Below are 129,075 nucleotides of genomic sequence, written 5' to 3'. Positions count from 1 at the left end.
ACGATATTAATGTAAAATCTTAAAGTCTGCAATATGTTGTAAGCGGAAAAGGAATAAAAAGTGTCGTGGATTTCCTTAACCAAAAACCGCAAAGGAACAACTCCCCGTACCGACATTATGACCTTTAGATAGCGAATGGATGAAATGATCCTTGATCTGAGCCAATGAAATTCTCGCGAAATCGTGCATCATTATGACGTCAGAAAGAGATAAAAATATGTGAAAAACAAATAGAAGACTTGGTTGTGAACATTATTAAGTTATAATGGGTACATGAGTATACGGTATTATTGAACTGAACTTATAAAATAATAATGGTATTTTATATGAAATTTATGACATTATTTATATGAAAAAAATGATGTTGAAAAAATTCTGACCCAACAAAATAATATGCTTTAGATTTTTCTCCCATGTCAACGAAATCATCAATTAATTTTCGCGTATCTCAATTTTTTAGTTTATATAAATAATGTGGATAATTTTTGGCTCCATATCGTAAAGTTTATAATAATTTTTTTTTATAATTATAAGTTTTAACTTAAAATGTTAGACACCTTTTAAAATAAATGCTGTCATACTTTCAGAAAATGAGTTTAGGAAAGAATAGAAGTAGCGGTAACGAACCATTAATATATTAAAAAGTATTCCCAAGTTATTAACAATTACTGATATCGGAAAGAATAATATTTAATTTCAATTTTGTGAACTTACTATAAAAAGAGTGCTGCAAAAATTTAATACTTTTAAGTATTTTGGCCACAAAAATAAAGCGTCTTTGTATTTTTGGGCATAGACTTTTGTCTGTCTTGTAATTATGCGCAGTTTTTATTGAAAGTTATGTACATCTTAGTTTTAAATGTGCATTTTTTAAAAATATTTATCTCTGTATTTTCACAATGTGTTTGTTCTGTTGTAAAATAAAAGATATTTTAATTTGTAAAAACAATTATTGCGTAAATTGTTTTACTAAAAAATTGAGTCAAATTTCATAAGATTAGTAATAGAAATAATCTCTGAACTTCTCCGAACTTTCTTAAAATTAACAATTCATCATATTAATTGAATTGTGTTGACATCTTTATAGAAACACAACGTTAATAAAAAATAATCGTGTTCCTATCAAAAATCAGAAAATAAATTTTTAAAAAGATTAATATTTTATCTTGTATTTAAAATGTATCGAGAAACTTTATATATATGAGTGCGTGTGTATGTGTGTGTGTCTGTGCGTAATGATCTTTAAAATCCAATTTAAACTTAATTAATTTCCTAATTTTAGCTTAATTTAGCCAATATTAACTTCATTCTAAAATGTTCTCATATTTCCTGATCCAATTCCACCTTTTTAATTTAATTAATGCAACCGCATCTCTGAAAAATTTCTGACATCGGTAAGTTCCCACACTCTAAGTGAAGGGATAAAAAATTGGATAGCTAAGCAAATTCTTGTTAAAAGATACCTAGATTCCCCTACCTAAATCGACACGTGTAAAGAAATTCCAATGAAAATCTCGCAGTATAATCAAGGGGATAAATATTTCATTAGCTTTGCCTCTTTCCCTTCTTGTGTCGTTTCGCTCGTTGCTTTTGCTTGTACATAAATTGTGCTTCCTGGGATGGAATAAAAGCGAAGCTTAAAAATCGCAAATGGATTGAAATAATTTGATTATGAAAACAATAAAAAAAATCTTTATCAAAAACGCATTTTTCATATTTTAATGAAATTTGATACATAAAAGCACAAATATGTATTTCTTTGTAAAGGTATTTTACAAAAAATACTATTACTTTTCTACATGAAGCAAAATTGAAAGTATAAAAATTTTATATCGCTGAACAATATAATCTTCAAATAAAAATATATCAAATATATCAAAAATATGAGTTTCAAAAATTGTGAACTTTAATCCTAAAACATTAGAAGATGCTAAAAAAATTAAAATATTCAGAATACTTATTAAATATTTTCTAAATTAATATGAATTGCGAATGTTATTAAATTTAACAAAAACATTCTGAAATAGTGTTTTGTCTCTGAAAGTTATGAAAGTGTAATGAAACAAATAGTGTTGTTCAGTATTTTTGTGTAATACATCATGTTATTAATGTCTTTATGAAAAAAACAAAGAAAAATTATCTTTTGAGCATATTAAAATAGGAATATAATAAAAGAATATTAGATATGCTTTACGAAAAATTAAATTTCGTTTTTTAAAAATAAATAACATATTGAATTTATTTTATACTACATTAAGAATTCGACAACTACTCTCAAAATTGGAAGCTATAATAAGACTAAAACTCTCAGTTTGAATGCACAAAACCAAAAGTAATACTTTATAACTGGCTTGTTAGAATAATAAATAGTTTTAGGCTTAATAAATCAAATATATAATTTTGAATTTTTACTATTATGAATTTATTTATTAATTAAAAAATAGCATCTCATTTCAGGAACCAGGTCAAAGTGAAAACAAAAGAGAATTATTGATTTGATAGGAATAAATTGAAAAACTAATAATAGTGCATTTCTTACTATTTAGAACTATTCATTTTTTTTATTACAGTACTAATGTAACATTTTTATACTCCAAGACAGATAAACTTGATAGTACTGTAAAAGTAATAAGTATCATAACTGTTTCCATTCAGTAAAAAAAGTCTTCATCTAAAAGAAACAAAAATTGAAAAGAATTTTACACATTTGAAATTCTTTGTAATAAAAGTTTATTTTTAAAGTGATTTCCTGGTTCAAAGTGTTACTTAATTTCACGGGGGGGGGGGAGCAGTTATTTCATCGTCTCAGAAGGCACTATCTGGCAGATTATCTTTCTATGCTGTTATTATAATTTATTTTTTTAAAAAAGGTTTTGATTTATAATATTCTTTTTTTTTGTATTATCCTACAAACTTCTTGAACACAACAACTTTAAAATCTGATTTTTTTTTCTGTGTTTGCATTGCAATTCTTGTATACATACATATATACCTGAACATTACAATAAGATATGAAAAATGGATTATAAAACAAATATAAGAAACTGGAAAAAAGTAAAATATTTTAATAACATTATGAATGCGACAAAATGCAAAATATTAAAAGGATAATACGCAATCAATGAATGCAGTTTCTTTAGAAACTACATCTTGCATGTGATATCTATACAGTGGGCTTGCTTTCATTTCATAAGGACCTAAAATTCTTTCCCTTAACTGCGGGGAAGATGATAACTGTTGCATGTTATAATTCCGCATGGGAATATTTGGGAAATGGGCTGCTGGGTTTTTTTTCTATCTGTACCTCCACGTGACCATCAATATTATCACGCATATCATCCACATTCGAAAATCCTTTCCCTGGCATTAAATCTGAATTTCCAAAACTCCTACCTTTAACATCATCGAATAAAATGAACCTTTTGCCAATGGCCTGACCGAGATAAAATGATAGGCGGCCTTTGTCAACGTTCACATTTATATTCATTCCTTGAAAAAGCTTACAAAAAACGTTTGAGAATGTCGTTTTTCCACTTTTATAGTCGCCCTGTAAAACGATGTACCTTTTTCTTGGCATTTAAGATTTTTCTAGCAATACCTTTAAAATTAGGTATAACTTCTGAACAATAGTACCAGGCTTCACCAACTTTATCCATACTAAAATTTTCCTGAATATCATCTCCAATCTCTTTACACCTTCTGTTACACCTATACTGGCAATTTGTTTCCCGTCGGCTTTGAATTAGAAGTTTTGCAAATACACTCTTCACTGCATTTTTAGCCACCCTTTTTTTATCGGATATATGTTCGAATATTTTTGCATTTTCTAAATGTTTAACATGATCATTTTCATGTTCGTTTGTTATTTAAGAAGGACTTCGGTCGCAGCCAGAACTCAGATGGGAGTATCCATACATCAGTTCATAGGGATCGTCCATTTCATTAGCTAATGCAAAATCTGCCAACATTTTGTAATTCATTTTTTTTATTTCCATCTGATGTGGAGCATTTTATTTCAAATTTTACTGGCTCTTCTTTCGAAGGACCATACTTATCTTTACAAAATTCAATACATTTCGCGATTTTAGTGGTATACAAGGCCGTTGTACTTTCCAAACTGGATAATGGTTCCTCAATATACGGTTCTGCTAGAAAAAGCATTTTGCAAAAACTGGATCCTATTCACCACATAGCTCTCCGTCTTTGTTCAGGTGCTTTCAGGACATCCCCTGTTAAAAGCTTGTATGTTGAAACCTGTGAACCAGCCCTTGAATTAAGAAGACAATTTTCATCTCTTAATTATTATTTTAAAATTCAATCGAACATTAATCATCCATTTTATGATTTTAAACTTCGCCCCTTTTTAGTTCGCTTGCAAGATGCCCGAAAATCATTCATCCCTGTCTTTTTTACAAGAGTTCATAATATTCTTTTAGACCTTAATCTACTGTATCTACATGCATCTCCTCAACCGGAAAATACTTTTCCACCTTGGAAAATCCCTGAAGTACAATATTTAAATCCTTTTGAAACTTTTATCAAGTCTGATACAGCAAATATCGTTTTTCAAAAATTTTTCTTAGAACACAGACAACAATATCAAAATTTTATTCCAGTTTTTACAGACGAGCAAAATCAGCTGCTCATGTCTCTTTTGCGGTTGTTTTCCCTCACACAGTTTCTTCTTTTTAACTTCACCCCTCCTGTTCAGTTTTTACTGCAGAAATAAGTACTCTTTTATATGCTTTAGAAGAAATTTCTAATAGCCGGGACAAAAACTTTATCATCTATACGGATTCTCTGAGTGTTTTAAATTCTCTAAAATCATGTAATCCTCATCCTTTGATTTTAAAAATCTTAGATAATTTTGCTAAACTAACTTCTCTTAGTTACACTATTTTATTCTGTTGGAATTGTGGGCAATGAAGAGGCAGATAAGGCTGCCAAATTGGCGACTACTTCAATGGCTACTAATATTCCTGTGAACGACATAAGGAAACATATTAAAAAGCTTCTATATTCTAATTGGCAAAGACATTGGGATCTGTAAACAAACAGCAAACTTCATGTTATCAAACCCCATGTGCAACCCTGGCCCTCATTAGCGAACAGAAAAGCGGATACTGTCTTAACACGATTACGAATTGGACACATTCGATTTACCCATAATCATTTGTTGTTAGGTGAACAACCACCACTGTGTTCGCGATGCCATTGTCAAATTTCCGTTCAACATATTTTGTCAGAATGCCCAAATTTCAATGCTAAGCGTTTACAGTTTTTTCAAAAGTCTTTCCCTTCATTATTTTCCTTGCTTAATAAGGCATCTCATGTCCAAATTTTTGCTTTTTTAAAGTCCATAAAGTTTTATCCGTTGATTTAAATCTTGTTTACTTTTTAGCTTCCATTCGTTTACTTTTATATTCCATTCGATTACTGTTTTAAATTATATAATTTTACCCATTGTTTGACGGAGCATGGTCAACATCATGGCTCTTGCTCCATAAAACCTCAAACAAACTCAAACTATTATAGAGAAAAGACTCAATTTAAATTATTAAATAAGGAAACCAACACTTAATTTATTAAATTAGTTTAAAAAATTCTTAAAATTATATTAAAGAAGTAATTTCTCTTTAATTAATGTCATTTTCATATAATGCAGTTATGACAGAATGAAGGTAATAATTTATTTCTTAGCTATTGCTTTATTATTCCTTTTGTTTATTATAATCCATCTTGCTAGTTTCTGTTCATTTTACCTGCAAAGTAAACAATGAGTTATTGTTTTGAATTTGTAGTTATTATTATATTTCTGTTATTGTAGTTTTGAAGATTAATTTTGCATTTACCGGAATGATAAAGTAAGTGGTAGCTAAAATAAAAATTATTTTATATTGCAGGTATGTGAGCTGCATTTTGTAGAAGATGATCTTGTCAAAGAAGCTCGTGGGTTCGACATAAACACAGGTAAAGTGCTTACCGCACCATTGGGCATTAAAAAATTAAAGAAGGAGGCATCCCTACAATTTTTTGTGGATATCCAAATTATTTTCAAGTTCCTAAGATCCAGAGAGATTGTCCTGAAGAAAAGAGAGAGGAAAGAGAGCAGTCTGCTCTCATTCAGGCTATTGAGAACAGCATTAAAAAAAATGAAATATATGAAAAATCCAGGTCATTTGGCTCTTTGGAAGAACTTGATTTGAAGGTAAGTAATTTGGAGTTATCCAGTTTATGGACTGTAATTCGAAAGGACTCATATCTACTTTTTGCAAAACTGATCAAATCTCCTTATTCTCAAATTAAGTATTCTGTACTAATAAATGAAATATTGGAGGTAAATGTATTTTTCATGAATGTTAAACGATTAAAAGTTTGGATCGTATTCTTTTCTTCTTCAGTGTCGAAGTATTAATTTACTTACCGATATTCTTTCAACATGTGTTAAAGTGTTTGAAGAAGAGCCAAAAGATGATGTTTTGAATTCTGTTAAAGATGCGCTTCAGATCATGATGCACAGTGCAAGATCCTTTTTTCCAATTTATAGGTGAGCAGCTATATTTAAAAAAAAATGCGAAAATTAACATATTCCCCAGAGATGTTGATGTTTTGTACACTTTTGTATGGCTTGGCATACAAAAGTGTGCAAAACAGTGCTTGGCATGCATTTGGAGCATATCAATTTATTAGAAAAAGTAGTAAATTTATTTTGCCCCACCCTACACCAATTCAAAATCTATGCTCATCACCAGGCATTAACCCTCTGTTAGAACAAAATGAAAAATACTTTTTAAATTATTTAAGTCAGAGGGTTACGTATTTATCTGATTTAGATAAAACAGTTATATTGCAGTTTGATGAGATTCACATAAAATTATATGTTGATTATAAAACAGGAAACATTGTTGGTCTCTCAAAAAAGAATGGCCAGTTGTTACCTCAGCATATGTATTTCTGATTTCAAGTGTGACCTCTTCTTACAAAGATGTTGTACATGTGTGGCCAATTAAAAGCATAAAATATGACGATTTGCATTGCATGATAAGGAAAATAATCAATAAGTTAGAAAACATTGGCTTTTTTGTCTTTGCTGTTGTTAGTGATAACAATTCCATTAATAGAAGTGCAATGTCCCAATTCGATACTCAGGTCGATTCAAAAAAGAAAAAACAATTTCAAGTGGTTTATCTTCATGTGATCAAAAAAGGCCTTTATTTTATATGATTGATCCAGTGCATTTACTTAAAAGTGTACAAAACAATTGGCTGAACCAAAAAAATGATGGTAATTCATTCCCCCCCCCCCAATTTTGAAAGACATGAAGGGAAAAGTTTTCACCAAGCTACTTTTGCATCACTTAGAAAATTACATAATGTTGATGCTAATAACTTAGTTAAACATAACTGTAAATTAACATTAAAAGCATTATCTCCTTCAAGTCTTGAGAGACAAAATATCAGTATTTCCTTACAGGTTTTTAATGACCATATAGTTGTGGCATTGCAGGAGGTTGGAAATAAATATGAAATTCAACATTTTGCAGATACAGCTGAGTTTATTAAAATAATCTTGACTTGGTGGAAGATTATGAATGTAAAATCCCCTAGTGTAGGTTTAAGAGAAAATGATAAATTTAAGCATCATCTATCATACATGGTTAATGATGAAAAAGTTCAATTTTTTGACAAATTTTTAAATTGGTTGAACAAATGGGAAGAAATGTGCTGTACAACTAGTGGGTTGTTGAAAGAAACACATGCTGCCTTAAAAGTAAGCGCGAATACTGTTACAGAAATAAAGAAGAGTACAGGTTGGATTTTATTTTACCAGGAAAGTTTCAAACAGATCATTTAGAAACTAGGTTTGGTCTGTATTGACAAATGTCAGCTGACAATTATATATCTATAAGGTAGCTGTTTGAAACTGAATAAAAGAGTAAGATATGTTCGTTATTAAAAGTAGGTATATCTTCTAAAACTTTTGGTCAAGTTTTAGGTACAAATAATGATTTACAAGATATTGGGGATGTAGATGAAAAAAGTGTCATTTTGGCCAAATATTCAAGTCAATGATAAGGATATAGAAGAAGTTAGAGAGGTTTTAGGTCCTTTAACCTACACAGCAAGATATTTTGTGCTTATTGCTGTTAAGAAATTAAAATACGATACCTGCAAAAGTAATTTAACAGTAGATAAGACAATTGAAATTGATGAATGTTATTGGTTTATTTTTAAATTAGACGGGGGCCAGCTTCTTTGTCTTACACCAAATGTAGTTAGTTCTATTGTACACAATTATATTATTATTAAAAAACTTTGTTTTAATTTAATTAAGATTTTAATGCATCTGAAAATCTAAGAAAAATTGCTTTGGGACTGTCTGAAAATTATTTAAATTCTGAAAACTTATTTGAACATTATTATGATAATAAACATAGTGATTCTGATATTCAGCATAAGTCAAGATTGTTCCGCATTTTTGAAAGATTATCAGCAATGTTTTCTTTATTTGTATGTAAATAAAATTTTAAAAAAAAGTTTTGCGAGATTCAGTTAAATAACTTGGTAGGAATGTTGCTTCGTTCAAAATAGAAATTTTGATTACTCCTATATAACAAATATTTGGAAGAAAAATAACTGTAAAATATATTGCTACACAAATGCTAATACACAATAAAAAGCATTATTTCTTTGTCATATAAGAAAAAGTTTTTATGAAAACAATGATCAACTTAGTTTTAGAGTTTTAGTTAATTTTTATTTCAGATTTATGGTTGCTAAAATTTACTTAGCTTGTTCTTGATCGCTTACTCACAAGAGTATATTTAACTTCAAATTGTAATACTATTCCGCATTTTGTGCAATGCATCTCTTTTAATTTTCAGTAATCTCAACTAAAATGAGAAGTTGAAAAACTAAAGTGTTTAAATTTCAACTAATACAAACACTTTTTCATTCAGTATTGTTTATGCGCATTACAGATAATATTCTTATCTAATATTAATTAATTTCACTAACATTGATCCTTATACAACAAATAATTTATTACATTAAGGAGTAACAGGATTTAAAAATGGATACTCTTTATAAAAATTACAATGCTATAACTTCCAAAAATATTTTAGCACAAAATTGATTTTTGCATCAAGATAAAGCTCAAAAAGTTATCTTTATAAAGATACCAATGCTTTAACTTACAAATTAAGTTTCGATTTTTAACGAGTTTCTAAATAAATATTTTAACCATGTTTTTCAGCAATATATGTGGTAAATTAACTCCACGAGAGTGCGTTCTGCATTCTTCCGGTGATCGGAGGGCAGAGTTCACTGGACGAGAAGGACGTCCGCCGAGAAGGGAGCAACCGGAAATCGAGAAGACATGATACTCTGAAAAAAGGCCGAAACTGGAATTCTTGCGTAGAAGAATTCCTCTGCAAATGCCCAGTGTACCCGTGACCTCCGAGAGACAAGGCCTGCTGGCTCTACAACTCGCTCCTGCATGAGTCATCACTGCCAGGCGATCGAGAAGCCGGTTAACAATCGTCACTCTGCACGTTTTCTGCGCGAAGTGAACGACGGCTGGCGTTTATAAGCCTTCATTTTTTTCTACTTTTATATTTATTTCTTGATCCAAGATGGTGTTATATTGAAATGGATGAGATGCAAAAGCAAGTTTAAGATACAAATTATTGAAGGTAAGTGTATTTCTTTTATAATACTCAATACAAACTTAAAGTGTTATTGAATCTGTTACTGTTAAGCCTAATTGTTTATCACTTCCGTTTTAACAACAAATTATAATTACGATTTAATTTTTAAAATATTATTTGTTCTCTCAATGATGTAGCGTTGATTAAGAATGAATTCAATGAAATAAGAATAAATAGCTGTAATCTATTAATACAAATTCTCTATTTCTCTTCTCTATTTCTGTCAAAAATCGAACCGATTTTTAGACTATCATTTGTTTATCTATGATAGTCCTGTCAGGGTTGTTACTTATTCGATTCTTATTCATAATTTTGGTATAAAAATTCTGTTTAAATAAGCTCTTTATTAAATTTTTTCATCAATTAATCTCAAGCTTATCTTTTATTTACTATTTAGTTACATACAATTTATAAAGTTGCATCCATTATCTCTTATCTAGTATTTTTAATCATGACAGTGAGTTTTATTTTTAAAGCTACAATGTAGATTAATATCACTATGAATATCTATAAACAAAAAAATTTATATTACTTTATTTAAACTTTTATTTTAATTAAATCATTTATTTTTTGGTAAATAAACTTTACCTTTTCTTTCTTTAAAAAAAAAGATGCCATATAAATGCTCAGTTCCAGCTTGCCGTGGAAATTATGATGAAGAAAATAAAGTCGATGTTTTTGGGTATCCCACTGATGAGGCTTTAAGAGAGAAATGGCTGCATGCAATAATTCCAAGAAAAAAATTTACCATTACAAAGAATTCTAAGGTTAGCAAAAATTAGCATTGATAATTAATACGTTTTAATATTTTGAAATAGTTTCAATTATTTAAAATATTATTAATTAATTATTAAAAATTACCTGTTATATTAATTATTAAATTATTAATAAATGTAATGTGTAATTATTAAAAAAATTGATAAATTGGAAAGGGAAAAAGTACCTGTTATAGAATATATGAATAAGTATAGAAGGGGGGGAAATTTGTTTTGAAGGAATAAAGTGAAATTTATTTTTAAAAATTTAATTGAATGTAACTGTGAAATTAAATGTATTTATATTATTTAAGATTGGTAAAATTATAACCTGTGCAGCTTAAGACTATTACAATTTAAATTGTCATTTTTATTTTGTTAGAAATCATATTTGAAGTGATATTTCTATTTTGTATATGTGTTCTAAATAATTGTATTTTTTATATAGTACATAAATATAATTATTGTTTATTAATCACATTTTAGTAGTATTTCTATTTTGTATATATGTATTCTAAATAATTGTATTTTTTTATATAGTACATAAAAATAATTGTTTATTAATCACATTTTAATAGTATTTCTATTTTGTATATGTACGATTTCAGAGTAATTGTATTTTTTTCTTGCTATTATGCTGAAATAAATAAAGTTTACTAATATATTTCTATTTTGTATATATGTATTCTAAATAATTGTATTTTTTCATATAGTACATAAAAATAATTGTTTATTAATCACATTTAATAGTATTTCTATTTTGTATATGTACGAGTTCTGAATAATTGTATTTTTTTCTTGCTATTGTGTTGAAATAAATAAAGTTTACTAATATATTTCTATTTTGTATATATGTATTCTAAATAATTGTATTTTTTCATATAGTACATAAAAATAATTGTTTATTAATCACATTTTAATAGTATTTCTATTTTGTATATGTACGATTTCAGAGTAATTGTATTTTTTTCTTGCTATTATGCTGAAATAAATAAATGTTTATTAAAATGTGTCTTCGTCTGGCTCATATTTTATAATTTCTTAATTCATTCATATTTATTAACTTAAATATGTTATTTCTTTATACAAGTACAGCTCATAGATTTGCTATATTTTTGAAACAAACATTTCTAGTAAAAAATTTTAAATCCAATATTGAAAAAGCTTTAAAAAAATTAATAATCTCAATATGTTACTAATGAAGTTTTTTGTTCACGGCAATTTTTATTTTCTACATGTAAATGTTTTACTATTAATTTTATTCCTTTTTTAAAAAATAAAATTTCTGAGAACTAAAAAGTTTCCATTTCAAAGAAAATTTAATATAAACGTCTATTTTATACAAACAGATAATAAATAAATCGTAAATTAGCAATTATTATGCACCTATTTAATAAGTCGGTGAATGAGTTTTTAATAACGAAAGTTGTTGAGAAATTGTGATATTCAATATCGGAAATTCTCAAACCGCGACTGTAATTATTTAAATGTCAATTTTTTAAATACAAAGTAATATTTTTTAATTGGTATCTATGCAATCATTTGATAATTTAGAGAATTGACGAGGAAGCTTAACGCTATACATCGCAAGTTACGCGTTATGTTAATCTCCGTCCTTCTTAGAGCGTCCGCCTAGCCGTGAAGACTCATTAATAACAACCAGCAGGCCTTATCTCTCGGAGGTCACGGTGTATCACGCGTAGGTGGGAGGGATCCTTTGAACAACATCAACTGTCCATCTTCATGTAATATAAATTCCTTCTCCATCATTGAATTCTGATTTGTAAAAAATCCTCATAATCATCCTTTATTAATCAAGAATAAAAAGATTAAGCTAATCCAAGTGGACTGATGCATTAAAACCCATCACACCCACAACCAGGGGGGCTCGGAGCCGGTGAAAAGTAAATTTTAAAAAGGTACTGTGCTACATCTGTTTTTATATTTATTCTGCCTTATTTCTGAAAATGAGTATTTTAAATAATTTAAAGAAGTGTGATTTAAAAATTCTTGACAAAGAACGCGGCGAAACTGTACCAGAAAATGCTAAAATTTTGGAACTTAAGAAATAATTGAGAATTCTGATGTGTTCAAAACGGATTAAGAATTTGTCTGTGGCGTCGTCAAATCGATCGTTGAGGATCGGACGGCTAAGGCAGTTAATGAACAATCCAAGTTAGAGATTGAAAAAAGGAAATTGGCCCGCCTCGAGAAGGAAATTGAGCTAGAAAAACTGAAAAACCAATCATTGCCTGGTGAGCGAACAAACGTGTCTTTTAGTGTTGAAAATTTAATAAAAAAATGTTAAAACACAACAATATCTGTTCCTGAGAAACCCGATGCGTTGCATTTGTTTTTTACTTCCTTAGAATAATCATTTATTACCAAAGAAGTTCCTAAAGGCTTACAAGCCGATATATTAATTAATTTGCTAGGAGTTAAAGCTGACAATGTTTTAACGTATGCAACTGAGGAGGAGTTGTCGGATTATGAAAAATTAAAAAGAGTTATTTTTAGCCGAACTTCAGCCGACACCTCGAGAATGTCTTAGTAATTTTAAAAATGCTCAACGTTTACCAAACGAATTGTATGTACAATTTGCATCGCGATTAATTGCGACATTTGAATATTACTGTCAGGTAAGAGAAGTAAAAAAGGATTTTAAAAAATTATGTGATCTAATTGTTGCTGATAAATTGTATGAAACATTGGATTTCAGAACGAAAGAACACATAGGTATAAGCGAAGGAAAAACATGGTTTCCACCAATTCAGTTATGTCGCGAATGGGATTTTTTTTTTTTTTTTTTTTTTTTTTTTATTTATTTATTTTATTTTTTTTCATTTCGCAGTAAATTATTATCTGAAGTCAGTAATTCTAAAGTACATAGTAATGAAATGAAAGCATCAGGGTTTCAAAACAGACGATGAAAAGTGAGTCATTCCGTCGAAACAAAAATCAAAGCGTTAAACCGCAAAGGCGGATTATGTATGCGGAGGAAAGAGAGAAAGGTTTCATTTCGCTCGTAACTGTCCAAAACGATTAGAAAAATCTACAAATGAAAGCGAGACAGGAAATAAATTTGTTGTAACGGGAATTGGAACTAAGACAAAAAATATGCTAGAATATATTGATATTTTTGTGGATGGGAAAACAAATAAAATTTCTAAAAGATTCAGGTAGTGAGCTTATAATTGTGAACAAATCATTTTTTCCTATCAAAAACACAAACGTCGGGAAATATTCAAGTTAAAACTTGTTTTGGAAATGAAGTTTCTGCTCAAACTGCAACTTTTTCATTTGCTTTTAATGATAAATGAAAACCCGTTGAGATTGAGGCAGTTATAAGTGATCAATTAGTAATGGAGGGAATTTTCCCGCCAAAATGTCTGAATCTTATTCAGCAAAATGAATTAGAAAGCGCCAAAAATAAACAGATAGATTCTATTGAGGGTAAACTTCCAGTTTTTGCGGTGGTAATTGAGAGCGAATCACTCGATGTTAGACATATTGTTGGTGATAGTTTGCGTGATCAGGTTTTGCAATGGTAAAAAATTATAAACCATCTAAACAGCCTCGGGAGACTAATTTACACCTAAATATAGTGCTAAAAGACGTTGCTCCAGTACGGCAACGGTCTAGAAGATTACCGTCCACAGAGTAAAAAATTGTCTTGGTTAAAAATGGGTATAATCAAACATTCTTGTTCTGAGTGCGCGTACCCAATTCTGTTATGCAAAAAACGAGATTGTATACATATGTTATGCGTGGATTTCAGAACACTGAACAAAAAAGTAGTTAAAGATTCTTTTCCTATGGCGCGAGTGGAGGAAGTTCTCGATCATTTAGAAGAGGCAAAAGTTTTCTAAATCGTAGATTTAAAAAATGGGTTTTTTCATGTCCCAGTTGAGGAAAAATGTACCAAATATTTGGTATTCATTTGTCATGCAGGCTTATTCGAATTTTTAAGGACTCCATTTGGTTTGTACACAAGTACTAATGTGTTCTTAAGATTCGTATATCATGTTTTCAGGGATCTAATTAGGGGTAATACAATTGGAATTTATATGGATGATTTCATTATACCTTCCCGTACTGAAACAGAAGGTTTGGAAAAACTTAAACGTGTTTTATAAGTAGCTTCCGAATATGGATTAGAAATTAATTTTAAAAAAGTACCAATTTTTAAAACGAAAAATTGAATTTTTAGGCCACGTTATTATAGAGGGCACAATTTGCCCTTCATCAAATAAAACGGTTGCCTTTCAAAATTTCCCTGAACCTAAAAATATTAAATAAATGCAAAGTTTCCTAGGTCTCACGGGATATTTCAGAAAATTTGTGCCAAGTTATTCAAAAATTGCAAAACCATTATGTAGAGCTGGTTGTGTGTATTTAAGCCAAGGAAAGATGCTTTCTTGTCTTTTCTTATTTATTTTGCACACACACACATATAAAAACACATGGACGATGACTTCACATATATAAGGTAACACATAAGACTATATACAATTAAAGTAGAAATTGCCGCTAACAAAGAGCGAACGAATACTTCTTTTTGCCGCTAACAAAAGAGCGAGCGGTGCCTACTTGCACCAGTTTCACACCAACTCTCAGGGTCAAGTGTTTACAAAAAAAACTTAAGTGCGCCTCCCCCACATTCCAAACATACATATGGGTTAGCGCATACTGCGCCATCTATGTTCAGTATTAATCGTTACTGTATGAATAAATATACAAAGAATAAAAAATGCAAATAAAGTAATTAAATAAAAACAAAATATTATAAATAATAAAATCACATAAACACATTATGTGATTTACTTCGTAGCGGTGTAGAATTTGAATTCGGACCATTACAAAAACAGGCATTTCAACGTCTAAAAGAACTTTTGTGTTAAAGTCCTGAACTCCACATTTCCCAGCAAGGAAACTCTCTTGAATTACATACGGATGCTAGTAGCCATGGCTTCGGAGCAGTTTTATTACAACGTTCAGATGATGAACAACTACACCCAATTCATTATATGAGTAGAAAGACATCACCAGAGCAAGGAAAACTTTCAAGTTATGAGCTGGAGATGCTAGCCATTATAGAAGCATTAAAGAGATTTCGAAGTTATCTCTTGGGAACAAAATTTAAGATAGTCACCGACTGTGATCCCTTCCAAAAGACGATGAAAAAGAAAGACCTGGCACCTAAAATAGCCAGATGGGCATTATTTCTGGAGGACGAGTGCGAAGTAGTCCATAGAGCAGGTCAACAAATGAAGCATGTAGATGCATTGAGTAGGAATGCAGTGTGCATGGTCACTCGTTCCAAAGCGAAATTACAGCTAAGATCGCAACTGCGCAAGAAGCTGACGAACGTATTCATTTGCTGAAAACTCTGGTCGTGAAAGGACTCAGAGATGATTATCTTATAATAGAAGATGTCTTGTGCATATAGGTGGATGGATGTGAACTCATCGTTGTACTGGAAGCGATGGAACTAGATATCATTCGCGAGATCCACAACAAAGGACACTTTTCTCTGCAGAAAACTGAAGATTTGCTGAAAAGAGACTTTCATATCTCGAACGCAAAAAAGAAAATAGAAAAAAATCCTAATGAATTGTGTTGAGTGCATCCTTTGTAATAGAAAACGAGGCAAAGTAGAAGGTCTTTTGAATCGAATTCCAAAGGACAATACTCCTTTGAGCACATACCATATAGATTTTATTGGTCCCTTACAAGCAAGAGGTATCAACACATATTTACAGCAGTAGATGTCTTCACCAAATTCGTTTGGTTCTACCCAGTCAAAACAACAACAGCAGCAGAAGCACTGCAAAAACTCAAGATCCAACAAGCTGTCTTCGGAATTCCTTCTAGAATTATTTCCGACAAAGGTTCTGCCTTTACTTCTAAAGACTTTGAGAATTACTGCCAGGATGAAGGTATTCAACATATACAAATCACAACAGGAGTGCCAAGAGCAAACGGCTAGATAGAAAGAATACATGGAACACTTATTCCAGTGCTAGCAAAACTGTCGATAGACTATCCTGCCAAGTGGTTCAAATTCGTACCAGACGTTCAACGAATTATTAACAACACTATCAGCAGATCCACCAAATTCACCCCCTTTGAATTGATGACAGGTGTGAAAATGCGAAACAAAACGGACTTAAGAATCAAAGAAATCCTTGATGAAGAATTCTTGCACACCATGATTGAAGAAAAAGAAAAATTCGTGAGGAAGCCAAAGAAAACATCTTCAAAGAGTAAGAAGAGAACCGACACCAATATATTAAACCTCGTAGAATTGCTCCACTCTATAAAATAAACGACTTGGTAGCAATTAAAAAAACCCAGCTAGGAGCAGGTCTGAAGCTAAGACCTAAGTTCCTTGGACCTTACAAAGTGGTCAAGATAAAGCCACATGATCTTACGACGTAGCAAAAGTATTATCTCAGGATGGGCTTGACGCAACTTCCATTTCAGCTGAACACATGAAGCCCTGGATTGATGCAGCTGCAACTTGGGATCAATACATTTCTTTTTTTCCATCATCACCCTTTCTTGTTTTTTTTATTTCTATCCTTTGTCTTCAGTATCCTCTCCCCCCCTTCAGTTGTGTGTTTTAGAGTTCGGAGGACCTCACATATCAATGGTCGAGCCATGTGGTAAATTAACTCCACGAGAGGGCGCTCTGCATTCTTCCGATGATAGTCAACAGTCGGAGAGCAGAGTTCAGAGTTCACTAGACGGGAGGACAGACGGACGTCCGCTGAGAAGGTGCGACCGGAAATCGAGAAGACATGATACTCAGAAAAAAGGCCGAAACGGGAATTATTGAGTAGAAGAATTCCTCTGCAAATGCCCAGCGTACCATGCGTAGGTGGGAGGGATCCTTTGAGCAACATCAACTGTCCATCTTCATGTAATATAAATTCCTTCTTCATCATTGAATTCTCACTTGTAAAAAATCATCATCATCCTTTTTTAATCAAGAATAAAAAGATTAAGCTAATCCAAGTGGACTGATGCATTAAAACCACCCATCACACCCACATATATTTCCCACAAAATAAAAATAAAATTTTATCTGCACGAGCACGTTAATAGGGAAAAATTAGCTTTTATCAACCTGTTGCCATCACATTGGCAGAAGTTCAAATTAAAAAATAAATAAACTATTTTTGCAAATTAAATATATAAAAGTGTAAATTTCAGCAAGTTCTGTATGAAGCGATAAAAGTTTGAAATATATTTTCTAAAACGTAAATGGGGGAAAAGCTTTCTATGACCTTTTACAATATCTATATTATTAATTAAATAAAACAGTTAAATTTAAGGCTAACATGGTTTAATATAACTTAGGATAATCACTCTAATCATCGCCCGTCAGTAACTTGAGTCAATAAACATAGACATAGAAGAATAGGTCCTCTGCCCTCTGAATCATATTTAACAATGTCTTCTTGAGACATAAATATTTTAAATAAAAATTGCTGAACTCCAATCAACTAAATCATTCACTAACACTGAATAATTTATGAAATTTGAATATCGCTCTTTTATAAAAATTGGCGATTATAGACCACTTCATAGATTGTCTCAGAAAAAGATGCGCCAATTTTTTATCCAGGGTTTCTCGACAGTGATTGGCATATGATTATGAAATATTGTTTTTTCTAATATTGATATGTAAAAACTGACAGATTTGATCGCAGAAGATAGAAAGTTTATTTATTTATTTAAAAGTTGAAGTATCAAGAGTATTTCGTAGAATATGATTTCTTAGGACAAAAGGACTGTGTAAAATTTAATCTTCATAATTTTTTCATAAGAACATTTATTGATTGAAGTCGAATAAAATATTTTCATTTACATCCTTTAAATGTTTTGAAAGTAAAACTAAAAACTGAATTTTACGATGAATCAGAGAAATTTTTGTTGAATAATTCTTTAAGATATTATATAAATTACGGAAATTATTCTGCAGTGCACATACAACTTGAATGCTGAACGACTCTGCTTTCAGTTTTCATATTTAAAAAAAAGATGTGCTTGGTTTCAGTAAAAAATGTTTTTATATTAGTTTCAGTTTAACATTTCCACTCTAATTTCAAGTGTAATTTTACTTTATAGTAAGAGATAAGTAATACAACGAACAGAATTGTTTAAGGCCTACATAATATTATGACTGAATTCTATAACTATCAAAATCTGAAGCTTTGATAGCTAAATATTTTGCATAAAAAGCTATTAAGAGACCAAGTTACATAAAATATAAAAATAAAAATCTTTTATACTGGCGAACCGGGTGGCCGCCAAAGGCAGCTAGTTTCTTAATAAAGATATTGCTTAGTGAACTATTGTAATATACATATACACATATATATTTTTTCCCTTTTATGAGTATAGATAATAGCAATTTTGATGTAAATTCATACAGAAACACGAGAATATTCAAATATTAGTAAATAAAAGAGATATAGATTTTCTTATATCTTACTTCGGTTTAAATGAATTTAATTCCGCTAATTATTTTTTCTGATAAAAACAGTCTTACTTTTCTATTAATAATAGAATTAATTATCATTTATTGCAAGTTATATGAATAAGATAAATGTATGTACAAGATCTCATTAATGCAATATCAAATAAAAAAAATGCAGACAAAATAGCATGATTTCTGAATTATATATAAAAAAAAGTACAGTTATAAAAATACTTATTGTGTTTTCTAATTTTTTTTTTTCTTCTGGGCCTCTATAATCGCAGAAGGATTCCGAATTTTCATTCATCTGTAATATCTGGGATCAACAAGTTATGGCAATAAACAGTCAAAATAAAAGAATCTTAATTTTTTTTCCGTTGCCAAAATCTTGGATTACGAATTATTTTTCCTGACCCTTTTCCGTCCACTTTGAAAATAAACAAAAGCTTTTTTATGTTATATGCAGCTAGCCCTGCACTTGAAAATAATATTTGTGATTATTATTTCGCAAATTTCCGACGCTTTTTATTATCAGCTTATTATATATAGTATAAATATGTGTGTGTGTGACTCAGGAATCACTACTATTTTAGAATCACGCACATTTAATTACATTTAGAGGGGACAATTACATTAATATAAAGGAAATGAACATTAAACAGATTTCGTCGAATACGTCACAGGATTAATTCTCAAATTAATATCGCAGTCATTGCATGGCAATATTCGTCATTTCGTCAGCTGCATTCATCGTCTCACAGCTCTCGTCCAGACCTACGTCGCGTCTTTCGTTCAGAGACCCGTCTGATCTGTACTCCGTCGAACAAGCATCAACACATGTTGGCCAACAGATGGCGCTCGTCATCAGGCGTTCGTCACTACATTTGACGATCCTGGCGTCTCTTTCGTCCTCGAATGTTAAATCAAAGTAGAAAAATCTGAAAGAATAAAAAGAAAGAAAACAGTATCTGGATAAACCAATAAACATTTTTTTTTTTTTTTTTTTTTTTTTTTTTTTTTTTTTAGTCTGAAGACCATGCTATCATGAAATCAGCTGCTGTGGAAGTTGTATTTGGGCCATGACATCCAACTTTTTCCATGTCATAGCGATCCTTAGGTTTAACCTTGACAATCCGATACGGTCCATGAAACTTTGGTCTTAATTTGAGTTCAGTTCCAAACTGAGTCCGTTGTATGGCCACTAATTCATCAAGTTTGTAGATGCGCGCCACTTTTCTTCGTTTGTTAAAACTTTTGCGATTTTTTTCTTGCATCTTCAAAATGTTTTCTCTTGCTTCTTCTTTCATATTATTTCGATCTTCCATCATTGCTTTTGTGTATTCTTCTTCCAATATTTCTTTTAATTGTAAATCAGTTGTATCTTTTAATTTTACTCCAGTTAAAAGCTCAAACGTGGTAAACTTTGTACTCCTCGAAACAGTACTATTGATTATTTTCTGCACTGATGCAACATATTTATACCATTTGGTAGGGTCTGTTAGCGAGAGTTTTGATAAAATGGGTATTAAAATTTTATGCATTATTTCAATTTTCCCATTTCCGCGAGGAATTCCAGTGCTAATTTTGAAATGTTCTATATTTTCATCCTGACAGTATGTTTCAAATTCTTTTGAAGTAAAAGCTGAACGTCTGTCTGTTATTATTCTCGTCAGATTTCCAAAAGTAGATTGTTGTAGCTTAAGTTTATTTATTGCATCCTGAGTAGATGTTGACTTAACCGGATACAACCAGACAAATTTTGTAAAACCGTCGATTATTTAAAAAATATGCTGATAGTTCTTATTTATAGAAGGCATAGGGACAATGAAATCAATGTGATATGTACTTAAAGGCAAATTTTCTTTTGGTATGGGGTTAAGGAAACCTTCACCTTTCCCACATTTCTTATTACAAAGAATACGCTCCACGCAATTGGCAACCACAATTTCTATTTTCGACCTCAACTTTGGTATGTAAAATTCTTGTTTTAAAATTTCTTCCGTTTTAGCCACAGCGTAATGTCCTTTATTGTGAATTTCTGGAATAATTTCTCTTTGTAATGCTTCTGGGACTATGAACAATTCTCTACTATTATCTTATTTGTATAAAACTCAATTTCTCACAATGTGTTCACCGTCTTCTTGCTTATCTATCAAAGCTTTTAATTTCTTAAGGAATTCGTCCTGATTTTGAGCATTGGCTATTTTAGTGGTCACTTCACTATATGAACAAGTAACAACAAGTATTGCGTTTCGACTAAGAGAATCTACGTGTGCCATTTGTTTTCCTGATGTGCGAACAATTTGGTAATCAAATTCCTCTAACTGGAAAGCCCATCTTGCAACTTTTGGTGTAAGATCTTTTTTACTCATAGTTTGTTGAAAAGCGGAACAATCAGTCATAATTTTAAACTTAGAACCCAGTAAATAATGTCTGAATTTTTTCAACGCTTCGATTACAGCCAAAACTTCTAACTCATATCTACTATATTTTTCTTGTTGTGGAGATGTTTTTCGACTAAAATAATGAATAGGATAAAACTTATTGTCGGTTCCCTGTTGCAGTAGCACTGCTCCGAATCCCTCACTGCTAGCATCTGTATGGAGTTCTGAAACTGATCCCTGTTGATAGAGATGCAAAATTGCTCTTGAGTTAAAATATCTTTAAGTTTTTGAAAAGCTTCCTTTTGTTCTGATTCAAACATTAAATGCAATGTCTTCTCTTAGTAGATCACTAAGCGGTTTTGCGATTTTTGAATAGTGGGGTATAAATTTCCTGAAATAACTGGTAAGGCCTAAAAAGCTTTGTATTTGTTTAACAGTTTGCGGTTGTGGAAATTTTTGTACAGCTACCGTTTTAGATACAGAGGGCTGTATAGTTACGTTTTGGATTCTATAGCCTAAAAATTCTATTTTTGGTTTTAAAAACTGACACTTGTTAAAATTAAACTCTAAACCGTACTCTGATGCAACCTGTAGAACACGTTGTAATTTTTCTAGCCCTTCTTCCTCGGTTTTGGATGGTATAATAATGTCGTCCATATAAATCAGTACAGTTCCGTCTAGCATCAAATTTCTGTATATCACATTAATGAAACGCTGAAACACACTCGGACTATTGGAAAGTCCAAATGGTACTTAAAGAAATTCCCACTGGCCAAGATGTGTTACAAAAGACGTAAATTTTGTGCTATCTTTCTCTACGTCTAATAGAGCTAAATGCTTCCATCTCATTAAGGGGTGAGACCCTGAACGATGCGCGCATTTCCGGTATTCACCTTCGATTTCCCCCATTAGATATTGCCGAAAAAAATCCAATAACATGTAAAAAAGAAGCATTTTAATATAAAAAAGATCATTATTATTTTGGAAAAAAGTAATTACCAAATTTTTAAGAGCAGAAATTTTTAATTTATTCTTCATAATTTAATGTTTATGCCCCTTACATTAAATGAAAATTGCTCTGAAATATTTTACTATGCATTAGTACTTTTTTTTTCCCTTCTGTATTACTAATTATCTGTATTGTTTATGTCTCATAAAACAGCGATTCTTCATAGTTAAATGTAAACATCTCCTCCTTTCTTCTTTACTTTCCCCCCTATTTTCTCGAATTAAACCCATCATAACGCATGCGCAAAAGCGCGGAGGGTTTTACAATCCGTTGCCGAACAGTAACTAACTGTTTCACAGTATTGTTTATATTGTCAGTAATCTTGATTGGCGACTTTTTACTGTTGGCATCGTTGGTGAAAGTAAGGGACTGACGAAGCTAGGATTTTTCCAAGCAATTTTATTTTATATTTATCTTATGCGAAATGCTAGATTATATTGTGTTATGTGTTGTGCCGTGAAAAAATCAAAAGTTTGTGATCGAAATAAATTCACACGGACAACGAAAAAGACTTTCATCTTAGAATTATACATGAGAATCATGATTAAAAGCATGTTATTAAAATCAAGCTGCTTTGGTAGCTCTTTTTATTTCAGAAAAAAAAAAAACAATAAATAAAACGTAAATTCATAAAAATGCAACAAAATGTTGCTTAAAAATATTTATAAATGCATAGAAGTTTAGTAATCAGCAGTGAAAAATAATTTATAATTTCAAATTACCACATGAATTACAAACATAACAGCTTGTGAGATGCAGACCGATACGTTACAGGTAGACCGATTCTCAACTCATTTCCCAATGAAACATCATAAGACATGCGCAGTCGTAGATGACACGTAACTGAACATTAGGTGAATGGACTTCATTGGCGGGTGATCGAAAACTGGCAAAGAATCTACCTAACTGACTTCTGTTATCTTTCCAAAATATTTGAAACAGAAAACTTCTTTTAATTCTGTTAGAAATTATTGGCAATAGTATTTTTTTAACCGTCGAATGATTGTGTTTAGTTTCTTTGTTTGAAATGTTATTAATTTCGAAACTGCACAAGAATTGAACTTCTGAATTTAAATATCACTAATGAATGTTTTACCGATTATCTCTGTTATTAATACTTTTTATTTCTCTACTGAAAAACTAATAGGGAAAAAAAAAAAAAAATAGCAATTCCTATCACTGGGAAAGAAGTCTTACGGCAACTATAACAACTTTATTCCAGTTACTTCACACTTTGAGTAAGTAAAAGGGCATATTTCATATTTTGATTGATTTCTTATGAAGAAATTATCTATTGGAAAATATATTTGATAGCATACTTATTGATTTACAGATTTTATGTGGTGTGCTATTTTATGGTTGAGTTTTATTTTCTACGGTTCTTTGTAGATGAATCCATATTTAGATTTTTGTAGAATTTTTATCTTTCATTATTATTTTACTGCTTTAATTATTATTTTGTTACTTTACATTCGAGAGCTGAGAAATTGAGCAAAGGAAACTAAAACCTAATAATAAAGGGAAATTTAATTAAAAAAGAAGATGGATTAGTAGAAGTTTTACAGTATTAATATAGCTTTATGTTATGCTCCATCTACTTGCTTTTTTTTACTGTCTCACATTCAGCAAATAGGAAACCAGTAAATTTTAGTTTTTTTTTAAAGGAATGGCAGTATATAAAATTAAAATTTCATTTTTTTAGAAGTATCTTTTATTATCTATTGAGGCAATCTTTAAGATTTGAAAATTTACTGGATGGTAGTTGCTTCAATGGTATTGACCGTTATCAGATTAGTGATGTTCGAGTCGTCTGAGCTGTTAGAAATGTTAATTCCCCCCCTTCCTTTTTAGATTTTTAAATAAAAGTGCCTTTAGGAATTTTTTTTTAAAAATGAAGTTTTATCAATATTGACACTGACTATGGAAATCTTAAGTGCATCTGCATCTTGAAATTCATTCAGTTCTCGGAAGTGTTTTAAAAAATGATAAAGGCAGTGTATCATTTATATACCTAAGATTTATTGTGTCTCGGAACATTTATCTCATCAAAATTTTTGATTTTGGAAATCATAAATTAGAATGTGTTAATAGTTCTAGTGACTATTTTTTTATCTTTTTTTTCTGTTCTTTTTTTGTATTTGTGATAAATAACATAATCATTAGCTATGTTCAGAAGTAGCCTGCCTGTAATTTTTTACTATATCTACTTTTGGACGCTTGTAGATAATAGTTATTCCACTTTTATCGCATTTATAATTGCCGTCTCAATCGAAATGGCAACACTTGCATAACTTTTTAAGTTTTATAAAAATATGTCACTGTTGCTAACTTTGTAGAATTCAGCAACAATATCTGCACTTTTTATACTCGTTTCACCGTTAAATTTCTTTCCTTTAGTGAATAATGTTCTATTTGCACTACATACCAAGTTGATTTGACTGACATACAGATTGTATTTGATTCTCAAATTTTTGATTATCACTAATTGAGGGCTTCTACTATAGTATCATTACATTTTTTTAGGCTTCTTGAGAGGACATCTCCATCCATTTAATTTTAATATTTAAAAAGAAGTTGATTTCTATCATTTTATTTAGTCATCATGAATTTTATATCATTGATTTAGATGGTTTTTGAAAAAATATTTACTTTCATGTAAACATTTTTTTCTTTTATAATTCTTGATATTTCATCATTTGCTTTTAATTCCAACAATATAGTTTGTGTAACATAACCCAAATTGACTATCCTATTCTTAAATAACCTGATTATATACTTAGTTTCAAGTGTTAGGTAAAAGAACCAGGTTATGATCCATGAAGCTTAGTACCAGAAATTCACAATACAATTTTTTAATATTCTTATAATTTTTATCAGTATTTCATTTTTTTGTAGAGTAAGCTTTGTGCTTTAAATGGAGATATTACATGGTTATTCATTTCTCTATTTTAATAAAAAAGCTTACTTTTACAATTGTGCTTCTTTTAAACTTAACATAGCTTCTAATTTATAAAAGCTAAGTACTAATTAATCAAAGATTGACAATAATTTCGTTGGTAAAAACCAACAACCAAACAAAATGTTTATTATTTTTTTAAGTTTAGTTTTGATTAATTCACCATTAATTATACTTACAAATTAACAATGAGTGAGAGATTGATGCTTGTTGGCGATCTTTTAAAAATGAACAATAAAATGTTTATTATTTTCTCTTGAGTCTTGACGGAAAGTGTTTGACAATTCCCTCTGAAATTGTTTTGAAAGGGCTTTTGTCCTCTGTTTAATTTTTCTTTCTTTCTGCTAAATATGAATCTAAATATTGTCTCACTGTATCCTTTTTTTTAAATTAAATTCTTTGATTTGATATACTGCCTATAAGTCAGAATAAATTGCCATTTCTTTTTCAATATTATTATTTATTGCATTTAACTCGGTAACAGCTTTTTGTTCTGATTCTGTTACTAGAAACGTTTCTTGCCATGTACCATTAAAAATTCACTGAAATGTGTTGGAGGTGAGATCAAGTGATTGCTCACTATATCTGTAAAATGAATCAGATTGCCTGCTATAAAATAAGTTTACTGGAACTTGAAATAAGTTAACATAACAAAATTAACATTATGATCTCCATTCATTTCTTCTTCTTTCTCTGTTGCACATAAAAGTTTACTCTGTTTATATACAAATAAGAACCTGTAGTTATGTATACAAATTAGAACATTTTTCGCTATATAATGGTTGATTCTTATTGGCGTGCCATCACAGCTTTGACATTTACATAATAGTAGCTCAATGTAAACAAACAGTCATACAAAATCTTATTGTAGACAATAAAAGTCCCCCATTTGACATGACTTAATATACCATTTTATTCATTTACATTATAAAATAACCAGTTGCAATAAAATTTTTATTTATCATGCAACAAAGGCTTTTGTCATAATATCTGCAGCTCTTTTCTTACTTGCGGCATATTAATAAGTCAAATTCTTTAGCATCTAATTTTTCTTTCACAAGAAATATAACAAGTATCAATATATTTAGTCTGTTGATTTTTCATTAAATTTTTAAAATAACCTAGCCTGATGGCATAGTGGTAGCACTTAGTGCTCCCAACATACAGGTCTGAGGTTCGATCCTTGGGCTGGGCAAGGTCAACTCAGACTTTCATTCCTTCGATGGATTGATAAACTGAGGACCAAGCATGCTTGGAAACTAAACATTGGGGGTTCTGCATTAGGCTGACCACCTAACCGGGACATATGCCTCACACCCCAGGGCGTTTGGTTTAGAAAGCAGATATGGGCACTCTAGACCTTGGCCCACATATGGCTGTCATGTCACTGAGTTTAGTTTTTAAAATAACCTATAGGGCTTTGATTATCACAAAATATTTTTTGATTTAATTACAGACAATTCTAAAAATAAGCAGTATTATTATTCTCTAACAAACCCTTTATTGCACAACTTCTGATAAAGCTATATATTCAGTTTCCATACTCGATAGAGCTGTACATTTTTGTTTTTAAGTACACCTGGTAACATAAACTTCTAAAAATATAACATAACCAATAACTTATCAACAATCCATTTTATCATCAGCTCAATTGGCATCAGTATACATTGTTAAAGCAAAATTAATAGATTTATTTAAGTTAATTACATAGTTAGAAATATTTAGGACATATTGAAATACTTGATATAGTAGATTCCAATGAAAATTTGATAGATAATTATTGAATTGAGACCAAATGTTCACAGAAAACTTAATATCTGGTCTTGTTCTAGAGGCTAAAAAAGATAAACTTTCTATTAAATTTCTACAAGGTACATTTAACATCATGTTCTTTATTATCATAGATTGTAATAGATTTCTTCTTTTATTAAATATTTTTCAAGGTAATCTGCATAAAAATCTAAGCCATAATCTGATTTAACCCTTTTAATTTTTTTATTAGTTAATCTCTCCATTGCTTGCTTATATATTTTAAAATATTTAAATGCTTCATTTTTATGTTTGAAAATATACTACTGCATATGTAGAATAATCATCAATAATACTAAAGAAATATTTTGCACTACCTAAATATTTAACTGAGCTGGTCCCTTTATATCAACATTAGGAAATGATGCCCTATTGCTTTTAGTTATAGAACAAATATCACATTTATCGATTTTTTTAAAAACTTTTAAGTCCATAAACATTATTACTTTTTGAAAAATCTTTTAAACCTTGCATATTTGAATGATCATATGGCATAAATCATGTTTATCTGAAATATAAATAGCATAATACTGCATTTTTATTACATTGACATTTATCAAATAGAATTTATCAATCAATGGAACAGTTAAAAAATGTCTATTTACAAGACTTTTTATAATCATCTTAAAATTCTTTACATAAAATGCCATTACGTGCCAAATCAATATTTTTAAAGGAAATTAAATTTATCTCCATTTGTGGTGCATATAATACATCTTTAAGTAAGAGAGAAACCTTACTAGATTTATTAATAATTTCTAACTTTGCTTCACCTTTATCAAGGATTTTTGAGGTCCCTTCTGCAATATTTGCCCTGGCTTCCATTTTTTTGGAAATTTGAAAATAAATTAAGATTAGTAAGAAAAGGTTCTGTAGCAGCTGAATCAATAACTTGTAGAGTCCAATATGTTTGGTGATTGAGTCCAATATGCAGATGCATAAAGTATTGTTAGATTGGTATGTTCACTTTGCTTTCAGTTAGGCTGTTTATGTTGATGGATAGGATTCTTAGAGTTCTTGAATTGCCAACGGTTCTTGGGATATGTCTAACAGTTCCACACACAAAAAAAGCCTTTCTTAAGTGAAATGCATCGTTTTCCTAACATCACTTTCAGCTGAGAAGAGGGCCGATTCTGGAACCCATATATCAGATTTCTCATGAATTCTTATTGTATTTAGCTAGAAGTGGCTGTCAAAAATTTGGTGACATAAAGTTTTTATCTTGTAGTTGATATAACTGAATTATGATGTTATCATAGAGTCTTGGTAAATTGGAGAACTTTTGGTATGCTACTTAATCATCTGGTATAATTTTTCCAACATTTTCAAGGCCTTTAGCAGCCTGAGAAATTTTTTCTAGGTAACTGCTCATTATGTTCGCTGTAAGAAAACTAATGTTTAAAAACTTCATCCTCAGAATTCCAATTCTTGCCCTGTTTCTAGGTTCAAGCATATCTTCTATTTCTTGTGAAGCTGCAGCAAGCGAGTCTATTTTATAAACTATACTTTTCAAGTTTTTCTCTGGGTTCAAGCAAATAGTGGAGAGAGCTTTTGGGTCATTCCATTGTGACTAACGTAACATTGGAAATATTTCAGCAATATGATAAAATACTCTAAAATAAATTCTGAAAAATGCCAATAGCTTTGCGTATCATCTAAAACTAGTAAATCTAACATATCTATGTAAAAATAATTTTAAAGGATTAATTCTTTCAAAGTATTAATTCAATTTTGGTTGTGTGACTAACGTAACATTTTTGTTACCACATGAAAGATATGTTAACTTTGGCACTAAATTCTTCTGAATTTTAATAATGGAAAAATCTATAATTAATTATAGAAATACATGAGAATGTTAAGTATGGAGTAAGAACAGTTTTAAGGTGATAAATAATTAACAATAAACATTTATTGATATTTTTATAAGTGTGACTAACGTAACAATTGGATCTTGAATTCAGTCACAACCTCTTGAGACTCAAAAATCTAAAATAATATATTACAAATGTTCATTAATTGATTTTATACACACACAATAATACCATAGATGACAGAGAACAACTTTAAAAAAAATTAATTAAAATAATTATGAATATTACCTACTTTCTTGTCCAAACTGTCTAGAAAATGTTTTGACAACTAAAAATGAAAACAACACTCATTTTTTCATAAAATATGAATGATTTTTATTATTTACTGGTTTGTGTTTTAATACAAGAAATATTCAGCTTTATTGAAAGAAAATTTAAATTAAAAATACAAAAGAAAAAGAACAGAGATACCCATTTGGATACTGAGATAGAGATTCAAGAAGTTAATTTAATCAATCGTAGTCCTTTCTTATAATTTTTATATAGGAAACTAATGTTCCTTCTAGTTTCGTAGTTTACATGGAAAGGTAAGTTTCCCATTAGCTGGATGGGACCAGATAAAATAAATTTTTTTCCCACCATTTGCAACATCATCTGCACTTGGCCATTTAAAACCTACATCGGTCTCATGCAAAAACTTTATTTTGCACATTTCTGAGTTTTTATCAAACTCAATTATTCTACCAATATACCAATTATCATCATACAATATGCTGTAGTAATTCTCCAATTCAATAGAAATTGTTCCACCAGTTAAAGAACAATTCACTTTTGTTTCCATCAGATTGGGTATAGTGCTGAGTGGGATTTCATCTCCAGTGTTTAAAAACATGTCAATGCCAAATGAGCTTGTTGTTTTCCTCACACAGTGACAAGACTGTATGCCTTTCAGTTCTTTTATGGACTCAAATCCATTTTCGATATCAACCAGTTCTTGTAAGATTTCTTTTTCTTCAATAAAAAGGCATGTTATATTTGCGTCTGATCTGTTTGCTACTTCTTTAAAAAATTCAAATGCATTTTTAATTATTGTTTTTCCTTGCAACACCTTTTTCCACACATGCCGCTTCAAAACAGCCCCTATGCCATCATGTGGCCTTTTTCCATGGTACGAAGCACTGAAGTTCCATTCAATATATAACGCATCAGAAAACATCAATGACATGCTGTGCCTGTTCTTAAAATGTGCTGCGGCACCATTTGACCAAATGTTTATGCTTGTAATTTTAAAATTCACCATTTTTTTAATGTCTTCAGTTATTGCTTTATTGAAGATTTTAACAATCGCAGAAGTGTGCCGATTGAAATCGAATATCACAGCATAACACTTAGTTTCCAAATCTTCATCTTCTACTCGTCTGAAATAAACTACCGCAGTGTAGACTGTTACAGATAAATCTTGGTCAGTTTTCCAGTGAGCAGCCATCACTTCATTCTGGTGTTTAATTTCGTAATTTTGAGAGAAGTCGATCTGCATTAACAGCTGACCTGGAAGTAAACTATCCTTTTGTTTTCTGATCTCTTTCGCTTGGCGACTGATATTATAGATATGCTTTAAGAGGGTGGTTAATTGTGAAATCAGCTCTTCAATGAATTTTTTAGCTTCAAGAACATTTTCTTCTAATTTTCCTTTGTTCCATTGATTTACACATACTTTACCTTCATTTAAATCCAATTCTTCATCAATGAATTTTTTAATTTGCATTGGGCAATTTTTACACTTTTGTTTCATACATTAAGCATTATTTTTATTGCAAACAATTAAATCAAATATGTCATTTGCTGTCTTAATATTATGTTTTTCCATTTGCACACTTTTAGAAGAAAGGCAAAATTTTCACAATATGGGCAACAGCAAACTGCTTGATCTTTACATCCGACAGTTTCTACTTCTGAGGGTCGAAGCTCACAAAACTTTGACAATCCTATTTCAATATTAGGATGATCAATTTTGAACAATTGAAAAGCATCTTTTAAGTTGTACATTAGTAGCCGTTTCTGCAGAAGTGTTCTTTTATTTGTCTCTGGATTTAAAACTGATTTAACATCTTTTTTTCCTTGAAGTTGTCTGGAAATATCATCTCGATAGTAAAATACTTTTACACACTCTTTAGTATCTTTAGAAAGGCCATAATTCTTTACAGGTTTAGTAGATGGACTTATAAGTCCCAAGTCTGAAGCTATTTTGACCACAACTGCTTGCTTTTTACTTGGACTACATGGCAAAGATTTTTTAATTCTTCTCACTGCTTTTCCTAATGATTGTGGTGTTGAATATGCTTTGGTTGTAGGCTGTTGGCTCAAAGAGGACTCAGACTTCTTTTTCTCTCTCATTTTTCTCATTCTCAGTTTTGAAGCCTCAGCTTCTTTTTTCTTTAATTTCTTATCTTTTCTTTTAAGTCTTAAAGCTTTCATTCCATTCTTTGCTTTAGCTCTATCTTCAAGCTTTTTAACCTCACTCTGCTTAGCCCGACTTTTTTTTTTTCTTTCAGCCGCACTTGGTTGGTCCATTTTAATTTCTGAAAAAAAAAGGTGCACTTTATCTATCTTAAAATACTTGCAATAGTTGGAGAAATTTAATAAATTGATCTTATTTTAAAGAGTCAAAATTTATGTGACTAACGTAACAAAAATATTTGTTACGTTAGTCACATTTGCTGTGTTACGTTAGTCACAGCTCTAAATCCTTAACAAATACTACTACTTTAAAATTTTTAAATTATTCTTATAACTTAACTAACAGTTTAAGGAAATTAAGAAAATAAAAATTCTGAGTGCATTATTTGTCATCTAAGAGAAAAAAAATCAGAATTTTGTGACTAACGTCAAAGAACAGCTTGGTAAAAATTTACTGAGAAAAGTATACATACCTCTTCAGATATTCAAAATCTATCTTCTATATAGGGAAACAACAGTACTAGCTTCCATAAAATGTGTTCATTGAACAGGAAAAATGAGTTTAACTACCTAAAATAGTTGTGAGCATAAGTAGAAAATATAGGCTTAGAAATCATTACAATCAAGCACGTGTTCTTACCAAAATACAACTCCAAGCAGCCATTTTTGGCAAGTTCTGTTTCCAGATTCAGAAACTTAAAATAATACAGAAAAAAAAATATGTATCACAATTGCAGTTACAGTGAAAATATTTTTTGAGGTAGGAGGTAACATTTTTTTTTGCTTTCCTCAATTCAAACTTCCATTGTTCTGCTTATGTAGCATTAGTATCCAAAACATGATCTTTTTTATTCACAAATTCTATTAGTTCCAAGTTGAGCAACTGCATCCTGAAATTAAAATGCCATTCCTTGTAGTTGTAACCATTTAATTTTTTGAAATTCCTGCTCTCAGTTAAAGCCATAATTTTTCAGCAGAAAGAAGTTAAAACAAAAATGGCAAAATTTTTTTACAGCAAGAACCATGCTTTATTACCACTTATTGGGAGGTGGGATTAAGTGATTGTTGACTATTGCTGTCAAAATGACAAAATCACCTGCCATAAAATCAGTTTATTTTCATTTGAAATAAGTTAATATAATGTAATAATAAGAATATAGTTCTCTCGTTCTTTCTTCCTTCCTCAACTGTTGCTGCTTCTGCCACACATAAAGTTTACACTCTATTTATATGTTTTAGAACATGTTGTAAAACCTTATTGGTTCATCTCATAGTCAATTCTTGTTGGCCATGATATTACAGCTATGAAATTTACATAATAGAAACTCAATGTAAATGAACAGTGTATCTAATGTGTTAATAACTATCTAATTAGATATGTTGAACAAAACGAATTTTAAGTTGGGGGGGAAAAAAGAAGCTTGTAACAAACACAAGCTTTCATACTCATTATCATTTTCTTTATTCATTGAGGAAACTTGAAGGGTTTTGCACATTTCATCAATAATAGTGTCCTTTTCCCAATATTTCATTTCAAGTTTTGTAAGGTGCGTACAATGAGACTCCCACCTATCACTGAATGTTCTATTTATGGCTTTATCCATTTCTTGGAGTAATTTATTGCTTTCCATGTTGGTTGAGGGGTTTATACCTCTAATTTGGCTTTTTATATTTGACCAAATGTACTTGATTATATTGATGTTGCAATGGTATGGTAGAAGGTAAAGTATTTGGAAAACATGTTCTTGTAACATTATATTGAATTTACAAGTATTAAATTTTGGGTCATCTAATTTTACATGTTGTAATAATTCTGTTTTGAAGGAATCAGCTGAATGAATGATAGAATTTGCTGTCAGCAAATCTAAAATTTCTGTTTTTATGATGAGCATGCTTAGTTATTTGACATGTTATCAGTTACAATCACAGCATCTTTTGGCAAATTAGGAGTAAATTTTCCTTTCTCCCACTTTGTCAAAATTTGCAAGTTTATTTGTCCATTATAGGCCCCCTTTCATGTGGTTGTTTTTATAGATGAGATTTGCTTATGCAAAAATTCCATGAAGCTCCAGCACAGAGCACAATAATGTGACATGAAGCATTTCCTGTTTGGAATATGCCATCTACAATGCCAAATTGTCAACATTTATTACACATCAAGTTACTATTTACCAAATTTCATCAATATAAATTATTAGTTTATCTTCTGGGCAATATCTTTTTATGGTTCACAAAAATTAAGTTCCCTTTAAAATTGTGGCCCATGTTTAAGTAATTTTCTTTTCTGTTTATAGTGGCCTCTTTACCATTTAAAGTCAATTTTATGTAGAATTTGGAGTGAAATTTCCTTATTCCACTTAAAATTCTTTTCTTTCAAAACTGGAAGCAATTTATTCAAGGAAAGGATTTTTCTTTCGTTGACAAAATTTCTCCATTGATGCTTTTTCAAGAGCATTCCCTTTTCACTTTTTTAGCTGAAGCAAAATTTAAGTGAAGTTTATCTCCTGCTTCCCAGCAAATCTTTTTAATGGTGCTAATAGAAATGCTGGTAATTTAGCTAGTACATTTCGAAGAATTGAAGATAGGAAAAAAAAAATCCCCATTTCTACTTCTTGGTAACAATATTAAATAATATTATGCAAAAAAAAAAAAAAAAAAAAAAGTGCCACTATTAAAAGCTCTTTTGCTACTACTAACATTTAAACCATCAATACATTATTTTGAGTTAAAATAATATGGCTGGGAACAATATCACTTGCTTATATGTGAAAAAAAAAAATTATCTAGTAGGGCAGAAATCAAGGTTGAAGAATGGCGAATTCTGGAAATGCTCTCATCCTTCCGTGTCTCGTCGGCCCATTCCACGGTAATGTATGTGACAATCGGACTAAAAGATATGCATAAATATCTGATAAATTTATGTACAAATGTAGTGAAAGTCAAAAATTTAATTTTGTTAGACAATTAAAAAAGAGTTTTAATAAATGGTAATGAAAAATATATTTGTATTTAAATTTTGAGAGACCTTTTAAAATTTTTTTTAGATAGTCACGTATGTGACAAAAATTGGAACTGTGATTTGATAACACCAACTTTCTTTAAAAAAATCAGTGAATTATATGCATGAAACGTGCTTAAAAAAAGTTTCCCATAAGAAAAAGGTTTAATGAAGACAAACTAATAAATGCATTAAATATTTCTTTAATTTTTCAATTAAAAAAAAAATGTAACTTTACAGGTCATGTATGTGACAAGTAGTCATGTATGTGACATCGTTCAATTTCACATAACTGCATTTTGAAATATTACAGTATTGCGACCGTTAATTATAGGTGTTGGCAATACTCTAATTATGTCATCCCGCTGAATAACTCCTATATCATTCTCTTGATAAATGAAGTTGCATACGGATACCTGCTTTAGGAAAATAACATTGATTTCGGTGTTATCTAATGCAGACACCTGTGCTACATAAGGCTTCCAGGACTTTTTTCCAAACACTTTTACAAGTAAAAACTTGCCAAGTGAAATATATGCAGAAGTGTGATTTTGTGCAAGTAATGGAGTTCTTTTCAAACACTGTTCTGTATTTTTACAAAAGCATAGCTCTTGCACAGTTGTATCCAAATTTTGCTGACTTGTAAATAAACAAATGTGTTCATCCAAACATTTAATTATGTGGGCTTTTTTAATTCCTGGAACATCCTTAGCTAAATTCCAATCAATTTGAGTTTTATCTATATCCTTTTGCAGCATAGGAATGACAGTGATATTTTGTACTACTTTTGCAGCAACTGTAGCAAAATCAACTGCATTCTGTACTATAGCTCTTCTTGCCTTTACTTCCGCATAGACTCGGGACTTTGCAGTACCTCCTATCCCATCAACAACTCCCTTTCCATGGGAAGTTGCTGAATATTTCCATTCGAAACTAGAAAAATGCTTTTGTGTTTTGAATAAAATAAAGAGGAAGTAACAAATAAATTTGTTTTTAAACTCGCTGGATGGTCCATCGCTCCAAATTATTAATTTTGGTTTATTTGCCTGAAATTTAATAATTTCCAAAAGCTTCAAAATGAAAGCAGACACAGATAGCTTAGATTTATCTTTAGTATCACTTACAATAAGATAACTCTGTGTTTTATGATTCTTTTCAAATAATGCAGCTGTAAACAAAGTTACGTTTTCCCGGCTCCATAGTGCAGACTGTATTTCACTTTGCCACTCACATGAATAACTCATAGCAAAATCTACTTGCAATACAACAGTATTGCTTTGCTTTATATCAGATTGAAAGGCAGCAGCTTGGATTCGTTTAATTTTTACATGCTGCTTAAAACTTTGAAAATTTTCTAAAACATTATCAGTTAATTCAGCTATGCAACCTTCATTGGTTTCTTTATAGAAGCGCTTATTTTCTGACTTAACCCATTGGTGCCATTGTACATTAGAAGCATTATTTAATCCTTTTTTGCCAATAAAATCTAAAAGCAATTTTCCAGCATTACATTTATCACATTTTGTTTCCCAACACTTTGATTCCAAGTCTGAATTGCACAGCACTTCTTTCCAAAAATCATTGTTATAATCAATATTTAATCCTTTTAACAAAAGAATGAAATTCTCATGACTCTTGCATTTACACTGATCACTAGGTGTGTCTTTAAGAAGAAGAACATTTTTAGGTCTTAAACTGCAAAATTTTGAATATCCAATATTAATGCTTGGATTTTCTTCCTTAAACAAAGCATGTGCTTCTTTCATATACATTGTAAGAAAATGTTTACGAACACGTTTTTTAATGCCATTTTCCCAAATTATCATTTCATCATGCATTCCTGGAGCAGTGTAGACTATGTCTGCTCGGCACAAGAAGTCTGCCACAAGTTCTTTGTTTTGATTATTATCACTGATATTGGACTCTCTTTCCTTTTGCAGTTTTAAACCTACCTTTTCCACTAAATTGCTGACTACAGCCATTCGTTTTCGAGGTGAGGTTGGTAAGGCTTTCAAAGTTTTTTTAACTGCTTTGCCAAGTGTCTGGGGAACTGTATAAGGAGAACATTCTGGGGTAGTCGCAATAGAAGAATTCAAACTTGAAATTTTTGTAGAATTACTTATCTTTTTGGCTGCTCTGCATTTCCTCTGCCTTTCTCTAGCTGCTTGCTTTTGTTTCTTTTTCTCCTTTTTTGTCATAGTTGCTGCTTTTAAATCTCTTATTTTTTTCTGCCTTAGCTTTTCTTTCTCTTTAAAATCAGGATCATTTCTTTTTTTCTCATAATATCTCTTTTGTTTAGTAGCATTTTTTATTCTTTGTTCATCATCCATATTTTAAGCTTAAAATAGCAAAATAAGACTAAGATGCTTAAAGATAGCAAAATCTGACTTGCAGCATACTTCAAACACAGTGTGCTGTGAACCTTTGCTTAAAAACAAACATTAGGTTATAGCTGGAGAAGTAAAGGAATGTACTGCCATCTGGTGAGATGAATTTAAAATAACTGCTTTGGATTTTATAATTCAATGTCACATACATAACTGCTTGAAGTCACATACCTGACCATTGAAAATTATAAATTAATTATAATATTTTTTAAATTTTTAAATGCAGTTTCATCAAATAGTATGATTATATTTAGAAAATAAAAATTTAGAACTTTCTATTAATTTAATGATGCAAAAAATAAAAAAAAAGTTTTAATGGTCATGTATGTGACACTCCACAATCTTCATTAGCTTTGATTGTTAAAACAAAGCCAAAATAGACATTAATTTGTAATTTTTTGATATAGTATTACTAAAAACATATTAACAATTGAAAATTAAAATTCTATAGGCACCTTATGAAAGGTGAAATAATTATAGAAACCTTTAAAAAATATAATAATGAAACAGGCCATTTACAAATTCTCAGCCAAGGTTTTAAAAAATGCAATTTTTGATGAGATCTAATATTTTTACACAAAAATCAAGTCAACAACAAGCAAAATCAGATATTTTTCATTAAAATTATGTGTTATAACCATGATAATAGATTAAAAAAAAATTTGCCCCTTGGTTTCAAAATCCATGGAATGGGCCCGTCCCTTAGTGAGATAGAATCATCAAAAAGTGGTATTCTGAGGATACTGAAATGAACAGTATATGTATATAAAATATGAAATAAAGCATTCAAGTTATGGAATAAAGGTAAGATGTTGGTATTTATTTTAAAAGCTGTTATTAGTTTTAATTAAATTAATTCATTTAGTTTTTGTTCTTATGTAATATATAACTTTCAAGTCTATCTACCCTTATTAACATGCTGTTATAGTGAATAGACTAATTTATACAATAATCTAATTAATTAATTGACTGATAACACTATAATATTTTTCATTACTTTACCTCTTCTTAGTGTGTATTCTATATGTTATTTTTAAGTGGCAACAATGTATTTCTATTCTATTTATTTTGAGAATATATATTTAATGTCACAATGTTTAGTTTATTAAAAAGAATAGTATAGTTTAGGAACAGAATATTTTGTAAAACTAATCTCTGCACTGATCAGATAAGAGGAGGGAAGACAGCATAAGAAAATTAGTATAAAGAGAAGTAGTATACATTTTATAATACATTTTAAAATCGACATAAAGCATGAAATTTATGCAAAAAGTTTGAGCAAAATATAAAAAAATGCATTTTGTTGGTCAGTGAACAAAAGGTGAGTAACTTCCAAGGAATGATTTTTAAATAAAACAGAAATACTGCAAATTTGATCCTGAAAAGTTTATTTAGCCACATTTATACTTAATGAGTACGAAATCATTTTTATTTACATTATTCAGACACTAGCTTAATTTTCATATAACCAATTTGATAAAGGAAAATAAAAACTATCTACATACATCAATTGGTTTTTGAAAATTTGTGTTGAAGAAAAATATATATAATCTTACAAAACAGTTAAAGCTTTTTCCTTAAAAAAAAAAAAAATATTAACTTAATAAGAAATTAATTTCTTATTATTAATTATTCTTAAATTAATTTCTTATTATTATGAAATTAATTTAACGAAAAAATTAATTTCTTATAATTATTTAACGTATCAAATTTTAAGAACAGATTAGTTGCAGTTGATTTTCATTTATTTATTACTGAAGAGAAATAGATTGAATTTATTAGGTATCCAATTAGATAATTATTTCAAAATATTCAGTATATAAAAGCACCACACATTTACTTGATTATGTGTTTATTTGTGCATCTCAAATATTAACCATTTTTGAAATGCATTTGTAACAAACTAAATCATCAATATAATTATAAAAGTGAAGCAAATATGCAAATTAAATAAACTGCTGTCATATAGAAAATTGTTTTCATACATTAACATTAATATCAAACACTATAACTATTTATAGTAATTAAAGTATGAAATATGTCATTCTGCAGAAAATGTAAACATTTTACAACAAAATCGTTGACATTAAATTATGTTTTTGAATGGTGGTTGGACTATATTTAAGTCAGTGACCAAATTTTTATGATGATCTCTAACTTATTATTTAGTTCAAAATATGTGAATATTCACATTTGCTATATGTCATACACCTGGTGTGAACATTCATGTTCAACAATTAGTTTAATTTTTAAAAAAATTAAATATCACTTTTTCCTACAATAAGAGTCTCAAATGCTAAATGTCTGAGCATATTTTAAATGATTGTATTGAGATATAGTGTTTTTAACAAAAATGAATGGCATTGCATAATAAATTCTCATCAACATTTTACAAACATAAAATGCCTTATCTTTACTTATAAATGGTACAAGGTTCCCACACTTATCTTGTACTAAACATTTAAGGTCTTTTTAAGACAATTTGGATTAAAATGATTTAATGTACTTTTAATATTTTATTTGATATGATTGGTAGAAAAATAGTTCAATACAAAATTTCAATTCGGATTACAGTAAAATTTTGAGTTTGCCTTCATAAATAATTAAATAAAACAGCAAGATTAAATTAAAAAGGAAATATGCATTTGACATCTTGAAATTTCAAAACTGACTACACTAATTTTCTTCTTTAGTCAATATACTCATGGGCATAAATACTAGAAATAAATTTTAAAAGTAAATATCTACTAATGTGTATAATCAATAATTTCACGTTTTAAGAAAATATATGCTATTTTTTTAAAATGTGCCACTTTTTTCAAAGGTCATATAAAAAACTATCATTATAGGGAGTGGAAAGGAAGTAATGTTTTTATTTTTATTTATTTTTTTTTTTCATTTTCTTTTTGACACTTTAAATTATTTAGCTTATCCTCAATATTTAGTCATTTTTCTGGGTGGTAAAAACTTTGATTGAAGGACTGATGATTTTTTCACCGGATTAGCTCCAAGCTTTTTTGGGACAAAGTCAGAAAGATGTCTGGCCTTTTTAAAAATGAATTTCCTTTGACATTTTTAAATTCAAACGGACAACTTATTACAGACATTAAGGCAATAGCTAACACATTGGGTGAGGCATTCTTCAATGTGTCTAGTGAAGCAGCTTACCCCCAGGATTTTATATCTTACAAATTAAAAGAGGAAGGAATTTATTTAGATTTTAATACAAACGTTAACGAGGAATATAATTCTGACTTCAGTTTTATAGAACTAAAAAGAGCATTGCAAAAATCTTGGGCTACTTCCCCTGGTCCTGATAATATTCATTTCTATATGATCAACAATCTTTAAGAAATATCCTGCAGCTATTTAACAGAATCTGGCACAAAAACTGTTTTCCTAATTCATAAAGAAAAGCAATAGTAATTCTGATCGCTTAACCAGGGAAAGACACTAAATATCCAAACAACTACCGGCCCATAGCACTTACTTGTTGTTTGTGCAAAATTTTGGAGAGAATGGTAAATGCTCGTTTAATATATATATTCTAGAAAGAAAGTATTGGATATCTCCTTTTCAGAGCGGTTTCCGTCGAGGCAGGAGCACTTTGGACAATATTTTGCAATTAGAAACATCAATCAGAGAGGCTTTTGTAAGCAAGAAACATTTAGTTTCGATAATGTTTGATATGGAAAAGGCTTACGATAGAACTTGGAGATACGGTATATTGCGGGACATATATAGAATCGGCCTCCGTGGGAATTTACCATTTTTTATCGAACACTTTTTAAGAACGAGAAATTTTCAAGTACGATTGGGCAATGTTCTGTCGGATAGTTTCCATCAAGACGAAGGCGTTCCTCAGGGAAGCGTCCTGAGTATAATTTTATTTATCATAAAAATCAGTAATATTATAAAAAATCTTCCGGCAGGCGTAAAGGGCTCATTGTATGTTGACGACTTCCAGATACATTGTTCAAGTGAAGACATGGGTTTCATAAGAGAAAAGCTTCAAGAAGCGATTAATAACATTTGTGAATGGGGAAAAATTAAGGGTTTTACTATCTCTTCTCAAAAATCTGCTGCAATTCATTTCTGCAGGATTGCACCCAGATCCGAAACTTAAATAACCAACTAATTTCCTTTGTTTCTGAAATAAAGTTTTTAGGTATGATTCTTGATTCAAAACTTACCTTTAGACCACACATTGATTATCTGAAAAGGAAATGCTCGTTTTCCATGCATATAATGAAAATACTCTCCAACTTATGGTACGGGGCAGAAAGCGGCTGCTTACTCAAGATCTATAGAGCATTAATACGTTCAAAACTTGATTACGGTAGTGCTACTTATGGATCTGCCTCGAAATCTACATTACGACCCCTCGATACTATACATAATCAGAGTCTCCGATTGTCTATAGGTGCATTTAGAACTTCCTCAGTTTTGAGTTTGTATGTTGTTTGCAACGAGCCTCCTTTAGAATATCGACGGAACATGTTAGCACTCAATTTGTTTTTAAAAATAAAAAGTGACGATTCTCATCCATTACATAATAAAGTCATAAATCCTATATATAACTCATTATTCGCATTGAGAACATCATTCATTCCCAGTTTTGGCTTCAGGATCGGGCAAATTCTCAGGGATCTAGGAATAGAAGACTTCCCAGTCCTTAATAAATCGAACGAAAAATACGTGAACTGCGGAGGCTGCCATGCTTCGTTTTCTCGAGCCTGCGAACGTTGGAAAGTTGAAAAACAAATAACCTCCATTAAATTTAAAGAATCTATTTCATATCCTGAAGCAAGAAAAAAGAGTATTAGCTCAAACACCCAAACCTATTGTGAGTTACGCTACCGTTGCAAAAACACCCTTCTGTGCAAACTGTAAATGTACAAATTGTGTTAAATATAACTCCCAAACTATATACTTGTCAAAAATTGTTCCGACTCTGAGATTGAAAATACAGCTTCCAGTGCACCAGAAACTAACAAACCAGTCCAATCGAAATCAAACTCCAATTCTCAAAGAGCTCTTAAGCTAAATCTGTCAAAACGGTGACTCTCGCCAAAAGAACTAAGAACAAAGTTAAAAAAAATCTGCAACACAAAATTGTCTCGCTTTGGGACTTGCGACGAAAGGTAATCTCCATAAGGACTTAGCGTCCATCTTTGGCTCACCTAAAAGTCCCGATTCCATTTCACTCCATCCATCTGACGAGGAGGATGAATTAAAAATGAGTTGCGATGTTTCGCCAACTCTTCATAACACTTGCCATAATAAACTCAATTCTTCTGTTTTTTAATGGGAACTTTCATTTCTTGGAACTCGTGGTCTTCGACCCAAAGTTGTTGGCATAAAGCATATTATTAATCGACTCCGTCCTGCTTGTTTTGCTTTTCAGTAAACATTCCTGAAACATGACATTGCTGTGAAAATTCGTGGCTATAACTGTGCTCGGAAAGATGCTAATACTGGAAATAATCCTTCCGGTTGTGTTTGCATCTTAACCCGAGCTTTCATTTGAATTTACACACTTCTCTATAAGTTGTGGCTGTTCAAGTCCATATACGAACCCTTGTCACAGTTTGTAGCATTTATTTGCCGCCACACACTGTCATTAACCAACTTGAACTTAATAGTTTAGTGGACCAATTACCCAAAAGTTTCTTGCTTCTTAGCGATTTTAATGCTCATAGTACTTTGTGGGGTTCGGGAAGCACAAATTCTCGTGGGCGACAGATTGAACAGTTTATCACTGATAACTCTCTCTGTCTGCTCCATAATGACGAGAAAACCTATTTCCATGAACCCACGCGTACATTTCACAGACTGGATCTGGCTATTTGCTCTCCCTATATCTTTCCGTTGTTCAGTTTTACAGTTGGGACTGATCTCTATGATAGTGATCACTTCCCCTTAATGGTTTCCTATGCTGATAGATAAATTTTAAAGAAAATTTAACCTTTTTTACCACATGAATTTTAACCTTTTTTACCACTGGCGCAGTTAAGCCAAAGATGGCTCTTGTGCCAGAAAAATACAAACCAAACCAAAAAACCTATGCTGATAGAGGTGGCGCGACTTATTGCCCCCCCCCCACCTCCCGCGTTTCCTATTCCAGCGGGGCAGACTGGACTGCATTTACACAACAGGCAATAATTTCGGAGAATATGGTCAGAACGACTAATATTACAGATGCTATACAAAATGTAGTTGACTGTTTAATTGAAGCTGCGAAATAATGCCATCCCCAAAAGCTCCCAACGTCTGAGGAAATTCACGAGACCGTGGTGGAATGAAGCTTGCCCTCATAGTCACGGAGAACAAAAAAAGCGGTGGAATATTTTCCGTAGATATCTCACAACAGAAAACTTAATTGCTTTTAAACATGCCAGAGCTAATGCTCGTCGTATTCGTAGGCAAAGCCAGAGATAGTCTTGGATTAATTTCATTTCTTCCATCACAGCCTTTACTTCTCCGAAACTACTCTGGAAGAAGGTGAAGGTAGCTAATGAAATTTACAAAGAATTTACTATTCCTGTTCTTGCGACTGAAAATGGAAGTGTATCTCCCGCATTAGATGTCGCCAATGTTGAACTAACAGAAACCGTTGTGTTTTTCCACTCGAAAATCTCTTCCGTACAATTCGGATTTTAAAATGCACGAACTACTAACGGCTTTGTCGAAGACTCATGATACCAGTCCTGGTCCTGATGGAATCGCATACAATGTGATGTCATGACTATACAGCCGAGTGATTAGACCAAATTTGTCTTTTAAATTTGTTTATTTATAACATCACAGTCGGACAAAACACACAACATAAAACACATAACATAGAAACATTTACAACATATAATCAATAGGAAATTCATGCATTACAATATTAGTAAATCCATTCCCACGACCATCATCTTAATCCACAAGATAGAACACCACCACAAGGCATCAATGCCATTTCACTTTCAACACCACATAGCACAACACCACGCTGACTCTCGCCGAAAAAATCTTCGTCTGCCAAACATACTACCGGTGTGATGTCATTTTTGATCTACACCAATACAGTGCTGCCATCTACCTTCTGGCAATTTTCGAGTCAAATTCTTTACAGACTTTATTCCTCCCTTCCTGGGGGAAAACTTTTCTAGAATTCCAAGAAAAGTTTTGTACCTGGATTACACCTGAAAATACACTCAAGAAAACAGAACAATTAGTGCAAGTGTGCAGTAGAACCAATTTCTATCAACCAGCTACAGTACTAAACCTATCTCCAACAGTGCCTTTACAAAACTCTTTATAAATATTTTTCTTTTAAAACAAAAGATTAGATTGATAATAAGTAAAAAAAATACTGATACATATAACACACATAAAATACGTAAAAATCAATATATATAAATGCAAATAATTAGTTTGAATATGAAAGGCATAACACACACAAAATGATAATTAAAAGTCTTAAGGAATTCGACTGAAACTATCAGCATTCCGATGCTTTCCCTTTCCTATGCACCATTTCATAGTTAAAAGTTTGTAAGAGTAAAGACCATCTCAAGAGTCTAGGGTTAGTTCCCACATTTTTGTCCAACCACACTAAAGGATTGTGGTCTGTTTGAATCACAAACTTTTGATGTCCGTCTAAATAACATCTTAGTTTTTGAACGGCAAATATAATAGAAGCACACTCTCTCTCAGTTGTACTTTATTTCTGTTCAGTCTTAGAAAGCTTTTTACTCAAAAACATGACGGGATGTTCTTTATTCTTTTCATTTAGTTGGGAAAGAATAACACCAGCTCCAATATTTGATGCGTCACATTGGAAGATAAAAGGTTTCGTGAAATCAGGACTATATAAAACTGGGTTTCCAGTTAATTTGTCCTTGAGTTCGTCAAATGCTTTCTGACATGCTTCATTCCAGTCAACAGTAGATTTGTGAATTTTACCTTTTAATACGTCGGTAAGAGGAGCTGCAATTACTGAAAATTCTGGAATATATCTACGATAGTATCCCGCTAAACCTAGAAAAGCTCTGACTTGCGTCTTCGTGGCAGGTGTTGGAAATTCCTTTATGGCTTGAACCTTCAATTCTGCTGGTTGTCTTAATCCTTGACCCACTAAATGTCCAAGATATTTTACATGGGCTAGAGCAGACTGACATTTTGACGGTTTAATATACAACTTAGCTGAATTTAAACGATCAAGAATGTCTTCTATGTGTCGTAGATGATCTTCCCAGCTTTATGAAAATATAGCAATATCGTCCGAGTAAGGAACTGCATAATCTTCTCAGTTTCTTAATAAATTAGCCATAAGTCGATTGAAGTAGTATGGCGCATTTTTCAAAGCAAAAGGTAACCTCAATGGTCTAAAAGTTCCAAAAGTTGTTACAAAAGCAGCATATCTTTGGGCTCGTTGACTCAATGGGATCTGCCAATATCCTCTAGTGAGATCCAAGACAGAAATATATTTAGCTGCTGACACTTTCTCTGTTAGTTATTCCATGTTGGGCAAAGGGAAATACTGTGTTCGAGTCACTTTGTTTATTCTTCTGTAATCAATACAGGGCCTTGCTTGCATCCTTTCCCGGAACTTCAAGCATTAATGGAGATGTAAAATCAGATTCTCCTGGTTCTACTATTTTTAGTTCTATCATCTTATTAACTTCTGATTTTAGAACATCAATTTGACAAGGAGACATACGGTAAGGCTTTGCAACAATTGGTCTATTAGATTCCATTTCAATATCATGTTCAGCCAAATCAGTACATCCAGGATTACTTGAAAAGTTGTTACTATATTTACATAAAAGTTCTTAAGAGTTCTTTTCGTTGAAGTTGTGATAGTTTTGAATTTAGCTGAAAGTCATTAATGAGTTTTGACCATTCAGAAGCATCATGACCAAGTTCTAAATTTGGCATGTCTTCTTCGTCTTGAAGATTTTTATCATCTTCTAAGCACAATAAATTTATATTTTCCGCTCTTTGATGATATGGTTTCAGCATGTTTATATGATACATAGATGTTTTTATCTTTCTCAGGAAACTTGATGACATAATTTGTTTCAGAAAGTTGCTGCACTATTTCTCCAGGACCTATCCATTGGATACATAACTTGGTAGGTCTGGACGGAGCCACCACCAAAACCAGTTCACCGGGTCTAAATTGGCGCTTTACGGTTTTGCGATCGTACCATAGCTTCTGTTTTTGTTTGGTATCTTCCATATTCTTGACATTCCTTCATTCTGTTAATATTATAATTGCGAGTTTAAGATGTATGAGTTAATCCGCTTTGTCTCGAGCACATGACACCAGTGCTACGCCAGATGGAATCGCATACAACATACTTCGTCACTTGAATACCACTTCTTTTTCCAATCTGTTGAATTTATTTAACAGAATTTGGACTGAGCAGAAGTATCCTTCTCAATGGTACAAGTTTCCCAACCTATGCCAGTCTCAAATTTGAGCTCTTCCATTAATTCTAAATCAGCAGATAAAATGGATGAAGCCAAGTCTGAGCTTGAATTCATGACCACAAATAAACCCAACCCAAACACTGACAGAGAAATAGAATCGGATAATGCAATAGAATACAACCCTCATGAAACAATTGACGAAACACCACTTGCTGCGGAACCTTCTACCGATTCAACCACAGTTGATAAAACTAATTTTAAACAAAGTCCCCAAGAATGTCAAGTTAAATGGATTAATCTTAAAAAAATTTTTAGTCAACCTTCAAGTACCCCTATACATAGCAAATACTTGAAAAAACACCGAATCAAAAGATTGCAATGATTTCTTCTTTTCACTTCGTTTTGTAAATTATTGTACCTATTTTAATGTTATGGGAGATGCATCTTCACCTTTTTAAATTTCATCGATATTTTAATGTTTTAACATTTTTGGAAAAATTTTCTTTACGGGATGTAATTCGCATTTTTATAAACGCTGATACTATTCATTATTGGATGTCTTTCATTTTATCACGAGAAATTATAAATTTAAACTGACTGAATTGTACGTGACATTTTTAATACCATTTGTTTGGCGCAGTATAGCCATATTTGGCTCTTGCGCCATTGAATCTCAAAATACCATACCATACCCAAAGAGCCCCAAAGTGTGGAGATCTTGGTGGAATAAATTTCCACTCAATACCTTCTGCAGCTAAATAGCCTGCCAACTTTTCATTTGGTTTTCTAACCATTTAAATTTCTTTATTAGCTCCTACAAAATTCTTAGCATTATCTGAAAACAATTTAGCACACTTACCTCTTCGAGCCATGGATCTTTTTAAAGTCGCTATAGAGAAATGAGAAGTCAAATCAAACAATTTCGATATGAACAGCTTTAAAACAAAAACATACAAAAATACAAATTTTCTGTAAAGCACTCTTACGCTGAGCCTTATTTTTAATATAAAACTGCCCACAGAAATCGGCCCCAGCACAATTAAAAGAAAGATCTGGAGACACTCTTTCTTTAGGCAAATTGCCCATGATTTGAGTAGGCACAATTGGTTGGGCTTTGAAACAAATGATACATTGATGAACGATTTTTTTGCAGCTATTATGTCCATTCAGAGGCCAAAATTTTTCTCTAACAAGATAAAATAAAGAAGTAGTTTCAACATGTAAATATTTATTATGAAAATGTTCTTTAATAATTAGAGTTAGCCTGTAGCCTCTTGACAAAATTATCTGATGCTTTTTATTAAAACTAAATTTACTATTACCCAACCGTCTCCCAACTCTTAACAATCATTTAGAATCCAAGAAAGGATTCAATGTTTTTAATTTACTACCAGGAGACACACGGTGGTGTTTTTGGAGACTATTGACGTCTTGAGCAAACTCTTGGATTTGGACATTTTTAATTAAAAATGTCTCTGCATAGTTCAACTCCTCAATATTCAATGAACCTGTTCTCTTCACTGCGCCTTTTAGGTTCTTGAAAAACCTGAAAACACAACTTAAAACACGATCAATTTTACTATAATTGTTACTTATTTCTAATAGACACTCTAAAAAACTAGGATTGTTATAAATGAAAAGGTTAATTATAGGATCCTTATTCAATTCTGAGTTCCTTGCACCTCAAGAAGATATTCACCATCTGAGACACCAGGATCGTCATTGAAGTTTGGCCAGCTACTAGATGAAATAAAAGACGGTCCATTCCACCAAATGTCCAACTGTTGGATATTTGAAGGAAAAAACTCCTAGTGATATCAAATCAGCAGGATTCTCAACAGTATTTACATAATGCCATTGGAAGTCATTAGTATACTCCTGAATTCTGGTGACTCGACTAGCAACAAAATTTTTCAACGATGTAGGTGGAGTTTTGATCTAAACAAGCACCACGGTGGAGTCCGAGTACAAATGTGCTCCATGAACGTCTAGTTGCAAGGATGACATAACCTTAACGGCAAGTTTAGAAAGCAGATCCGCTGAACACAGCTCCAAACGTGGGATACTAACTTTGATGGGAGCCACTCGAGATTTTTTGCTGCTTAAGAGTGACAGCTTTATTTCACCAGACCCTGACAAAGACCTAATGCAGACGGCATAACCGTACGCATTTTTCGAAGCATCTATGACGTCTACTTTCAGCGTCTTAGAACATGACACATGATGTTCTACATTTAAATTCTTTAATTGACTTAGTTCAGAATTAAATTTTTCCCTCTATTTAAGTGTAAGAAAACTTCATCGTCCCAATCAATTTTCAAAATCCAAACTTCTGCAAGAACATCTTGGTTGTGATTATCAAATATCCCAAGATACCTAAAGGGTCACTCCTCAGGGGCTCACCTTTAGGTGAATAGGGCGTCGGGTCCTCGGGTTTTCCTAGCGATCCCCCTCTTATTTTTGTTTTCCTAATTTCCATTTTTTTTTTTCAAATAAGTTCAATTGATATTTCATTTCTAATTTTGTTGGATTTGGTTTGCGAATTTTAATTTGATACTAAACCCATGTGTTGGCCATGCATGGCGACCCGTTAGGGGCAAAATGAGATCCTAGGGTTCTGTAGCATTCCCTTTGGCCCACGCTGCTCCGTAAGTTGGGCGGCAGGAATGAGCCCGCTTCTGTCAATCGGCTGCTGGTGCCTTTCTTCGGGAACAAGGAAGCACTGCTGGAGGGGTAGGTCTGGTATATTTGTAGGTCTATATCCCTGTGCCATCCCTAAGGTAAATGCAGAGGTAGGAGAGCCCCAGAGCCGGTTCCAGTCTTCCCTTGTTGGGCTCCATGGTGGGCGGGAGCGTACCGGGATGAACAAATTCTGCTCGTTATAGGTTCCCAAATTTTAGGTCCCGACGGAGACGAGTGTCTTACAACTTCTCCTTTGGAGCACTATATGAATTTTGAAAGATTTATTATTAAAAAAAATTGATGGTAATTTTAGATCAGTTTCCCCAATTTTAATCCATAAAACTATCCTTGGAATAGTTAATGAAATCCAATTTATATATATATATATAAAGTTGGAGACATTCTCAGAGGTAAAATCTTCAAATCAAGCCAAATTATTGCTGACCCTAAACTTAATAGGAATGCACGAAGTGATGGTTTCTGTTCATAAATCATTAAATCAGTCTCGTGGAGCTGTCTCTGAATCCGAATTCAAATCTGACTCTGAAGAAGAAATACTTGCATGTTTAAACACTCAAAATGTCTTATCTGTTTAAAAAATTTATATCAAATGTGAAGGTAAAATGATAGCAACTAAACATCTAATAGGAGTGTTAAATGTAAGTATTAAAGACGACGGCGTTAGTATGACATATATTTATTCTTCACAATAAGTATACGTACAAAGTAATTTTTATAGAATAACAACAAAACAAAGTGATGCCACTCAAGCTAAAAGGAATTATACAGAATTGTTTGCTTGCTTGCCGCAACATCCTCCCCACCCTGGTCAACCTCCAGAGGTATGACTAGTTAAATTGTACGGGTAATCACCTTTCCTTTGACACGAAGGATGCAGGTTAGAATCCTTCCGACCCGGCCATCGATTAATTTTTCACTACGAGAGCTCTCTTCCACATTTGTCGTGGTCGTATGTCTTCTTGTAATAGGACAAAGTCTCCTACTCGTACTCGTGGTGATTGCTTTAAATTCTGTAATGGATGAAATGTACGCAACTCCAGAATTTATTCTTTGGACCATCTTTTCCAAAATGTATCCAGTAGGTCTTGCTGTTGCCTGTAAATATTTGTGAGTTTGTTATTTCTAGATTCAGGTCCGAATGGGACAGTGGTCAACTTTCGACCAGTTAGGAAATGAGCTGGAATCAAAGCTTCCTCTGTATCATTTTCACCACGCTCATAAATCAAAGGTCTACTGTTGAATGAGGCTTCTATTCCCACTAATATCGTTCATTCCTCATCTAGTAATGAGGCTTCCTCATCTAGTAATGAGCGACCAAGGGATTTTCGAAGGCATCGTTTGGTTAGACCTTTTAGTCGCTCCCACCATCCTCCCCACCAAGCAGCTCGTGGTGCAATAAACTTCCATTTTTTACCATTGTGAGCTTAGAATTGCTGCACTTTCGCTGAAGTTCAAAGGAAAATAAGTTCCTTGTTTGCGGCATGGAAGGTAGTGGCGTTGTCATTGTATATAGTATGTGGAAGTCGTCTTCTGACAAATCTTTGCAAGGCCAAAAGGAACTTGTCGAAAAGTTCCTTTAAAAAAAAAAGGAAGTGTCGGAACAAGTTCGATATGCAAGGCTCTAGTAGTAGAACATGTAAATAGCGTGATATAAGCTGTCTTTGAAGGTTTCAAGGTCCTAATATAAACTGGGTCTGCAAAGTCTATTCCAGTAGTATCGAAAGGTATACAAGGAGTAAGTCTGTCTGCTGGAAGAGGGGCTTCTATTTCATTAGAACTTAAAGTATGGGAGGCTCGCTTGATGACTTGACGACCACGGAGTATCCAAAACTTGGAGCATAATTCTGAAAGAACTGCATGAACATCCAAATGATGTAGAAGAATGTGCGTGTGTCTAATCAACAAGTGCACAAAATAATAAGATCTTTTAAGTAGTATTGTATGTCTTTGTTCAACTTAGTAGTATTGTATGTCTTTGTTCAACTTAGTAGTATTGTATGTCTTTGTTCAACTTAGTAGTATTGTATGTCTTTGTTCAACTTAGTAGTATTGTATGTCTTTGTTTCTAAAAGATAAAATTTTACGATTTGGTGGTAGGCTACAATTCGTGCGAATTAGAAACGGGCGAAAACGAGAAATTTGTGGATTTAGGTAAGGAACGATTATGCTCTAGTGCGTTGATTTCTACAGAAAAACTGTTTCTGTACAACTGAAATCCAATAGTTTCTTGCCTTATTCAGCTCACCAGTCGTCAATTGTGAAGTAAAATGTTGTCGAGATTTACAGTTGTTCAAATCCAAGCTGTTATTCTCAAGACTTTTGTGCATGAACTGAAGCGGGATACATCGATTAAAGTTTGGATAGTTGATGTACATAATGTTTAGTTCTTTACTTGACGAGCTTCTATATCCATGAATAATTTTTCTTCGTTCGTCAAAATGTTTTGGACTGACCAGGCGTCTGAAATTTGCGCTAACCAACTTGAGCCTATTCCACAAATAATAATAATGGAGTCAAAATTTTAATACTTATAGACTTAGCAGATTTGATTCAAATAACGTTAGTTTAAGCCATGATTAGAGAAAATCCTCATCCAAACCTTTTTAAGTTTCTTAGAGTTGTAAAGGCTTACAAACTCATTTGAGTTCTTTTCTTTTAAACTTTTATATTTCCTTTTACTGAACTGGTAATTATCACATAAAATATGAAGAATGTATATATCTAGTGTTTGGCGCAGTTTAGTCAAATATGGCTCTTGCGCTATAAAACGCAACTCAACCAACCAACGGAGTACTTTCGATGTCACCGAATTCTTCTTCCCCTTCAAATATGACGTTCATATTTTCGGAACTAACGATAAATTCTCTCATTTTATTTAAATGCACATGCTTTATTTAATGCACAGGCTATCATCGGATATCTTAGCTAAAAATGAATGTGCATTCCTTCGTGATTCGATCGCACATGGTCCTTGCTATCTAGCTGAAAGCTTGTTTCTTGTATCAGGTAATAGAACAATTACCTTGTCTCCTGGATTAAAGACTTTCTTCATTGATTGTAATAATGAGCCATTCTTCTATATTTTCAGTTGCATGTACTGCTTCTTACGCTTTTCCATGTAAAGAGCTACAGGAGTTGTATCCAACTGCAAACCCTCTTAATCTGTCACCCAAGTGTTTCTTAGAATAGATAAGGGGACTTATCGATAGGTCCATAAAATAAACGGCATTTTTTTCCCCGGTCCTTTTGATTTATTCACTTTCTTAACTGACAATCTTTGCACTGTTGACTAAAAGCTTTGCCATTTTCGGATATTCTATGCCAATAAAAGGAATACCTTATTCTTTCAACAATTTTTCTTGCGCCCACGTGACTTACGGATACTGAACAATGAGGTAACTTTGGAATTTCAAATCTAAGCTTCTTAGGAAAAACTAGCTGATCAACGGACTCCCCTAAGACTTTCTTTGTAAAACAGAAATTTATTATGGAAATAAAAATCTTCTGAACTTTTTATTTGCACATTTTCTAGCTTCTTCCAATTCTGGACAATCCATTTGGTCTTAAAGAAATTCGCCCGAGCGTGATAATTCTTTTCTGATAATGCACATATTTTATGATACCATGATCCTATTTATCTACCATTTGTTTGGCGCAGCATAGCCAAATATGGCTCTTGAGCCAGTAAAACCAACCAACCTGATAATGCATATATTTCTTTACCAATCACGACTGTGCTGTCACTTATTTCATCGACGGTTTCTCAATTTTTAACCTTCTTAAGTTCTATATTATCTTCGGAATCATCAACGAAATTTTCTTGATGACTTCGCAACTTGTTCCTTATTTCTGGAGGCAATACCACATCATCCACCAGAATAAGTATAACTGCACACAACACTTCTTGGTGAATATTTCCGTCTTTGCCAACTATGATACTCATTAGAACATTGACACCGGAACATTTCTCAGTGGGACCAAAAATACTTTATATAAATTGAAGCCTTATCTTCAGTAGGAAAAATCCATCAGTAGATTTCTTATTACAGTTATTTCTGTGCTAGAATCAATTAGGACTGTTGCAGGCTTTTCATTCACACTTATGCGTATCTTTTCTAGATTACAAAGACCTTTATCAAGGGAAAGTCGCCTGTGAGATATCACTTTAGCCACTACTGCCGTCTTCTTTGTGACCGACTCTGGATCCACAACTGTTCTATGGACATTTGCCTTTCTGCTGTCTTGATCCGAGTTTGCCTTGAAATGTTTTGGAATTTCTTTATATGACCATCCCCTCCACAGAAATAACAGGTAAACTTTGGACGGGTTTTCGGTTCGTATTGATTCCGTATTAAACCCTTTTCCGTCAGTTCAGGGTTACCATTATAGTCCCTGTTATTAGGGCTAAAAGCGTTATCTTAACATATACTTGTTGATAAATTTTGGTATTTGCATTCGATGGTCTACGATAAGTTTTTCGAACGCATTCACACTCATCTAGCTTGTCCGTTAAATCTTGGGGTTGGACTAATGTTCTCCACACGTCAACAAAATGGTCACGAAATTCTTGCGGAACTCTTTTTTTTATGTGATCCATAATAACCAAATCTTTCAGTCCATCCAAATCTGTCACATTCAAAGCACTTATCCACCATTACAATTACCACTTCATTCTAACGATTCTTCTCTAGACTTCTTTGGTGCTAAACAAATTTTTGGCGACAGCCGTCAACATTCAATTTAAAGTTCTTCATCAAGATTCACTTCCCGAATTGATAGGAAATTGTTTTCCACCAGTTGAGCTGGCGTTAGATTCAGCCATTCCTGTTTCGATTTTTTTATTTTCCAATTCAAATGCCCTCGCCTCCGTATAGGACATACGCGATACATGCATAGACATCTTCTGTTTGGTGAAGCTGTACCGAAGTGCCCCAATTGTGCAGATTTTATTGTGAAACATCTTTTAATTAAGTGCCCTGATTTTGACTCCCATCGTATTCGCTTTTTTTCATTCAACTTCATTGACTCTTAAGGACTTGGTGGGTGAAAACCACCAACCAAATATCTTTAAATTTTTAAAACTATTACATTTTATACTTATATTTAGTTTAACTAATACCTGTTTTTTTCTCAGAAATCGTGCCCACCGTGATCAACAATGATTTGATACCATATTCTTTGGATTTAAATTGATGTTTTTTAATTCTGAAATTTTATTGATGCATTGTCACATTTCATAAGTTTTAAGTTCTGAGTTTATATTACATTATATTTATTATCTAAACTTGTATTTTACCCCTGATCTTATATTTTACCATTTGCATGGCGCAGCTTAGCCAAATGTGGCTCTTGTGCCAAAAAAAACCCTCACAAATCATCATCACCAATTCAAATGCCATCTCTAGATTTCTTATTTCCAACTGCAATTTCGACTCACTTTCTTGCTTTTCTTACTTCCTTGTAGAATTTATCATTTCCAGTAACGTAATTCATAGTAAGTTCCAGTAATGTAGTAACGTTCTTCATAGGCTTGACTGCGAATTATTAATGATTTTAGCTCATATAATCTTATTATATCTAGGTTCCTCTACCTAATCAGTTCCCAAAGCGATAATATCGCAACCAAAAAACTTTTGCAAAAATGTCAAAATAATTTTAACTTGAAAATTGAAATTAATCCTATTTCTTTCGAATTATAGAAATACCTTTTGTTTTAATAACGCGCAATAAAAATTCTGTTAGTGCGGACTTACACTTTACAATATTGAAAAAATGCAAAAGAAAATAAAGTTATAATAATAATTGTTAATAAGATTATCTTGATAATTTTTAATTTATGAAAATTATTTTAACAATTTGCTGATAGTTGAAATGAGTTTCAATGACCGCTTTTTTATAACTCAAAATACTGGCGCTGGTGACGACTACGTAATCGGGATTTTGCAATTTCTCCCCGTGTTTATGCAAAATTTTAACTGTCTTACGGTGTAAATCGCCACATTTTCCCCTATGGGCAACTTTTGGAACTAAATTTCTTTTTGTAGATTTCTTTTCCCATGCCGTCAATAGTCTCCGTAGATAATTTGGTGATTTTGTGGCTGATAGTTCAAGCTACAGATGTCTTTGAGTACCGTCAGTTTTAAAACTAAAGAACGAGCGGTGCCTGCCAAGTTTCACAGCAACTCTCAAGTTGAAGTGTTTACAATAAGAGCAGAAGTGCGCTTCACTCACATTCTAAATACACATATGGTCAAGCGATCATCAAGCGATTCGTTATCATTTACCGCCGCAAAAAAATATGGAAATTTATCATTTTTTGCGTCTCAGGTTCAATAGCTATAGAGCTAGGATTTATCTGTTTCTTTTGGACAAATGCTCATTATATGATTCAAACTTTTTGGCAGGAAAATTCCCTTCATTACCAACTGATCACTTCAATCACAATATATTTACAACCTTTACTAAAAGTAAACAAGAAAATTGCAGTTTCAGCGGAAATTAAATTTCCAAACCAAGTTTTAATTTGTATATTTCCCGACGTTTTTTTGATAGGGTTAAGGAAAAATGATTTGTTTACAATTACAAACTCACTATCTGAATCTGAGAAATTTTCTTTTTTTCCCATCCACGTGAATATTAATATTGCATTGCATATTTGTTGGCTTGGTTCCAGTTCCGGATATAACTGATTTCCTGCCTCATTTTTATTTTTTGTTTATTCGAATCCTTTTGAAGAGTTACGAGCGAAAGTAAAACTTTCCCCCGCCTTCATAACAAATCTTTTTCAGTCTAATATTTTTATTTTGACGGAATGACTCGCTATTCATCGCTTGCTTTTGTTTCATTAATGCATACTTTAATAACTTCAAATATTGATGAGGGGGGAACACATTCGCAGCAGTTGAGATGGAGGAAACCATGTTTTTCCTTAGTGGATACTTATGTTTTCTTTCGTTCTGAAATCTAATGTTTCATACAATTTATCCGCAACAATTAGATCACATAATTTTTTAAAATCCTTTTTTATTATTCAAATGTTGCAATTTATCGTATGCAAATTGTACATGTGATTTATTTGGTAAGCGTTGAACATTTTTGAAGTTACTAAAACATTCTAGAGGTGCTGCTGAAATTCAGAAAAAAACTCTTTAATTTTTTATAATCCGGCAATTTTTCCTCCGTTGCATACGTTAAAACTTGGTTAGCTTTAACCCTTATCAAATTAATTAGTGTGCAGGTTTACTTAATTTAAAACAAAACTAGCGTACTGTAATTTCATGAAATAGATTTGAGAAAAAGCGTTATGCGTCACAGCTTTGTAGTACCTCTCCTGTTGCCGTGGGATAATAAAAGGCGTGCTATTGGCGGCAATTTCCGTCGTTAAGGCGAATTACACATATTGATTAACATTCCGCTTGACATGTGTTATCGTCGATTATAAATGGATGTATAGTAGTAGAAAATACGGATGACGTTATAGTTATTAAGGCTTTATTTTGTGCAACTGCTCCCAAAAGCATTCGAATGTACAAGATGGTAATTATTATAGGTGGCGCTCTTACATGCCATGACGTAACATTTCGCCCGGCGTTGAAATATGCAAGATTGCAAAACACATGTAATTATGCATTTAGCTTGTTGTTGTTGTCTTGTCCAGTAGTGCAATAGAATTAGATCTGTCCAAAAGTGTCTAAAACGGCTTTGGCCATATCAATAACCTCAGTAGACTAGAGTAGAGTAGAGGAGTTAATGCGGTGAATCGAGATGGAAGAGGGGGGTTGCCAGAGCCTCCGGGGAGGTCTACATTTGCTTAAACCAAATAAATGAACATCAACATTGAAAAATATATACAAATTGTATACTAAACATCATATAACTGCAATAAGTAAGTATTGTAAAGTCTCGATCCAAAAACAGGTAGCGATATGATCAAATTTTTTTATTTACAGCTTTATTACATAAAAACAACTCTTTCTAATCTAGGTTAAATGAATGATGCTATTTACAACACGAAAATTACACAAGAATAGTTCCTCGAACCATTTCGAAGGAAACAACTTTACAAGAACAGCTAACAGGCTGTTGGCGTCTTAGGCTACTCCGGGGGTAGCTCTCGGAATCCACCGAATTTTCTTCGGGTGGAATTCTACGCAGAAGTCCGATTCACACGAAGCTTCTCCTCCTTGGTTCACACGAAGCTCCTCTCCTTGGTTCACACGAAGCTTCTCTCCTTGGTTCACACGAAGTTTCTCTCCGTCTTCTTCCGAAAAATCTCACCTTTTATTTTCCTCTCAGACTCCCTGTTACCCAATCACCGTTCAGAACAACCTGAATCGTCTCTGGTCGCCCGTGGGAAAATGTCCATTGATGATTCACCCTCCACCATGGGAAAATGCAGGACATCTGGAGTGTTTGACACTGTCGCCTTTCGAAGACACGATTTAGTTGCCTGGGAAACGCACGTGTGGTTCCTTATCTGGATTAGCACTAAATGGCCAGATGACCGTACTTAAAAGGAGGGTCTTCCATTTGGCAATCTGGAGGCACTTAACACTGTGGGAGTTTCGTTGATGAAGAATGGCCCGGAATGTACATTATCGAGTGTGGGAAAGAGGAATGTCACAGTGGTCACCCAGGAAGAAGCTGATTCATTACAACTCTCCCCCCCTTTGAAAGGGGACTTTTGTCCAGTCTTGGACGAAAGTCACTACTGGGTCGTGGAACTAACTATCCCTTCTTAGAGGCAATTATACAATACAAATACATTTTAAAAAACAATTTACATTAAAACACTATTTACACATTAAAATACCGTTTACACATTAAAATTTATCACTAGATTTTCCTTTTTTTAAAGGTTACAGCGGCTCAAACCATCAGCATTCTGGTGCTTACTGCCCGGTTTATGTGTGACAGTATAGTTGTATGGTTGTAAAGCCAATGACCATCTCATCAATCTAGGGTTGTTACCCGCATTGGTTTTTAGCCAAACTAACGGATTGTGGTCCGTGACAATAGTGAAGTGCTGGCCATCCAAGTAAAATTTAAGCTTCTTTATGGCGTATACTATACTAGCACACTCTTTTTCAGTAGTGCTATATTTCTTTTCCGCGTCTGAAAATTTCTTATTTAGATATAAAATAGGATGTTCCTTGCCTTCGGAATCTAATTGAGACATTACAACTCCCATCCCTACATCCGACGCATCAGTTTGGACTATAAATTTTTTTGTATAATCAGGGGCATGCAAGACGGGTTTTTTTGTCAAACTCATTTTTAATTCTTGGAATGCTTGTTCGCATTCGGGCGTCCATCTAATCTGCTCTTTCGTCATCCTACCTTTCAATGCGTTGGTTAAAGGTGCGGCTATGACAGAAAATTTTTCCACATAGTGTGCGTAATAACCCGCTAGCCCAAGGAAAGCTCGTATCTGAGTTTTTGTTTTGGGGGTAGGAAAATCTATCACTGCTTTGATTTTTGCTTCGGCTGGTGTTCGAACGCCATCTCCTACCATATGTCCTAAATATTTCGTCCGGCTCTGTGCTAGCTGACATTTTGATGGTTTCACGGTTAGATTTGCCGCTCCTATTCTTTTAAGAACCTCGTCAACATGTTTCAAGTGTTCTTCCCATGTTTCGGAATAGATCGCAATATCGTCTAAGTAAGGTACTGCATACTTCTCACAATTCCCTAATATCTCAGCCATCATCTTACTAAAAAAATATGGCGCATTCACCAATCCAAATGGCATTCTTAGAGGGAGATACGTCCCGAAATTAGTTACGAACGCTGCTAACCGACTTGCGTTCTTCGTCATTGGAATTTGCCAGTAGCCCTTCGCTAGATCTAGTACCGTAATAAATTTTGCGGCGGAAACTCTTTCTACTCGCTCTTCTAAATTGGGCAAGGGGAAGTACTCAGTTTTAATTACACTATTTAATTTTCGGTAATCAATACAAGGTCTTGGGGCCTTTCCCGGTGCCTCTACTAACAGCATTGGTGATGTATAGTCTGATTGTCCCATTTCAATTATTTTCAGATCTAACATCTGCTTTATTTCCGATTTCAAAATTTCGGCTTGGCGTTGTGATGTGCGATATGGCTTCGACCGAACCGGCTGATTACTGATCAGTTCTATATCGTGCTCAACTAGATGGGTTTTTCCCGGCTTATTTGAAAAAACTGTTTTATGTTTATGTAACAACTCTTTGAGTTCCCCAATCTGCTCCGTCGTTAACCTCTCTTCTAAGTTGCTACTTCGAGATATTTCCTCGAAATCGTACACGTTTACGTCTCCCGTCGGGTATGCGATCTCTAAATCATTTTCCGTCTCCACATTCACTTTTTCCTCGTGGAACACTAGATTCACCTCCGCCAATCTTTTATGGTAAGGTTTCAACAGATTAACGTGAAAAATTTGGGGCTTGGCCTCCTTTCCTGTCATTTTCACTATATAGTTCGTTTCCGACAATTGAGATTGAATTTCGCCTGGCCCTATCCACTGTACTGATAGTTTATTCGGCATAGATGCTGCGAGCACCAACACTTGATCACCGGATTTATATTGGCGATGGATAGCATTTTTGTCATACCATAATTTTCTCTTATCTCGCGTCTCCAACATCCTGGTTACTGCTATATCCTGACAACGTCTCATGCGGTTTATTAAGTCGTACATGTATTTGGCTACCGCCGTTTCGTTTTCTTTCGGTGCTACCCAGTGCTCGTATAACAGCACTTCTGGAGTCCTTAGGTTTTTTCCGTGAACCAACTCAGCGGGGCTAAATCCTGTGCTCTCGTGAGTAACCGTTCTCAAAGCTAACAGAGTTGCGGGAAGATTTTTCTCCCAATCCTTTCCGGACTCTAAACATAGTACCTTTAGAAGTCGCTTAATGGTTTTGTGGAAACGCTCTACCGGGTTTGTCTGGGGATGCCGCACAGATGAATGAGTGACTTTTATTCCGAACTTATCAAAAAATTCTGTGGTTAAATAGCTAGTGAACGACGTACCCCAATCACACTGTATCTCACGGGGGAACCCCATTCTACTAAAAACGTTTAACATAGCATTTATCACTGTGATTGACGTAAGGTCTTCTATAGGGATTGCATCCGGATATTTTGAAGACATACACATCGCCGTTAACAAATATCGATTGTTTTTCTCACTAATGGGTAATGGTCCTACGCAATCAATATTTAATTTGCTAAAAATTTCCGATATAACGGGAACTAATTTGAGGGGCCTTTGTCTTCTCCCTTGGTTTACCGATTCGTTGACAAGGATCACACGAGCGAACGTAATTCTCGATATCCTTTACACAATTTGGCCAAAAATAATATTTTAGGGCCCTATCTTTCGTTTTAGTTACCCCCAGATGTGCCGACGTCGACTCGTGGCACATCTCTAATATTGCCGGTCTGAATTTTTTCGGCACAATTAATTGAGATCTCGGGTTTCCTAAATGATCTTTTGTTACCCTAAAAACAATCCCTTTTCCTTTTTAAATCCCTCATGTCCTTTGTTAACGCGTTCCCTACATTCTTCCAAGGTTCCGCAGTCCATTTGAGCCTTTGAAAATTCTTCTTGAGTTATCTTGAACGGAGTGAATAAATCTTCAGCTCCTTCCCCTATCTCAATGGGTGGTAACGATTCTTCTCTCAGTTGCATTTCAGGTTCTATCTCATTCTTCCCTCCTGTCCCGCTTTCTATTCTCCTTGCCTTTCCATCCCCTTTCGCGTTTTCCCCCTTCATTTGTGAACGAGTAGTGACAGCATTCACAGTGGCAATACTGATACGTTTGTTAAGTAACTCGGCCGTGGCGTTACTAAGAAGGTAAATTCCTTGATCGAGAGATGAATCAACAATAGCGGCCTTTGTGACGACCTCCCCGAACTCTGGGCTATTGAGCCTTACACGTGCCAGAGGCAAACACCTCAAATCTAAGTCCAATGGTTGTTTCACCCAAATTACCTCACCGGTAAAATCTGCATTACTGACGTAATTTCGTGTAACGATATCTACGCTGGCGCCTGAATCCCGGAGAATTTTAATTTCCGATCCGTTAACGGATCCTTCACTTATATAGGGAGCAAATAATTCATTTTCGTGCGCGCTTCCTACGTGATTTATCTGCTCTGTTGGTTGATTCTTTTTTAATTGAGGGCAGTTTGGCCTTAAATGCGTCGTAGACAGACATTCATAACATTGTAATTGTTTCCGCTGATCAAAATTGTCTCCCCTCCAATTCCTTTGTGGGGCTAAATTCCTCCACGATTTATTTTCATTGGGTTTAGCGTTTGCCATTCTTTCCGTCGCTTTATACTTCTCTTCTTTCTTAGGCGAAAACGGTCTGTTTCTCTCAACCATTTTTCTTTCGGGGAATTTTACAAAGTTGGATTTCGTCCGCACCGATTCGTAGTGGTCCAGTTTCTCGGCTAGAACAAAAGGATCCACGAACTCCGACCATACGTCTAGAAAATGGTCTCTTATCTGGCTCGGGACGCGTTTTTTTATCTGGTCGGTGATTAGCAATTTCTTTAGCCCGGTAAAATCCGTTACACCCGATCCCGAAAGCCAACCATCTAAGAAATGTTCCATATCAAAAATTAATTCCTTCCACAATGCGTTCGGTTTTTTCTGATGGCTCACGAAACGCTGCCTATATGTCTCAGTTTTTATCTTAAATCGTTCCAGCAAAACTTGTTTAATATGCTCGTAATCCTGAGCTTTGTCTTCCGGTTCTTTCGCTATGATGTGAGCCAAATCTAACGGCAATAATGACAGTAGTTGAGAGACCCATTCAGCCTCGTCAATCTCGGCGGTTTTTAATTGCCTCTCTAGTAATGTCAGATAAATTGACATATCAGTTTGGTTACTATCAAACTTAGGCATTAAATGCTTAATATCTCTTCGCGGTCTAGAATTTTCATTTCGGCTTGAATGTGAGCTATTAATTTCCGAGAAATTAGATATTCTTAAACGCTCCAACTCAAATTCCCGTTCGCGCTGCCTTTCAGCTTGTAATTCTGCCTCTACGCGCTCTTTCTCTGTTTTTCGTTCTTCCACTATAACTTCATATCTATCTTTTACGAAGTCTAAGTCAATATCTGGGAACTCTTTAATTTTCCTGATCAGATCTACTACTTTATTTGAAGGGTCAGTCTCGATCCCTAATTCTTCCGTCAGGGAAAATAAATCTATTTTCAACGCTCTGTTTAAGAAAGCCATTTCTTAATTTAATTCTACTTACAAACTGATTAGCTATCTTACTCTCAAAAAAAAAAAATTTAAGCTACACAAAACTCAACTGATTTTAAACACAAGGAACTCCTTTATGTATCAACACTACACATAAAACACAGTTGATTTATACAATACACAAAATAAATTCTATTAAATATTTCACCAGTTTTGAATAATTTACTGAAATCAGCAGATTTCTATTCAACTAATTACTGCAAACTGTCACACAATTTTTCATCTAATACACATTCGATAAAAGTCAAAGTTATCATTCATCGAATGCACTTGGTTCAGCCACTGAAACCTGTGGTTACATTTAGCATTTACAAGTTAATTAGCATCTACAATTTAACATTACTTCTATATTATTAACAGAACTTGTACATCAAAATTTTAATCTTTACAATTAGTCCCAACTAATTAAAAATTTCTTTACTGAATTGCTTTAATAGCCAATTCTAAAATGCTACACTGAAATTTCAAATTTTACTTCAGTGACCGACAGTTACTTTTATAATAAATTTACTGCCTCTAGAGAAAGGAAAGTTAGGAAGCACTCACCGGTGTGCAGGAGACTCGGAACACTTCGTCGGTTGGTTGATACCAGGTTGGAGGTAGAGGGAATTCCAATCGAAGTTGAGTCCACTCGTCGAACTTGCAGCTGGAGAATTCCTTTCTAACTTGGGTCAGTACGCTCTTGCAGCTCAGCGATTCTTCCTCGCTTTGAGTTCCACTCGTCGATCTTGAAGTTGGCAATTACCACGCAACTTTTTTTAAAAGTAACTTTAACCTAGATATTGTAAGTTTTCTCAGACTAGAAATCTCTGAGTCTGAAACGCAAGTCCAGTTAGCTAATGATAGCTTACCGCACAAAGTTCTATCAACACCGCTGCCACCAAATATTAAAGCTGTAAAGTCTCGATCCAAAAACAGGTAGCGATATGATCAAATTTTTTTATTTACAGCTTTATTACATAAAAACAACTCTTTCTAATCTAGGTTAAATGAATGATGCTATTTACAACACGAAAATTACACAAGAATAGTTCCTCGAACCATTTCGAAGGAAACAACTTTACAAGAACAGCTAACAGGCTGTTGGCGTCTTAGGCTACTCCGGGGGTAGCTCTCGGAATCCACCGAATTTTCTTCGGGTGGAATTCTACGCAGAAGTCCGATTCACACGAAGCTTCTCCTCCTTGGTTCACACGAAGCTTCTCTCCTTGGTTCACACGAAGCTTCTCTCCTTGGTTCACACGAAGCTTCTCTCCTTGGTTCACACGAAGCTTCTCTCCGTCTTCTTCCGAAAAATCTCACCTTTTATTTTCCTCTCAGACTCCCTGTTACCCAATCACCGTTCAGAACAACCTGAATCGTCTCTGGTCGCCCGTGGGAAAATGTCCATTGATGATTCACCCTCCACCATGGGAAAATGCAGGACATCTGGAGTGTTTGACACTGTCGCCTTTCGAAGACACGATTTATTTGCCTGGGAAACGCACGTGTGGTTCCTTATCTGGATTAGCACTAAATGGCCAGATGACCGTACTTAAAAGGAGGGTCTTCCATTTGGCAATCTGGAGGCACTTAACACTGTGGGAGTTTCGTTGATGAAGAATGGCCCGGAATGTACATTATCGAGTGTGGGAAAGAGGAATGTCACAGTGGTCACCCAGGAAGAAGCTGATTCATTACAGTATATACAACTATCTTTCCTAACTACTTTAATTTTCCAAGTTATGCTTTATTGGTAAGAGATATATTTTTGAAATAGGGCGTGTAAAAATACCTCTGTTAGTTTTTAATTCAACAACTCTTACTCTGCCCCCATATCTTTAAAATTCTAGCCATTGCCCATTTGCAAAGAGGCAAACCATTTTCCGTTCACAATACTAAACATCTAACCTTAAAGTTATTTTTTTAATTACCACCCACTTATTTCTTTGCTGTAAGTGGTTCAAATAGTCCATTTTCCAGCGTTTCCAAATTATTTGAAAACATTTGGTAGTATATTGCCAGTGCGACAATCTATTATCAGAAATATCCACAGTTTCTGATTCAGGTATTGAAGCAATTGGGCGTCCAATGATAGTGTCCAGGAGTTAAAACTTCATATTCATTAATGTTATCTGATAATGGAATTGAGGGACGTGAATTAAGTATACTTTCAATATGAATTATTATTGCTTCTAATTCTTCAATAGTTATTTTATTATTAGCTAAAGTTCTATAAAGATGATATTTAAATGATTTTACTCCTGCCTCCCATAAACCTCCGAAATTGGGGGAATGAGGGGGAATAAATTTCCATCGGATTGATTCTGCGGATAGGTAATTGGCTAAAGTCTCATTAGTCTGACAAAATAGTTTTTTAAGCGATTTAATTCTGAAGCTGCACCCTTGAAATTAGATGCATTATCTAACATCACTGTTGTAATGCGGCCTCAACGGGCGCAGATTCTCTTAAAAGATGCAATGAAAGCTTCAGTCGTCAAATCTGTTACTGTTTCTAGATGAATAGCTTTAGTTGACAAACATACAAAAATCACTACATAAACCTTTGAATATATTCCCTTTCTTTGGTTTTTAAACTTTATTTGAAAAGGACCACAAAAATCTACCCCAGAATTTAAAAATGGGGAACTTGGAGTTGCTCTCTCTGAAGTTAAATTTCCCATTAACTGTTCTGACACCCTAGGCCTTTGCCTAAAACATCTAATACAATCATGGACATTTTCCTTGAAATACCTTTAGCATTTAAGGGCCAGTATTGTAATGTAATTTGATGTAACAAACCTTTTGCACCAATATGTAGACATTTTTTATGTACATGTTCAAAAAGTAACTTAGTGAATGTTAGCTGACTGGGTGGAATTATTTGATGTTTAGATTCAAATGGCAAGTCAGAATTTTTAAGTCTACCGCCAATCCTAGTAATCCTTTTTCATCTAAGAATGGATCTAAAGATCTAAACTTACTTATTTTTGAAATATTTTTACCTTTACTTAGTGCATCTATTTCTGATTTAAATTCACTCAACTGTGCTACACTAGCTAACTATTCAGTACTTCTTTGCAGCTCCTCAGCAGTTAAATATTTACTTATTTTATTACGAGACTCTTTTGCCTTAGTGTTGTTAAAAAACCTGAAAATAAAGCCAACTATTCTAATTACTTTTATGAAATTATTTGTAAGATTAAAGAGTTATCATAAAAATTTGAATGAAAGTCATTCATGTTCAGAGTTACAACACATTTTAGTTCATCAGTAAAGGGAAAATCCTGCATGGATTGATTGTCTACTGGTTCATCAGTAAGTTCATCTGGGTATAATATTTGACCATAAGATCACTTTCCTTCCTCACGTTTTACATCTGCGGAAGAAGTGTGACAGGTCATTAAATATCCTCAAGGTACTTTCTAGAACCACCTGGGGAACAGATCGAACTTCCTTGCTCCGAATCTATCAAACAGTTGTTTTATCTCGTATTGATTACGGATGTATGGTGTATGGAACTGCGCGTTCTACCATCTTACGCAGACTTGACACTATACACCATTCTGCTTTGAGAATTTGCTCAGGAGCATTTCGCACCTCACCAGTGAATAGTTTGTATGTTCTCTGTCATCAATTACCACTTAGTTTACGACGCGAAAAATTATCCGTACAGTACTACCTTCAAGTTTTGTCTTTTCCAAAGCACCCCTTGTCTTCTATGACTTTTCCGGATAGTCTTCGGAGACTTCATAATGCTCGACCGTCTCACATCCTTCCCTTCTGTGAGAGAGCTAAATCTAACCTTCATGATTCTGAACTCCATGGTATGGTAATCCAAACTACTGATCTCTTTTTCTTTCCTCCTTGGGATATTCTCCAAATTTCCTTATTAAATCCCTTCTCTGGGTTCGGGAAGCAGGGTACTGCTCCTATTGTCTATCATAATTTATTCAATGCTCATTGCTGTCAGTATGCAAAACACTTAAAAAATTTTTACGGATGGTTCGAAGTCATATGATCATGTTGGTTGCGGTATTGTTTTTGATACCGATACATCCAGTTACCGTCTTGATACTTCTCTTTCAGTTCTATATGCTGAATTATTAGCAGTTTTTTATGCTCTTCAGAGAATTTCACTCTCTTCTGAGCGTAAATTCTGTATTTATACTGACAACATGAGTTCAATGAAATGCTTTCTAATCTCCAAAATCAGGTTCATCCAGCTGCCTTATAAATCCTGAGACTCTTAAGGACTCTACAAGACAGGGATTTTGAAATACTTTTTTGCTGGATTCCTAGCCATGTTGGAATAATAGGTAATGAGATGGCGGATAGTGCAGCAAAAAATGCTTCTTTGGTTTTGCAGCAAGATATTCCGTACAACGTTGCAAAAAATGCCTTTCCTCGTCGTGTATAGTCATTATGGCAAGAGTCATGGAATAATCAGATGAATAATAAACTCCGTTCTGTTAAACCGATTATTTCTTCCTGGCCTTGTTTACCAGTGCGAGAGTTAGATGTCAAATTGGCTAGACTCCGCATTGGCCACACACGTTTCAGCCACAAACATTTTTTATTCTGTGAACGGGCTCCTTTCTGCTCCAAATGCCAAGTGGTTTTAACGGTTTTTCACCTTTTAATTGAATGTCCTAATTTTAATCATCATCATTTGAGATTTTTTTAATACTTCATCAGCGGATATGCAAGTGCTTGTGGGGGAGCATTCCCACAAAAACCTTTTAAAATTTTTTAAAGCAAATGGATTTTACCATATTATTTAACATTTAACTTCGTTGTGTTTACCTTGTTTACAATTTTAAGACATACTGCTTTGCAATTTTATCAGTGTTTACATTCAGTTTTTACAGTTGTTTAAATTAAGTCTAAGACTACCTTTTTACCATGTGTCTGGCGCATGTACCTTGCGCCAATAAACACCAAAATCCAATCCAATCCTAAATTTTTTTATGTGGGGTTGGCTGGGTTGAAGATTTTTAGGCTGCAGTGGGTTGGATTGGAATAGGCGAGCTAAATTGGGTCGGACTGGAGAGGAGCTGGCTTAGAGCAGGAATGGTTGGTTTTAGGTTGAGTTGGAGCTGTGATGTCATGGGCTATGCAGGACTGAATGGAGTTGGCGGGCCTGAGTGGGAATCTTGTCGTGCAGGTGTTTTTCGGCGAGATGGGTTTCCGATGTTATAGGAGTGGTGGACAGTATCTGAACAGCTGTGACTCTTCATGCAGGAATTGAACCCTTTTTTCTGATCTTGGCCCTGCTGAGAGAGTTATCTGCTACCCTGGAGAACCAGGCCTGTTGGAGGTTAGCTGATGGTTTCGTTAGGTGATAATATGTAGTTAAAATGCATTCTGTTGCGTAGTGGAGTGGTGACCCTACTTCGCCGCAGGTGCAGTAAGGTTCGTCTGCTAAATTGAACCTTTTTAAGTAGGTGGGAAATGAGCCATGGCCTGTGAAGAAGAGAATTTCTTCCCTTCTCCATGGCGAAAGTTGTTGGGTGGCTTTTGGAAGAAGCTGGTAGATGAGTCTTCCTGTTTCACCATTGTCCCATTTCGTTTGCCACTTCTCCAACATGGTTCGCCTTAGACTGGACTTTATGAATGAAATTGGGTATGTTTCGGGCTAGATAGGGCTATCTGAATCGGCAGCTTGTTTGGCAAATGTATCCGCCCTCTCATTACCTGCATATCCGACGTGGGCTTTAATCCAGGATATCTTTGTTTGCATTTGTAGAGAGTATTGCAAAGATTTTCCTGGTACATTTGTTGGTGGATTTTGGATTTTTGCTGATAAGATACTAGCCCTATTGTCGACGTAGATGGTAGATGTGGATTTCAGGAATTCTGCTGCCTTGTATAGGGCAGGATCTCAGCTTGGAATACTGTGTTGTAATGGGCCAGTTTAAGTTGTTGTAGTTCCTCCATTGTTGAAGACACAGTACGCATCTCCTACTCCCTTATCCGTCTTCAATCCATCTGTGTAAATTCCATTCGAGTCCGATCTCCAGCTTCCGCCGTCAAGTGAAATCTGGTGATCTTTTAGGTGTACCGAGGGATGAGAAGTCCAGCCTGAAACCTTCTAGTTGGCTAATTTGAAGGTCGTAGTTGTTGATCGGTTTTTGAGCCTATATAACGAAATACCTCTTGCCTCTCTTTGTAGTTGGAGGTGGAGATTCCAAGATTATTTGTAGGATTGCTGTTGAGGTCGTTCTATAGGCTCCCGATACTGCTAGTAGAAACGGTCGTTGGATGGCCGCAAGTTTCCTTTGCATCCTCTCGGTGGGATCTTGACACCAGATGGATGCGCCGTGTGCAAGCATTCTTTCTATTACAGTTGAGTAGAGGATTTTTCTTTGTGCCTGTTTAACCTTTAAGAAGGCGCGTCCAAAAAATAACGTCGATGGACGCGCTGTATCTCACAGATACATGTTATATAGAGAGCCAGATTTCATGAGTTTTTCACTTGTTTATTACAATACAACATGTACTTAAAGCACAGTATATTTTCGACAAAATTACATATTTTACAATTATTAATTAATTAAAAAATACTATAACTGCAGTAAGTTCCATTCTGCTACATTCTAAGACATTCCGTTATTATTTTAAATTGTCTAAATTTTTTTGCTGCATGATAGACAGAAAAATGAAGCATGCAGCAAACATAAATAGTTTTTGCACTTTAATCAATTATACTTTGACAGTCTAGTACGCTTATCTACTGCACATGTGACACATCTTTTTCTAGTACTACTACTGACTTTATTGTCTTTTTCTCCATCGTTCTGGGCTCCCTTGTTTTGGCTGTCAGTAACACTTTTCAGTTGTTCTTGAATAGATTGTGGAAAACCAAATCCCGATTCTGATCGCCGTTTAATATGTTCATATGTCAAAGCATTGTATAACTGGTGGAGGAAATTTCGCCTACTACTAATGGAATGACCGTTACTCATATAAAGTCTTTGAGCATTTATGCCAGCGATGTTCAATATTGAGAAAAATACAGTCAACGGCCAACTTTGAGTTTTCCTTGCCACACTGTATGTTTCACACATTTTATCGACTGCATCAACACCACCTTTTGTTTGATTATAAAAGGTGATCATATCTGGTTTTTGTTCATCGCCAGTTTGCTCATCAATAGCTTTATCGAAGTGCATGCTTGATAAAACAATTACATTTTTTTCCTTTTTTAGGAACGTAACTTACAAGTGTTCCTTCCCGAAGAAATCCAAACGTGATGTTACTTCACGCTGTTTAGTTGTTTTAAGCTCTGCAGGAACAAATGATTTATTTTTTCTAACTGTCCGAACAAGCGACAATCTATCTTTCTGTAAATCAGTCAGTAGTTCAAAACTGGTAAACCAATTATCCAATGTTATGTTACGTCCACTGCCTTTGTTTAGTGATATCAACCATTTTACCACATCTTCTGGCTTATTACTTGCTGTTGGTTGGTTGGTTTATTCGGGTTTAATGGCGCAAGAGCCAATCGTATGGTTTGAGATGATATCACGTGAGAAATTTAAAATTATATTAAAGATCAGGTCAGTAAAACAGCAACAATCAAAGCATGAGAGACAAGTTAAGCAAAACAAGTTTTAATCTATATAAAATGATAAAATCCAATAGCTTTTAAAAAGTTAAAAATATACAGATGGGGAGGTTCTCCCACTAATTCTCGTATGTTAAGTGAAGTTGAGTTAAAATATTTAATGCGATGAGAATTAAAATTGGGGCACTCAGCTAAGATATGCGCAACATCAAAAACGGAGTGGCAATAGTCTGCGACAACAGTGAAGATATCTCAAGGTTAGAGAGCAGGATCAAAAACTCCGCATCTTTAAAAGACAACATCCACACCAAACAACCAGCAAATAGGCACCCGAGCATATTATATAACCTGCCGGAGGAAATGACAATAGAGAAAATCAACGAGGCCTTAAGAACAAGAGCAGGAATCTCGGAGGACCTCAAGCTGAGATTTAAACTGACAGGAAGACAAACAGGGACAGCACACTGGGTAATGGAGGCCTCCAGCGACAGCTTCCACAAGATTAAAAAACTAGGGAAGATCCCCATTAACTGGTCCATGTACCAGGTAAGGGAATTCTTCCACATCAAGAGGTGCAATAAATGCCAAGGCTTCCGCCACCTAGCCAAAGATTGCCCCAAGAACCGACCAGTCTGCGGAAGTTGCGCTGGCAACCATGAAACCAGGAGATGCAGATCCCCACACGTAGTCTGCATCAACTGTGCCATGCACAACCAACTACCCCATCAACCACTGTACGGACAACCAGAGCTGCTCCTGCTTCAAGGAAGAGGTAGCTCTGTACAAAAAGTCAAGAGACTACTACTGATGGATAAAGGTTCCTCAAACCCCACTTCCATCCTCCCAACAACCCAACTCAGCTAGCCCCCCGAGCCAAAATAGCCACATAAGAAACCGCCAACCACCCAATACCCTCCGAATACTCCAAATCAACCTAAGGACATGCTGACCTCAGCTCTGTTAGAAGCCGCTTCCAAATTCAACCCCAAAATCATAATAGCCCAAGAACCCTACATCCTAGAAGGCAAAATCTCCGGAATCCCACGGTCTTGGAAACACTACACCTCCAAGAACCAGAAAGCGGAAATCATCATCCTCCCCACCTGCTCAAAACCAGTCCTCCTTTCCACTCAAGAAAATAGTACCACAATTAAAATCCAAACCACAAAGGCCCTTTAAACATAATATCCACCTATTCCTCACCAAATGAAAACATCCAAGAAGCAATCCATGAAATAGATCAAATAATAGACGAATTAAAAGAAGAAAAAATAATAATCGGGGCTGATTGGAACGCGCATAACAGGCTTCGGGGATACTCCAACGAAGACACCAGGGGCTCACAGGTAGAAGATTTTCTTCTAGCAAAAGACCTGTTCCTCCAGAACGACGCTAACTCCCTTCCAACATTCGAGCACAACTCCTCCAAAGGCTGGCCAGACCTCACCATCACAAAAGGAACAGATATAACAAACTCCACCAAGTGGTCGGTATCGGAATTCTACTCCCATAGCGACCACAAATACATAATAATAGACATCGAAACCTCACCAATCCAGCACCACTACATCCGATTCAAAACAGCCTACGGGGGACATAAGAAAATGCTTGACTCCCTGGCCCAAACCTTGCCTGAAATAAATAAAATAAAAGAGAGCCAAAATAAAATATCACTACAGGAAGCCACAATAGCCCTCCAATCAACTATCTTCAACGCCTGCAAAATCTCATATAAAACTAAAAAAGTAAAAGGCACACCTAACAACAACTGGTGGAACCAAGACCTCCAGCTGCGGAAAAAAGAAATACAGGCGCTCAAAAGAAGAGTCCGTAAGTCCTCAACATCCGAAAAAGAAACATCCCAAACAATCCTCTCCAAAAAACAAGCAGAAATGAAGAGAGAAGCAAAGAAGGCAAAAAGAAAATCATTTCGTAATCTCTGCACCAATACAATAAATCCATATGGTCTCCCCTACAAAACAGTGGTGAAAGATAAGAACCCTCCCTCTGATCTGTTCCGACAACTGGAAGCCTCAATGGAAGGAGACATTAAAAGCTTCGCGCTGAACATCCTAAAAGAACTGTACCCCCACGACTCCTCCAACATCAACAACCATAACCCTCCACTGAACCCCACAATAGAAAAACCATTCACCAAACAAGAAATAAAAAGAATCCTCAAACAAGCCCCAATAAAGAAAGCACCAAGCCCAGATTCAATAGATTACATCATCCTCAAGGAAATCAACTCAAGATTCCCAGAAACACTCCACTCCCTCTACAACAAATGCCTCTCTCTTCACTGCTTCCCATCATCTCTAAAAAAGGGTAATATAGTTCTTTTTCACAAAACAGGCAAAGACCCCCCAAAAGTAAAATCATATAGACCAGTAACCCTGCTCTCTACAATAGGAAAAACATTAGAAAAGCTACTACTCGGAAGACTTAACCACAAGCTCAATAGACTAAACTACCTCCACAATAACCAGTTCGGATTTAGGGAAGGCAAATCGACAGACCACGCGACAAGCCACCTAATCCAAAAAATTACAGACTCCAAGCTCAGAAAGAACCATACAATAGCCCTCTCCATAGATATCCAAGGCGCCTTCGACAACCTACAATATAACTCTATTAAAAATAGTATCGACAAAATAGACCATCCCTCAAACGTCACCGAAACTCTTAAAGATATCCTCACTGACAGAAAAGTATGCCTCGAAACTCCCCAAGGAACAGTCGAATGGGACCAGAGTAAAAACTGCGCACAAGGCTCATGCACAGGCCCAATATTCTGGAACCTAGAAGCCAACGAGATCCTTTCTACTCCCTGGAGTCCAAACGTACATCTTCAAGCCTTCGCGGATGACTTTGTCTTTATAATTAGCCGGAAATAAGTTAAAAGAAACAACAGACCAAACACTAGAAACCTTCCAGGCATGGCTCAACAAACATCAATTAAAAATATCAATAGAAAAACAACTTACATACTAATAAGTAAACTGGCTAACGGACCAAGAATAAAATGGCAAGGGAAAACAACAAAAAGAAACAACTCATTTAAATACCTCGGAGTCCATATCGATTCCAAACTCAACTGGTCAGACCATCTCCAGCACATAAAGACAAAGTCATCCAACCTTATACAAAAGATTGGAAGGGTCGCCGGATCGAATTGGGGCCTCAAAAAAGACCACAGGAAAATCCTCTACAAGACCGTCACAGAGAAAATGATCCTGCATGGCTCGGTAGCATGGGCAGCCTCCCTCACCGCAAGGCAAAAACGAGCCCTCAACTCCATTCACAGGAAGTTCCTGCTAAACATCAGCAGAGCCTACTCAACAACCCCAACAGCTGCACTTCAAGTTATAGAGGGATCTCTACCGCTCTACCTAAAAGCCGAACTGGAAGCGACCTACATCAATATAACAAGGCTCAAAACAGAAGCTTCTTTAGACGGGAATCAATTTAAACCCTCCGACTACGAAGGAAAACCATCCTCAGCAAAATTCCACCCAGCAGACTTCCAAGTGGAGGAAAAAATCTCAACCGCCAAGACATATACACCACAGGACGAAATAAATATCTTCACAGATGGCTCATACCTCAACGACCAGACGGGAAGCGTGTTCTGCATATTCATCAAAGATGTAGTACAAAAAGAATGGATGGGGAAGCTGAAAAAAGAAAATTCAGTCTTTCAAGCAGAGCTAACCGCCATCAAAGAAGCGTGCCGCTGGGCCAAACACCAAAACAAACCCACAAAAATTTGGACAGACAGCGAATCAAGCCTCCACTCAATCAAAGCCATTAAAACCAATATCACAATAGCCCAAGATATTCAAGAAGACCTCCTCAAAACCAACCACATTAAATTAGGCTGGGTCAAAGCCCACTCCGCAAACGCAGGAAATGAGCTAGTAGACCAACTGGCAAAGAAAGCAACAATAGAAGGAACCCCCATTAATATCCCGCTTCCCAGGAACCAACTCAAAAAACATCTAAATGCAATAATGGTAAAAAGATGGCAAGAAGAGTGGAACGCAGGAGAAACAGGAAGATCCACATACACGATCCTCCCAAAAGTCAAAACGACTCAAACCGGATGGGAAAGGGAGGAGATCATGTTTGTAACAGGGCATGGTCCCTTCCCCACTTACCTTCACCGATTCCAACTCCGCGACAGCAGCACTTGCGGCTGTGGCGAAGAGGGCACCCCGTTTCATTACGCCACAAGCTGCCCCTTAACCACTACCTACCACTTCACCAAGCCATCACAACACCTAGAGCCAATCTGGTGGAAAAGAATAACGAGCAACAAAACATCCCGTGTAAAAATAATCCAACTAATAAGGTTCCTACAAGCAAATGAGGACATCCTCTTCACCCAATGACAAGAGCCTCCAAACCTAAACCAGTTAAAAACAACTCCCCAAATTCCAGCACTCAAAGCAAAATCATCCCCATAGAGCCAACATCCTCCTACCAGCCACACTTAACCAGTAGCCAGTCAACCCATCAGTGCCAGAACCAGCAAGCTGTCCACTAACCGTTACTAGCCAAAACTAGCAACCAGTGCAGAGACCTCTCCTCCATAGATCGAACAACGAAATGAACAACCTCTCCTGGCCAGCCTCAACATCCTCTCCCGGCCAGCCGCAACACCCTGTCCCGCAGTCTCTCCGCCAGCCAGCCAGCCACAGTAGTCCAGCCGTCAACTCGCCAGCAAATTTGAGTCTCCTCCTAACCCCAGAAACAGGCACCAAAAGTAGGGCAGTTCACTACAGCAGATCCACCAGCATCACCCTCCGGAGCCAACAAGTGACCAGCCTCCACCACCAACAACGACCGACAGTCCCTGGGCAAACCACCACCAGCAATTTAACAGCAGCCACCCCAGCATCATCTCCCACAACAGGAAATCTCACCACAGACCTTCATCGTCATCCATCTCCACCATCAGCTACAATAAAATAGCAACTCAACTCGAAGCTGTCCACATCCCATCGAACACAACCATAGACTCACCACTTTTACTTTTCATCTAATACTACCTCCTAAACTGTTAAAATCACCACCATCACGGCCTCAAATCTTGTCAGGAGGCTGCAACTGTCAAGCACCCCTCAGGGGCTCACCTTCTATAGGTGAGTACGGGTGTCCCAATCCCGAGGTTCCCAGGGATCTTTACTCCCTTTTAGTTCGCTCTCCTCTACGCCTTCTGCTTTCTGCTGTCTTTCCTTCCCTCGACGGCAAGCGAGGGAGCTCTCCATGAGAAGCTGTCGCCGCTCTGTTTGCTTCCTGCTTCTCATGGACAGCCAAAACCCCACGTGTTGGCCGTGCGTGGCGACCCATTTGAAAGACGGGTGGTGTACTGTGGTCCCCTGTACATCAATCGGCTGGTAGCTAGTCACCTGAGTGGCTAGTCTGCTAGGGATCAAGTGAAGGGGCTACTCCTTGGGCTTGGCGTTAAGGGTGGTCACTGTCCCCGGGGGTAGCTCCCAACGTATAGGTACCAGTTAGCATTATGGTAAGTGCTGAGGCTAGGAACATCTAGAGCCAGTTACTGCCATCCCTTGTTGGGCTCCGTGGTGGGCGATGCCGCTGGGCCTGAATCCCCATCAATATCGTATGGGCCGCAAAAACTTTGCTCCCTTCAGTGGGCATCTCGTAGCACCAAAACAATCTGAAAAACCATTTGATACTTTTTTTATTGTCAAGCGAATTTCAACTGAAAAAGAAACTTTCCATTCCGTTTCACCATTTTTGGTAGAAAAATCTTTAACTGGAAGCATTGGAGAAGTTGCATCTGTTCGGAAGCTTCGATCGGGCGACTTACTCGTCGAAGTGTCATCACGACAACAGTCTAATAAAATTTTAAAATTAAAATCTTTTGGACAAATACCGGTTTCTATTACTCCACATAGCTCTATGAATTCCTCGAAAGGGGTTATTACCTGCGGGGAGTTATTTAATGTTACTTTGGAGGAAATTACCGAGAAGTTGAAAAATCAGGGAGTGACACATGTCCGTCGCATAGCAATCCGGCGTGATGGACAGCTACTTAATACGAAGCACTTAATTCTAACGTTTCACTCACCAAAACTGCCAGATTCAATTAAGGCCGGCTACTTGAAATTACCCGTAAGACCTTACATACCAAATCCTCTAAGATGCTTCAAGTGCCAGCGTTTTGGCCACTCAAAGACTAACTGCCGCGGGACTTTGACTTGCGCCCGTTGCGCAGTAGCTGGCCACGAGAGCACTGACTGCAAATCAAAAGAAGCCTGTGTGAATTGTAAAGGGGATCATACATCTTTCTCACGATCTTGCCCTAAATGGAAAGTTGAGAAAGAAATTATAACAACTAAAGTGAAAAAAGATATAACATATCCCGAGGCCAGACGTTTGGTATTAGGACAAATGCCAAAGGAAGGTCGAACGTATGCTTCTGTAACAAAGACACCCCTTGCAACTTCTAGTACACAAACCAAACATGTTGTCATAGTCTCTACTGACTCTGATTCAGATCAACTCTCCAGTCCTAAAAAAGAAAATTCTGCCACAAAATTGAAGAAGAAAAAGGTATCCAAATCACAAAAAGCTTTAACCTTGAAGCTTTCTAAAAGAGGCAACCAGCTAGGGGCATTAAAATCAAGGCGTTCTCTAGCTCTTGATCTAGGCAAAGCTGGTCTTGCTACTAAAGATTTACCCTCATTATTTGGAAATCCATCTACCACCGAGCTTTTAAAAATCCATCCTTCTGATGAGGACGATTTCCAAATGAGTTGCGAATTATCAGCAACTTCCATTACTGGTATTGACAAAACCCCTCCTCCTGTTAATTAATGGTTTTTTTCGCTTCGTGGAATTGTCGCGGCATTCGGACAAAGCTAACTGACATTAAAGCTCTCATTAATAAATCAAATCCTGTTTGCGTAGCTCTTCAAGAGACATTTTTGAAACCAAATATTCACTTCAAATTAAGAGGTTATAATTGTGCAAGGAAGGATAACGAAACTGGTGCATCATTCTCTGGTGGAGTGTGCATTTTAACCTCCAACTTTTATCCCAGTACTATCCTTAATCTACGAACTAACTTGCAAGCTGTGGCTGTGCAGATTCATGTCAAATCCTTAGTCACGGTCTGTTGCCTTTACTTGCCTCCAAATGAGGTTATTTCGCAGGATGATTTGAATACTTTGGTTGATCAGCTTCCAACTCCTTTCATTTTGCTTGGTGATTTTAACGGGCATAGTACTTTGTGGGGTTCGGATAGCACTAACTCCCGTGGGCGACAGATAGAACAATTCATTTCTGATAACTGTCTCTGTCTGCTCAATAACAACGAAAAGACATACTTTCATGAACCCACTCGTACTTTCCATTCCCTTGACCTCGCTATTTCCTCTCCGGCAATTTTCCCATTATTGAATTTGTCAGTTGAAAGTGATTTACATAATAGTGATCATTTTCCTCTTGTCATCTCTCATGATGATAATTGTAATTTGGTGCAAAGCCCACCAACATACATTTTCCAAAAAGCAGATTGGGCTACATTTACTAAGCTTGCATTGATTACAGAAGAAATGATTTCATTTGCCGATATTAGTGAGACTGTCCAAAATGTCACTGATTGCATTATTAAGGCCGCTGATGCTTCAATTCCAAAGCGTACCCCTCTTCCACGCAAATTTCGCAAACCATGGTGGAATGATGAATGTCGTAATGCTTATAAGGAACAAAGAAAATGTTGGGGTATTTTCCGCAGGTATCCTACCACGGAAAATCTTGTTGCATTTAAAAGAGCAAGAGCAAATGCTCGTCGAATTCGGCGCCGCAGTCAAAAAGAATCTTGGCAAAGTTTTATATCCACCATCACTTCCAATACATCTAGTGCACAGTTGTGGAAGAAAGTTAAAGCGGCAAACGGAATTTATAAAGAATTCGCTTTCCCCATCTTAAATACAGAAACGGCTTCATATTCCTCGCCACTTGATATTGCAAATGTTATTGGAGAAACCTTCGCTGATGTTTCAAGCTCTGTTCCTAATAATCCGACTTTTCGTGCGATTAAGAGACAAGCTGAACAAGTGCCTTTGAAGTTTAGAACCCGCAGGGTCCTCTCTTATAACTATAACTTTAAGATATTGGAATTAAGGAACGCTCTTTCTCATACTCGAGATACTAGCCCAGGTGTCGACGGGATTACCTACAGTATGCTTCGACATTTAGACGAAACCTCTCTTTTGCACCTCCTGCACTTGTTTAACAGAATCTGGAGTGAGCAAACTTTTCCTGAACAATGGTATGAAGCCATTGTGATACCTATCCTTAAACCTGGAAAGGTTCCTACCAATCCCTCAAACTATAGGCCAATTGCTTTAACTAGTTGTCTCTGTAAAACGCTCGAACGCATGGTAAATGCCCGTTTACTCTATGAACTGGAGAAAAATGGGTATATCTCACCTTTCCAAAGTGGTTTCCGTCGAGGACGTTCTACCAATGACAACTTGGTTATGCTTGAATCTCAAATTCGAAATGCATTCGTCCGGAGAAACCATCTAGTTTCTATATTCTTCGATATAGAAAAGGCGTACGATCGTACGTGGCGGTATGGTATCCTCCGTACTTTAGGTGATTTTGGTTTTAAAGGTAACTTGCCAGTTTTTATTCAAAATTTTTTAAAATTTCGTACATTTCGAGTCCGTATTGGTAATACATTTTCGCATCATTTTATTCAAAGTGAGGGTGTTCCTCAGGGAAGTGTTTTGAGTGTCACCCTTTTTATTCTCCATATAAGCCAAATTATTCATGTTTTACCATCATCCGTTTGTGGAACACTATATGTGGATGATCTACAAGTCTCCTGCCAGGGGTCTAATATGGTTTTAATAGAGCGACAACTTCAGAGGGCTGTTAACAAACTAATTTCATGGTGTGATGAGAATGGACACACGCTTTCCCCTGAAAAGAGCCGCTGTGTACACTTTTGTCGGAAACGGAGTCTTCATCCTGATCCTGTAATACAAATTCGAGGTGTTGATATTCCAGTCGTTGAGGAAGTACGTTTCTTAGGAGTCATATTTGACCGGAAACTCACTTTCCTTTCGCATGTTCTTCATCTGCGAAAGAGGTGTGAAAAATCCCTCAACATCCTAAAAGTTCTCTCGACTACAAGATGGGGGGCAGATCGAACATCTTTACTTCGTATCTATCAGTCTGTTATTCTGTCGAGAATTGATTATGGATGCGAAATATATGGTACAGCTCGTTCTGGTGTTCTCCGAAATTTAGACACAGTACACAACAGTGCTTTGCGTATATGTTCTGGAGCTTTTCGTACATCACCAGTTCATAGTTTGAATGTGATCTGTCATCAACTTCCACTTTATCTGAGACGGAAAAAATTATCTGAACTATATTTTTTCCGTATTGAATCTTCTATAAATCACCCTATTCGTAGAATTAATTTACCCATTGGCCTGGGACGATTATATAATGCACGTCCTTCTAATATCCTACCCTTTCGTGAAAGGGTAAAAAGAGCTTTTGCTGATGTAAATATTTTAAATCTGCAGATTCATAATACTACTGCTCTTGCTTTGCCACCCTGGGATGTCCCAGAAATATCATATCTTAACCCTTTTCTCACCTATGACAAGTCTACCACTTCATCTATTGTCTTTCAACAACTTTTTTTATATCACCGCAATGAATACTCTACGCACATTCCTGTTTTTACGGATGGCTCAAAGACAGCTTATCATGTGGGTTGTGCTGTCGTCATTGCTGAGGACACAAGCAGTTTTCAATTGAGTACTTTGTGTTCGGTTTTAACTGCTGAACTAATGGCAATTATGATTGCTCTTGAAAAAATTTCTAATCTCAGTGACCATAAATTCTGCATTTATTCTGATAGTATGAGTGCTCTGGAAGCCCTCAGCCATCCTCATACTAAAACACATCCACTAGCTATAGATATCCTACATCTTTGGAGAAATTTGCAAACTCGGAATTACCAAATTTTATTTTGTTGGTTGCCAGGCCACGCTGGCATTTTTGGCAATGAATCTGCCGATGCTGCAGCAAAGGCAGCATCCACTTCTCTACAACGAGCTATTCCATACAGAGATTTAAAAAAATATATTTCTCAACGTATTTTTTATTTATGGAAAGAATCATGGGATTTGCAGATTTCTAATAAGCTGCATTCTATTCAGCCTGACATCACTTTGTGGCCGGTAGTTCCAGTACGCGAGTTGGACGTCAAATTGACTCGGCTTCGCATTGGCCATACTCGCCTCACACATAAACATCTTCTATTTGGTGAGCGATGTCCAGTCTGTAATGCGTGTGATGTTAATTTAACTGTCACTCATATTTTATCAGAATGTCCAATTTTTAATTCTCATCGATTACATTTATTCGGTACATCATCTTCAAACATTCGTGACTTGGTGGGAGAACATCCCCATCCAAATATTTTTACTTTCTTGAAAGAAATTGGTTTTTTCCATTTTATTTAACTAGTAAAATTTTATCTCCACATTTCTTGGTTTTGCAAATTTTACTTTAACTTTTTAGAACTCCACTGAATATTTTTTATATTTAACCATATGTTTGGCGCAGCTTAGCCAGATTTGGCTCTTGTGCCACAAAATCCAAAATAACTAACTAACTAACTAGCAACTGTCAAGCACCAATGTAAATATTTGTAAATTTTCCATTTTTTGTATCCTTTGTATATTTAATCAAGTCTGTAATTTTTTTTGAACTAATAAAGTTGTTCGGGGTGCGGTCCCGAGTTAGGCGCAACTGGGCCCCTGAGGGTGGGGTAGCTCTTTTTATCCACGTACACCCACTCAACCGATAAGGAACCTCCAAGGTTCCACGCTCGGGGATGTACTGTGGTGTTAATGTCTGGAGCAACCAACTTTAATATAACATGTAAACCCCTTAATGACCCTCCCAACCCGAAAAATCAAACCAATAACTCTTTAATTTTAATTTTTATTCAAGATTTTATATAAAAGGCCGCCCCAAAACATAGTGGATGATGTACAACACCGAAATAACTCAGCTCTAAATTAACCTTCCTCCCCCAAATTTTACAAACAAACCCTCCGATAGCATCCCTTTCCTCCCCCCCCCAGTCCATCGTTACCTTTTAATAATTTAAAATATTTTTTTAACCTAATAAATGAAATAAAGATTTTCAAAATCAACAAGCAACTATAATTGCTGGATCCACAGAGTACTTGCGAAGGGCTTAGTCAAACATCAACTAACTCTATGGAGGAATAAGGTTGCAAGTCCGCTCTAGCAGGACCTTCCTAAAATTTTTTTAGCCCCCCCCCAACTCTTCAAACTTTAATATAACATGCAAACCCCTTAATGACCCTCCCAACTCGAAAAATCTAATCAATAGCTCTTTAATTTTAATTCTTATTTAAGCTTTAATATAAAAGGCCGCCTCAAATGATAGTTGATAATGTGCTACAAATTAAAAACCCAATAACTCAGCCCCAATTTCAACCTTTCTCCACCAAATCTTAAACTCTAACTCTCCATCTCAATTCCTCCCATTTCCCCATAAACAAATCAATAAAAGCAGCAGGGGTAAAGGTAAGAAATGCAGGTTTGTTGTGCGCATCTCTCGGCACGGTATCTGGGCACGCGAGCCCCAGTCGCTACAGCCATTCATCTGTTAGAAAGTTAATCTTTTAACCAACCCTCCTGTATCCTGTGCATTTCCTCCTCAATCAAATAATGCAGAACTCTCAAGAAATTCCGGATCTAGCAGATCTACCCTTGTTCCCCCATCAGGAAAACAAGATCGGCTGCATCCATTATATCCAGCTTCTCTAAATCGGAGCAGACCCCAATAGAAGAGAATATCACTACACAGGCTCTCCTAGACCAACTGAGAGCAGTAGTGAACCTAAAAAAAAGACACCCGTTACTATCTTAAGGCAGATAATAGGGAGTTAGCCAACAAATTGCTTGACCAACTCACAACAACAATAAATCACCTGGAGATATATAACCCAGGGCTCCCAACAACAAAGGAAGACAGAAGCCAGCAAACGGAGCCGGTAACCACCACCGACGATGTCTGTCCCAATAAAAGAATCTCCTACGCACAAGCAGCGAAACCGAAAAAGGAATCTAAAACCGTCCTCTTATACCCAACTAAGGAGAGAAAGACGGACCTTGTCAACATCCTGAAGAAGGAAGTGGCCCCTACAACAAACATTAAAATAAATCAAGTGAGAAGGCTGCAAAAGCAGGGAATTGCCATTGATTGCAACTCGGAAAAAGACCAAGCCAAGCTTCTACCCTCTGCAAGAAACCATCAGGCCAATACAAGTAGAGAGGAAGCTTCCGAGGCTAATTTCATATGGGTTCCACCATGAAACCAAAAGAGGACATCGAAGAAGGTCTACGCCTTAACTTCGATTCTCCCCTGTCATATGAAGTGAAGATTCTCTTCCCTATCAACGGCAAGACAGGAAAAGTCCACTTGGTTTTCCAAGCTCCCCAACCCATCTGCCAAACAATCAGGAGCAGAAGGGGCAAAATCATTTACGAGTGGGAGAACCATAGGGTTGAGCCCTTTAGAAGCGTGAGGAGATGCTCGAAATGTCAGGCATTCGACCACACAGCTTCTAAGTGCGATGCCAAATTCCTCTACTGCGCCTTTTGCGCGGGGAACCACCACCAACATGAATGCACAAATCGCACTCCGAAATGTATCAATTGCATGGACGGAACCACCGGACCAATAGAAGGTTACCGGTTAATCATCCATCCAACCACCTAGATTGCTCAATATTCAAGTACAAGACAAAAACAGCAGAGAGAGCCTCCACCTTCTAAACATCTAGAAAAAATGCAAAACCCTCAGCCCTTTAATACCCAAAATTCCTCAGAAAATAAAATAAAAATGATTCAAATCAACCTAGGCAAGGCCAAAGCAGCCACAGACATCCTTCTTCCAACAGCAATAAAATTAAAAACAGATATCATTGCCTTGCAAGAACCGCACCAAAACAATTGTCAGATTAAAGGCCTAACCAACTCCTGGCCATTGTTCAGCTCAATCAACAGGAAAGCCGCAATAGCCATCACTAATCCAGTCATCAATATAGCATTAATAGAAATAAAAACGAATACCGTAGCAATTAAAATCCAAACATCACCTCTTCCAACAACAGTAATCTCTGCATACTCATCCCCAGCCTCCAATATTCAAGAAACCCTAGAAGAAATTCAAGAAATAATCAACGCCTTGCCTAGGGAACAACTAATCATAGCAGCAGATCTAAATGGGCACAACAACCTCTGGGGTTATGAACATAATGACCTCAGAGGTAACCAAATCTTAGATTTCGCCTTGGCCAACAGCCTCTTCATTGTAAACAAGCAGGACGCTCCACCTACATTCCAGCACTGCGGAACAAGAGGATGGCCAGACCTCACCTTTTGCAGCCAGAATCTAATCAATTCGATAGCCAAATGGGCAGTCCTGGAAGAACCGTCCCTCAGTGACCACAAATATATAGAAACAACAATAGCCTCAAGCCACTTGTCCTCCACAATAACTAGATTCAAAACTAAATATGGTAATCACAAGAAAGTGTTAAAATCCCTCCAACCAAGCGTCAGTCAAATTATGCAAGCAATCAACAATAGTACCACCCACCAACAACTCAACGAAGCCACCACCCTACACCAAAACCAAATAATAGCTGCTTGCAAAAAATACCTACAAACTAAAAAATCGGAAACAACTGCAACAACCCAACTGGTTCACCAGCAAACTGGAAATACAAAAAAACAGGCTTAAGGCACTGAGGAGACGAGCCCAAAGATCAACAAAAGACCGCCAAGCCCAGTTCCTGCTCCTTAAAAAAGAAACAACAACATACATGAGAAATGTTAGACAAGCAAGGAAAGCGGGATGGAAAGGCTTCTGTTCCCAGGCCAATAACCCATTTGGCAAACACTATAAAGCAGCCTTCAGGTCAACAATCACACCGGCCCACTTGGTCCTACTCAAGGGCAAAGAAGCTGCAGGGGGACATTTTAAAATAGCGAATAACATCTTAGAAGAAATCTTCCCCCACCCAGCATCATCCGCATCATCACCACCCTTCACTAGCTCAACACCAGATGACAGCCCATTCTCTAAATCAGAAATAAACAGGGTTGTCAATGGCCTACCAAAAGGAAAAGCTCCAGGGCTGGATGGCATAGACAACATAGTCATCCAGCAAATCAACAAAAAATTTCCGGACCCACTTAAAATTGGCAACATAATACTATTTCAAAAACTTGGCAAACCAACAAACGAACCAACTTCTTACCGCCCAATTTCTCTACTACCTACAATAGGCAAAGTACTTGAAAAATTACTTACCCAACGTCTAACATATCACCTGGAAAAAAATAGTCATATCAACAATAGTCAATACGGGTTCCGTGAGGGGAAATCTGTGGACATGGCCATCGACAACCTCATCAATAATATAGAAGAAGCCAAAAGAAACAAGAATCACATCCTATTCCTCTCCATTAATAATATTCCAACACGAACTATCTCTAAATTAAAGGCAAGTAAATGCGCTTACCTTTGTTTTGTTGGTTGGAATCTCTTTTTGGTTACATACTGGTGTTGTTGTCTCCATCTGCAGCTGAAAATCTCAAATATCTAATTAGTGGCAGGTTCAGTGACTGTATGACTCATTAACATGGGGAACTTTTCTTTAAGAATATTATTTTAATAGTTACTTGATTATATGTTACATGATTAAGAATATATTTACAAGTTAAAAGAGTATAAAACGCGTTCGTTGGTTGCCGCCAAATCGAGAGGAAGTCAACAAACCCCTGGTGGTGAGAAGGGAAAGTTCTTCACAGTTAAAACTGGTTACAGTTAATGCCTGGTATCCAACAGATATCAACGGTGCGTTCGACAATTTCCAGCACTGCAATATCCTGAACTACCTGTTCGAAACCAATACCCCGACCAACATCAAATTAATATTTGAGGACCTCAACAACAGGAAAGTCGTCCTCAACACTGCAGAAGGGCTAGCACTGCGGGCACAGAGGCAGGGCTGCCCACAGGGTTCCTGTAGTGGACCTGCCCTCTAGAACCTCGTTGCAAACGACATCCTGCAACAGGACTGGCCCGAGAACACCACCATCCAAGCCTTTACGCACGACTTCGCAATAGTAACTTACGCTCCCACCAAAAACTTAATAGAAGACCAAACCAACGCAACAATAGATAAATTCCAAACATGGGCTAAGAAAAACAACTTAGAAATTGCAACAAATAAAACCAGCTTTTCTTTTTAGCAAACTAGTAAAAGGTCCAACCATCAAATGCAACGGCCAATCAATCAAAAGAAATAACTCATTAAAATACCTAGGTCTTCAAATAGACGACAAACTGAACTGGAACGCACACCTTCAATATCAAGCCACGAGAGCAGCTATCCTGCACCAAAATCTACTAAAAATAGCAGAGAATTCCTGGGGAATTAAAAAATCCCATAGGAAAACCCTGTATCTCAGTCATCGAGAGAATGCTTGCCCACGGCGCAATCATCTGGTGTCAAAATCTTGCTGCCATTCAAAGGCCTTTTCTCCTAGCCATCTCAGGAGCCTATAGAACGACCTCCACTGCAGCGCTGCAGACCATACTGGAAATTCCTCCTCTCCACCTCCAACTACAAAGAGAGGCGAAAGGCATCTCGGTCCATAGGCTCCACAATAATAACAACAGTCTCAACATCGACCCCAACGAAGTGGACAGCAAGTTAACCGGCTGGACCTCTCATCCCTCGGTGCACCTTCAGGATCGCCAAATCTCATTAGAGGACGGAGGAAGTTTTTTCGATATCAATGGAATATACACAGACGGCTAGAAGACAGAAAAAGGTGTCGGAGCAACCTTCTGTGTATTATAAAATGGATATCCAACGAGTACTTGGAGCAACCTTCTGTGTATTATAAAATGGATATCCAACGAGTACTTGGACATCAAATTTGGAAGAATATAATACCGTCTTCCAAGCCGAAATCCTGGCACTCTACAAGGCGGTCAATTACATCAACGATAACCATCTACGTTGACAACAAAGCCAGCATCCAAGCAGCCGCCAATCCAAAATTAAAGAATAGGAAAGCCAGAGAGATATTCAAAATCCTGGCCTCCAATAATAATGTCAACATCTCTTGGATCAAGGCCCACACCGGACATGCCGGCAACGAATCTGCAGACAAACAGGCAGCAGAATCCGACCAAGATATCCAGCCAGAGCCATACCCAATATCTTATATCGAGACCACTCTGCGCCAAGCCATGTTGGAAAAATGGCAAAGGGAATGGGACTTTCGTGATACAGGAAGAAATATCCACCTTCTAATCCCCAAGGTCACTCTTCAGCTCACGCCATGGAGAAGAGAAGAAATCCTCTTCTTCACCGGCCATGGACCATTCCCTACCTACCTAAAAAGATTCAACCTTGCTGCGGATAACCTGTGTACCTACGGTGAGGTTGGATCTCCACTCCATTTTGCCACAGAGTGTCTCTTAACCACCTCATTTCATCTGAGGAAACCAACTCAAAACCTGATCCAGGTATGGCTCTCCAGGGTTGCAGGCAACCTTCTATCAAGGCTGAAAAATTACCAACGTTCCTGCACGATGAATCCGCCCTCTTCCACCATTAGAGGGATCTTTCCACCACCCAATCGTCCTTCAACAACCTGCAGGCCAGCCTGTCCGACATCTCTCAACCAGACTTACTTCCTCCAACGGCCCTCTCCACACAGGTCTCCTCTACCACAACGACTCTCCTGCCTCCATCGGCCATCCTCTCATCTTTAACCACATCCACACCAACTGCTCTCCCAATCCACTTCTCACTAATGGACTACACCACTCAACTCATCATCTCCATTCCACTTTCAGCAACCCCATAGTCATCATTCAGCTCCACTTCCAGACCGCCTTCTCATCCTCATCTATAGACTTCACCTGCCAACCACCAGCTCCTTCTCACCATCAGCAACCACACCTCAACTTTGCAACCAGTCTCGCCACAAGCTGTAGAAGCAAGTCCCCATAATCACCAACTGCCATCCAGCTACATCATCCAAATCCTCATCGACCCATCCAGACCGAACCCTCATCAGATCAGTACTTCAACCTCACCTCTCCAGGCTCTCAGCACCCCAGCCCATCATATCAGCCAACCAAACCCACCGACCAAGTACAGTACCATCTGCTTCATGGACGAACTCTCCATACCTCTCGCTTCAATTCTTTTCATTTTTATTTTATTTTTCTGATCATCAAATACAACATCCCAACATAACCAATAGTCCAATGGAAACAAACATCACCAATCATCTAAAAATGGTCCCAACTACTGTCTGGGGGACTGCATCTGTAATCTGCTATATACCCCATCTGTGAAAATATTGTATGTACTGTAAATATTGTAATTACCTTAAAATATGTAACCCAGTTTTCTAAGAAAAAAAAAGTTGTTCGGGGTGCAGCGTTCGGCGTGGGATGCGAAGGGGATTCCTGAAAGACAAGGTTAGTCTCTTCCTCTCCATGTCCACCCAACTGTGTGAATAATCGTAAAGATTATAGTCGCAGGGACATGGAGAGGTGTTATGTCTGGAGCAACCACTTCGAGTTGAACTTCCGAAGAGGAAAGACGTGTAAAGTTGAGCTCCTGGTGTCAGCGCACCGTGGATAGCGCGCAACAGGTGAAAAGTGCAAAAATAACCAATATCTCAACGAAATATCAACCGATCTCCTCAATTCTTGTTTTAAATTGTGCAAAAGTGTGCGGGCAACGATTGTGTGTGCATTATTTCTGTGTATAAAGCGTATTTGTGTACTATAAAAAGTTCTAAACCTCAAAATGCATGGATTATCCCCTAGGAAATAAGATGTCCGGCTAAATAGGCGCCATGTGGCTGGGGTGAGTGTTCCCATTTTTATATGTGCTGATAGTGCGTGCAATTACCTGCATTTTGATATTAATATTATGTATATGTGCAAAATAGTTTATTTTTTTGTGAATTTTTAAATTTGTGTTTTCGCGTGAGCAGACGGTTGTTTACGTTTCTACCTCTGACTTTACAACCTCTCACCCCCCCCCCCCAAAATTCTATTTTTCAGCTCAATCTTTTTATCACAATAAGAGGGTACATTTCTTAGAAGAATGACGTTTAAATTTTAAAAATACGATTAACGGTTGCCGAGATATAAATTTTTTACTAAAAGTTACCCTCCATAAAAAGGCACAATATTTTGGTACTTTTTACTAAGTACCATTTCAATATTTAATTACTTCCAAATTAAAAAAGCCAACCCCCTGAACCCCTTTAAGAAGCACCACTTAACCCTTTGATCACCAAATTAAGACTAGAGCCGCTCCCGTACTGGCTCTAGTAAATAGCTCCTACTAAAACTTAGCCCCCCTAAATTTTTAATATAATATGTAAACCCATCAATGACCCTCCCAACCCGAAAAATCAAATCAATAGCTCTTTCATTTAAAGTTTTATTCAAATTTTCATATAAAAGGCCGCCCAAAAACATAGTGGATAATGTATAACAACGTAAAAACCCAATAACTCAGCTTTAAATTAACCTTCCTCCCCCGAATTTTAAACACAAACCCTCTGACAGCATGCCTTTCTTTCCCCCAAGCCCACAAATAGCTGTTATAAAATGAAATTTTTTTCTTTTTAAATCTAATAATTAAACATAGTCAATTAAAACCCACAAGTCTCTATAAATGCCGGAACCCCTGAGTACCTTAGAAGGGCAGAACCACCAACCTTCTCTATAGAGGAATAAGGTAGCTACTCCGCTCTAGTTGGACTTTCCAAAAAATTTTTTAGCCCCCCTTAATTTTTAACTCAAACTCTTCAAACTTATATTTAATATGTAAACCCCTCAATGACCCTCCTAACTCGAAAAATCAAATTGATAGCCCCCCCAGCTTTAATTTCGCGAGTTCGCAAATTGTACAGACTAAGTCAATGGCAAAGGGTACCGACGTGCTCTGATTGGTTTAAGCCTTGGCATTTTTTTGGCAATGTTTTGCACTCATAATAGTGTAGTTATCGCTTATTTGGCTCACACCTTGTACCTTTTATTAGTTTTATAGAAGATACGAGTGAATATCAACCCGATCTAATTTTTGTTAATATAATTGTTTTCTCTAAATATTTGTTTTTAATGAAACATTATTTCAAACCAAATAGAAAACTATTTCAATCGTGAAAAACGTTTCTATTTCTAATTTATGAAACTAGTAATACAAGTAACTAATGTTATTAATGCACAGAAGTATAAAAACTATATGAACGGAATTATTCAACATATGATGCAGCAATTGAATTATTCTTATTTTGCTATGATTTTCGTGCCTTTATTAGATAATTTATGCAGTCATTGAAACTTGTCGCTGAACGTTTGTTACTTTCACATCAACTACATATGGGGATATGATTACTTAATGCCCAAAACGTATAAATATGTAAGCTTTAACGGAAAATGTGATTTCATAGCTAATTTTTTTAGTTATATCAAAATAATATTAAGAAGAAACACACACAAAAAAATATTTTTAATAAATTGTAACTTTTATATTTCTTGAATTTAGATTTCAGGATTTGATCTTTTCAGCTGTATATGTGTTCCAGATTAATATTACATGTAAACCGTAAAAAATAGAGGGGGGGGGGATAATTTTACATATTTTATTTATTTTTATAAAAATATATTTCAGAGTAATAAATAATATTAAGAAATTTAATATAATTTTCAAAACTTTTATTAATTATTCCAAAATTTTTATTAAGAGATGTTAAAAAGAATTGTTTTAATATTTATTTTGCAATAACTAAAGTCATATATCCCCAACTCCATTTGAAAACAATTTCTTTGGACATTCAAACAATTAAAATTTTATAAACATGTGTCTTTAGTATTTGTGACTTAAATATATTAGTTAAGTTCTTACAATATTTTTTCTATTTCCACAAGCGAATACAGTTTGAATTTTATCTAGAGCAAATAATATATCTTCATTCCCTCAACAATGAAAACAGTTTAATAAAGTTACAAAAAATGGCATTAAAGTCATTGCTATGTACTTTAAACTGAAAAATAATATTTTTATTTTTTAGGAACTTTTTTAAAAACTCTTTGCAATTGGAAATTTTCTTATATTTTGCAATTTATTAATTTCAGTTGGAGTAATAGTAGATACTAACTATCAAAACAAAATAGATTTAGTACAGATTTTACTGTTCACATAAATTATTTTATTGAAAAAACATATGCTGACTTTAAACATGAATATTCTAAATACTTAGTCTATTTTTGCCTCCTTAGTGAACTATATTTATGGAGTATATCTATAAACCTCAAAATGAAAAACTTATTTAGGACATGATCTCTTTTTACAAATAAATTAAAACATTCATTATAGTTTGAAGACTTTTGTACTCATTTATGTTTTTAAAAATGATTTTTTTTTTCTTGTATTTCTCAGTAAAAATAATTCATATGTATAAAATGTTGATGGTAGACTTGCTTTTTAATATCTCATAATAATAGCATAATACTGATTATTTTTACAATTCTTAGAATGAAAGATTTTGTGGATTAGGAATACATTTTTCCTAATGCTTTTTCTCTCTTTATTTAATTGATAGATTTATAAATGATATAGAAATACAGGTTTACAGAAGATACTAAAAACTTCATATATTTCTTTTTCTTATATTTGCAATTTTAAAAAAATTAATATTCTCGATATTCTAATATAAAATGTTCTTATCATTTTTAAGTTCAGGCACTGTGTTAAATCCCTTCTTCACTTCACTTCTCATCCGTTGGCATGACTAGTCAATTTAATTATATGGATAAAAAAAATTCTAACCAATTACATTAAATAGATTTTTAATCATAAATATCTAGTGTTTTATATTTTAAATAAGTACAAACTATGTTTTATGTAAATAACTACTTCAATTTTCAGCCGGAAAGGAAGATGCAAATCCTTTGAGGCTATGTGCTTCTTCATGCTTTTTAATCCCTAGGAACTAATTTTTCAACTTCTATTTTTTATGATAAAAATTAGTCTCTTTTTTTCTTCTTATATTTGTTTCTTCTATACACTGCTTAAAATCATGTACTTTGAAAACAATTTATTCCAGAAGTTTAAAGTATTGCAGAAAATAATAAAAACTAAGGAAAAGAAAGTGCAGGAGAAGAATGAGTAAGTTTGTGAATGAGTTCAATGCATAGGAGTAAGTTTTAGAATGCACATGTAAACAATTATTTCAATTAACAGCTCAAGTTTGATTTTATGAAAAGTTTGATATATATGAATACATATAGCATCAATAAAAAAATTCAGGACTCTTTGGTTTCAAAGGTATGTTTTATTCATCTTCTAAAAATGTTTCAATATACAACAGAGCAACTTGTAAATACTTTTTCAACTTCTTTAATTTTTAATATATAATAAGCTGAAAAATATTTAACATATAACAATTTCATGGAAGTGCTATTTAATACCATAATAGCATTAAAATTTTATATCATTAATACCAATTATTTCAACACCATACAAATCCTGTTAAAATTTTCTAATACATTTTTAAAGCATGTATAAAAAATAAAAAAAACCAAGGAACATATTTTTTTAAAGCATGATAGTAATAAAATAAATATAAATTAATTTGGAAGAGATACATTCTTTTCAACACAATGCGTCAAACTATGTTTTGTTTTTCGATGTTTTTTCGGTAACTCAGAGAATATTCCGTAAGTATGTTCTTTTAGGGCAGGTGGTAATGCTCGTTTAACTGGCCTTCCACCAACTTGAGTTTTCCTACCAGAATAGATTTTCTTCTTGCAATTGCTGTAGGTTCAATAGGAATTTGATTGCCTCTCCTTCTGCTGCACTTCAAAATTCTGCTTGAGTAGTTAAGGTTTCTAAAAGGAAGGGAAAACAAAAGAAGAAATCTAAGTAAATTTCTGCCAACTTCATCATACAACCGAAGAGTTTAGTGGAAGAAAGTCCTGCATGACATTTTAATAAATTAAAGAAATTTAGCTTTAGAATGTATAAAAATACAAGAAAGCTACTTACAAAACCCCTTTTCATACTGAAACTCTCTTTTTAAATTTTCTATAGAATAATATCCTACCATATTATAAATGATGAATGTAGATGTTTTTAAAATTGCTATTTGACACTTTCTTTCACTAAACTCTTTAAATGTGGTGTAAAAAAAGTTGTTAGTATTAACCCATAACATAAACATTAATTATACTTTAGAGAACATTAAAATAAAATTAATAAAAACCCATACACTGTTTAGCTAAAATTTTAATAATACATTTTTAGATTCTTGTATTGAATGTATATTGTAGTAAATCTATCACTCTTTCAGTTTCAATTTTTACAGCAATAAAAATTAAAAGAAAAACATCAAACAATTAAGAAATCTAAAGCTAAACACACTTCAAAACTGAATTAAAAAAAAGTTTAGTCTTTAAAAATAATAAAATTAATTTGCTACAATATAATATAAATATTAAATTGTTACACATTAAATCTTATTTTCTATCTTGTGAATTTTCCAATGTAAACTTAACAAGCCTACAAAAATAAGTTTAAAAAAGTACCTTCCAAAGTTATGCAAGGTAAACACCAATCCAGTTTCTGTTTTTCCGAACTTGTTAACATGCTTCACCATTTTTTTTATTGCTGGCTTAAAAACATCAGGATTATTTTTGTAACCGGATTTAATCCGATTAATTATATCATCAAATTTTTGTAAATAATCACCATCATCATCATCTGTTTCACTGTCTGAGTTTTGACATGTAGCTGCAATGGGCTGTGAAGTAGTGTTTATAGTTGGTAGAATCATGTTGTTCTCATTGCAAGGCCGTGAAAATGTGTCAATATCTCTAGGTGAAAGCGTGTCATTTGAAGAATGTTTAAGTGTATTATTATTAAATTGTGAAAGTATATCGTTAGATGAATGTGGAAGTACCGTAGAAGAAATTTGTGGTTGTAGAGCATCATCAGATTGAGAAGAAGGAAAATTGTGTGATGGGTTAAAACTTAAAGGTAGCAAGAGGGTGCTATTTGAATCCAATTTTTTTCCAGTAGCCACTTCATACATTAATTTTCTACTTTCTAGAGAATAGACAAATGTTGATTGTTTATTTTGTTTCAGAATTACAGCACTTAAATGCTTGCAAAGCTTTCCATTCATGCCAACAAAGCAAGTACAAATGGAACTTTCCAAATCAACAAAATGTTGATCAATTTCAAAACAAGTGTTATCTTTATTTGGTGATCTGATGTTCTGAATTATTCCTTTATCATCAGGCAAAAACCTTTTTACTAATTTTTTGTTACAACGACCAAATTAAAATCTAAATATCTACTATGTAGATACTTTTCAAATTTTGTGACAATGAAGTCCAATAATTGAACTAAGCTAAATGCTTTCACTCGTCCAAGTATGGTCTCTTTTAAAACTTTGAACAAACTTTCAACATAGTTTGTTGTATTGTTTCCCCTGGTTAAAAGCATTTTTCTATGACAAGTGCACCATAAATGCTTTTTGGAGAACAACTTGCTCAAATATATGATGAACTTGTCATATTTCCTGACTGTGCTATTCTCCAACATATTTTGAAGCAACTCTTTCAGTTGCATTTCAGTTTCTGCATACATCAGTGATTTAAAGGAAAAATATAATTCTTGATGGTGCTCTTTTAGAATTTTATTTTCACTGTTCATAAGCCATCGCCACACTGCTTTTAGCACATGAAACTGACAGAGTAAGTAAGTAGAATTTGGCCATATTTCACTCAGAACTTCTCTTTCCTTCAGATCATCATCTGCCATTACAATCAGTGGCCCATTTTGCAATAAACAGCATTTCTCAGGGAAACACTCACAAAGAAGTTTCACTCCTTCACGAAAAATATTAGTTTCTTCTGCATTTGTGATGATGCAGCCAATAGGTATTCCACCAGCTACACCTGGAGAAATAAAAAAATAAACACGATGATTTAATCTGTCCATGTGGCCAGATGCATCAAGCATTATCATTTCTTGAACGTTGCTAAGTAAATCTATACTTTGCTTCATTATCGGCGTCACTACAGCAATCGCCAAACTGTTCTTTACTTTTGAAAAAGCAGCTTTACAGAATGGCTGTTGATTGTATGAGGAAATATATTTTTCAACTTCCCTGTCAATATCGCTTTCTCTTCGAGATCCATAGATTTTCCTAAATTCATTATTTAGCAAGTGATTTACGACAGATAATGAAGGTAGCTTAGAACTGTCCATGCATGCTTCTGCATAATCTTCATTACTCTGAAGCTCTAATTCCATTTGCAACATCTGTCTTGCAGTAGCTGCAGTATGTCCTAATTCAAACAATTCTATCAGACGCTTTTGCGTTAGGTTTGATAATGGCCTGAACTTTTTAACAGCAGCACTGTCAAGCAAATGATTATGAGAGTACAGAAACTCGCATAATGCAGGAAACTCTATAACTTATGGGAGTGGATCTTTGTGTTTTGGCAGTGAAAAATACCTGTAATCAAAATAATTTGAATATTTTACCATGGATATATTAAACATCTAAAATAAAAGCAAAGAAAATTTAAGCTTTCCAAAATATGATAATTCATAATAATATTAGAAATAAAAAATTATTATTGAAAATATAAGAAATAATTATTGATACTGAAAAATAAATAAGTAAATGAAGATATTAGGTATTGACACATATAAAGAAAAATGTAATCTATTTTTTAAATTAGTTTTATAAGTATGTAAGCGACAAATAAATCCAACAATCACACTAAATAAAAGTATATGATTATATATTATTATATATATTATTTGTTATTATTATTAATCAAATTTAAATAATTAAAACTTACCTTTGAATAGTAATTTTAAGAACTGCAGGGCATCCAGTATTTTTACTTTCTTTCACATGTTTTGATACCTGTAAAAATAATCTTTATATAATTATCAATAATGAGAGCACTGTGCCGATGAATTTCAGTAGAAGAGAATAAATATTATTTATAAAGCTATGAAGTACTGCTTTAAAAATTTTAAATAATAATAAACCAATCTAGTCTTTATTTTTTATTTGAACAATATTTAAAATGTGTTTAAAGATCATAAATTTATTAAAATTATAAAAAAAATCAATATTTTATTTCAATTCTTAACCCTTTATTGGGTGCAACTGGCCTATCAGGTACAGCTTTTAAATTCAAGTCAAATTAGTGCCAGAACTGAAATTTTTTTCTTAACATAAAATACGATCTTATTCATGGAATGTGTGTTATAAAGATCACAAATCACACACACACACACAAAAACAGATTTTTTTCGTTTATCAAACTGGTCAGAAGATTGAAAAGAGAATAAAAAGAACAGATATTTCCATACTAGGAAAATACATATAAACTATGCAATATTTGCTAAATGCTTTGTAACAAGGCAGCCAAAAATATCAGTCTTGCCTTAAGCAAAATGAACTTTTAGATCACACCTTAGTTAAAAATATATGTCAATATATAGTACAGAGTATGGAAGCTCTAAAACTTAGTAAAACAATTTAACAAAACATGTATAATATAAATACTTATTATTATGGAATTTGATACAATTAAATATATTTGTAGCTAAACAGATATAAATATGTCTCTTGCCACATGCTAAATAAACGTTAAATCTAAACTTGTCATTATATAAATGATAAAACATAAAGTGTCTAAAATAACACACATAATGCATTTGAAGTAGTAAAATATTAGTTATTACCTGTTGCACATTGTGCTGGCATCTAAAGTCACCTTTATAAGCATTAAGGCGCCCAGTTGATTTATGTGTTCTCTGAACACGCCAAACTGTTTCTGATATGTGTTACAGAAATGCAAGAAATAAGTATTCAAAAGAAATGTATAAACTATTTATATATTTATAAATCTTTATATTAAGTTAATAACAAATATCAAGATTAATAATTAGATTGTTAATAACTATATGAATCTAAATATCTTAAATATAGCACATTTCCAGATAAACATCCTATGGTAATAATTTGAATACAAAATTAAAAAATAAATATCTCCTTGTGTTATTTTATTTTACATGAATATTCAATAAGAATTATAATGATTTCTATTCTGTTTAATGTCATCTAAATATCTTAATAAATATAGTTTATTTGCATATAAATATTTTATGGTAATGATTTTAACATGAAAATTTAATTAAAAAAGTGGCCGATCATTTCCCATAAAATAAAAGCTTGATTTTCAAGTCTTATTTTAATAATACTTCACAGAAAAATTGCTACCTGTGCTGATTCTTTATTTACAAGATCAGAAATGGGAAAAATAGCTCTATTCTCATCAATCTCAATTATTTTATAATTGTATTTCTCTGGAAGATTTAATTTCTCCATTTTGAAAAATGGCAGGCAAAAAAGTACGTACAACTAAACAACAATGCAACAGGGTTGCTACAGCATAGAAAGTCTGTGCGAAAGAAATCGACCAATCAGAGCACGTCGGTATCCTTTGCCATAGACTTAGTCTGTACAATTTGCGAACTCGCTTGAAGCAATAGGGGAAAACGCAGGTCCCTCGTACGCAGGACTCAGCACGGTATTTTGTGGGCGCACGAGCCCCAGTCGCCTTTGCCATTTCCATTTCAGGTGAAATAAATACAGGAACTCAACCCAACTTTAAAAAGGTAATAAGTCTTGAGAATATAGGTAAAAGTAGATAATTCTGATGGAACAATCAAAGGATCAGGAACACTCCCAGCAATCACCTAAAGTCAGAGACACGATCTCCCTTTTGGAAAGTGACCACAACACTCCGAGACAAAGGAGATCCTCCTCCTCCATCTCCAACACCTCTTCAATAGTCTCAATGATCTCCAGCGGGACCCAGATGGAAGCTCACTGCACAACTGCCCAGCTATTAAAGAAACTCCGAGACATCATCAACGGAGGAACCACCACCAACACTCAGGGCAAACCCAAATATAGGGCTTACCTGAAGGCCGACATAGCCAATAAAGCTAATAAGATACTTGACAACCTAGAATACAGAATAGAAACTCTCGAGGCTAAAACACAAGAATCTCCCCCGCCCAACCAAAAGGAGACAAAGGAATCCGGGACCAACACAACAGAAACGGGAAATTCAGGAGCCATCAACTATAGCCCACCACCACAGGCCGACGACCGTACAATATACGCAGCAATTGCGAAAAAACAAACATCCACGAAGCCACAAGCCCTTCTGCTATACCCAAACGAGGCAACAAAAAAAACCGGAGGACATAAAAGAACTACTAAAGAAAGAAGTAGCACATCCCGGGATTAGGATAAAAGAAGTGCGCAATATTAAAAACGGTGTCGCTGTCATATGCGACAACTCAGAGGCCATAGCCCAACTGGAGACCGAACTAAAAAACTCCACAGCCCTAAATAAGAACATCCAAATAAAACAGCCAGCTAAAAGACACCCCAGCATCATCATCTACAATCTACCAGATGAAATAACCCCTGAGGAAGTTAACGAGGCCCTCAAAACAGGAGCTGGGATCACAGAGGATCTGAAGTTAAGGTTTAAGTTGTCAGGGCGCTGTTGTTGTTGTTGGGTTTAATGGCGCAAAAGCCAATTTTGGCCATACTGCGCCAAGCATATGGTTCAATTTCATCCCATATAGTATGTGATTAAAGTTTAAAAAATGGATTTTTTTTTTTTTAAGTCGCAATGAATGCATGAAATTTAAATGTAACAATGATTACTAATTTACAATAAAATTAATTTTTTATAGTTGAGAAAAAAAAATGAAATATTTTAAAAGCTCAGTAGTATACAGAGGAATATAGCAATAAATGTCAGATACAAGTAAAAAAATTGATAGATTTTAAAAATTTAAAAATATTTTGATGGTATGTTTCACCCACCAGGTCTTGCATGTTAAGATCTGACGAGTGGAAGAAGTAACGACGATGAACTTCAAAATTAGGACAGACAATCAAAACATGTTGAATGCTTATTTCAATATGACATTTGGAGCATATTGGTGCCCTTTCACCAAAAAGGAGATGGCGGTGAGTATATCGAGTATGCCCTATACGGAGGCGAGTCATTTTGACATCATCCTCACGTTGTCGTAAAGTAGGCCATAAACCAACTGTGGGCTTGATGAAATGCAACTTATTGTGGATCTGCAGATCCCATGCCATCTGCCATTTAGAAAAGATATGTCGTACAAGGGACCGCTTAGCATCACAATATGGAAGAGATTGTGTTAAAAATAGTGTTGCAGATTTAGCTGCAAAATCTGCCCTTTCATTACCTGAAATACCTGCATGCCCTGGGATCCAACAAAAAAGTATTTTGAAACCCTTGTTTTCTAGGAGTCTTAGTGTGCACAAAATTTGTAAGGCAACTGGATGCGCCTGATATTGATAATGGGAGAGTGTCTCCAAAGCACTCAGACTGTCAGTATAAATTATAAAATTACGCTCAGAAAGTGGCAAGATTTCCCGAAGAGCACAGAAAATTGCCACCAACTCAGCCGTGAAAACGGAACAAGAGTTATGTAGGCGATAGCTTAGAGTATCAGATGGAATTATGATGCCGCAACCGACATACCCATCTGATCGGGAACCATCTGTAAAGATTGGTGTGAAAGAAGAATACTGACAGCGATGATAAAGAAAAAGCTGCTGATAAACAACAGAAGAAGTGGAGGACTTATCAAAACCTGCAAATGGATTCAGAAATGAAAAGCATGGGACATCCCAAGGCGGAAAGCAAAAAGAATCAACAGTCGTGATAGTGACATTTGAAAGGTCCGAATCATGCATGAGCAATTTTGCTCTCTCATTGAATGGAAGAACATGTGAGGGGCGGGCATCATATAGTCTGCGAAGACCAATGGGAAGATTCATATGACAAATAGGGTGATTAGGGACAGATCTTGTGCGGTAATAGTATAAAATAGATAACTTGAAACGCCTTAAAGAGAGAGAGGGTTGATGGCAAATAACATACAGGCTCTCTACTGGAGAAGTGCGAAATGCTCCTGAACAGATTCTTAGAGCAGTGTGGTGTACGGTATCCAATTGCCGCAAAGCCGTAGAGCGTGCAGACCCATACACCATGCAGGCATAATCAATGCGAGAAAGTACAACTGCTTGATAAATTCGTAGTAGGGAGGTTCTATCGGCACCCCAAGATGTTTTAGACAGAACTTTTAGAATATTTAGCGATTTCTCACACTTCTGTCGTAGGCTTAAGATGTGAGGAAGGAAAGTGAGCTTTCGGTCAAAAATCACTCCCAAAAACCGAATTTCATTCACCACTGGAATTGAAATATTGCGAATATGAATATTCGGATCAAGGTGTACATTTCTTTTCCTGCAAAAATGGACGCATTTGCTCTTCTCCGGAGAGATAGTGTGCCCGTTCTTGTCGCACCAATCTACCACTTTATTAACGGCATTTTGCAATTGCCGTTCTATTAAATTCATATTGCTGCCTTGGCATGAGATCTGCAAGTCATCAACATAAAGTGATCCATGAACAGATGAAGGTAAAAGAGTTAAAATTTGATTAAGATGAACAATAAAAAGAGTGACACTGAGGACACTTCCCTGAGGAACTCCCTCAGCTTGGATAAAATTAGATGAATAAGTGTTGCCAACGCGAACTCTGAAAGTCCGATGAGATAAAAAGTTTTGTAAAAATATGGGGAGGTTTCCCCTAAAACCCAAGTTAAAAATTGTAGAAAGTATGCCAAAGCGCCAAGCACGGTCGTACGCCTTCTCAATATCAAGGAATATGGAGATAAGGTGGTTCCTCCTAACAAATGCGTTGCGTATCTGGGTTTCCAGTAGAATTAGGTTGTCAAAAGTAGACCGACCTCTACGGAAACCACTCTGCAACGAGGATATGCATCCGTTTTTCTCCAATTCGAATATCAGACGGGCATTGACCATGCGCTCAAAGGTCTTACAAAGGCAACTCGTCAGAGCAATTGGTCGGTAGTTCAAAGGATTTGATGGTTCCTTACCAGGTTTTAAGATTGGGATCACAATAGCCTCGCACCATTGTGAAGGGTACTTCTGTTCAATCCATATTCTGTTAAATAATATTAACAGATTCGTAAGGGAAGTTGCATTCAAATGGCGGAGCATATTATATGTGATCCCATCTGGGCCAGGACTTGTATCATTGGCTTTAGATAAAGCCGTTTCCAGTTCAAACATCCTAAATTCGCAGTTATATGGAAAAGGGCGTCGGTCATTAAAGCGCAGACGCAACCGTTCCGCGCGATTCTTAATAGCCATAAACGTAGGACTGTAAGAATCAATAGCAGACACTTGTGAGAATGCTTGACCAAGAATATTGGCAACATCTAATTGAGTTGAGTGCACCATATTTCCTGTATTTAAAACAGGAATGGAGGTTTCACTATATATTCCATTAGCGGCCTTTACTTTTTTCCACATATGTTTACTGGAAGTGTAGGATGTAATGGAGGATACGAATTTTATCCAAGAATCTCTCTGACTTTGACGACGAATGCGACGAGCAAGAGCTTTGGCACGCTTAAATGCAATCAGATTTTCTGTTGTCGGATACCTTCGAAAAATACTCCAACGTTTCTTTTGGTTTTTATGACTGTCGCGACAAGCTTCATTCCACCACGGTCTACGAAATTTCCTTAGACGTGGGGAAGTCTTCGGAATAGTAGCATTCGCGGATCTTATTATGCAGTTAATGACATTTTGTACTGCTTCCGTGATGTCGTAAGTACTGACCATCTTCTCGGTGATATCTGCCAATTGCTTGAAATTATCCCAGTCTGCCCGCTGGAATAGAAACCGCGGAGGACAGGGAGTCGCACCGCCTCTGTGGGCATGGGAGACAATAATAGGAAAATGATCACTATTATGTAGATCTTTGCTGACTGTAAAGGTCAACGATGGCAAGAGTTCAGGAGAGCACATGGCTAGATCGAGGCTATGAAATCTACGTGTGGGTTCATGAAAGTACGTCTTCTCATCATTATTGAGCAGACAGATACAGTTATTTGTTATAAACTGTTCGATCTGCCGCCCTCGAGAGTTTGTACTATCTGAACCCCACAAAGTGCTATGTCCATTAAAATCGCCACATAAAATAAAAGGCTTAGGAAGCTGGTCTACTAACTGGTCAAGATCTTGCTGACGTATGACATCGTGAGGCGGTAGATAAATACAACAGACTGTGACCAAAATTCGTGTCTGAACTTGAACAGCCACAGCCTGTAGAGAAGTTTGTAAAGTGAGAGGTGTGCTCGGATATAGGTTAGAGGTGAAGATACACACCCCTCCCGAACTATGAGATTCAGTGTCTGCGTCGTTCCGAGCACAATTATAACCGCGTAATTTAATTGGAATATTGGACTTCAAGAAGGTCTCTTGAAGACCAAAACAAACAGGATGAAACGTGTTCATAATGGTCTTAATGTCAAAAAGTTTGGACCGAAGGCCGCGACAATTCCAGGAAATGAAGGTACCCATTAAGAATTCGAGATTGCAGGCAAGTTAATAGGCGCATGTGGTAGAGTTGCGGAAACCTCACAACTCATGTGCAAATCCTCATCCTCATCCTCATCTGATGGATGGAGAGAAAGGCGATCTGGACTTTTGGGCATGCCACCAAATATGGACGACAAGTCCTTGTGGACTATACCCTGCGTCGCAAGTCCTAAAGCGACGGAATTTTTAGATGCCGACTTTTTCAATTTTAAAGGCAGTTCCTGTTTCGAAATACCGCGTTTTGCTAACTTTAACGTCAGCGAGTTTTGCAATTTTTTCTTCGATTTCTTTTGTGGTTTCTTGGGTCTGTCAAGTGTACTATTGCTAGAATGTTCAGAATCAGAATTCCTAATATTTTCAGGTGGTTTTGAATCGGTGTGAAATTTTATACAATTATTACATGAACAGTTTGCGCAAAAGGTGTTCTGAACAACAGAAGCGTAACTTTTACCAGGAGTAGGAGTTTGTGCTTGAACTCTACGCCTGGCTTCGGGATATGAAAGATCTTCTTTGATTTTTATTGTTATTACTTGTTTTTCAAGCTGCCAGCTAGGACATGATCGAGAAAATGAAGGGTGATCGCCTTTACAGTTCACACACTTTTCCTGTGTGGAACATTCCTGGCTATCATGCCCTTTTTCTGCACAGCGGGCACATGTTAAAGACCCGCGGCAATTAACTTTAGAATGGCCAAATCGCTGGCACTGAAAGCATCTAAGTGGGTTCGGAATGTACGGCCTTACTGGGCGTCGTATATAACCTGCGTAAACAAATTCTGGTAGTTTGGGTGTCTGAAACGTTAAGATGTGATGTTTTGTTTCAAGGAGTTGTCCATTACGCCGTATAGTGATGCGGCGGACATCTATAACTCCTTGCGGTTTCATTTCTGATTTTATTATATCTATGGGGACATTTAAGAGTTCCCCGCAGGTAATGACACCTTTAGAGGTATTCAACGACTGGTGAGGACTTACAGTTATTGGTATATTTCCCAGTGCTTTTAATTTTTGAATCTGCTGGGCTTGCTTACGAGAATTCACCTCAACAAGCAAGTCACCAGAGCGCATTTTACGAATGGATTTAACATCGCCAACTGTTGCCGTTATAGCCTTTTGCACAAGGAAAGGAGAGACAGTTTGAAAAGTTTCGTTATTTGCAGAAACTCGCTTTACAATGTAAAACGGATCGAAATGATAAGATATGTTGGAAGATATTGGAATGTTTCTATGCCCACTGAAGGGACCACGTTTGGAGGAGCCCATACGATATAGTAAGTGATTCGGGTCCGACGGCACCGCCCACCACGGAGCCCAACAAGGGAAAGCAATTACCGGCTCTGGTTATTTCCAGCCTCGGCATCCGCCCTAGTGCTAATCGGTACCTATACGCTGGGAGTTACCCCCGGGGACAGTGACCACCCTTAACGCCAAGCCCAAGGAGTAACCCCTTCGCTTGATCCCTAGCAGACTAGCCACTCAGGTGACTAGGTACCAGCCGATTGATACACCGGGGACCACAGTGCACCACCCGTCTTTCTAATGGGTCGCCACGCACGGCCAACACGTGGGGTTTTGGCTGTCCATGAGAAGCAAGAAGCAAACAGAGCGGCGACAACTTCTCATGGAGAGCTCCCTCGCTTGCCGTCGAGGGAAAGAAAAAAAGGCGACAGCAGAAGGCGCAGAGGAGAGTAAACCTAATTGTCAGGGCGCCTACAAGGGACCGCACACTGGGTATTGGAGGCCCCCAGTGAAAGCTTTCATAAAATCAAAAAGCTGGGTAAAATTCCCATTAACTGGTCGATGCATCAGGTAAAGGAATTCTTCCATATCAAACGATGCAACAAGTGTCAGGGCTTCCGACACCTCGCTAAAGACTGCCCCAACACCAGGCCGTTCTGTGGTAACTGTGCAGGACATCACAAGTGGTGTGCATCAACTATGCAATGCACAACCAAATACACGGGACACAGTACCCAATCAGCCACCGCACTGACAACCAGAGCTGCTCCTGCTACAAGGGAGAGGTAGCTCTGTACAGGAAAACCAGACTATTAATGGACGAAGAACCATCAAATCTTTTTTTCAACCCAACAAGACAATAGCAATAGCACACCATCCCTGGACAACAACCCAAGAACCCACCGGCTACCACTCCTCTCAGGTAACTCCAGATCAACCTGAGGAGATCGGAAATTGCCACGTCAGCCCTACTAGATGCCAAAACCAAATTTCAACCCAACATCATTCTAGTACAGGAGCCATACATCCTAGATGGTAGAATAGCAGGCATACCAAGGTCTAGGAACCAATACACCTCCAAGAACAACAAAGCGGGAATCATCACCCTCCCAACCTATTCAAAGCCACTCCTCCTGTCTACTTCCGAAAATAGTATTAGTATAAAAATCCAAACAGACAAAGGCCCACTAACCGTAACTTCATCTTACTCATCGCCAAATGGAAATATACAAGAAGCAACCCAAGAAATAGAGCAATTAATAACCAATCTAAACGAAGAAAGCATAATAATTGGGGCTGACTGGAATGCCCACAATAGGCTCTGGGGGTATCCCAATGAAGACACCAAAGTCTCCCTGGTAGAGGATTTCCTACTCACAAAAGAACTCTTTCTCCTCAACGATGCCAATTCTCCACCAACCTTTGAGCACAATTTCTCCAAAGACTGGCCAGACCTAACAATAGTCAAAGGAGCAGACCTCGCAAACTCAGCAAAGTGGTCCGTCTCGGAGTCTTACTCCCACAGCGACCACAAATACATAACAATAGAAATCAATATACCCCAAACGCAGCACCACTATACAAGATTTAAAACCGCCTATGGGGGCCATAAGAGAATGCTGAACATCTTGGCCACCATGCTACCGGAAATCAACAGGAAAATAAAAGAGAGCCGAAAAAAAACAGAATTAAAAGCAATAATAGCCCTCCAATCTGCAATATATAAAGCCTGCAAGAAAGTTTACAAAATTAAAAAAGTCAAAACAACACACAACAACTGGTGGAACCAATCCCTCCAAATAAGGAAAAAGGAGTTGCAAGCCCTGAAAAGAAGACTGAACAAATCACCAATAGCCGAAAAAACTCAATAATGATATCCAAAAAACAGGCAGAAATGAAGAAAGAGGCCAAAAAAGCTAAAAGGAAATCGTTTCGCAACCTCTGTACGCAAACAATCAACCCATATGGACTCCCCTACAAGACAATAATACAGGACAAAAATCCACCCTCCGACCTCTTCAGGCAATTAAACGCACCACTGGAAGGAGATATTAAATCATTCGCCTCAAACATCCTCAGGGAACTCTACCCCCAAGAACCAACTACTAATCACGACAACAGCTCTCCAACAAACCCTGCAATAGAAAAGCCCTTTTCAAAAAGTGAAATAAAAAGAATCCTCAGGCAAGCACCAGGCCCAGACTCAATAGACTATATCATCCTAAAAGAATTAAACTCAAGATTCCCAGACACGCTCCATTCCCTCTACAACAAATGTCTCAATCTGCACTGCTTCCCATCCTCTCTAAAAAAGGGTAATATAGTTCTTTTTCACAAAACAGGCAAAGACCCCCAAAAAGAAAAATCATATAGACCAGTAACCCTGCTCTCTACAATAGGAAAAACATTAGAAAAACTACTACTCGGAAGACTTAACCACCTCCATTGCAACCAGTTTGGATTCAGAGAAGGCAAATCAACAGATCACGCAATAAACCTCCTAATCCAAAAAATCACCGAGTCTAGAAATAAAAAGAACCATACAATAGCCATCTCCATAGACATACAAGGAGCCTTCGATAATTTACAATATGAATCAATAAGGAACAGCGTAGACGCAATCGACCGCCCAACAAACATCACGGAAACTCTGAAAGATATCTTGACAGACAGGAAAGTTTGCCTGGAAACTCCACAAGGAATTGTAGAGTGGGAACAACAAAACGGCTGCGCACAAGGCTCGTGCTTAGGCCCAATTTTTTTGAACCTTGTGGCTAACGAAATCCTTTCCGCCCCCTGGAATCCCAACATACATCTTCAGGCCTTCGCGGATGACTTTGTCTTCGTTATAAGTGAACCAACCGGAGCTAAACTAAAAGAAACAGCGCACCAAGCATTAAAAACCTTCCAGTCTTGGCTAAATAAACACCACCTTTCAATATCACTAGACAAGACCAACTACATCCTCATAAGCAAGCTTGTCAACGGCCCAAGACTGAAATAGCAAGGAAAAACCATAAAGAGGAGCAACTCCTTCAAATATCTTGGAGTGTACATCGATTCCAAGCTAAATTGGGGAGACCACCTACAACACTTAAAGACAAAGTCATACAACCTAATACAAACTATAAGAAGAGTAGCCGGATCCAACTGGGGCCTTAACACAGACCATAGGAGACTGCTATACAAGACCGTAGCAGAAAGAATGATTCTGCAAGGCTCAGTGGCATGGGCTGCCTTCCTCTCGGCAAGACAGAAACGAGTACCAAACTCGATACAGCGCAAATTCCTGCTAAACATCAGCAGAGCATATTCCAGAACCCCAACTGCTGCACTTCAGGTAATAGAAGGCTCCCTTCCCCTCCACTTAAAAGCAGAATTAGAACGGCCTATGTCAGAATCACCAGGCTCAAATTACAAATATCTTTAGATGGAAGAGACTTCCTACCAGCGGACTACGAGGAGAAATCAGCCACAACAAGGTTCCACCCAGCGGACTTCCAACTGGAAGACAGGATCTCCTTCACGAAAACCTTCTCAAAGGAGGAAGAAACAAACATATACACAGATGGCTCCCACCTCAACAACCAGACGGGATGCGCATTCTGTGTAATAAAAAGTGAAGAAGTAACAAAAGATTGGATGGGGAAGCTAAGAAATGAAAATTCTGTCTTCCAGGCAGAGCTCACGGCCATTAAAGAAGCCTGCCACTGGGCCAGTAACCAGGATCTGCGAATCAAAATCTGGTCCGACAGCGAGTCGAGCCTACACTCAATACAAGCCATTAACACTAAAAGCGCAATAGCCCAAGAAATTCAAGAGGCCCTCCTTAACTCCACCAACATCAAGCTAGGCGGGGTTAAAGCTCATGCAGATAATAAGGGAAACGAGATCACAGACCAACTGGCGAAAAGAGCAACGACAGAAGGAAGCCAAATCAACATCCCTCTTTCCAATAGTCAACTTAAACAACTAAAAGCAATATTCCTTAATGGTGGCAGGAAGAATGGGATACAGGCCAAACCGGCAGGACAACATACACGATCCTCCCAAAGGTGAAAACAACCCAAACTGGATGGGAAAGGGAGGAGATCATGTTTGTAACAGGGCATGGTCCCTTCCCCTCCTACCTCCACCATTTCCATCTCCGAGAAAGCCACAACTGCGACTGTGGCCAAGAGGGCACCCCATTCCACTACGCCACAAGCTGCCCACTAACAACGACCTTAAACTTCAACAAACCCTCAGCACTCCACGAGCCAGCCTGGTGGAAATGAGTCATGCAACACAAGTTATCCAGAAACAAAATAAAACTCCTCATCAGATTCCTGCAGGAACACGAGGACATCCTCTTCCCTCAGAATTGATAGCCATCTCACTCCTCTCCCACCATCACAGACATCAGCTACTTCCAGTCTCTTCGCCAATCCCAATATCTAGACCACCAGCCTTCCCAACGACCAACTTCAATAATCCAGCAGCCTCATCCATCATCATCATTAGCAGCAGAACAGCCTCCACTCCAAATCAACAGTCCTCCCTCTGACAGCACCATCCAACAGCAACCAGCACCTTCGCCTATAGAGTCTCCTTAATGGCCTCTCCGTTCCAGCAACTCGATAGCAACTACAGCAAGCCATAACAGTCTCCTCTATGTACGGCCTCAAATACTGTTGCGAGGCTGCAACTGTAATTCAACTATGTATACAAATGTATATAATTATAAATTCCATATTCTTGTTCATGTCCATCCACCACTAGAACGGCCTCACACCTTGTAGAGAGGCTGCACCTGTAAACTCATCAATGTACTCACCTGTAAAAATCATCAATTTACTCTTTCCATCAATTTTACTTTAGATATGTTTTTTATTTATTTCTTGTTCTTTTTCTTTGTATCAAGTTCATCAACGCCTGAACGGCCTCGCATTCTGTGGAGAGGCCGCAACTGATAGTCTCCAATGTATACTAATAAAAATACTCATTTCTGTTCTTTCTATGTTTAAAAGGATATGTAAAAAAAATTTTGGAATCCAATAAAGTTGTTTGGGTGGGCGGTAACGTTACGAGCGCAACTGGGTCCTCTTGGGAGTGCGGTTGCTCTTCCTTCCACGTGCATCCATCCAACCGACAAGGAACCCCCAGGATTCCACATTCGGGGATGCATTGTGGTGTTTATGTCTGGAGCAACCACATAATCAACTATCTCCACAATACAACTACTCCCACCAATATCAAAGAAATGTTTGAAGACCTACACAAAAACCGAAAAGTCGTCCTCAACACAGCTGAAGGGCCAGCAGTAAGGGCACAGAGGCAGGGCTGCCCACAGGGTTCCTGTAGCGGACCTGCCCTCTGGAACCTTGTTGCAAACAGGCCCGAAAATACTACCATCCAAGCTTTTGCGGATGACTTTGCAATAGTTACCCACGCTCCAAAAAAAGCCATAGAAGAACAAATCCACTCTGCAATAGTAAAATTCCAAAACTGGGCCAACAAGCCCGCAAAGAAATCTCAACTCTTGAAACGGTATCATTTCTAATGGAAAAATTGCTTAACGATACCATTGAGCAGATTACTGAAGATTTCCGTGAACAGATAGCGCTCCGATGTATGCAACTATAGTCAACTGTATGTAAAGCTGGTCAACTCTTAAACATTAAGTACCTAAATTTAACTTTCAGCTCATCCAAATCACAATCATTAGTAAAAACTGAATAAATTCGTGGCTCACTCGGAGAATATATACCGAATTCTCTTTGATACTATGAATGTCAGCACTTCGGATACTCTAAAGCTGCCTGCTGCAGGAAACTCACTTTCACCCGCTGTGTAGAAGTAGATCATGAAGGCACCTAATGTACTCGAAAAGCGAAGTGTATTAATTGTATAGGGAAGTATGTACATTATATATTCACGAATATTCTCGAAAAGGAAGTTATCGCCATCAAAATTAAAAAACAGATTTCATTTTCAGAAGCAAGAAAATTAATTAAATCTCAGTTGCCTTCGCCCAATTATATCTTATGTATTATCTTTAAAAGCAAGTAAGAATGGTACAGAATACAAAAAAATATTTATCAGAAAAATATTTGAAGCTGAGTCTACTTGAAAGGACTGTAAACTTGCTTCTACGCGAAATAATAATCAGACCACACAAAAGATATCATTCGAACTCACTAACTGGATTGAGTGTAAATAGAAGTTTAGAAAAAGCTTCAAGTATGCAAACATTTATGATTTCATTTGTTTTATTAATACAAGAATGTGGATAGAAAATATCAATTATTTCAGATAATAACAAACAAACAAAATATGCTCACCAGTCTAAGTGGAGGAGAATTAAAATCCTGCATACCCAATTCATATCTTAAGAATGAAATATTTTTTTATTTGATTTGTTTCGGTGCATATTATCAAGTGCATTTGAAATAATTGGTTAAACCAGCAAACAGTAAATAATACTTATCAATTTTCCTCTTTTAATAATTTTGGTAAAATTAAACATGCATCTTGAGGGCATCAAAGAGAAATTTACAAAAAAAAAAGTCAAAAACCGTTATAAAATATGCTCCAAAATTTATATCAAACACACAATTTGCTGGTATTTTTTCATAATTAGAATGAAACATCGTTGACAACTAATGAAAGTCAAGTATTTACTGACTTTCAAAACCAAACGATCCTGAAAAGCAGAGGCCACCTGTGTTTCTGCCCATTCACCAGGCTGCGAAAGATTTATATTTACATTTCTGAGGAATCGAAATTTCAAGTAAAATTTTCAGTTTCCCCTTTTTTGAATTCTAACAGTTTTGAAGAACAACTATCGTGCATCTAGATTATAAAGGATTCTAATTCGAATCGTGCTGACTGCTGTGTTTATTAACCAGACTACTATATGCCTCCCTTTTATAGTCTATAAACTTATCACAAAATCTATATCTTTATCCTTTTTTTTGCATTATTCCTATTATTGTATTATAATTCGTCAATTCGTCGTATTTAGACCAACTCGACTCATCGTTTTTAGACTTTTTTTTTAATTGTAGATGTATTTGATTCATTTCCAATCACTGAGGAAAAAAAGATCATAAAAGCTTATAGCAAAATTATAAAGAGCATTTTAAACCTACGTGGCAAATAGAAAAAAACTAACAATAATTTTATTTCATTTGCTTCACTTTTGCAAAAACATTAACAAACATTAATTACATTTTACCAAATCATATTGAATTTTTTTGCTTTAGGATTCTTAGAAATAACATTCAGTAACAAATTCATTCTACAAACCACGTAACCATTTTTTACTGTAGTAATTTTGTGACGCTATACCGAGTGGTTGGTTGTTAGTGTTTTATGGCGCAGGAACCATACTTGATTATACTGCGTCAAGCAAATGGTGAAATAATAGACCAAATTATATAAAAAAAAAACACATGATAAAATATAAAAGCAAAAGTTATCAATATACAAATTCAAAAAAAAAAGTTCTAGTACGTACAACGTTAATAAATATAAATGAAACAGTAGTATAAAAACGCATTACATTGAAGCAATGTAAAAATCAGGCGTTAATGAAAGTTAAAAGTATTAAATACATATGTAAAAGCTAATGTATTTTAAAAATTTAAAGATGTTTGGGTGGAATTTTTCACCCACCAGACCTTATAAAGTTAATGACGATGATTTAAAAAAGTTTAAACGGGAGGAATTAAAAGATGGGCACTCGATTAAAACATGATTAATGGCACTGGAACCTGATTGAACTTTTCATTTTTTTTTATTATTATTCTTTGTTTTGTAACCATTTTTGCTATTGTATTCTCAAAAATCATGTAACCTCTGTGAAATCAATAAAAAAAAAAAAAAAAAAAAAAACCATAGTGGGAGTAACAGCCCACCTGATGAGACCTAGAGGGGTCGAAATGGTTTCTAGATTAGAAATTAGAAGACACGGACCTTCCAAGCCACAACCACCCAGCATAGCAGCCTAGCTGCACAACTTAATTTGATATACTTGATCATTAACGCCATGGCCATGAAAAAAAATTACGTCATCTGGCCCCGCTCATGTCGTCGTTGTCGGTAATAATAGGAACGAATGTTCCTATTATGACCAAGCACCCAGGATGATTGTTATGTGCGCTTCTTAGAAATTTTCGCCTAACATTTCTACTAACGTTATTTCTGTCGATAAATATTCCACGGAAGAGTATTTTTTCGTTTCTTCGTGTCGCGGATGTTTTGTCGTCGTTTTATGGTATATAAGGTTTGTTGGATTCAGTGATCTTCAGAGTGGATCCAGTGAACAGGGGTAAGCATGTACTTCTCTTATAGTTTCTTAGAGACGATTACTCGTCATTCTTTCTTGTAAGACTTTAGCTGAAGTTATTGAAAAGTATGAATCTTTGGAGGAAAATGACTATAGATGTGTACTTTATTTTTGGCTTGATAATTTATATCCAAATTTAGAGAAATAACTTCAGGTCCTTATTTTGATTTTAACCATGAGAACATTGACGACATTGATCCAGAAGTAACTTCTTACCATTATAATGATCCTGGCTTGCATTGGCTTAGATTACAGTTTATTTTGCCATAATTAGACAAAACCTGAGCCTTTAACAAAATTAAAATATACTTTTTTGTTAAATTGTGTTAAACCTGAAGACTTTGATGTTGATTTATTTCCATTGTTTGAAAATGCCTCGCATATTCTTCTTGATTACATTTGTACTGATGTAAAGGATGTAATCATTAATGTATGCACTAATTGTTATCATAATAATTTTATAGGAGTAACAAAATTTGAATATCGAGAGCATTTGGCATTAACAAAAGACAAATTTATTGAGACAATTCTAAGCAAGAAACATTACTGTGGAAATTGTATAACGAAGCCCCTGTTCACAATTCACTCTGGATTTGATTGTCCAGGATATAGTCAAGTAAGTATATTTTTAATTAAATAAATTATTTTATTATTTTAATATTATAAAATATTAAATAATTTTTTTTTATTTTAGTGATGGAGGAAAGGACAATTTCGATGGCAGATGCACTGGAGAACTGGATAAGCATGATGGAGCAGGATCAAGTTTGGAATCATCAACTATGGGAGTACCTACACCAGAATCTGAAGAACCACTGGAGGATCAAGCCGCCAAGCAACTAAGATTGCGAGCCATTAAAAATCTTGATCCAGACCTTTTCGAATCTGCTAAAGACACACTTACAGAGCTCCTCGGAGAACCATTACGACTTCTAATTACAACGACTTTCGGCCCTACTAGGAGATTTGTCTCAGACGTACTTGTCTTGGGACACGGTAAAAGACGTCGGAAATTATTGGAGTGGTTTGAAAGAAATGGACTTGATTTCCCCCGCAAACTATATGGTTTCCTCGAAGAGGAAACGCATATCCACGTCATCCACGACTGTGCCTATTCCAACCGAAGCTGCAGGTGCCGATGGCGAAACCACCCTATCGTCAATTAAAAAGTCTATTCGACGACCAAAATTCCTCAGGCAGTTCTCCTGGATCGACTGGGTAAATGAACTCCTATATTTCTTTATGTCAGAACGGGGCATCACGAAAAAAATATGGATTGACGGAAGAGCTAGAAAACTATCGAGTTGCACTCAAGATTTACGATGGCAGATATTGTGCAAAAGATCCCAAGACCTTTTGGAAGGGAAAAGAGAGAGAGTTCGACGTGACTCTCAATCGTCGCTGTCCAATGATGAAGAAAGTCAACCAGCTGTTCTTAGAAATCCTGCAAGCAAAAGGAGCAGATTTGAAATCAGCAAATCCACACAGCTTTTACTAAAGAAATATTTGTGTATACCTCTGGTTGATGTTAGAAAGTTGATCTTACCCAGTAATCCAGATCATAATCTTCAACTTCATGACTCAGTTAATGAAAAGCATTACATAGCTGCATGTAAGTTATTTACACAAACTGTAAATTCTTATACTTTATTGGAATTGAAAAATTTACTTGATAGCACCACTCCTGTTTTTTACAGTAATTCTGCAACAAATCCTTTTAAGTATTACCATTCTAGAGAAGAATCATTTAATTTTCTTTTAAATTTGCTTAAATTTCAATATTCTGATGATGATGATAAAATTCGTGACTTATTGTATAACATAAAATATTGGTTTAATAAAAAAGGATGGTATCAAACTTTAAATAATGAAACTATTTTAAATTCTAAAATTAATACCATATGCATTATTGGTCCCCCTAATGCAGGTAAAAATTATTTTTGGGACTGCTTCGCTGCAATTGCTCTAAATGTTGGCCATATCGGCAGAGTTAACAATAAATGTAATCAGTTTGCTTTACAAGAAGTTATAGATAAACGTTTAATTATTGGTAATGAAATAAATATGGAGGATGGTGCAAAAGACGACTTCAAAAAACTGTGTGAAGGCAAGGCCTTAAATGTTAGAGTGAAACACTGCCCAGGCGGCATTTATTACAGGACTCCAGTGCTCTTGTTATCAAATAACAATCTTGATATATGTAACGATCCTACTTTTAAAGATGTAAGAATTAAAGTATTCCATTGGAAAAAATGTGAACTTTTGAAAGAATCTTGTAAACAGCCCTACCCAATGGCAATTTTTGATTTGTATAACTATTCTAATGTGTCATTACAATAAATAAAGAAACATTTATTTGAATAAATTGTTTTTATTTGTGTCTTGAAAACATTACATTTGATATAATCCATAATACATAGATTTAGATACATTATTTGAACTGTTAATATAATGTCTCATTTCTTCATGAGGTGGTACATTAATAAATTCAGCAAAAGGTCTCATAGTTGAAGAAACACATTTGACGACCACTGTAGCTTCCACTTCAAAATATCCTGGAAATGTACCTACAGTTTGTGCTATTTCGTCTTGGACTATCGAAACTAAAAGATAGACATGAGAAAATAAATATTCATGTCCTTTATCAGTTGTGATCATCATCATTCAAAAAAAAAAAAAAGACTGATTGGCCTAGCACGGGATTGGAAATGTACCTACCAATTCGTGCTATTTCGTCTTCGACTATCGAAACTGAAAGATATGCATGAGAAAATAACAAATCTTCATGTCCTTTATCAGTTGTGATCCTCATCATTCCAAAAAAAGGACTGATTGGCCGAGCCCAAGATTGGAAATGTACCTACCAGTTCGTGCTATTTCGTCTTGGACTATCGAAACTGAAAGACAGGCATGAGAAAATAATAAATATTCATGTCCTTTATCAGTTGTGATCCTCATCATTCCAAAAAAAAAAAAAAGAAAGAAAAGACTGATTGGCGAAGCACTGGATTGGAAATGAACCTACCAGTTCATGCTTGAAAGATAGGCATTAGAAAATAACAAATCTTCATGTCCTTTATCAGTTGTGATCCTCGTCATTCCAAAAAAAAAGGACTGATTGGCCGAGCCCGAGATTGGAAATGTACCTACCAGTTCGTGGTATTTCGTCTTGGACTATCGAAACTGAAAGATAGGCATGAGAAAATAACAAATCTTCATGTCCTTTATCAGTTGTGATCCTCATCATTCCAAAAAAAAAAGGACTGATTGGCCGAGCCCGAGATTGGAAATGTACCTACCAGTTCGTGCTATTTCGTCTTGGACTATCGAAACTGAAAGATAGGCATGAGAAAATAACAAATCTTCATGTCCTTTATCAGTTGTGATCATCATCATTACAAAAAAAAAGAAAAAGACTGATTGGCGAAGCACTGGATTGGAAATGAACCTACCAGTTCATGCTTGAAAGATAGGCATTAGAAAATAACAAATCTTCATGTCCTTTATCAGTTGTGATCCTCGTCATTCCAAAAAAAAAGGACTGATTGGCCGAGCCCGAGATTGGAAATGTACCTACCAGTTCGTGGTATTTCGTCTTGGACTATCGAAACTGAAAGATAGGCATGAGAAAATAACAAATCTTCATGTCCTTTATCAGTTGTGATCATCATCATTACAAAAAAAAAAAAAAGAAAAGACTGATTGGCGAAGCACTGGATTGGAAATGAACCTACCAGTTCATGCTTGAAAGATAGGCATTAGAAAATAACAAATCTTCATGTCCTTTATCAGTTGTGATCCTCATCATTCCAAAAAAAAAAAGGACTGATTGGCCGAGCCCGAGATTGGAAATGTACCTACCAGTTCGTGCTATTTCGTCTTGGACTATCGAAACTGAAAGATAGGCATGAGAAAATAACAAATCTTCATGTCCTTTATCAGTTGTGATCATCATCATTACAAAAAAAAAGAAAAAGACTGATTGGCGAAGCACTGGATTGGAAATGAACCTACCAGTTCATGCTTGAAAGATAGGCATTAGAAAATAACAAATCTTCATGTCCTTTATCAGTTGTGATCATCATCATTCCAAAAAAAGGACTGATTGGCCGAGCCCGAGATTTTAAATGTACCTACCAGTCCGTGCTATTTCGTCTTGGACTATCGAAACTGAAACACAGGCATGAGAAAATAACAAATCTTCATGTCCTTTATCAGTTGTGATCCTCATCATTCCAAAAAAAGGACTGATTGGCCGAGCCCAAGATTGGAAATGTACCTACCAGTTCGTGCTATTTCGTCTTGGACTATCGAAACTGAAAGACAGGCATGAGAAAATAATAAATATTCATGTCCTTTATCAGTTGTGATCCTCATCATTCCAAAAAAAAAGAAAAGAAAAGACTGATTGGCGAAGCACTGGATTGGAAATGAACCTACCAGTTCATGCTTGAAAGATAGGCATTAGAAAATAACAAATCTTCATGTCCTTTATCAGTTGTGATCCTCGTCATTCCAAAAAAAAAGGCCTGATTGGCCGAGCCCGAGATTGGAAATGTACCTACCAGTTCGTGGTATTTCGTCTTGGACTATCGAAACTGAAAGATAGGCATGAGAAAATAACAAATCTTCATGTCTTTATCAGTTGTGATCATCATCATTACAAAAAAAAAAAAAAAAAAAAAAGAAAAGAAAAGACTGATTGGCGAAGCACTGGATTGGAAATGAACCTACCAGTTCATGCTTGAAAGATAGGAATTAGAAAATAACAAATCTTCATGTCCTTTATCAGTTGTGATCCTCATCATTCCAAAAAAAAAAAAGGACTGATTGGCCGAGCCCGAGATTGGAAATGTACCTACCAGTTCGTGCTATTTCGTCTTGGACTATCGAAACTGAAAGATAGGCATGAGAAAATAACAAATCTTCATGTCCTTTATCAGTTGTGATCATCATCATTACAAAAAAAAAGAAAAAGACTGATTGGCGAAGCACTGGATTGGAAATGAACCTATCAGTTCATGCTTGAAAGATAGGCATTAGAAAATAACAAATCTTCATGTCCTTTATCAGTTGTGATCCTCGTCATTCCAAAAAAAAAGGACTGATTGGCCGAGCCCGAGATTGGAAATGTACCTACCAGTTCGTGGTATTTCGTCTTGGACTATCGAAACTGAAAGATAGGTATGAGAAAATAACAAATCTTCATGTCCTTTATCAGTTGTGATCATCATCATTACAAAAAAAAAAAAAGAAAAGACTGATTGGCGAAGCACTGGATTGGAAATGAACCTACCAGTTCATGCTTGAAAGATAGGCATTAGAAAATAACAAATCTTCATGTCCTTTATCAGTTGTGATCCTCATCATTCCAAAAAAAAAAGGACTGATTGGCCGAGCCCGAGATTGGAAATGTACCTACCAGTTCGTGCTATTTCGTCTTGGACTATCGAAACTGAAAGATAGGCATGAGAAAATAACAAATCTTTATGTCCTTTATCAGTTGTGATCATCATCATTACAAAAAAAAAGAAAAAGACTGATTGGCGAAGCACTGGATTGGAAATGAACCTACCAGTTCATGCTTGAAAGATAGGCATTAGAAAATAACAAATCTTCATGTCCTTTATCAGTTGTGATCCTCGTCATTCCAAAAAAAAAAGGACTGATTGGCCGAGCCCGAGATTGGAAATGTACCTACCAGTTCGTGGTATTTCGTCTTGGACTATCGAAACTGAAAGATAGGCATGAGAAAATAACAAATCTTCATGTCCTTTATCAGTTGTGATCATCATCATTACAAAAAAAAAGAAAAAGACTGATTGGCGAAGCACTGGATTGGAAATGAACCTACCAGTTCATGCTTGAAAGATAGGCATTAGAAAATAACAAATCTTCATGTCCTTTATCAGTTGTGATCATCATCATTCCAAAAAAAGGACTGATTGGCCGAGCCCGAGATTGGAAATGTACCTACCAGTCCGTGCTATTTCGTCTTGGACTATCGAAACTGAAACACAGGCATGAGAAAATAACAAATCTTCATGTCCTTTATCAGTTGTGATCCTCATCATTCCAAAAAAAAGGACTGATTGGCCGAGCCCGAGATTGGAAATGTACCTACCAGTTCGTGCTATTTCGTCTTTGACTATCGAAACTGAAAGATAGGCATGAGAAAATGACAAATCATGTCCTTTTTCAGTTGTGATCATCATCATTACAAAAAAAAAAAAAAAGAAAAAGACTGATTGGCGAAGCACTGGATTGGATATGAACCTGCCAGTTCATGCTTGAAAGATAGGCATGAGAAAATAACAAATCTTCATGTCCTTTATCAGTTGTGATCCTCATCATTCCAAAAAAAGGACTGATTGGCCGAGCCCGAGATTGGAAATGTAACTACCAGTCCGTGCTATTTCGTCTTGGGCTATAGAAACTGAAACACAGGCATGAGAAAATAACAAATCCTCATGTCCTTTATCAGTTGTGATCCTCATCATTCCAAAAATGGAAATGTACCTACCAGTTCATGCTATTTCGTCTTTGACTATCGAAACTGAAAGATAGGCATGAGAAAATGACAAATCTTCATGTCCTTTATCAGTTGTGATCATCATCATTACAAAAAAAAAGAAGAAGACTGATTGGCGAAGCACTGGATTGGATATGAACCTACCAGTTCGTACTTGAAAGATAGGCATGAGAAAATGACAAATCTTCATGTCCTTTATCAGTTGTGATCCTCATCATTCCAAAAAAAGGACTGATTGGCCGAGCCCGAGATTAGAAATGTACCTACCAGTTCGTGCTATTTCGTCTTGGACTATCGAAACTGAAAGACAGGCATGAGAAAATAATAAATATTCATGTCCTTTATCAGTTGTGATCCTCATCATTCCAAAAAAAAAAAAAAAAAAAAAAAGACTGATTGGCGAAGCACTGGATTGGAAATGAACCTACCAGTTCATGCTTGAAAGATAGGCATTAGAAAATAACAAATCTTCATGTCCTTTATCAGTTGTGATCCTCATCATTCCAAAAAAAGGACTGATTGGCCGAGCCCGAGATTGGAAATGTAACTACCAGTCCGTGCTATTTCGTCTTGGGCTATAGAAACTGAAACACAGGCATGAGAAAATAACAAATCCTCATGTCCTTTATCAGTTGTGATCCTCATCATTCCAAAAATGGAAATGTACCTACCAGTTCATGCTATTTCGTCTTTGACTATCGAAACTGAAAGATAGGCATGAGAAAATGACAAATCTTCATGTCCTTTATCAGTTGTGATCCTCATCATTCCAAAAAAAAAAGGACTGATTGGCCGAGCCCGAGATTGGAAATGTACCTACCAGTTCGTGCTATTTCGTCTTGGACTATCGAAACTGAAAGATAGGCATGAGAAAATAACAAATCTTCATGTCCTTTATCAGTTGTGATCATCATCATTACAAAAAAAAAGAAAAAGACTGATTGGCGAAGCACTGGATTGGAAATGAACCTACCAGTTCATGCTTGAAAGATAGGCATTAGAAAATAACAAATCTTCATGTCCTTTATCAGTTGTGATCCTCGTCATTCCAAAAAAAAAGGACTGATTGGCCGAGCCCGAGATTGGAAATGTACCTACCAGTTCGTGGTATTTCGTCTTGGACTATCGAAACTGAAAGATAGGCATGAGAAAATAACAAATCTTCATGTCCTTTATCAGTTGTGATCATCATCATTACAAAAAAAAAAAAAGAAAAGACTGATTGGCGAAGCACTGGATTGGAAATGAACCTACCAGTTCATGCTTGAAAGATAGGCATTAGAAAATAACAAATCTTCATGTCCTTTATCAGTTGTGATCCTCATCATTCCAAAAAAAAAAAGGACTGATTGGCCGAGCCCGAGATTGGAAATGTACCTACCAGTTCGTGCTATTTCGTCTTGGACTATCGAAACTGAAAGATAGGCATGAGAAAATAACAAATCTTCATGTCCTTTATCAGTTGTGATCATCATCATTACAAAAAAAAAGAAAAAGACTGATTGGCGAAGCACTGGATTGGAAATGAACCTACCAGTTCATGCTTGAAAGATAGGCATTAGAAAATAACAAATCTTCATGTCCTTTATCAGTTGTGATCCTCGTCATTCCAAAAAAAAAGGACTGATTGGCCGAGCCCGAGATTGGAAATGTACCTACCAGTTCGTGGTATTTCGTCTTGGACTATCGAAACTGAAAGATAGGCATGAGAAAATAACAAATCTTCATGTCCTTTATCAGTTGTGATCATCATCATTACAAAAAAAAAAAAAAAAAAGAAAAGAAAAGACTGATTGGCGAAGCACTGGATTGGAAATGAACCTACCAGTTCATGCTTGAAAGATAGGCATTAGAAAATAACAAATCTTCATGTCCTTTATCAGTTGTGATCCTCATCATTCCAAAAAAAAAAGGACTGATTGGCCGAGCCCGAGATTGGAAATGTACCTACCAGTTCGTGCTATTTCGTCTTGGACTATCGAAACTGAAAGATAGGCATGAGAAAATAACAAATCTTTATGTCCTTTATCAGTTGTGATCATCATCATTACAAAAAAAAAGAAAAAGACTGATTGGCGAAGCACTGGATTGGAAATGAACCTACCAGTTCATGCTTGAAAGATAGGCATTAGAAAATAACAAATCTTCATGTCCTTTATCAGTTGTGATCATCATCATTCCAAAAAAAGGACTGATTGGCCGAGCCCGAGATTGGAAATGTACCTACCAGTCCGTGCTATTTCGTCTTGGACTATCGAAACTGAAAGATAGGCATGAGAAAATAACAAATCTTCATGTCCTTTATCAGTTGTGATCATCATCATTACAAAAAAAAAGAAAAAGACTGATTGGCGAAGCACTGGATTGGAAATGAACCTACCAGTTCATGCTTGAAAGATAGGCATTAGAAAATAACAAATCTTCATGTCCTTTATCAGTTGTGATCCTCGTCATTCCAAAAAAAAAGGACTGATTGGCCGAGCCCGAGATTGGAAATGTACCTACCAGTTCGTGGTATTTCGTCTTGGACTATCGAAACTGAAAGATAGGCATGAGAAAATAACAAATCTTCATGTCCTTTATCAGTTGTGATCATCATCATTACAAAAAAAAAAAAAGAAAAGACTGATTGGCGAAGCACTGGATTGGAAATGAACCTACCAGTTCATGCTTGAAAGATAGGCATTAGAAAATAACAAATCTTCATGTCCTTTATCAGTTGTGATCCTCATCATTCCAAAAAAAAAAAGGACTGATTGGCCGAGCCCGAGATTGGAAATGTACCTACCAGTTCGTGCTATTTCGTCTTGGACTATCGAAACTGAAAGATAGGCATGAGAAAATAACAAATCTTCATGTCCTTTATCAGTTGTGATCATCATCATTACAAAAAAAAAGAAAAAGACTGATTGGCGAAGCACTGGATTGGAAATGAACCTACCAGTTCATGCTTGAAAGATAGGCATTAGAAAATAACAAATCTTCATGTCCTTTATCAGTTGTGATCCTCGTCATTCCAAAAAAAAAGGACTGATTGGCCGAGCCCGAGATTGGAAATGTACCTACCAGTTCGTGGTATTTCGTCTTGGACTATCGAAACTGAAAGATAGGCATGAGAAAATAACAAATCTTCATGTCCTTTATCAGTTGTGATCATCATCATTACAAAAAAAAAAAAAAAAGAAAAGAAAAGACTGATTGGCGAAGCACTGGATTGGAAATGAACCTACCAGTTCATGCTTGAAAGATAGGCATTAGAAAATAACAAATCTTCATGTCCTTTATCAGTTGTGATCCTCATCATTCCAAAAAAAAAAGGACTGATTGGCCGAGCCCGAGATTGGAAATGTACCTACCAGTTCGTGCTATTTCGTCTTGGACTATCGAAACTGAAAGATAGGCATGAGAAAATAACAAATCTTTATGTCCTTTATCAGTTGTGATCATCATCATTACAAAAAAAAAGAAAAAGACTGATTGGCGAAGCACTGGATTGGAAATGAACCTACCAGTTCATGCTTGAAAGATAGGCATTAGAAAATAACAAATCTTCATGTCCTTTATCAGTTGTGATCATCATCATTCCAAAAAAAGGACTGATTGGCCGAGCCCGAGATTGGAAATGTACCTACCAGTCCGTGCTATTTCGTCTTGGACTATCGAAACTGAAACACAGGCATGAGAAAATAACAAATCTTCATGTCCTTTATCAGTTGTGATCCTCATCATTCCAAAAAAAAGGACTGATTGGCCGAGCCCGAGATTGGAAATGTACCTACCAGTTCGTGCTATTTCGTCTTTGACTATCGAAACTGAAAGATAGGCATGAGAAAATGACAAATCATGTCCTTTTTCAGTTGTGATCATCATCATTACAAAAAAAAAAAAAAAAGAAAAAGACTGATTGGCGAAGCACTGGATTGGATATGAACCTGCCAGTTCATGCTTGAAAGATAGGCATGAGAAAATAACAAATCTTCATGTCCTTTATCAGTTGTGATCCTCATCATTCCAAAAAAAGGACTGATTGGCCGAGCCCGAGATTGGAAATGTAACTACCAGTCCGTGCTATTTCGTCTTGGGCTATAGAAACTGAAACACAGGCATGAGCAAATAACAAATCCTCATGTCCTTTATCAGTTGTGATCCTCATCATTCCAAAAATGGAAATGTACCTACCAGTTCATGCTATTTCGTCTTTGACTATCGAAACTGAAAGATAGGCATGAGAAAATGACAAATCTTCATGTCCTTTATCAGTTGTGATCATCATCATTACAAAAAAAAAGAAGACTGATTGGCGAAGCACTGGATTGGATATGAACCTACCAGTTCATGCTTGAAAGATAGGCATTAGAAAATAACAAATCTTCATGTCCTTTATCAGTTGTGATCCTCGTCATTCCAAAAAAAAAAGGACTGATTGGCCGAGCCCGAGATTGGAAATGTACCTACCAGTTCGTGGTATTTCGTCTTGGACTATCGAAACTGAAAGATAGGCATGAGAAAATAACAAATCTTCATGTCCTTTATCAGTTGTGATCCTCATCATTCCAAAAAAAAAAAAAAAAAAAAAAAAGACTGATTGGCGAAGCACTGGATTGGAAATGAACCTACCAGTTCATGCTTGAAAGATAGGCATTAGAAAATAACAAATCTTCATGTCCTTTATCAGTTGTGATCCTCGTCATTCCAAAAAAAAAGGACTGATTGGCCGAGCCCGAGATTGGAAATGTACCTACCAGTTCGTGGTATTTCGTCTTGGACTATCGAAACTGAAAGATAGGCATGAGAAAATAACAAATCTTCATGTCCTTTATCAGTTGTGATCCTCATCATTCCAAAAAAAAAAGGACTGATTGGCCGAGCCCGAGATTGGAAATGTACCTACCAGTTCGTGCTATTTCGTCTTGGACTATCGAAACTGAAAGATAGGCATGAGAAAATAACAAATCTTCATGTCCTTTATCAGTTGTGATCATCATCATTACAAAAAAAAAGAAAAAGACTGATTGGCGAAGCACTGGATTGGAAATGAACCTACCAGTTCATGCTTGAAAGATAGGCATTAGAAAATAACAAATCTTCATGTCCTTTATCAGTTGTGATCCTCGTCATTCCAAAAAAAAAAGGACTGATTGGCCGAGCCCGAGATTGGAAATGTACCTACCAGTTCGTGGTATTTCGTCTTGGACTATCGAAACTGAAAGATAGGCATGAGAAAATAACAAATCTTCATGTCCTTTATCAGTTGTGATCATCATCATTACAAAAAAAAAAAGAAAAGACTGATTGGCGAAGCACTGGATTGGAAATGAACCTACCAGTTCATGCTTGAAAGATAGGCATTAGAAAATAACAAATCTTCATGTCCTTTATCAGTTGTGATCCTCATCATTCCAAAAAAAAAAAGGACTGATTGGCCGAGCCCGAGATTGGAAATGTACCTACCAGTTCGTGCTATTTCGTCTTGGACTATCGAAACTGAAAGATAGGCATGAGAAAATAACAAATCTTCATGTCCTTTATCAGTTGTGATCATCATCATTACAAAAAAAAAGAAAAAGACTGATTGGCGAAGCACTGGATTGGAAATGAACCTACCAGTTCATGCTTGAAAGATAGGCATTAGAAAATAACAAATCTTCATGTCCTTTATCAGTTGTGATCCTCGTCATTCCAAAAAAAAAAGGACTGATTGGCCGAGCCCGAGATTGGAAATGTACCTACCAGTTCGTGGTATTTCGTCTTGGACTATCGAAACTGAAAGATAGGCATGAGAAAATAACAAATCTTCATGTCCTTTATCAGTTGTGATCATCATCATTACAAAAAAAAAAAAAAAAAGAAAAGAAAAGACTGATTGGCGAAGCACTGGATTGGAAATGAACCTACCAGTTCATGCTTGAAAGATAGGCATTAGAAAATAACAAATCTTCATGTCCTTTATCAGTTGTGATCCTCATCATTCCAAAAAAAAAAAGGACTGATTGGCCGAGCCCGAGATTGGAAATGTACCTACCAGTTCGTGCTATTTCGTCTTGGACTATCGAAACTGAAAGATAGGCATGAGAAAATAACAAATCTTTATGTCCTTTATCAGTTGTGATCATCATCATTACAAAAAAAAAGAAAAAGACTGATTGGCGAAGCACTGGATTGGAAATGAACCTACCAGTTCATGCTTGAAAGATAGGCATTAGAAAATAACAAATCTTCATGTCCTTTATCAGTTGTGATCATCATCATTCCAAAAAAAGGACTGATTGGCCGAGCCCGAGATTGGAAATGTACCTACCAGTCCGTGCTATTTCGTCTTGGACTATCGAAACTGAAACACAGGCATGAGAAAATAACAAATCTTCATGTCCTTTATCAGTTGTGATCCTCATCATTCCAAAAAAAAGGACTGATTGGCCGAGCCCGAGATTGGAAATGTACCTACCAGTTCGTGCTATTTCGTCTTTGACTATCGAAACTGAAAGATAGGCATGAGAAAATGACAAATCATGTCCTTTTTCAGTTGTGATCATCATCATTACAAAAAAAAAAAAAAGAAAAAGACTGATTGGCGAAGCACTGGATTGGATATGAACCTGCCAGTTCATGCTTGAAAGATAGGCATGAGAAAATAACAAATCTTCATGTCCTTTATCAGTTGTGATCCTCATCATTCCAAAAAAAGGACTGATTGGCCGAGCCCGAGATTGGAAATGTAACTACCAGTCCGTGCTATTTCGTCTTGGGCTATAGAAACTGAAACACAGGCATGAGAAAATAACAAATCCTCATGTCCTTTATCAGTTGTGATCCTCATCATTCCAAAAATGGAAATGTACCTACCAGTTCATGCTATTTCGTGTTTGACTATCGAAACTGAAAGATAGGCATGAGAAAATGACAAATCTTCATGTCCTTTATCAGTTGTGATCATCATCATTACAAAAAAAAAGAAGAAGACTGATTGGCGAAGCACTGGATTGGATATGAACCTACCAGTTCGTACTTGAAAGATAGGCATGAGAAAATGACAAATCTTCATGTCCTTTATCAGTTGTGATCCTCATCATTCCAAAAAAAGGACTGATTGGCCGAGCCCGAGATTAGAAATGTACCTACCAGTTCGTGCTATTTCGTCTTGGACTATCGAAACTGAAAGACAGGCATGAGAAAATAATAAATATTCATGTCCTTTATCAGTTGTGATCCTCATCATTCCAAAAAAAAAAAAAAAAGACTGATTGGCGAAGCACTGGATTGGAAATGAACCTACCAGTTCATGCTTGAAAGATAGGCATTAGAAAATAACAAATCTTCATGTCCTTTATCAGTTGTGATCCTCGTCATTCCAAAAAAAAAGGACTGATTGGCCGAGCCCGAGATTGGAAATGTACCTACCAGTTCGTGGTATTTCGTCTTGGACTATCGAAACTGAAAGATAGGCATGAGAAAATAACAAATCTTCATGTCCTTTATCAGTTGTGATCCTCATCATTCCAAAAAAAAAAAGGACTGATTGGCCGAGCCCGAGATTGGAAATGTACCTACCAGTTCGTGCTATTTCGTCTTGGACTATCGAAACTGAAAGATAGGCATGAGAAAATAACAAATCTTCATGTCCTTTATCAGTTGTGATCATCATCATTACAAAAAAAAAGAAAAAGACTGATTGGCGAAGCACTGGATTGGAAATGAACCTACCAGTTCATGCTTGAAAGATAGGCATTAGAAAATAACAAATCTTCATGTCCTTTATCAGTTGTGATCATCATCATTCCAAAAAAAGGACTGATTGGCCGAGCCCGAGATTGGAAATGTACCTACCAGTCCGTGCTATTTCGTCTTGGACTATCGAAACTGAAACACAGGCATGAGAAAATAACAAATCTTCATGTCCTTTATCAGTTGTGATCCTCATCATTCCAAAAAAAGGACTGATTGGCCGAGCCCAAGATTGGAAATGTACCTACCAGTTCGTGCTATTTCGTCTTGGACTATCGAAACTGAAAGACAGGCATGAGAAAATAATAAATATTCATGTCCTTTATCAGTTGTGATCCTCATCATTCCAAAAAAAAAAAAAGAAAAGAAAAGACTGATTGGCGAAGCACTGGATTGGAAATGAACCTACCAGTTCATGCTTGAAAGATAGGCATTAGAAAATAACAAATCTTCATGTCCTTTATCAGTTGTGATCCTCGTCATTCCAAAAAAAAAAGGACTGATTGGCCGAGCCCGAGATTGGAAATGTACCTACCAGTTCGTGGTATTTCGTCTTGGACTATCGAAACTGAAAGATAGGCATGAGAAAATAACAAATCTTCATGTCCTTTATCAGTTGTGATCATCATCATTACAAAAAAAAAAAAAAAAGAAAAGAAAAGAAAAGACTGATTGGCGAAGCACTGGATTGGAAATGAACCTACCAGTTCATGCTTGAAAGATAGGAATTAGAAAATAACAAATCTTCATGTCCTTTATCAGTTGTGATCCTCATCATTCCAAAAAAAAAAAGGACTGATTGGCCGAGCCCGAGATTGGAAATGTACCTACCAGTTCGTGCTATTTCGTCTTGGACTATCGAAACTGAAAGATAGGCATGAGAAAATAACAAATCTTCATGTCCTTTATCAGTTGTGATCATCATCATTACAAAAAAAAAGAAAAAGACTGATTGGCGAAGCACTGGATTGGAAATGAACCTATCAGTTCATGCTTGAAAGATAGGCATTAGAAAATAACAAATCTTCATGTCCTTTATCAGTTGTGATCCTCGTCATTCCAAAAAAAAAAGGACTGATTGGCCGAGCCCGAGATTGGAAATGTACCTACCAGTTCGTGGTATTTCGTCTTGGACTATCGAAACTGAAAGATAGGCATGAGAAAATAACAAATCTTCATGTCCTTTATCAGTTGTGATCATCATCATTACAAAAAAAAAAAAGAAAAGACTGATTGGCGAAGCACTGGATTGGAAATGAACCTACCAGTTCATGCTTGAAAGATAGGCATTAGAAAATAACAAATCTTCATGTCCTTTATCAGTTGTGATCCTCATCATTCCAAAAAAAAAAGGACTGATTGGCCGAGCCCGAGATTGGAAATGTACCTACCAGTTCGTGCTATTTCGTCTTGGACTATCGAAACTGAAAGATAGGCATGAGAAAATAACAAATCTTTATGTCCTTTATCAGTTGTGATCATCATCATTACAAAAAAAAAGAAAAAGACTGATTGGCGAAGCACTGGATTGGAAATGAACCTACCAGTTCATGCTTGAAAGATAGGCATTAGAAAATAACAAATCTTCATGTCCTTTATCAGTTGTGATCATCATCATTCCAAAAAAAGGACTGATTGGCCGAGCCCGAGATTGGAAATGTACCTACCAGTCCGTGCTATTTCGTCTTGGACTATCGAAACTGAAACACAGGCATGAGAAAATAACAAATCTTCATGTCCTTTATCAGTTGTGATCCTCATCATTCCAAAAAAAAGGACTGATTGGCCGAGCCCGAGATTGGAAATGTACCTACCAGTTCGTGCTATTTCGTCTTTGACTATCGAAACTGAAAGATAGGCATGAGAAAATGACAAATCATGTCCTTTTTCAGTTGTGATCATCATCATTACAAAAAAAAAAAAAAAAAAAGAAAAAGACTGATTGGCGAAGCACTGGATTGGATATGAACCTGCCAGTTCATGCTTGAAAGATAGGCATGAGAAAATAACAAATCTTCATGTCCTTTATCAGTTGTGATCCTCATCATTCCAAAAAAAGGACTGATTGGCCGAGCCCGAGATTGGAAATGTAACTACCAGTCCGTGCTATTTCGTCTTGGGCTATAGAAACTGAAACACAGGCATGAGAAAATAACAAATCCTCATGTCCTTTATCAGTTGTGATCCTCATCATTCCAAAAATGGAAATGTACCTACCAGTTCATGCTATTTCGTCTTTGACTATCGAAACTGAAAGATAGGCATGAGAAAATGACAAATCTTCATGTCCTTTATCAGTTGTGATCATCATCATTACAAAAAAAAAGAAGAAGACTGATTGGCGAAGCACTGGATTGGATATGAACCTACCAGTTCGTACTTGAAAGATAGGCATGAGAAAATGACAAATCTTCATGTCCTTTATCAGTTGTGATCCTCATCATTCCAAAAAAAGGACTGATTGGCCGAGCCCGAGATTGGAAATGTACCTACCAGTTCGTGCTATTTCGTCTTGGACTATCGAAACTGAAAGATAGGCATGAGAAAAAAAGTAATATTCATGTCCTTTATCAGTTGTGGTCATCATCTTTACGAGAAAAAAAAGACTGATTGGCCGAACACGAGATTAGAAATGTACCTACCAGTTCGTGCTATTTCCTCTTCCACTATCGAAACTGAAAGATAGGCATGAGAAAATAACAAATCTTCATGTCTTTTATCAGTTTGATTATTTCCACCATTTGTTTAGACTTCGATGCTGTATTAAAGAAAATGACTAAAAAAATATTTTTTTTTCAAGTGAAAAAGAGTCGGCTCTTATTGACCTTCTTTACGAGAAGCCGGCTCTTTGGAATCCACTTGATTCACATTATATAAAAAAAACATCTAAAAAAACATTATATGAAGAAATAAAGATAAATATGTTACGAAGATGCCCCAAAGATGAGGACCACTTAACATCAGGTAGGGGAAATATTCTATGTTTCTCGGTATGATGTTGTGATCCAAAAACGTTTTATACGAATACATTTCATGATAATGTAGAAAGGCCGGTCTATATGAAAAACTTATTATAAGCATCTCATCTATTTTGTTGAATTATTTTTTTAATCCCAGCTAAAATATTTGAAAAGTATAAAGCACATAAAAAAGTTTGTTAATTATTTTAAAAATTGAGATGCAATTTATTAGCTCTATATGGAGCCATACACAGGTTATATAATTGTATAATTCATTAAATCAGACAAAGTAGTTAATGTGGCCAGTTAGCTCCTAACTTATTACTTCCGTATTCATTATTAATTTTCATTTGTGATCATTGTGTTTCACTTATGTAAATGTGTATTAACATGCAGCATTACTTTCTTCCAAATATAGCCTATTTTTCATGAAACTAAAAGCAAAATTTTGAAGAATTTATTCTATATTCATTTACAAGTCAAATTATACAAAATTAAATTTGGTATTGTGTAAAATAATTTTTTAAGTTAAAGATATTTGGCTACGTAAAATTACATTATTATGATGCACATACACACACATATTTATATAAAGAAATATATATATATATATATATTTCTTACTAAATTCTTTTTAATTTATTCCAGAAATACTTCGTAAGAAATTTTGCACACTAAGATCGTATTTCCAAAGAGAGGATAAAAGAGCAAGATTGCCTTCAGGATCAGCAGCTCTGGATATTGCACCAAAATGGGTGCATTATCACAGACTGTTGTTCCTGAGGGACACAATATATGTAGGCTCTTCCGAGTCCAATTTAGATGATTCGTTTGCAACTGATGGGTGCT

At 35.5% G+C, this 129,075-nt stretch overlaps 8 protein-coding genes and 1 long non-coding RNA gene across 10 annotated transcripts; 5 read left to right on the top strand and 4 right to left on the bottom strand.

Moving 5' to 3' along the window:
- Positions 1-2,228: 2,228 nt before the first annotated feature.
- LOC129957573 (uncharacterized) lies at positions 2,229-10,797 on the top strand. Its single transcript, XR_008782782.1, has 3 exons — positions 2,229-6,208; positions 9,256-9,694; positions 10,321-10,797. It is a non-coding gene; the product is annotated as an uncharacterized LOC129957573 (long non-coding RNA).
- Positions 10,798-29,312: 18,515 nt separating this feature from the next.
- LOC129956740 (uncharacterized) lies at positions 29,313-32,440 on the bottom strand. Its single transcript, XM_056068678.1, has 3 exons — positions 31,852-32,440; positions 30,797-31,500; positions 29,313-30,713 (listed from the first exon to the last, which is right to left on the bottom strand). The coding sequence occupies exons 2-3, from the start codon at positions 31,490-31,492 to the stop codon at positions 29,484-29,486; spliced, it is 1,926 nt and encodes a 641-aa protein (XP_055924653.1). The 5' UTR covers positions 31,493-31,500; positions 31,852-32,440; the 3' UTR covers positions 29,313-29,483.
- Positions 32,441-68,833: 36,393 nt separating this feature from the next.
- LOC129956739 (uncharacterized) lies at positions 68,834-69,307 on the bottom strand. The gene has a single exon (XM_056068676.1). The coding sequence runs from the start codon at positions 69,305-69,307 to the stop codon at positions 68,834-68,836; it is 474 nt and encodes a 157-aa protein (XP_055924651.1).
- Positions 69,308-72,641: 3,334 nt separating this feature from the next.
- LOC129956737 (uncharacterized) lies at positions 72,642-74,096 on the top strand. The gene has a single exon (XM_056068675.1). It carries the CDS (start codon positions 72,642-72,644, stop codon positions 74,094-74,096), a length of 1,455 nt encoding a protein of 484 aa, XP_055924650.1.
- Positions 74,097-77,291: 3,195 nt separating this feature from the next.
- Positions 77,292-82,121, top strand: LOC129956736 (uncharacterized). Its single transcript, XM_056068674.1, has 4 exons — positions 77,292-78,357; positions 78,601-79,820; positions 79,926-80,162; positions 81,678-82,121. Exons 1-4 carry the CDS (start codon positions 77,292-77,294, stop codon positions 82,119-82,121), a joined length of 2,967 nt encoding a protein of 988 aa, XP_055924649.1.
- A 530-nt stretch (positions 82,122-82,651) lies between these two features.
- LOC129956735 (uncharacterized) lies at positions 82,652-83,554 on the top strand. Its single transcript, XM_056068673.1, has one exon. It carries the CDS (start codon positions 82,652-82,654, stop codon positions 83,552-83,554), a length of 903 nt encoding a protein of 300 aa, XP_055924648.1.
- Positions 83,555-91,407: 7,853 nt separating this feature from the next.
- LOC129956448 (uncharacterized) lies at positions 91,408-95,754 on the bottom strand. 2 transcript variants are annotated; one of them, XM_056068330.1, is made up of 4 exons: positions 95,646-95,754; positions 94,748-94,815; positions 92,456-94,395; positions 91,408-91,759 (listed from the first exon to the last, which is right to left on the bottom strand). In XM_056068330.1, the coding sequence occupies exons 3-4, from the start codon at positions 93,052-93,054 to the stop codon at positions 91,603-91,605; spliced, it is 756 nt and encodes a 251-aa protein (XP_055924305.1). In that variant the 5' UTR covers positions 93,055-94,395; positions 94,748-94,815; positions 95,646-95,754; the 3' UTR covers positions 91,408-91,602. Both variants share the same exon structure in this region; 1 of them encodes a protein (XP_055924305.1).
- A 5,669-nt stretch (positions 95,755-101,423) lies between these two features.
- LOC129956734 (uncharacterized) lies at positions 101,424-102,509 on the bottom strand. The gene has a single exon (XM_056068672.1). It carries the CDS (start codon positions 102,507-102,509, stop codon positions 101,424-101,426), a length of 1,086 nt encoding a protein of 361 aa, XP_055924647.1.
- A 732-nt stretch (positions 102,510-103,241) lies between these two features.
- On the top strand, positions 103,242-104,551 carry LOC129956733 (uncharacterized). Its single transcript, XM_056068671.1, has 2 exons — positions 103,242-103,465; positions 103,627-104,551. Exons 1-2 carry the CDS (start codon positions 103,242-103,244, stop codon positions 104,549-104,551), a joined length of 1,149 nt encoding a protein of 382 aa, XP_055924646.1.
- The last annotated feature ends 24,524 nt before the right edge of the window (positions 104,552-129,075 follow it).

Source organism: Argiope bruennichi, chromosome 11 (assembly GCF_947563725.1).
Source record: "Argiope bruennichi chromosome 11, qqArgBrue1.1, whole genome shotgun sequence".
Classification (NCBI taxonomy): domain Eukaryota; kingdom Metazoa; phylum Arthropoda; class Arachnida; order Araneae; family Araneidae; genus Argiope; species Argiope bruennichi.
Note: the sequence above shows the minus strand (reverse complement) of the source record. Positions and strands in the feature narration are given on the sequence as shown.

What these genes read in the sequence shown, in the direction of transcription:
- LOC129956448 (XM_056068330.1), bottom strand. Translation starts at nt 93,054, where the DNA reads ATGAATGGAAAGCTTTGCAAGCATTTAAGTGCTGTAATTCTGAAACAA. An exon ending in ACCTTGCATAACTTTGGAAG is followed by an intron (nt 91,760 to 92,455) that starts GTACTTTTTTAA and finishes CCTTCCTTTTAG; the next exon opens with AAACCTTAACTACTCAAGCA.
- LOC129956737 (XM_056068675.1), top strand. Translation starts at nt 72,642, where the DNA reads ATGGCTCAACAAACATCAATTAAAAATATCAATAGAAAAACAACTTAC.
- LOC129956740 (XM_056068678.1), bottom strand. Translation starts at nt 31,492, where the DNA reads ATGGACCAACCAAGTGCGGCTGAAAGAAAAAAAAAAAGTCGGGCTAAG. An exon ending in ATTTTGCCTTTCTTCTAAAA is followed by an intron (nt 30,714 to 30,796) that starts GTGTGCAAATGG and finishes AATGCTTAATGT; the next exon opens with ATGAAACAAAAGTGTAAAAA.
- LOC129956734 (XM_056068672.1), bottom strand. Translation starts at nt 102,509, where the DNA reads ATGCGCTCTGGTGACTTGCTTGTTGAGGTGAATTCTCGTAAGCAAGCC.
- LOC129956733 (XM_056068671.1), top strand. Translation starts at nt 103,242, where the DNA reads ATGCATCAGGTAAAGGAATTCTTCCATATCAAACGATGCAACAAGTGT. An exon ending in GCTCCTGCTACAAGGGAGAG is followed by an intron (nt 103,466 to 103,626) that starts GTAGCTCTGTAC and finishes CAACCTGAGGAG; the next exon opens with ATCGGAAATTGCCACGTCAG.
- LOC129956739 (XM_056068676.1), bottom strand. Translation starts at nt 69,307, where the DNA reads ATGCACTTCGATAAAGCTATTGATGAGCAAACTGGCGATGAACAAAAA.
- LOC129956736 (XM_056068674.1), top strand. Translation starts at nt 77,292, where the DNA reads ATGATTTCATTTGCCGATATTAGTGAGACTGTCCAAAATGTCACTGAT. An exon ending in AGGTGATTTTGGTTTTAAAG is followed by an intron (nt 78,358 to 78,600) that starts GTAACTTGCCAG and finishes TGGTTTTAATAG; the next exon opens with AGCGACAACTTCAGAGGGCT. An exon ending in CTTCAAACATTCGTGACTTG is followed by an intron (nt 80,163 to 81,677) that starts GTGGGAGAACAT and finishes TACTATCTTAAG; the next exon opens with GCAGATAATAGGGAGTTAGC.
- LOC129956735 (XM_056068673.1), top strand. Translation starts at nt 82,652, where the DNA reads ATGATTCAAATCAACCTAGGCAAGGCCAAAGCAGCCACAGACATCCTT.